General features: G+C 49.5%; 1 protein-coding gene and 1 non-coding gene across 3 annotated transcripts; one reads left to right on the forward strand and one right to left on the reverse strand.

Annotated features, from left to right (window-relative positions):
• Positions 1 to 2942: 2942 nt before the first annotated feature.
• On the reverse strand, positions 2943 to 114623 carry KCNB1 (potassium voltage-gated channel subfamily B member 1). Of its 2 annotated transcripts, XR_010661500.1 has the most exons (4): positions 114349 to 114623; positions 112397 to 113129; positions 6918 to 9572; positions 2943 to 3422 (listed from the first exon to the last, which is right to left on the reverse strand). XR_010661500.1 is itself a non-coding variant. In XM_065922154.1 (3 exons), the coding sequence occupies exons 2-3, from the start codon at positions 112961 to 112963 to the stop codon at positions 7563 to 7565; spliced, it is 2577 nt and encodes an 858-aa protein (XP_065778226.1). In that variant the 5' UTR covers positions 112964 to 113129; positions 114349 to 114623; the 3' UTR covers positions 6256 to 7562. The 2 variants fall into 2 exon arrangements, 1 of the variants encoding a protein (XP_065778226.1); XM_065922154.1 differs by lacking the exon at positions 2943 to 3422 and having other exon boundaries at positions 6256 to 9572.
• TRNAE-UUC (transfer RNA glutamic acid (anticodon UUC)) lies at positions 39816 to 39888 on the forward strand. Its single transcript has one exon. It is a non-coding gene; the product is annotated as a tRNA-Glu (tRNA).
• Positions 114624 to 124194: the final 9571 nt, after the last annotated feature.

Below are 124194 nucleotides of genomic sequence, written 5' to 3' on the forward strand. Positions count from 1 at the left end.
AGCCAGCCACTTGCGCTGTTTCTGCAGGACAGGGCCTCAAGGGGGATCATGGAAACTGGGCTTTTGTTTAATTTTGGTTTGTGAGGAAGGCAGTTGCTCAGACTATCCAGCCAAACCTCTCGCCCTGCCTCATCCTGTGATGAAGCAATCTGGGACTTCCTGGATGTGGGGTCACCCTGAGGACAAAGTCCCTGCTCCTCCAGGCCCACCATCCACAATTAGGGGGAAATTTAAAACCTCTTTTGTCAAGTGCTGTCCTTGGATGTGGACGTTCCACCTGCAGGCTGCCGTAGCCGAAGCCTCGTTTTGTAGTAAAACTAGATTGCAGCTGTCTCTCCCTTTCGGCCCTTCTGGACTTCCTTCATTGGGTGGGGACTTTCAAGGGTCTGGAATGGGATTTCCTGTTTTGTTTGTTGGAAAAAAAAAAAAGCCCTTTGGGGATGCTGCTGTTTGCCGCTGCCTGGCCAGTTGGTTCCTTAGGCAGCTGGCGAGTGGGTAAAAGATAACTGTGTCTCTTGTACAGAAAACCTGAGGCCTACACAGGCGCAGGGTCCGGGCAGAAGCTGAAGCACCGTGAGCAGGCCAGCCAGAGAAGCGGGGGTTCGCTCCGTGGCTGGCCTGGGGGAGGGGAGCACGAGCCTCGTCCCAACACCGTGTGGTCCCGGTCAGGGCACTGAGGACGCACAGGCGACCAGCGGCCTCACTACAATCACCCAAGACGGGGAGCAGAGAGGATCGGGGTGTCCTGCTGCCGCCTCCCTCCCCGATACCCCCTCAGAAAGCTCCACGCTCTGGAGTCTGAGCTTCTGCTAGCCGCGCCCTCTGCCTTTGCCCCCGTGGCTTAAGCCTGTGCTCAGATGTTCAGACCACACACACACACACACACACACACACACACACACACAGGCACACACTGGAAGGGGGTGGGGAGGGGGTGGTGGAGAGAGACTTTCCCCGGATATTCAGTCCAGTTGGCATGCAGTACTAGGCGCCCTCAGCAACATCTGTTTCAAAAATATAGTAGCCTCTTTTTAAACACCCGTGGTGTCAGAGATCTCATGACCCAACATGGCATCAAGTTCCATGGGGAGGCAGCCCCGCCTAGTAGAAGGGCTTTCTTAATCCGAGCCGAAATTGATTGCCAGGTCCCTTTTGTGCGGGAGAGACTTGCAGAGACTGGCAAGCAGCCATCCTGTGGTTAGGTGGTCCCTTCTTCAGGTCAACGGCCCCACTCCATCCCATCTCCCTCCAGCCTTTAGATATTTTCAGGATCCCCTCAAGAAGGAAAGGAGAGTTAAGAGCTAGCAGTGAAGATGAGGGGCTACTCGGCAAACAGACTCCCTTCCACATCCATTTCTTCAAGCTGCCATTTGGGGGAGTTCAGGAGAAATCCCAGGTTCAGACAATATCAGGGGCAGTGGATGAAAACCCCAGCGACACAGCGTTTTCCTAGATGAAACACCCACAGACACCCACAGGCAAGGATGTTTGCTTCTCTGACCATCAAGCCTAGCAAACTGCTGGGAGAGGGTTTTGTTGCTGTTGTTCTTGTGCAAAAGTCTTTTTTTTTTTTTTTTTTTCTTTTTTTAAAATCTTGTCTATTTTATTTGGCTTTGTTTCAAACCAGATTACTTGGAATTGGGGAGGTGGGAAAACTCTGATTAGAGTCTTAACCCAGAATGTAGCTCAAATGGTAAAGACTCAGGGCTCAGTCCCTGGGTTGGGAAGACCCTCTGGCGGAGGGAATGGCAATCCACTCCAGTAAGCTTGCCTGGAGAATCTCATGGACAGAGAAGCCTGGCAGGCCACGGTTGCTTTGGGTTGCAAAGAGTTGGACACATCTGAGCGACTAACATACATACATATGTTTGTTGTTCTGTTGGTTTCCCCTTGGGGTTGATGACTCAGTGGGCGATGGTTCACTGCCATCTGGGGGGTCCTGACTTGGCTCAGATCTCTGACCTGGGCAGAGGCCAGAGCCCTGCCCAGCAAGGCAGGTGGGATATGACAATCTACAGATGCCCGCTGGAGATGATCTGGGCTTTCTTCCTCTTCCTACACAAACTGACGGATGGAGAATCGTCTTCTGGTGAAGATGCTGCTTCACGAGATGTTGCCGGCCCACCCGAGGCCTGGAAACTGCCTGGTGGAATGAATTATCTGTACAGTCCCGACACTCCCTGATAGGTGGAAGCTGGAAAAACACCACCGTCCTTGCCACGAATCTCTGGTTCTGTGGAGCCAGGCAGCTGGAGAGGGATGGGGAGATGAGATGGCAGATTCTGGGGACAGTCCCTCCTCAGGATTTGGCTGCGAGCTTGGCTGGCCGAGGGCGGTGGTGAGGCTGTTGGACAGGGGTTCAAATGCAGAAGTGATTAAAAGTGGATGAGATCTGAGGCCCAGGATTTTCTCTGGGTTTTGAGAACCTGGAAGTGCTCTGTCTTCAGATCTAATGGATGTCACAGGGCAGCAGGGTGCCGGATGTGGCGACAGGCCAGCCAGGAGGGGTTTCCGTGTCCTGAATCTCAGAAATGCCAGAGCGAGGTTTTCTTGCATGAGATTTTAGACTCCAAGATCTCTGGGAAGAAGAAAACTCAGTCCCTTTAGAACCCCAGAAGGGTGTGGGGGATGAGCTAAGCCTGCCCACATCCCATCCCGATCTTGAGGGCCATCTGTAGCCCTGCTCCCCCTGGTCTCACTCTTGTATCTGTGCTCTGGATTCTTAAGAACAATAAACAAGAACAGACAGAATGAGGAAAGTAACAGGTCAACAGATTCTAGGCCTGGTGTACCCCAAAGTCTTTCCCCACCTCCAGAAAATCAGAATAACAATGAAGAAGAAAAAAAACAGTCCAAGGAACAATGGGAAGAAATGAAAGAGACCAGAAGACATCAGCTGCGATAAAGACTAACAATAGAACTCCTAAGATGTTACTGCGTATTACAAAAGAAGAAAGTAGATTCAATGGCCCAATTATAAATTTGCTAAAAATACATATATATATCTTATATATATATTTTATTTAAACAGAAAAATAGACTACTCTGAGATGCGCGGACATCCTATGACGTAGTCACGCATCAGATATTTCTAGAGCCAGAAAAATGGTAACAGAAAACTCAGAGGTAACTCTTATTTCTGGATGTAGCCAGCGCTGGTTTGGGTCGCCCGGGGTTGAGTGAAAGCATTTGGATGCTGTCATATAAGCAGTGGGAGGCGAGGAAATTTCAGCTCAGGGCTGGAGGTTCTCCACTGTCCTGCTGGGGGAGTCACGGGAGGACTCTTTCATCTCCTGCCAACTTCATGGTGGTAGAAAAAGTCCTTTCTCAAAGGATCATGTGCTAGAGGCTTTTCGCCTCTCTCTCAGAGGGTTCAAAGTTACTTGACTGGAGGCTGAAGCTTGGGGTCATGTTACTTGAGACTAGTTAGTTGGCAGAGAAACGAGAAAAAGAGAGAGGGAGAGAGAGACTGGGCTTTAGTGACCCTTGTCTGGTAAATTTTAAATTCCCCCCCTGCCCATGGACTACACACTCCAGCCAAGACTTGGAGCAAGACAGAAATATACAATAGTTACAAACACCAACAATACATTACAGTTTTACAGAAGAGAATACCATTCTGTTTTTGTTTTTTGTTTTTCTCATTAGAAACGTGGATCTTATTAGGAGAAGGGGCAAGGATGAGGCTTACAGATACTAAGACACGGCGGAGGAGAGGTTGGGTAATCAGTCTGAAAAAGTCTGTGTCACCAGCAATTCTCAGGGGCAAGCCAGGTGGGTTGAAAGGAAATGGCCTCCTCAGGATTTTGCTATTTCACCATCGTCATCTTCTTCCTTCTTGATCTCCGATGCTTCGAGAGAAAGGGGCTTCGTGGGAATGAATGTTCTTTCCTCTCTTTTCTTTCCCCATTAAGTGTGCTTAAGATAAAATTCCTAAAGAAGGCACTGAGAAATCTACTGCACAGAAGTCCTATTGTTTTTCTTTACCCCAAGATAAAAAGGTGAATAAACGGACTCCTCCAGAGCTTGCCCACCTCTCTCTGCTGGTCGTCGACGGTCCCCTGGGTGATCAGGGCGCACAGCTACCTGGTCCCTTGTTTTTCTTGTCCCTTGTAGCCTGTGTCTCGACACACAAGCTCAGTTGTGTCTGGACCTGGTCCCTAGCCCTTTTTGATAGCGGTGGAAGTTTGGCGGGGTTCTTGATGAGTTTTACTGAATGTGCCCAAGGGACCAGGCATCCATCCACCTCCAGCCCCTAGATTCATTTCTTTGGGATGAAATAACATTTCTTGGGTTTTTTTTCCTCCCACTTTCATTGGTTCAGGAATGGGTGGGACCACCAGGTTAAAGCAGTATTTGCCTCCAAACCATTGCTTTTCTCTCCTCCATCAACACCAGTCTATCAAGGTTAGCTTCTCAGTGGAGACTCTTAGGTAGATTTCCCAGTGCACGTACATAGTACATGTACAAGTAGGGTGTACACATCTTAGAAAATCTGGGCATGTTTCTTTTTGGCAGGTGGGGGGCCTGGGAAAACTCACAATACTCTGTTTTGAATCGGCACAGGGTAAAAACTATATTCCTACGATAACATCCACAGGTAAAAGGAAAACCCAAAACAAAACGCAATACTTTCTAAGCATAGTATATGCTGAATTTCAGTTATTCTGTTTCTATAAGAACTCTATAGGACTCTGGCTATGAAGCCTGAACAGGTAGGTTCTTCATGATACTTCTGAATTCATCCTTCAAAAGTGACTCAATAAAATGCTACTTTAAGTTCAGACAAAATACACGAGGAAGGAAAGGGGTAGGTCCTGCATGACCACGCAAGGCAGATAGGGCCTTTGGTTACAAGGAGAGTTGCACCAATTGGTTATTAGTTTAAAAAAAAAAAAGAAAAAAAATCATTTCTAATCTGTACACTTCTCGACTGCTTCAACCAGCAAATAAAATGCCTCGATTTGAAGAAGGGGTGATAAGTTCCTTCTCACTATTATATGGCTATATTTAAACATGTTCACTTTCCTGATATGTAAAATAGACTATATTATTATTATCATTATTATTAATTTTTACAGATAGCATCAGCTCTAAAAATATCTGAATCGGAAATCACAACTATTTACTTTTATCAAAAAGCATTTGTTTGTTTTCCCTGAATTTTCACGTTTGTGCTGATGGCAGAAGTGAATGGTGACGGAAACAAAGACACGAGAGATGGCCCTGGGAAGACTGCCTTGCAGCTATCCCTCCGTCGGCCCCCAGCTTGGACTGTGTGCTCAGCAAAGCACCTGGGGGGCCCTGCGCTTCCTCCTTCCGGTGAGCCACCAGCCCGGGAATACCTCGTACTCCCTGCCCCTTAAATCCCTTAGGATTTGATGCAAGAGTACTCTGGTACTTCCGGAGTCAAGACACTGTGTTAACGCAGCAAAAAACAGGACTGCGCCCTCTTGGAGGGATCTACAGTCCCTGGAGATGCTGAGCAGCAGTACGGACCGGGTGCACATGCAGCAGAGGACACAACGTTTTCAAGGGCAGTGGAATGAGCCCGCGTCATCGTATCTGTGACAGGTGGCCCAGTCTCATGCCGCTGTGCAGAGGGCAGGCAGAGCAACTCTGTGATGCTTGTGTACTGACAGGTGGATTGTGCCATTGCACTAACAGGCAGACCAACAACAGATTCTATGAAGGACAGGCAAACCACGTTTTGTCCCATCGGGAAGACGAATGCCTGGCACTATATTGAGGATCGGCAGAGCTACGCTATTGTACTTGGGACGTCATCCATCAACACTGTGTTAGGAGAACGACATCGCGCCACTGTCCTGAAGACAAGTAGACCAATAACGTGCCGTTTTCACTAACAGACGGGCCAGCAGCACGGCATCGTGCTAACCAGCGGCTCCACCCAGTGTTCCCGAACTGGGGAGTGGCCAGCACCGCCATGCTGCTGAACTAAAATCAGGCAGGTCGACGACGCCAGGTCATCAAACTGAGACAGGAAGACCAACACCGAGAGAGAGCGAGCAGAACCGCTCACGATGCACACGAATACTTATTGCTTTTGTCTGTACTGGCTGCATTGATGGCTGCAGGGAGGAGAGCTGAGCTGGGAGTACAGACAGTGACACTGAGAACATACCCACACCTGGTGGACGAGAAAGAGAACAGAGTGCAACACCCAATGCCCAACCGTCTACATCATCCTTCTGAGATGTTCGTGCTTCCTGCACATGTGACTTAAGCACAGGCCCCCACGCAAGGGCCAAGTACCCCTTCTGATGCAAGAGGGTTAAGGGGAAGCTTCAGGGGGGCAGGGAAGGAGCCCACAGATTTTGACAGCAATACCAGCACAGTATCACCCACCGTGGCCAGACACACGCCTGGAGCAAAAACTCAGCTATAGTCCCAGCGAAGTGGCCCACGGGAAATCATGCTTGTTTTAAAGTGCGAGATGTTGACACTGTCCCTGGTAAAACCTATTTTTTTTTTGAAAAACATAAAGTGCTTTTTATTTTAACTTTTTTCTTAAAACTTAAATACCACAGGAAACAAAAAAAGAAATTCTATTATAATAAGTACTTTCCCTGCCTCAGCAGGAAGGACTCAAAAGTCTGAACTGGGCATTTCAATTGGGGACTTTTTTTTTTTTCCTTTAGTTTTTTTCTGGTTAAAAAAAAATCAGATTTTATTCTGTTCTTCGGTAACATACAGTCGCTTTGAATAAGCTATTCTTTTGCATATTTGACACTTGCGTATCTTTTGAGTCTACGCTAGCGATGAACAGAAAGCGTTTTTCTTCTCCACCCTAAAGCAATGCTCAGAGTTCATACTGTTGCCTGAGCACCCGCCTTCTGAACCCTTTCCAGATTGCCAGGGGGCAATTAGAATTGAGTACAAGTGGTGCAACTCACCCTGATGATATCTCAAAATAAAATCCCAGGTACTATGGAATACTGAAGTCAATGAAGACATTTGAGGAAGGGTTTTACGCTGGGATCCTGGCTTACGATGCAGCTTTCCCCAGGACATGAGCATCCCCCGTAGCCTTCCAACAGTGGGGTCCATCCAGCAGGTGATGGACAGAAGTTCCTAGAGGTGGTCAGGCAACACCCCAAACCAAAATGGTCAACCCACTCTTCGAACGCCGGCCACCTGTTCCAGCATCCTTCTTCAGCGGAAGCCAGGAGGGATGAAGATGCTGCCCTCGGAGGCTGTGGCAGACAGCCACGAGAGAAGAATGAGGAGTAGGTGGTCTCAGCGGTGTCTAGAACGTGGTAGTGGTGGCTGCGAGTTCTGTTCTTGTCATCTTCCAAAGAGGGCAGTAGAGTTGTTACAAGGAGGCGCCATACCCCACGGCTTGGCCAGCTTTGCTTCTGATGGACCCGATAACGGCTCTCAAGGTTTTAAGGGAGCTTCTGCTGGAGTCTCTCTTCTTTCTGGGGGCTTTGCAGAGCCTTTCTGTTTCAGAGTTCATGCAGAAAACCTCTGCGGCAGGTAAGCTGAACAGCACCCCTCTTTGGACCCCGCCAGAAGTCTCTCCTCCGTGTGGGGGTGGTTCAGATGCTCTGATCCCGTGAGCTTCCATGGGCTCCGCCCCCCGGCAACACACGGACGTCCGGGGAGATGTGGTTCTCAAGTTTGTACTTTTCTGGACCACTGGGAGCTTTTCCAGTCAATGCTTCTGTAGAGTAAATACAGTTTTGCCTTAAGAACTTAGGGGAAGTGGGTAAGGGGGAGCTCTCAAAGTGGTTCGTCTCTGACCTCGTCCCGACACTGAACTTGGGACTGGTGTTCCCGTGGAGGCTCTTTGGGGGGCTGGAGCCCACACTGTAGAGGACCTGCCCTTCGTCATCTGTGTCCGCGTCAATGTACTGGTGGATGCCAGCTTCGAAGTTGAATGCTATTGCTGTGTGTTTCTCGGGCGACCGGGGGGGTGTCCGAGCGCTCGCTGTGGTGTAGATGGAGGACTCTGGACTCAGCACAGGCCTGTCCAAGAGGGTGGCACACTCCAGCCCTGCCACAGCTGCCGCAGCACCCCCCCGGTTCCTAAGAGGGTCATGGTACATCCCCAGAATGGGGACTAATGGACTGGGATCGCCCTCCATGAAGTTGACTTTAAGAGCTCGAAGCTTCAAGGGGTTGGTGGTCTTCATGGAACTCTTGGGGCTCTCGATGAAGAAAGTGGAGTGATGGCTGGCATCAGGGGTGGAGTTGGCCTCCACGAACCTACCACCAGTGGCACCCAGAGCTCCCCGCCAGCCAACCTCTGGGGCCATGCCACCTCCAGTTTTGCTGGGAAGTGATGCCAAAGGGCTGTGGGAGAACCTGGTGGCTTCAGGGAAGTCTGTGGCACAGCTAATGAAGCTATCAATGCTTGACATGCTTCGCATGTCAATGACCCCTTCTGTACGAGTGGGCAGAGGGGCCACGGGGCTGGGGATACTCTCCATTTCAAGCTCTTCCTTTGGTTTGCTCTGGGTGGCTGACTCCTTAGTATTGAGAATGGGTTGAGATTGGGTCTTGGCCATCTTGTTGTACATGTCTTCCAACTGCTGGACGTTCAGATGCTGAGGACTAGAAGATGATCTGGCTTTCTCAGGGGATCCCTGCTCCTTGGTTTCAAAGGATTTGCTTGAGCTGGTTTCAGACAGTGTCCTCTTGGTCCATTTCCATTTGTTGGGAGACAAGTGATTATCTTGCACTTTGTCTTTCTGACCCACATTCTCTCCATTTTTCTCAACCACAATGTCCATCATCTCTATGCTCCGGGGGAATGCATCCTTCATGTTCATGGATACGATGCTGCCGTTCCTCTTGGCTCTCTCCAGAGCCTCTCTCCGCTTGATGGCTTTCTCCTGCCTCTTTTGCTCTTTGTAAAACTCGGAGAAGTTATTGACAATAATGGGGATGGGAAGAGCAATCACCAGGACCCCTGCGATGCAGCAGAGACCCCCCACAATTTTCCCCAGGAGGGTCTTGGGGTAGATGTCTCCATACCCAACGGTCGTCATGGTGATGGTGGCCCACCAGAATGAGGCCGGGATGCTTTTGAACTTGGTGTCATCCTCATCCTTCTCAGCAAAGAAGACAAGGCTGGAGAATATCATGATGCCCATGGCAAGGAAGAGGATGAGCAAGCCCAGCTCATTGTAGCTCCTCCGCAGGGTGAAGCCCAAGGACTGGAGGCCAGTGGAGTGACGTGCCAGCTTAAGGATGCGGAGAATGCGCATGATCCGGAAGATCTGGACCACGCGGCGGACGTTCTGGAACTGCAGCACGCTCTTGTTGGATTCAGTGAGGAAGATGGTGACATAATACGGCAGAATGGCCAGCAAGTCAATGGCATTGAGTGGGCCCTTGAAGAACTTCCACTTTTTGGGGGAGGAGAGGAACCTCAGTAGGTACTCCATGGTGAACCACGCGATGCACACAGCCTCCACGTGGGCCAGCTGGGGGTTGTCTGTGGTCTGACCGAATTCGTCAAGGCTCTGCAGCTCGGGCAGGGTGTTGAGAGACAGGGCAATGGTGGAGAGGACGATGAACATGATGGAAATTATGGCAAGGATCTGTGAGGAGAAGAGAGTGGGATTTAGTTAACAACCACCAATGGGATGGTCATCCTAATACTCTGGGTCTGCAGGACATTTCTGAATGCTCAAGAGTATTTTCATATCTCATCAATTAGATAATGGCTGGATGTTTGAGATTAAAAGATTATTTATCCAAGTCCATTTATCACATAGACTTGGGAACTGATGCCCAGAGAATTGAAATGGTTTAAAGCTAATCATCAAACCCAAGGGTCAGTCAAATTTGTCTATAAAGGGCCAGATAGTAAATACTTAAGACCTTGAAGCCCATGAATTCTTGGTTGCCACCACTTAACTCTGCAACTGTAGCACAAAAGTGAATGAACATAGCTGTTTCAATAAAACTTTATTTACAAAAACTGGCAGTGGATTGAATTCTACCTGCAAGTCATAGTTTGTTGTCTCGTGATCCAGACCAGTGGTTCATAACTATTATGGAGTGGGGTACTGCTTTCCTGACATGATGCTAACGATAATAAGTTACCCTTTATCGAGTGTTCATTGTATGCTAGGCACTGTGCTAGTCACTTTCCATGAAGCTCCTTATTTCATTCTTTTTTTTAAAAATATTTATTTATTTGGCTGTTACAGGCCTTTGTTGCAGTATGTGGGACCTAGTTCCCTGACCAGGGATCAAACCTGGATCCCCTGCTTTGGGACCACCAGGGAAGCCCCCTTATTTCACTCTTACAACAATCCCATTATCATATTGTACCTCCAGAGAAGAGACAAGGAAACCTAGGCTTCCAAAGCTAGTCAGCTGCAGAGCCAGGATATTTACTTACCTGGGTTAGTCTGCCCCCAGTACACGAGCTCTTAAGGTTATGTTAGAAAAGAGATAAAAACTACAGACCTTTTTGCTAAACACTCAAGATTTTGCAGATGATTTTCAGGGAGGCATAGACATCCTGGTCCCATGTTAGTAATTCCAGAGTATGACTATGAATTTTTGAGGCTAAGGATCACAGTTTAACTACTTTTGAGTTCCCTGAATCAAGGAGAGGGTCTGGGGGCTTCCCTGGTGGCTCAGTGGTGGAGAGTCTGCCTGCCGGTAGTGAGAATGTGGGTTCAATCCTTGGTCCAGGAGGAGCCCACATGGTGCAGAGAGGCTGGGCTGGAGCGCTCTGGAGTCCAGGAACCCTAACTGATGAGCCCACTCGCTGCGACTGCTGAGGCCCGAGAGCTCTGGAGCCCATGCTCTGCAATAAGAGAAGCCTCTGCAACGAGAAGCCCGCGCACCACAAGTAAAGAGCAGCCTCTGCCCTCCGCAACCAGGGAAAAGTCGGCACAACAACCAAGACCCAGCACAGCCAAAAATAAGATGAATAAATAAATTTTAAAAAAAGAAAAAAGAGAGAAAAGGGTCTACTCCAGATATTTGGGCTCATTGGATGTTTATCAAAATTAATAGAACCTAGGCTAGACTACAGCTTAGGCAGAAATGCAAGCAGATGTAATACATTGCTCTGGTGTCGTGTTTTTTTTTTTCCCCCCAAAATACAAATCCAATCACATCGCTCTCCTGCTTACTAAATTTCCAGGCCTCTTCAGGAGAAAATATAAACTCCTAAACTTATCTATCAGCCCTCTTCATTCCTCCCCAAAACTGTCCTTTTCTCATAAGCTTGCCCCTCTCTTTCTTCTGCCTCTGCTGAAGAGCTAGGGGTGGGGGTGAGGGCTCCATGCCTGTATTATTTGATCCTGACTACCACTGAATGACTCAGGGATGGACAGAAAATCCAGGCTGGGCTGAACCAGTCTACCATGGGAGATTTGAGTTCAGGGATCCAGGGGAGAGTAGTAGGCTTACGGGGATGGTAAGCCTCTGAATTAAATGGTCGAGTACCATCTAGGCCTGAACCAGCTTCATGATAAGCCCAAGCCTTAAGCAACTTTTCCCCAAGTTGTAGGGGATCAGAAAATGCATTAAAAAAAAAAATCAGAGAAAGCTGAACCTTTGAGAGAAGCCAGGGATTATAGGGAAGAGGCAGAGAGAAGGAGCAGAAAGGACACAGAGGATCTGAAAACGGGTGGAGAGGGCCGCAGTTAAGAACTTGGGCTCTGCTGTCAGGCTGTTTTGGGTTCAAGTCTCAGAGCTTCCACTTTCTTACCTTGAGCCAGGCATTTAACCTCTCTAAACCTCAGTTTCTTCATCTGCAAAATGGGATGATGATAACAGTACCCACCTCAGAGAGCTGCTGTGGAATTAAATGGGTGAGCACACACAGAGCAGTCAGGATAGCTTCCAGCAGCACCCAGTGAAAGTCTAATAAATGCCAGCTGTCATTACAGGGGAAATAGCTCCGCACACACCACCCTGTCAGCCCAGACCCCCCAGCATTCAAGCCGCTGGCTAGTCTCCGCTTCTCACCCTTGACCTGAAACTGCCTGCCGTATCCTGAAAGGAAACAGCAGTGCTGTTTGGGTGAGCATGAGCGGGTTCAGGCCGCTGCAGTGACTCTGCGATCTGGACGCGTGGTTGGCCAGTCCCTCCGGCTGAGCTCTGACTGCTCTCTTTGGTCTCTCCTGCCGCAGGTACCCAGGTTCCAGGCTTCGCTTATCACACGCTACTGTGGGTCAGTTCTGCAGGCCTGTGCCTCTTCCTCTCTGTCCAGTGAATCCCAATCCGTCTTTCAAAATCCAGCCCACATGGCCTCTCCCTACAGAGGTCATCCCTGGAGGGGCCAGCCACCTTCCACGGGGCTCCCTCATCATTTTGCCAAGCCTGGGGGGTACTTAGCACACACAGCCTGTGACAGGTGTGTGTGTGTGTGTGTGTGTGTGTGTGTGTGTGTGTGCGCGCGTGCATCACCGCCCAGAACCTGTGAGCTTTGGAGGGGACAGGGATGGGTTCTGACAGTCATCTCTACAACCCCAGCACCTAGGACAGCTGGTTCCCATGGTGTTTCTTGGCTGGGGCTCAAGTTCTCGGAGCACCCATGGAAAGGTCAGGATCAGAGTCAGTTTTCTATTTGGCTACCATTTGTTAGCCATCTTCGATGACTGAGGCATGTTGCAAGGCGCTGGGGGTACCACAGGTAGCAGGGGGGCTCTAGCGTCTTTCTAGGCCAGCTCGGAAGATGAAAGGGAGCGTCACGCCACGCGGTACTTCCGCAGCCTCAGTTATTCCACCACATTCTTGCTTTTTGGTTCTTGTTTCTTTTCCGCTCTAGCTGCCTGGAGGAGGCCACGGCAACCCACTCCAGTATTCTTGCCTGGAGAATCTCATGAACAGAGGAGCCTGGCCGGCTACAGTCCATAAGGTTGCACGGAGCTGGACAGGACTGAAGCGACTTAGCACGCATGCATAGCTGTCTGACATATTCCACATCGTAAAAAGCAAAAAAGAAAACTTTTGTGTTTTAATTTTTTGATTAGCACTCACTGAAAAAGTAAAATTATATATGTATAATTGAATCACTTTGGTGTACACTGGAATGACAACATCGTAAATCAGCTATACTTCAATAAAAATAAATTTTAAAAAAGTAAAAATCTATAGTAGCCTTCTAAAATGACATATCTGACACATACAAAAGTAGACCTAATTTATGTACATTTATGAACCGTAATTAAAACCAACACCTATGAACCCACCACCCAAAAAACAGGGCAGGGAGTGATAACACTGACACTTCCGGTGTGTCCTTCTCCATGCCTGAGAGGAAGGACTTCATAGGGCCAGGACTCCATCTCAGGCCTGTCTGTGCTGATCATGCTCGGCTGCCTCTCCAGTGGACTCTGAACTCTCTGCTCAGTGCCTGTGGGAACGTCAACGGAAGGATAAGACCCCCTCGGGACAGGGGAATCTTGAAGATCACATCCAGGTTACTCACTGCCTAAGAGGAAACATACCGTAATCACCCCTGTCTCTGGACAAGTCATAAATTTTTTTCCATATCTATTGGGATGTAATCACAGGCTTATCGATTATTACCTGGTTAGAACGTGACCACAAGCTTATTGATTATTAACTGTTTGGAATGTAACTGCGGGCTTATTGATTATTGACTGTTTGAACACATAACACGTGAATGATGGGGTTATTGTAGATGTATTTACCCTTCCTTTGTTTATGTAAGTCTCAAGGGAATTGAGGTGGTGGGTTTGGACACGTATACATGGGGTATAGAAGATTTTCACAAATGCTGGTCGGGGTCCTTGGCTAAGAGGAGACTCTGCCTTGGGCCCGCCGGTGTAATAAACTGCACTCCGCTATCTGTTTTGTCCTTCTGAGTGAGTTTGTTTCCCGGAAAGCGTGGCTATAACAAGATAATCAGAATTTTTATCCTCGCCCCTTCTCGGTATAGTTTTTAATACAAATGTATGTGTCCCTAAACAAATTATTATTTTTCATTAATTTTTATTGGCGTATAGCTGCTTTACAACGTTGGATTCGTTGTTACTGTACCAGCAGAATGAGTCAGTCATACATACACATATATCCCCTCCGTTTTGGACTTCCTTCCTTCCGATTCAGGTCACCACGGAGCATTAAGGAGCGTTCCCTGTGCGATATGCTTGCTCGCTTAGTCCCTCAGTCGTGTCTGACTCTTTGCAACACTTTGAGCCAGGCTCCGGTCCACGGTATTTTTCAGGCAAGAATACTGGTGTGGGACCCAGCGATCGAACCCGTATCGCTCACACCTCCTGCACTGGCAGGCGGGTTCTTTACCACTACTGCGACCTGGGAAGCCCCCACTACTGGTGCTACACTCCCCTTAAGAATAAAAAACAACAAACGCTACTTACCTGCTTTTGTTTTAGCCTTGTCCTAAGACATAATCTTTGCAAAACTGCCGATTTTGCACAGCTAAGGATGTATGTATTAAATATTCATTAAAATAAATAGGTGATCATTGGAATAAGCGTGTGGAACTCTCGAATTGGGGTTAACAATGTGGACCCTGAGGGAATTCCTCGGCAGTCCCCTGGTTAGGTGTCCTCAGGCCCTGGGGCCCGGGTTCACTCCCTGGTCAGGGAACTTAGATTTTGCAAGCCAGGCAGTGTGGCCAAAAAAAACACAAAAAATGTGTGGGCCTTGGAGTTGGAATTCAGCTCTGCCACTTTTTGGTCAAGAGGCCCTGAACACTGCAACTTTCCTTGTTTCAGTTTCCTTCTTTGTAAAATGAGGGTCTTCCAGCGGCTCTAAACTGGGTATGCCCCAGCCCCATCCTGGGAGACTTTTGGCAAATTCTGCAGAAATTTTTGGTCGTCACGACTTGGAGGAGGAGTGTTACTGGCAGCTGGTGGGTGGAAACAGGGATGCTGTTAAATATCCTATAAAGCACAGAACAGCCCCCGCCACGGGGAACGATCAGGTCCCAGATGTTAATAGTCCCAAGGCTGAGAAACCCTGGGATACACAGCAGTCAGCTCCTCAGAAGCCGGAGAAGGAGGGAAAAGACTCGCCAACCCAGAGCTGGGCACAGAGGGTCCGGCCTTCCAGGGCGGCCAGTCGGGGACCTTGGGCTGAGTCCTCCCTCCACGTGGAGGCACTGCCGTCTCTGACTCCCGGCCCCAAGGGCGAGGGCGGCTGCAGGAGACTGTGCAGATTCTTGGAGAGTCTGCCGCTTTAAGAACTGGGAGGTCTGGTTTCCCCCAGAGGCTGGCAAGGGAAGCCTGCTCCAGTTTCTAACCCCCAGACAACTCCAGGGGAGGCCCACATAATTGATGTCGGCTGACAGTTGCATGAATTATGCACCCACCTATTGTACAGTCCTTGGCGCTGTTATTCCAGGGCGGCTCCCCCTACTTTGTACCTAAGAATGTGCTCTTCCCTCCCCTCCTCTCAGCCTGAGATGCTTAGGACCGAGGCTCACTGTATCCTGGAGAGGGGCTGAGGCTTGGGTTGGGAGGGTCAGAGCGTGCTAGGCCTCCTGCCTTGGTACACGCATGCATCAAATATCCTGAGTGCTAACACAGTGTGACCCACCCTCCTCGCCACGCCCACGAGACTGCTTTCTCTTCCAGACCCGCTGAAACCCTTAGGGTCAGGGTTAGACTTCCTGACTGGGGAGTTTTTCAATGTAAGTTAAACCCTCTGTGCCTCATTTTCCTCATCTATAAGAATGGGAGGGTGGTCACTGCAGTGTGGCAAAGAGAAATCAATGAATTTGTTAGGCCTTTAGTTCAACTTTTATTGCTTTTATCATTTCACAGCATCTTGTTTATAAGTTGGTTGGACTTGGCTTCGAGCACTAGTATTATTCCCCACTGGTTGTGTGGCCTTGGACAAGTCACTTCCCCTCTCTGAGACTCCATTTCTTTATCTCTGAAGTGGAGAAGAAAGTAATTGAGCACCGACCACAAGCTCCAGGAGTTGGTGATGGACAGGGAAGCCTGGAGAGTTGCAATCTGTGGGGTCGCAAAGTCAGACATGACTGAGCAACTGAGCTGAACTGAACCACGAAACAGTCACTTAATATATATTTTATGTTATTAGTTATTATTTGGGTAATTTATTGTCCCCCCTTCTCCCAGCCTCTGGACTGGGGGCTTCTGGAAGTCCAGGACTGGGTCTGTGGATCCCAGAGCCTGGCTAAGGCAGCAAGCATCCTCTAAACAGTATTAAACCCTGGTGAACAGTGGTTTTTTTTTTGTTGTTGTTTGTTTGTTTTTATTTTTTTAAGCTGTTTTTTTTTCCCCTCAGTGCTCAGTGGTTCTTTTTGCTTTTAATTTTTTTTTCAAGCTGTGTGATTCTCTTTTATTTTTTTATGTGGCATGTAGGATCTTAGTTCCCTGCCCCAGGACCAGACCTGTATCCCCTGCATTGGAAGCGTGGAGTCTAAACCACTGGACCACCAGCAAAGTCCCCCAAATGAACAGCGATCTCTGGGATGGGCCCCAGGGATTGGGGAGCAGCCCGTACCCAGTCCTCCTGACCCCAGCTCAAACTCCTGACCAGGCCTCTGCATCTCCAGCCTCGCTTTCCTGGGATCTGAGCCCAATTGAGTTTGGGCAGGACTCCAGGAACCTAGGGAGCCAGAGAGGCAGGAACCAGGACCAGAATTTGCAGACTGTCCCCAAATTCCCTCCCTGTGAAGAGATTCTGAAGCCTGCAGCCCACCTGTCTGCACCAAATATGGGAGGGAGCTTTGGTTCTCTGCGAGAAGGGATTAGCAGGTCAGAGCACCCAGGGAGGGACTCAGAGGTGTTAGACCCAGGCCTTTCTCATCTTAAAAAGAATCTTTTTGCCTTTAGCGGTTGATCCCAGGATGACTGCCTTTGGCACCAGCAATAAACAGATTGTTTGCTTTGAACACTCCCCTGGTCTTCCATGAACATGGACAAAGCACAGAACGTCTGGGCAGAAAAGGGCCCAGGCTCCTCTCTGGGAAGATGAGGGGACTCAAGCAGAGAGGGGAGGGGACTTGCTGACGGTCACACAGCTCCCTGGGGGCAAGTCTGTGCTGTGACACTAGAAACCCTGGAGGGCTGAGGACTGCGTCAAGTGTCAGGTCCTGCAAACTGTTTTCATATACCTCCACCTTCACGGCAGCATTATTTGTAAGAACCAAAAAAGGAAATCAATTCAAATGTCCATCAGCCGATGGATAAACAAACTGTGGTCTATCTATACAATGGAATATTATTCAGCCATAAAAAGGAACGGAATACTGATACATGATAAAATACAGATGAGTCTCGAGAACATTATGCTGAGTAGAGGAAGCCAGACACAAAAGGCCACATAGTGTATGATTCCATGGATATGAAATGCCCAGAAAAAGCGTGTCTATAGAGACAGAAGGTGGGTTAGCTGCTGCCAGGGTAGGGACAGGGGGTGCAGTCAATGGGCATGAAGGATCTAATTGGGATGATGAAAACATTCTAAAATTGATTTAGGATGATGGTTGTACAACTTGGCAAATTTACTGAAAAGTCATTGACTTGCTCACTGGAAATGGGTGAATTCTGTGCTATGTAAAATAAGCCTCAAATAAGTTAAATAAAAGGCTGCTTTCCATAAAGAGTGTCCCATTGCTTCTAATCCTCACAATCACATTGACGGGTTACAGGAGAGAAGCAGAAATCTGAGCGAGCCACAGCCCTGCTGTAAGCCCTGCAATGGCTCCCCGTCAAGTTCCGATCTCTTGGCATTTATGAGGCATATATTTCCCGAGCACTCACTAAGCGCTATGCTCTTTGCTGGAGAGGCACCATGGATAAGAAAGACAGTTTCCCTGGCCTTAAAGAACTGCTAGGTAAAGGCAGGCCAAAAAACCCATAAACCAATAAAGGAGCAAAATGATGTCAGATAGTATTATGCGCTACACGTTCCTAAGAAAAACAAGCCAGGAAGCAGAGTAGCACTAGTGGCGTCCACATGAGGTTGGGTGGTCAGGGCAGGCCTTTCACGGGAGATGTCCTGGTTCTGAGACTTGAAGGTGAGGAGTGTGTCATTCAGAAGTCTGAACATTCCAGGTAGGAGCAAAGGCCCTGGGGTGGGAAAGAGCTTGGCATATCAAGCAATACAAAGAAGCTCAGTGTGGGTGGGGCTGCATGAGCCAGTGGAGGGTGGGAGTAGATGAGGTCAGAGAGGCAGGAGGCGTGACAAGGAGATCTGGATTTTGTCTTAAGACCACCTTCCTTCTCTCTCCAGACCGTTTTCTCCATTTCCCATTGCATATTCCATAACGAATCCTGGCAAAACCTCATACAATTCTCAACTCTCGAGCTGCTCTGCCATGGCTCCTTACACCTCCAGGGCCTGCCTGGAGCGCCCTTTCTCTCCCACCTCTTTTTAAAAAATATTTAATTAGTTACATTTATTTATTTACTTGGCTGCTTCATGTCTTAGTTACGTCACGTGGGCTTCCTTGCTCTGAGGCATATGGGGTCTTAGTGCCCAGACTAGGCATTGAACCTGTATCCACTGCATTGGAAGATGGATTCTTAACCAATGGACCAACAGGGAAGTCCCTCTCCCCAACTTCTCCTGGCTGATTCCTACTGCCCACTGAAAGTCCCGTGAACCTTCTCTGACCCCGACGTGTAGGTTGAGAACATCCGCCCTCGGGACTCTCAGAGCCCCTGGTTTTCTCCTTTCACAGCAGTGATCTTGCTGCGCTGGAATTTTCCCCTTAGTGTCCTGTGATAGAATGTCAGCAGTAGGAGGGCCCGGGCTTATCTGGCACTGTCGTATTTCCAGTTCCTGAAATGGTGCCTGGCACAGAGAAGGTGCTCCCTAAATAGTTAAGAAAATGAACAAGCAAATGAATGAAAAGGAGACTCAGAGAATGCAGTGACTTTTCTAGGGCCACACAACTTGCAAAGATTAGAGCTGGGACTCCCAGGTCAGGTCTGTGTGGCTCCCCAAGACATTTTCAAGGACATAGGAGGCGGCAGTTTTCCGGACTATGGAGCCTTGCCCTCCTATTATGGCGTTTCCGCTTCCCCAGCTTTAAAGGGGGATTACAGATGGGGAGTTTTAATCAGAAGGGTCACTGGCGCAGATCCGATTAAGGGGATTGGGAGCAGGCTGATGGTTTTGACTGCCTTCTCTACAGGTAGGGGCCTCTGGTGGGGGTCTGGTGAGGAAATGGAGTCAGGAGCCTGCAGGAGGCGCTCATGGGCACAAGAGACAGGAATACCGGGATGGCAGAGGATGAGAACCTGAGGCTGAGCCAGGCAACAGAGGGCTTCCCCGTGAGCAGGCAACCAAGTCACAAAGGTGTAAACAAGATGCAGTGGCATTGCTGAGGGGTGTCCCAGGCATTATAAACCAGAGGCCTTGGGGCTGAGAAATTTGTTTTTACTTATTTGCCCAAGTGTCCAAATTTGGAGGCTTCACATAAAACTCCAGATTTTCAGATTGCACTTGGAGCATCAGATGCTGAGCCTACACATTCAGCTTGCCTTCCCTATGGCAGCCACTTGCTGGCGCTAAGGAGCAACTGCCGCTTTAGACAGGGCATGGGCTCCCCAGGGTCCACAGGCCCCTTCACCCGTTTCATTATCTGTCAGGTCTCTGTAGGTGTTGGGTTTGCCATCCTGGACTCACTGAAGACAGCGACACTTCACTAACCTGCTACCATATACAAAGAACTTTCCAGACAAGACCTGCATCTAATTACACAAACCAGGGACTTAGGGGTCATACTTGCCACATCCAACTCCATCCTTTGCCTCCATATCCAAACCATCATCAAGTGTTCATTCGGGCTCACAAACATCTGAGATCTATTCCATTCTCTCCACCTGCTAAGCCATCACCTCCCATTGGACCACTGCAAACAGACCTCTTTCTGGTGTCCCCAAAGCCACTCTGGCCCATTGTGGCAAAGACTACTAGATGTCCCCAGTAGCTATCCTTCCCTTCATTCACTGTAAGAGCTTTAGCAGCACAAGAGACTACCCAGGATGAAGACTACCTTTCCCAGCTTCCCCTGTAGTTAGGTATGGCCATGTGACTAAGCTTGTCCTACGGAATGTGAGCAAAAACGATGCTTGCCCTATCTCCTCCTCCTTCTTGCTGGAGGGGAGGCAGATGGGATGGGCAGAGCCGGAGCAGCTATCTCGGATCTGAGATGGAAGATAATTCCAGCCATAGACTGGTTTTTTACTGAAAAAGTTTGCCAGCTCCTGCTAACATCCATCTTAGTGAAGCCACTGTGCTTTTGGGTCTCATAGTTACAGTCGCTTAGCCTATACTCTGCCTAACTCTCCAGCCTCGGCTTGTTCCACGTTCCCCTTTGGTTTCTCATCTCAGACACATTGCCCTTTCTTTGGTTTCTCGTAGTGTCCACGATCCACCTTACCACGAGGACTTCGCCCTCGCTGTTCCTCCTGCCTGGAACGTTTTTCCCTCCTCGCTGCCTGGTCAACTCCACATCCTCTTTCTTAGCTCAGGCACCACCTCCTCAGGGAAGCCATCCCAGACCAGGCCAAATCCCTCATCACAGGCTCTAATAGTACCACGTCCTTCTCCTCATGATGCTGCGCAAGAGGCAATCTTAGCAATAATGTTCTCCTCTGTAGAAGGTGAGCAACGGGAGGACAGGGTTTGTGTCTGATTTGTCTCAAACTTGAATTCTCAGAGTACACAGCAGGTGCTCAATACATTATGGAATAAAGGATATCATTTTCATGCCCTAAACAACCTGCAGGGTGTGCTGTGTCCCCTCTCTCCATTTTATAGTTGGGAAAACTGAGGCTTAGAAAGACAACATCCAAAGCGACAGGGAAGGGGCAGAGGCAGGTTAAACGCACATCTACTAGAATTTGAAGCGCCTCCTCTTTTCTTTAGAAACCAAGGACCATTCCTACCATCTTATCCTACCATCCAGGGGTCTGGGTTATGTTTTTTAATATATGCCTTCACTTGAACCATCTCCCCTAGGTGACCTCTCTCTCTCCAACAAGCTCTGGGTTGGGTCTTCCTAACAGTTCAGCTAAGTTCCCACGAGCTTTGCCAAAGCAGGAATTCTAGAAGCTGGTGACGTTACAACGTCCTGCCCATCGGAGGACAGTGCCTCAGATGGGGGAGGCAACTTGACTGTGATCCTGGTAGAAGGAGGCGGTGATGGGGGAAAATGTGGGGTCGTGTCCTTCCTGCCTCCTGATATCTGCTGAGGGAGGAGGAGCTGAAGAAGGGCCTGCCAGTCTTAACAGTGATGAATGGCATCCGTCCATCTCTGCTGCAGAGAGCAGTGTTTGGAATAAAAAACACGGTGCGAACGAGATGTTAAACCAGGACAGTGTCCACAGGCTCTGCTGAGTCCCAAGCCTGTCCCCTTGCCCACTGAGCCTGGCAGGATGGGGGTGGGAAGGATCGTGTCTGAGAGCTTGGCTGAGGTGGCTGGGTTGCTAGAAGAAGCTAAATGTGTTAGTCTGGAAGCTGAGATTTTGGGTACTACTCTGGCTAATGTCAGAATGATGGTCCACAGTGGTCATTCTTGACAATAGCCAGATTTGCTGGTTAATGGCCGATATACTTTTTCTTCTCCTTTTTGTTTTTTGGGGGGCTGTGCTCCATGGCTTGTGGCATCTCAGCTTCCTGACCAGGAATTGAATCTGGGCCCTGGGCAGCAAACGCATGGAGTCTTACCCACTAGACCATCAGGGAGTTCCTCCAATACACATTTAGAAAGAGGCATTTGGGTGGCTTGACAACAGTTCTTTTTCATGTAGCAGTTTAGTCTTTCTAGAGATTCATGTTGAGGTAAAATGGATGTGTGGATTGTCGAGAGACCCACGTTTTAATTCTGGCTGGGCATTCTTAGGGCTTCCCACGTGGTACTAGTGCTAAAGAACCCGCCTGCCAATGCAGGACACTTCATAGACGCGGGTTCAATTCCTGGGTCGGGAAGATCCCCTGGAGAAGGAAATGGCAACCCACTCCAGCATTCTTGCCTGGGAAATCCCATGGACAGAGGAGCCCGGTGGGCTGCAGTCCACGGGCTCGCCAAGAGCTGGACACGACTGAGCAACTTAGCACAGGCATTCTCAAGCCACGTGTCTTCACGTCTCTGATCTTCCTCACACAATATCCACTGAGGATCCTTTGCTGCAGGAACGGAGGTCTCATGTTGAGAGGATGGGGCTACTGGATTCTTAAGTCACCACTCAGAAGAGAGCTGTGCGGGATTATCACCGGATCCTGAGCGGAAATGGCACGCGTCAGGAATAAACTTTGATGTAGAGCCATGAGATTGTGTTTGTACATACTGTAGCACAATCGAGGGTACCCGAACCCATCTGATGGAGCTGGAGCGCACGTTCTTTACTCTGGGTCCTGTGTGCTTGGTCGCTTCAGGCGTGTCTCACTCTGCGACCCCATGGACTGTAGCCCGCCAGGCTCCTCTGTCCATGGGATTCTCCAGGCAAGAAGACTGGAGTGGGTAGCCTTTCCCTTCTCCAGGGGATCTTCCCAACCCAGAGGTTGAACCCAGGTCTCCCGCATTGCAGGTGGATTCTTTACCAGCTGAGCCACAAGGGAAGCCCACAGACAAAGATGAATGGCTCAAAAAGATCCTCGCAAGGAAACCACCGCTTGGAGACAGTATTAATAATGCAAGCCCAGGGGAACGGCAAGATAAGAGCTAACCTGATGCTTCTCCTCCTGCTCTGAGTCTTTCAACAGTAATGTGAGGTTAAAAACAATGATGATCTTGCTAGATCGTCATTATCGGGGAGACTCTGTAATATGGATTTTCATCCACTTTCTTTAACAGTGAGCCTGGCTTCATTCATTCATCACATATAAGAAGAAAGCAGGATAAGTGAATTTAAAAACAATGAATGAATGAACTAAGTCCAGTGAGATGGTGGTACTAGAATGCACTAGTTAAGGACTAGACCTGCATTTTAATCCCAGCTTCTTGATTTTTCCAGCTGTGAGATCTTGGACAAGTTACTTAGCCTCTCTGAGCCTCTTAATTTCTTCATCTCTGCAATGGGGATAAGCAGTTCCTACCTCACTGAGGATTCACTGGGATAATAACTGGCACACAGTAAGAGTTCAATGAACGTTAGTGGCTCATTTTAAAAAAAAAGAAACTGAGAGGAAGACTTCAGCTCAATATAAGAGTATTCTTTTTTCTTCTTTTGCCACGCCATGTACACGCAGGATCTTAGTTCCCCAACCTGGGACTGAACTTGAGGCCCCTGCAGTAGAAGCATAGAGTCTTGACCACTGGACCACCAGGGAAATCCCAACATAAGACTATTCTAAGGTGGGACCTGTTAAGATTAGCTATTGCTGTTATTCATTGGAGGGAGGGCAAAGAGTTTGTATCCCTTACACGGCTGTGAAAATTTACACAAGGAACTTCACCTCTCTGAGGCTCAGTTTCCCCATCTGTAAAAAGGGAATAATAATATCAACATGGTGAGGTTTTTATTAAGATTGATCTCATTCATTTGTTCAATGCTGCCAGGTACCATTTTAATCTTTAGGGATATAGCAGTGAACAAGCTGGGCAAAAATCCCGGCTTGTGTAGAGCTGACCATCTCGTAGAGGGAAGGGACATGCAGTGAACAGTAGCAAGCCAGCAGGATAATTTCAGGTGGTGACAGTTGCTAGGAAAAAATGAAGCAGGTGAGTGGGAAAGAAGATGCCCGTGGGATGAGTTCACTGCAGCTGCAGTGGTCAGGGAGGGCCTCTCTGGGGAGGGGACACTGGAGCGGAGACTTGAATGATAAGGAGCTGCCGTGTGACCGTCAGCAGGAAAAGCATTCCAGGCAGAGGGAACAGCATATGCAAAGGCCCCGAGGTGGGAACGTGTTGGGCCAGTGCGGTTGAAGCAAGGTTAATGAAGGGGAGAGGAAGAGGAGATGAGGTGAGAGAGGTCATGAGGGCAGAAGTGAAAGGACTTCTGGGCCTCACACTCTAAGGGCAGGACAGATCGTGATTAGTATTTCGTATTAGTAGCAGCAGTTTTACTCTGACTCGCTTCTTCCTGCCCCACCAAGGATTCGCTTTGGAAAGGAGCCTCTTAGATGTTCAGCCAAGAATCCTGTTAGGTCAGTTTGGCTAAAATCCCCCCTTTTAAAAAAACATCAATTTTTATTTACCTTTTATATGGCTGTGCTGTGTCTTAGTTGCAGCCTGAGGGATCTTTTTTTGTTTTTAAGTTGCAGCTTGTGGGACTTAGTTCCCTGACCAGAGATCGAACTCAGCCCCCCTGCACTGGGAGTGTGGGGTCCTAGCCTCCGGACCACGAGGGAAGTCCGCAGAAGCCCCCTGTCCGCTGGTGTTTCCTCTTAGGGATCTTCCACCCACTGGCCCCAGCCTGCCCCTCGGCTGTAACTCCCGCTCGCTGCGGCCGTGCTCAGAACTGGCCCCGTCTCTCTCCCACCGCAAAACCCTGTCCGTCACAGTGGCCCCCACGCTGGTCTGGGGTCCCGAGTAAAGTCGGCCTCCCCGTCTTAACAAGCGTCACTGATTTTTTTCTTTGACGCCTTCCTTCTCTGGATTCCAGCAGCCTCTCATTTTCCCGTCATAAAAGGGGGTCAGCAGATCCCTCGGCACGTTCTCATTTGCTGCTCTGTGGGCCTGGAGCGCCCTTTCCCCCGCCCCTCTTCCTCACACAGTTCTGCTTCCTGACTTCGTTCAGGACTCAGCAGAAATGTCACCTCCTCAAAAAAGCGTTTTCAACTTTCCCCAGACCGAATTAAATGCCCTTCTGATGTGTGGCTCAGCTCTTACTGTCTCTGTCACAGCAGCCTTCTGAAGGTAGAGGCGAGGCCTGTCCTTCCCATTCTTGCAGCTGCTCCCACCCCACCCCCCGCAGCCTCCTAGTGCGTTCAAAATAAGGTGCCGTCTCTTATGGGGCTTACAAGACCCTGCCTGATCGATCCACACTGGCCTCTCGGATCGCTTCTCCTCTGCTTTCTTCCATGCAATCCCTCTCCTCTATCAGCACTGGCATCCGGCTGCCCCTTAACATACCAGGATCATTCCTGCCTCAGGACCTTTGCACTTGCTATTTGCTCTCCCTTGAATGCTCCAGATTTCTCTATGGCTGGCTCCTTCTTATTCCTCACATTTCCTCCTCAGAGAGGGTGCCGCTGACAACCTGATCCAGAGTAAACTCCCCTACTCGCTCAATCTCGCCACATACCCTTTCACCTTGTTGGGTGAGCCACAGTCTGCAGTCATCTTGCTTATTTATTTGCCCACTCATTTATTTTTTCCTTGCCCACTCACCCAGGTTAGCACTGTGAGGGCAGCAACTGTCTCTGTCTCGCAAGGCTGGATCTCTATTGCCCATCACAGAGCTTGATAAGGAGCTGGCGCTCAAAAATATTGGTGCAATGAATGAACAGGTATACTAAAAAATACTGGTGCAATAAGTGAATGAATGAATGGCTAGATGAGTGGATGGTTGTTGGATGGATGGATGAGTGGGTGGGTTCAGAAACTATGGCCCTGACTAGACCACCCAAATGCAGCAAGTTTATTGAGTCATCACCCTGAGTGAGGCATTATGGGAAAACACAAGCTGGAATTAGCAGCTGAACATGTAATAACAATGAAATAATAATAACAGCTAGTATTTATTGATTACTCATGCTAGGTACTGTGCCAACTGCTTTCCATCAGCAGACTTATTAACTCCTTAAGTCAACCCTAAGGTGAAGACACTCTCATTCTGATTTTGCAGCTGGGAAAAACCAAGGCACTGAGGGGGAAGGCTTCCTTACCAGGAGGACTCATCTGGACTTAAGGACTTGAGACGGATCCCAGCAGGCAGAGATGGGAGGAGGAGGTGTTCCAGGTGGAGGTTATCGCAGGTGCAAAGGTTTGGAGATAGGGATTGAGAGTCAGTCCAGTCTGGCTGGGTACAGAGAGGGAAGGCTGGAAGAGTGGAAGCCACCACCTATTGCACACCTACTGCATACCATTTACTCACTCTAGGCTTTTACTCACAACCATCCCAGGAGGTAGGTTTTATCACTTTCACTTTTCAGAGGGCCAGTCTGAGGCTTGGAGCAGCTAAATAACGTGCCCAAAGTCAAACAGGAGAATTAGGATTGAACTTGAACTCAGCTTTGCCTAACCCTGGTTGTGGGCATGCTGGGTCAGGAGGATAGTCAGGGATCCAGCGGAGAGAAGACAAGGGCAAGTTGTTAACCGAGCAGGTAGTAAGAGCCACACCTAGCATATTATCTCATCTAATTCTCACAAGTACCTAGGAGGTAGATATTTCTGTAGGGCTTTTTTGTTTTTGTTTTTGTTTTCTTTCTGCACTGCACAGACAGCTTGTGGGGTTTTAGTTCCCCACCCGGGGATTGAATCCAGGCCCTTGGCAGCGAAAGCGCTGAGTTCTAACTACTGCACCTTTGGGGAAGTTTCGGGGAAGTCCCGTGTAGTTTTTGATGTTTAAGGCTGCAGTGTTTTGGGAGGAAATCAACCCTCCTCCACTCTTATGATTGAGAGAAGGTGACTCTAATCCTCATTCCCAGGGAGGGTAAGAACGAGATCCACGTTTACCAGTTGTTTCTGTGGTTCAGTTGCTCGGTTGTGTCTGACTCTTTTGTGACCCCGTGGACGGCAGCATGCCAGGATTCCCTGTCCTTCATCATCTCTCAGAGCTTGCTCAAACTCATGTCCAGTTGAGTTGGTGATGCTGTCCAAACATCTCATCCTCTGTCATCCCCTTCTTCTACCATCAATCTTTCCCAACTTCAGGGTCTTTTCCAATGTGTCAGCTCTTCCAGTGAGTGGTCAAAGTATTGGAGCTTCAGTTTCAGCATCAGTCCTTCCAATGAATATTCAGGGTTGATTTCCTTTAGGATTGACTGGTTTGATCTCCTTGCTTGTCCAAGGGACTCTCAAGAGTCTTCTACAACACCACAGTTCATCTATTCCCCTGAACACAATGATTGGTTTAGCAGTGTGGGCCTGACTCAAACTGGCTAATCAAGTTTCATTCTGGGATTACTTCTGAAATTATTGGGAAATAATTTCATCAGAGACTGCTGAGTTGACAGGATATCCACCTATGGGGACCAGAGAGTAATTTTTGGCCCTTTGGAAAGAATCTGCCCAAGAATACAGCCAGTATAGAGAGACTACATGCTAAGAGACAAACTCAGGTTTCTGATGACACTAGCTGAGCAGCTGGAAACAGCCATTCCTGAAATCATTCCCTGGATTTTGAAATAATATGAACCCATTACTGTCCTTTTTTGATTTGGGTTTCTGATTCTTTCAAATAAAAAGTGACCTGGCTAACAAAATTCTTCTCTTCATTTAACAGGCTAGAAAATTAAGATTCGTGGAGGCAAAGTGACTGTCCCAGGAACACACAGCCAGAAAGTGACTGAGTCACACTGAGATACACACAGAAGCTGCCTGGTGTCCAATACGTCCTCAGTAAATGCCAGTTCCCTTCCCCCACAAACCACAGGGCGGCGGATGGAGGGCTGCAAGAGACACACCATGTGGAGCTCCAAGCTGCTGTTCAGGTTCCATATTCCATCTGGAAACCTCCAAACTGTGTTGGGGTCTGGTAGGAGTGGGAACCAAGGCTTAGGAGTTGGCAAATAAAATGAATCAGCTGCCAGGATGTCAGTGTTTAAACAAAACTCCTGAGATTTCCAGTCCCTCCAAAAGATGCCATCTGAGGGTCCTGGCTGCAACCCAAGGTTTTCAGGGAAGGGCCCAGAGTCTTAGCACTCGGGAACTTACACTTACTAGGTGTGTACCCAGGTAACGGTTTCAGCATTGCCGGGGATTCTGTGGCCGTTTGAACTTTTCAGAGCTGCTTTCCTTTGGAGCTGGACAGATAATAAAGGGTTTAATCTGCAAGCTCTGACACTGGACAGAAGCTGGGCTGTAATCCTGGCTCTTGCCAGCTGGGTGACCTCCGGGATATTTACTTAACCTCTCTGGGCCTCGATTTCCTGTTATATGAAGGGGACAGCAACAGAGGAAGAAATCAGGCAAATCAGGGAAAACCTGCCCAGAGTCTGGAATCTCTTTAGCATTGGGGCCACACGAGTGAGTGCCATGTGGAGGCTGAGCCCTGGCATGGACAATCATACCTGTCTCTGAACCTCAGTTTTCTCATCTGCAACACGGGGTTCAGGACAGTCTCCACCACACGGGTGTTTGGGAGGCAGGGGTGAAACCATGGGGGAAGATGCACACCCAGAATGCCGCTTGGTACTAGTGAGGGGTGAGTGGCCGTGCCAAGTACGGACTGAGACCATCCTCCAACTGGAGGGCTCCGCATGCCTACGGATGGGTAATCTGGGCCCACACAGTAATTGTCTACCAACATTTATTTCCCCTGTGAACCCAGATTTCCAACTTCTCAAAAAAAAAAAATATGACGCTCTGGCTCCTCTGGGCCCATGTTCCTCTGTGAACCCCAGGCTGGGGCTGAGCGCCAGCTCGTCCAAGCCTGCGCTTTTAAAGTCTTACAGGCGGCCCACGCAAGTTGTTTATGAGGGTTGCTTGGCCCCTGCAGTGATCTCGGTCTGTGAGCCTAGGAATAAATCATTAGAAGTGTGGCCAGCGATGAGGGAGAGGATCAAACAGTGCCAAGGAAGCAGTCACGGGCCCCTTAAGGACGCTGGGTCTGCAGCTGGGTCCATGGGATACTCTGGATCAGGGCTGTGGGGCTGGAATCCTCGCCCGCTCTAGCCCCCCACAACTCTGTGCCGTGGTCTGCTCGTCCTGGTCTTGCTGTATCTTCCTTTGTTGCTCAGTCGCTCAGTCGTGTCTGACTCTTTGTGACCCCATGGGCTGTAGCACATCAGGCTTTCCTGTCCTTCATTATCTCCCCGACCCATGTCCATTGAGTCGATGATGCTATCCAACCATCTCGTCCTATGTTGCTGCTTTCTCTTCCTGCCCTTAGACCCCTCTTTGCATTTTCTCCCATTTCCGGACCTCCCTGAAGCTCTCCCCACCACCATTATCCGCTCCTCATCCTGCCAATAGAACAAAGTAATGGGATCTTAAAAAATAGGGAGGGGAGGAGCAACTACTTTAGTGCAAGTGGCCAGGGAGGGCCTCTCTGAGGGGCTGATATTTGGGGGCAGATCTGAGGGATGCAAGGGAGCCGGGCCTGGGAAGATGTGTGGACAAGGTGTCCTACTGAGCAGTAGCAGGAAGTGCAAAGGCCCTGAGGCAGGGAATAGATTGTAAGAGGAAGAGAAAGGAGAGCTATGCACCCAGAGCTGGGAGGAAGGCAAGGCGTGCCACAGATGAGGTCCTAGAGAGAAGTGAAGAAAGCCTTGAAGACTGGATAGGATGTTTAGATTCTGAGAACCACATAAGCTGCAGAGGGCTTCTCAGCAGGCTAGTGGCATGGCCTCATGTAGGTTTTTAAGATCCTCTAGCTGCATTTGGTAAACGGCCTGTGGGGAGATTGACATGGAGGCAAGAATCTAAGTGAGAGGACCTGGCAGGTGTCCGGGTGAGAGATGGCGGTGGCTGTTGAGAATACAGAAAACAGATTCAAGGCATATTTTGAAGGTGAAACGAACCAAATTGCCGATGGCTCAGACGTGCGAGGTGAGGGAAAGAAGAGTCAAGGAGGAATCCCGGGGTCTGCCCTGAGCAACCGGGGGGCGGGTGGCAGCCACTTCTGAGATGGCGAGAACAGGGAGGAACGCACCGGTGAGGCCGGAGGAGGACCTGTGGCCAGGGCGTGATGGGCTGTGAAGACTGGCGGCGGGGTCTGCAGGAGACCCTGCAGGCAACGGGGAGCGTGGAGGGCTTTTGACAACAGCAGAACAGTCATTCAGCCAACGTTTATGGGACACTGATCCACATTCAGGCTTCCCTGGCGGCTCAGAGGGTAAAGAATCCGCCTGCGACGCAGAAGACTCGGGTTTGATCCCTGGGTCGGGAAGATCCCTTGCAGGAAGGAGTGGCAACCCACGCCAGAATTCTTGCCTGGAGAATTGCATGGGCAGAGGGGCACATTTAACTGTCTTCCAGACCATGATCCTCCTCCCAACCAACAATGGATTTCGGGGCAACCTTCCTGAGACCAGAGGGAGGATAAGGGGGTCTCACCCGCTGACCCATGGCTTCCCTTCCCCTCCTCCATCCCCTGCTTTAGAAGCTGACAATGCATTAAAAAAAATCTTCATTTCCTCACTCACTGTCTGTCCTCCCCTCTAAAAGCTCCAGGAATATAGCAACCACCTTTATCACTTCTGTGTCCCCAGTGCCTAGACCTGTGCCAGGCACATAGTAGGTGCTCCATGACTATTTATTGAGGAACCACATTTTTTTTTTTTAAGCCATATTTTGTTTTTTAAATTCATTTTTTGGCTGCATGGCATGTAGGATCTTAGTTCTCCGACCAGGGATCAAACCTGTGCCCCCTGGAAAGGAAGTGAGAATTCTTAACCACGGGATCACCGGGGAGGTTCCCCCACCCAGTCTGACATCTTGAAGGACCAAATGAGAAACGATTAAGTGCTGGGTTCAGGCCTGGAACACAGGAGACGTTCAGCAAATGGCAATGAAGATGCTCGGAAAATACAGGCACGCTGTCTGCCAGCCCTGGCCCAGTGTCTGCTGGGTCTTGAGGCTTCCCCAGGACAGGATGGGCCTGAAGGGTGGGGACTGTGACCTGTGACCTGTGACCCACCCTCCTGGGCCCCTGTCTCGGTCCTGGAAAGGACAGGTAGGCGTGGTGTCTGCACTAATCCCCACTAAGCAGCCGGACATGTAAGGATGTGTAATCCGAGCGTCCTAGCATTCCGGCTTTAGCCTGACCTTGGCTGGGCTGACCCAAGTCAAGGTGGACACCCTGGCCCCCCGAGGTCCCCCAGAGTCGCGACCCTGCACACAGCCAGGGACAGAGACTAAGGGAAGCACTTCTCTGACGGCAGAGGGTGACAGGCTCACCCAGGGCCCCACACCCTCTGCACTGGAAGGCGAAGTCTCAACCACGGGACCCCCAGGGAAGTCCCCTCAGCAAACACTGATGGCGCCAGAGCCATGGGCCCAGCCCTGTTTGAGATTTTCAGGACACAGCAGTGACCAAGACAGACTTTGTCTTCAAGTCTTTGACATTTGGGTGTGGGGAACAGATATTATATGAGAAAACATAAATTAACAAGGTCACTTAAGATACTACAAAGAAAATGGGTTAGTGGAATAGAGAGTGACTGGGTCTGGCGAGGGTATTGTTAGCTGTGGTGGTCAGGGAGGGCTTCCTGAAGGAGGTGACATCCAAACTGAGACCTGAAGGAGAAGGATACAGCTGTATGAAGATCCAGGAGATGAGTGTCCAGTCAGAGAGAAGAGATTCTAACCCCCGCAAGTTATATAAATTGGCAACATTACTTCTATTTATTCAGTACTTACTATGTGCCAGGCCCTGCTCTAAGCAATAAGTTGTTTAACGCTCAAATCGATCCATTTTTGTCATCTCATTTTATGGATGAGAAAATTGAGCCACAGAGAAGTTAAGTTCTTTGCCCGAGGTCACACAGAGAGCATACAGCAGAGCCAGGATGTGAACCCAGCTCTGCTCTATCAATCAGCTTCAGCGTTGTTCCCTATCCCCGGAGCACAGGGAAGATAAAAATTAATTGCTGAGCACCTACCAAGCACCAGGCCCTTTGACCTCTGTCACCTGCCTGGCCCTGCCTCTGAAGGCCCCCTCTGGCTTCCTGCCGTGTATAGCTCTTTCCTCCTTCTCTGTCATCACCTGTCCACCTCCAGCTCTGGGAGTGGCCATACGGCCCGGGCTGGTCCAGTCAGCATATTCCAACCCTCCTAGACGCAGTGATTGGCTGAGTGATGGACATGTGATACAAAACGGGCCAATGAGAGCAAGCCCTGGGACTTTGGATATCATCCTGGGACTGGAGAGGAGCAGTTCTCTTTCGAAGGGGAATGTCTAGCTGGGAGATGGGAGATGAGAGCCTGCCTGAGAATGAAGCTCACCAGGGGAAGGCAGAGACCAAAGATGGAGACAGACTAAGTTGCAGTGACAAGTCCTCACAATATGGTTCGAGGGCCTGTTTATCTGGGCTAGAAGCCAGAGCTACTTCTGGACTTTCCAGTTGCTTGAGCCAATAAATCATCCCTCCCTTTCTTTTCGAGCATAAGCCAGTTTGAATTGGATTTCTGTCACTTGCAACTGAAATCAGAATATTTTTTCCCTCCTAGAATGTCCTCCCTTCTCTTTTCCCCGGCTACTGATAGTTTTGTTCTTCCTGCCACCAAGAAAATAACCATCACTGTCATCATCAATAAAATCACTACTTTCATTAATACTAGAATTACCACTGCCAGTAATAACACCATCATCACCACCATGAACATAATCACTTCTGGGGCCATTATTGCTCCTATGATAGGTGCTGGTGTTGCTACTATTGCCTCTATTAATGTACACACTTTCCATCTGTAAGCCTTTCCCTAGTTTATAAGGCCTTTTCCTTTTAAAAATGTTTATTTATTCATTTATCTGACTGCACCAGATCTCAGTTGCGGTTCACAGGATCTTCAGCCTTCCTCGCAGCAGTATGTGAACTCTTAGTTGCAGCATGTGGGATCTAGTTCCCCGACCAGGGATTGAACCCAGACACCCTGCATTGGGGAGTTTGGAGTCTTAGCCACTGGCCCACCAGGGAAATCCCACAAAGCACTTTCATAATCCATGGCAGGGGCAAGGGCACTGAGGTTTGCAAAGGTGATGGAGTCTGCCTCCTGCCATAGGATAGGCTACGGCTCCCACTCATTCATTCCCTCGCCTACTCCTTCATTTATGGAATAAACGCCATTGACCGCATTCTGTGTGAGGATGGGCTCCACCAGATGCTGGGGTGCGGCGGTGAGCACAGATGTGGTTCCTGCCGTCACTGAGCTGCCGGTCAGGGAGACATTTCAGAAAGCTTCCTCGAAGCCCACACAAGAAGCCTGGCTAGGATCTTCTACTCCTACACAGGGTTCTGAGACTGTAGTGGAGGAGCCTGGTTTGCAGGCTGACTTGATGGATTGCTGTGGATAGTACCTCTTACCTGAGCTGTCTTAGCCAACGGACCCAGCCTTTGAATATTTCTCCCCAGCTGGACAGTGAATTCCTTGTGTGTGGGGGAGAGGGTTCTGGAATATGGGGGTGAGGTGGGGAAGGAGCCTGACTTTGTTTCTCTGTCTGTACAGTGCCTAGGATGGGGCTAGGCACACAGTGGGGACTCAATAAATGCTTATTAGTGGATTGTTTTTCAGAGGCAGACCTAAGCCTCCTTTCTTCCATCCTTTCATCCATCCACTTAATTTTCTATCCATTCATTCATCTACCATATATTCAATCCCTTCCTTTCACCTATTCTCCATTCTTATATTCATCCAGCCAGCCAGCCACTTGCCAGTTTACATTTATGTGTCCACTCATCTATCCATCCATCTATGCATCCATCCACCCAACCAGATACGGTCCGTCTTCCTCCCTCTGACTGTCCTATTGTCTACCTCTTCATTCATCCACCCGGTTTTCCATCTGTTCCATCCTTCTGCTTTCCTTTTCCCTCTTCCTTGTCTTCTCTCCCTCCCTTCATTCTTTCCTCCTTCCACTCATTCTGCATTTTAAAATTCATCCATCTTCTATCCACTTATGCAGCATCCAATATCCTTTAGTCTTCTACCATTCATCCATCCATCCATCCTTTCCTCTCTCTCATTTCCTATATTCATCTTTGTCTCCATCTTTCTTTTCATCAATTATTCATGCATCCCTCAAGCATGTCAGGCCCTGTGGCAGCTGCCACGGGTAAGGTGCTCACCACTCGATTCCCTCCTCAGAGAGATGGCAGTTGAGCCGGACCAGTGTTTGCTCAGGACCAGGCTTCCTTACCCCGTCCCTGCAGTCTGTCTCCTGAGCCCTCAGCCCTCCAAGGGACCCCAGTTCTCATCTAAGCATTTTTTTTGTCTTGCCTGTGTTTGGAATCTTCCCTGAAGTTCCAGCCCACAGCTCAGGCAGCAATTATAAACACAGCTACTTTCTCCGGCTGTTCCTGGAGCTGTTAAGCCCTGTCTTCAGAGAATACAGCCCTGCATGGGGCGAAATCGCCACAGGGCTCCGTGCACCTGTGTGCCAAAATAGTACAATGCTGCCTAAGTGCCTACTGTGTACTGGGATGACGATGAGTGTAATGAAGAAGATGACCTCAAATTTCAGAGCCTGAAGGCCCCTCCTTGGTTCAAGGCTTCCCTTTTACCCGTTCTAGGGTAAGAGTCTAGGATCAGCCCAGAGAGGGGAGTGACTGACCAAGGTCTCCAGGCCCGGCGGCAGGGCCAGGACTAGATTAGGGGGATGGTGCTCCATCCCCTATCTGATTGGTCCCAGCCTCTGCCCACTTTCCTTGGGCAATTTAGGAGGATTCCAGCGTCCAGGTTTTTGCTCTCACTATGCCTCTTCTCAGCCTCCATCCCTAGAATGTTAACATTTTCCTGGCTGTTAGCAATTTGCGATGAGCTTGCAAGATTGAGCAAATAAAACCTGACTCTCTCAGCCACTTTTGAGGCACTCCGAATTCCGCCAGGACTTCTTATCTTCCCTGACAGCCCAGACCCACCCCCTCGCGTCCTTTTAGAACCCTTCCTTCCAGTTTCCTAAGGAGTGCTCTGTCCCTCCCCTTCCCTCACAGCCAGCCAGGGGTTGCAAACGGGGTTGCCTATGGGACCCAGGCAGGAAGTGCAAACAGCTCCAGCGGGCTGGATGTAAAATTCCCAGAGTGGGGAGGGATGCTCAGGCGGCCTCTCACCAGCTCCTGGAGGGAAAAGAGGTGGTCCAAAGGCAGCCTCATTTTCTGACTTCTTAAGAGAAGCAAACAAACAAACAAGTCTAGTTTTTCCCCATGAAATCTTCCAAACTGTTAATGCGGGCAACTAATTAAAATATGTAAATACAGTTCAATTCAAACAATACACATTAGTAGGCTAGATCTGCTTCTTCCTTCACAACTTCATCTGATAGCTGGTCCCCTCCTCCCTCCCCAAACTGCCACAAGAGAGCTTTGCTCCAAGAAGAGCTTACTGCTTTGAATACAAATGACAGAATCATAACAGCGGCAACTACCACAAATTGGATAGTCAAACACTCAGATCACCCCTATGAGATACCGGTGTCATTTTGCAAATGAAGGAAAAAAAAAAAGAGAGGCTCAGAGAGTTTAAGGAACTTGCCCAAGGTCACACAGCTAAATGACAACCTGGATTTGAGCCCAGGTCTGTGTGACTCCAAGACGGTGACCTAGCCTAGTGGTGGAGGCACTGTCCTCTGGGAGGCGTCGGGACAACTGCGGGTGGGCAGGCATTTCTGATCGTCACATGTGGGGTTGGTGTTCAGTGGGTGGGAGCTAGGGATGGGAGAAGCCCTGTGATGCACAATCTTGCATCAAAGTCTCATCCCACCCCCAATGCCAATGCCAGTTTCTCTCTTCCCCCACACTGGCAGCTATTATTGTGTGCGCTGTATGCCAGGGATTGAGATCCAGCCGCACAATGAGGTAGGTCCTATTAGTAACACCACTTTATAGGTGGGAAAACTGCAGCTTGGACGTGAGTGGGTGGTAATTTGACAAAGGTTATATGAAATGGCACCAGGGCCAAGACTAGGGTGAAAAAATTTAAGGGTGCAAAACTGAAGTCTCCCAAAACTCAGAAATCAAGATACATAATATTTTAGCGCACTATTTTAGAAAATCATACTTAATGCAAAACAAAAAAAAAATGCATGACGAACAAAATATCTATATCTTATATAAAGACAGGATCTGCCATGTTGAGCCATCTTGGAGTCTGAAAGAAAAGAAAAAATCAATAATATTGATTCTGGACTTTTGTACCTTGCTGGCCTCACCCAAGCCCCACCCCTGAGAAGCCGAGTCAGGGTTTGAACCCAAGGCTATATTAATGGTACTCTGTCTCTCTCTCACTAGCCTCCGTAAGACGGGGAGTGGAGAGGCCAGGTTTCTACCCGCAATTCCTCTGGGGCTTGATTGTAACTGGTTAAATTACAGGCCCCAGAAAGCCGAGATTTGTAAGCCGAAGACAGACAGGCCTTTAATTAGAGCCAGGCGGGTGGGTGGCTGGCTAATACTAAGTTCCGTAATAAGAGCTGTATTTTTGAATTCGCTGGCTTGATCACACACATTCTGGAGGCCTCATTGGAAACCTGTTCATAGAAAATAGGGTAAACAGCTATTTCTACCCTGGGAGAAGGAAAAGGACTCTGCAGCAGGGTGACAGTAACAAGGGTGGGCTCTGAGAACAGTGGATCCTGAGTGAACTCTGGCTTTGCAGCGGACCTGCTGTGTGGCTGGGCAAGTCACGGCCCTCTCTGATTCCGTTTCCTCATCGGCAACACGGGGATGAGAAAGGTCTACCCTGGAGGTGGTGAGGATGAACAGAAATAACACACAGTAGGTTCACATGCCTCATGGGTTTGCTTCCAAGGATAATTACATAAGATGAATCATGAATCATCATCCTTTACTCTTAAAGATCCCTAGCTTTCAACTGGGAGGACTTAAAATATGGAAATTCTAAAGGCAAGAAGTGAAGTACTTTATTTCGGATGAAATCTCCCTCTTGGAGACCGGGGGGTGCATGTCTACTGGGGGGAACGCTCGTTAGGGAAAGGTGAAAGGATGAAGCAGGAAATAAAAGAAATCTTTTTCTGTCTCTTCCTTCTTAAGGGAGAGAAACCCAGTTATGCATTAGCTGCTTGGGTAAGAAAGTCTTTTAACTACGGAGTTAAAAGTCTTTGGCTGATAGGAACTTCCCTGGTGGTCCAGTGGCTACGACTCTGCACTCCCAATGCAGGGGGTCTGGGCTTGATCCCTGATGAGCTAGCTAAATCCCATCTGCCACAACTGAAGATCCTGCGTGCTTCGGTGAAGACTGAAGATCTCACATACCACAACTAAGACCCAGCACAGCCAAAAAAATAAATCAACAAAATTATTTAAAAAAAAAAAAAAGGCTTTAGCTCATAGAAGCAGTCACTATGGTTCTGGTTCTAAGAAACAAATGCAGGGGTTCCAGACCTCAGAAGCTGCCATTTCTGGTTGGGAGCACACAGGGGAGCTGGTTAATGTCCACAGGGCTGGTCTGGAGCAGCTGAGAATCCACGGTGGAGTCAGCCAGGGGCTGCTGACTTCTTGGGAACAAGGCTGCTTCAGATCGGTCAGGAGGAAATTTCTGCTGGTGTTGTCTCCTTTACTTACAAGGCTAATTGCCGAGGATGTGCACAAATTGGAAAAAAAAAAAAAAATAGAGAAGCTACTGTCAGCGTGCCAGGCCCCTGATAATGTAAATAAAGTGTAAACAGGCCATTAGGTTGAGAATAGAAGGAACAACAGATAACAAAGTGGCCTTCTGCTTGGAGGCTGGCTGTGAGCTGGAGGCTGGCTCCAGTGATTCTGCCCAGAAAAGTGTGAGGCTGTCTCGAGAATCGGGGGGACACTTGGGCACCCAGGGGGCAGAGGCTGGTACGCTGGGCAACCTGAACCACACAAAACAGCGCTGCTTATGATTTCTCGAACCTAGACTCTGACTCCATTTTACATCTAAACACATCAAATATCTTCTGCCAATGCCAAGGTTTAACATATCCCGAATTTTCCAGAAATGCAACTATTGACTGAAACAGCTGTAGAACTGTACTTTCCTCTGTTCAGAACTTTGCTGAGAGTTACTCACCACATTGGGAAAACCACATGACTGACGGCAGCGCCACTCGTGGTATCTGGGCTGCCAGCACACCTGTGGCCCGTTTTTGCCCGTCGCACTCGAAGCGCTTCTATGTATAGGGTATGCACCTGACGCTTCCTCGTGTTTTCTGGAGTCACTGTCGTGACCAGGCATTTGTATATTGAAATGCATCAAGCTTAATATAAATTATTTTCCTTGTAATTCTCCTTTCTGCTAAAGTTAGGGCATCACGTGTATTGATTTGGCTGAGGGATGAGTTATGTACATAGGTAAAGTATATTATCTACTTTTTCTTTTTTTTTCTTCTGACTGTGCAGCATGTGGGATCTTAGTTCCCCAACCAAGGATCAAACCCTTGGGAGTGGTCCCTGCAGTGGAAGTGCGGAGTCTTAACCACTGGACTGCCAGGGAAAAGTGAAAAGTGAAGTCTCTCAGTCGTGTCCAACTCTTTGCGACACCAGGGACTGTAGCCTGCCAGGCTCCTCTGTCCAGGGGATTTTCCAGGCAAGAATATTGGAATGGGTTGCCATTTCCTTCTCCAGGGGATCTTCCCGACCAAGTCAACTATTTTTTCTATGACTTTCATTTAGTGGTGAGGAGTTCACAGAACACTTGTCATATAAAGGGGGCTTGGATTGGTTAGGGGGTGGAGAACCATTACCCTGAGCGATGTGTGTGTTTACACATCTTCCCTTCTCAGGGCTGCCTCCCTTATGAGGGCACGTCTCTCTGCTCGTGCTTTCGGGGCCAGGCTGAGGAGGGGGCATACACTGTACCACTTCGAGAGTGAACATCTTAAATTTTACGCCCTGGGCGCCTCACTCTGTTCCTGGCCCTGCCAATGAGAGTTTGAATGTTTGCAGGATGAGGCGCAATGCCCGTCTCCACCGCTCTGCTAGGAGATACAGTGCGGTGGAGCCCAGTCTACCGTGCTAGCGCCAAACCTGCAACTCCTAGCCCTGTGCTGCCTGATGTGCGAGGGTCGCCGGTTGAATGAATGAAGGGCATATAAAAATGCATACATTTTAACTAAAGATGATCAACTCTGGGCCAGACACCAGGTATGCAAAAGCAAGTAAGGCCCAACCCTCCTTCCCGTCTAGCAGCAGAGGGACAGACACGCAACTTATTGCAAAGCGAAGTGAGAGGGTCCAGGGGAGGGGGGTGGAGCCCACTGCCTGGGAGAAACCGAGTCCATCTGGGAGCAGGAGGGAAGACTTCCTCCAGGAGGCACCACTTGAGGCCTGGGAGAGAACAGTTGCCAGGCCGCCCCACCCCATCCAGTCTAACCCATTTTATGGCTGGGGAAACTGAGTTTTGTTCTGGGTCCAGCTCTGCCACGTGTGACCTCAGCAAGTCTTTCCCCATCTTTGGGCCTCACCCTCCCCATATGTACAATGAATGACCTTCAGAGTCAGCCTAATTTTGTAGCACAGAGAACTCAAACCAGCAGCCCTGCTGATGACAGTTACCTGCCCAATGACAGTTACCTGCCCGACGCCAGGATTTGAACTGATGAACTACACCTGAGGCTGAAGGCGGGTTAAAAGCCTTCTAAATTAGATGCCAACATTTTAGATTACACCTGAAAGCTCTGGTTTTCAACCAGGTGGAGCTTCGCTCCCCAGGGGACGATTGGCAATGTACCCCTGCGGAAGGTCTTGGTTGTCACGGAGGGTGTGGAGTGGCGGTGGGGTGGGCCTGATACTGGCATCTAGTGGGTGGAGCCAGGGATGCTGCTAAACATCCGACAATGCACAAGACATCCCCCCTCCCCCACAACAAAGAATTCTCCCACAGTGCTGAGGTTGAGATGCCCTGCCTCAAAATCAGGGCCTTTTTCTGGGCCACACCAGCTCCTGGGAAGGTCCTATCGGATCCAATTGTTCTTTTACTGGGCAATTAATCATCAGTCCTTCTCTGTGGTCCAGAGTTGTTCTCTGGTTTGTTACCATGCTTTCTCACTCCAGGCCTGGGCTCCCTGCTAGCCTCCAGTTCCCTGGGAGTGTGGCCTGCCTCTCCTGCTCACTCTTTAACATCTCTGGTTCAAACCTTGAGGCAGAGGTCTTTCCTGGTGGTCCAGTGGCTAAGACTCTGCACTTTCACTTCAGAGGGCCCAGGTTCGATCCCTGGTCAGGGAACTAGATCCCACATGCCGCAACTAAGACGCAGTGCAGGCAAATAAATAAATATTTCACCGCTCTATGCCTTTCTGGTGAAAACTGAGCCCTAAACGTGCATCTGAAACAGAAAAAAAGCTGCCTCTCTCTTGGCTTTGAGTTAGGTTGCAGAAGGACTTTCTGACAGTGGCATGTTAGGGGAGTATGCTGAAGTGGCATGGGTGGTGGGGTTGAGCGGCAGGCAACGTGGGGGCCGAGAAAAGAGGCTCTGGAGAGAGGGCTGAGTTCCAGTGTTTGGGTTTCACCCTGGACTCAGGACAGATTCCTTTCCCTCTCCAAGTCTGTTTCTCCATCTGTGAAATGGGTGCAGGGATCCTTCATCACTCGTGGAGTGGTGAGGATCTGACCAGAGCACGCCTGTGGAGGGCTGGTCCAGGGCTGGTCCAGTGAGGGCAGCTGGGGTAGCCTCCAGGGTCTGCGGAGGCAGGGAGATGACTGGAGAATACAGAAGGCAACAGCATGTCTTCCTCTCCAAGGGCGAAGAGGGAGGAAAAGGCCCTTTCCACTGCCTTGTTTTCTCTTTCAGGAATTCTCCCCAACTTTTATTTTTCTTTTAACATTTATTTATTTATCTGGCCTCACTGGGTCTCAGTTGCGGCATGAGGGATCTAGTTCCCCGACAAGGGATGGAACCTGGGGCCCCGGCATTGGGAGCACAGTGTCTTAGCCGCTGGACCACAGGGAAGGCCCTCTCCACCCACTTTCACGCCTCGGAGATCTCATCTCAAACCTCAGCCGGCCGCCCCCTGGGTGCTGAGTACTTCACCGGGAGAAGAGCCTAGAAGTGTGGCTCAGCCCTTCTCTGGGGCGCGCGTCACACTGTCCGTCCGTCCGGTCCCCAGGTACTGAATAACTTCTGAGTTCTAGGCGCAGTGCTGGGCTCTGGGGGACACAGCCGTGAGGGAAGCAGGGAGTCATTTCTCAGGAGAGAGGTGCGTGTGTATTCAGTTGCTCCGTCGTGTCTGACTCTGTGAACCCACGGACTGTAGCAAGCCAGGCTCCTCTGTCCATGGGATTCTTCTGGCAAGAATACTGGAGTGGGCTGCCCATTTTTCTCCTCCAGGGGATCTTCCTGACCCAGGGATCAAACCCGCCTCTCCTGCATTGGCAGTCAGATTCTTCACCACTGAGCCACCTGGGAAGCCCCAGGAGGAGCCAGTAAACAGATAAATAACAGCAGGGATGCGGTTGTGGGGAGAGATACCTGTGAGGGAGAAGGCAGCTGGTCAGGAAAGGCCCCTCGGCGGTGGCTGTTGAGCTGAAGTCTGAGGATGAGCAAGATGGAGGAAGCGGAAAGTGCAAAGGCCCTGAGGCAGGAACAAGGTATGTTTCAGGACCAGAGAGGAGGCAAGGACGGAAGAAGCGAGGAAAGCAAGGTCGGAGATGATGACGGAAAGGCAGGCGGGAAACAGATCAGTCGGGATTTTGAAAGCTGGAGTGAGGAGCTTCCAGTTTCCTCTTAAAGTCCCAGAGGAAAGGAAGATCTTCCCGGGTAGGAGAGCTGCCTTCTCCCCCGGAGTTCCAGGGCTCAGGGGGACCAGCCTCAATGCGCCTGCTGCCTCCGCTCGGGCAGGCTTCCCTGCCTGGGACACCCCTTGCTTTCCCCTCACCTGTCCAACTTTTCCTCAGCTCACCCTTCCTCGAGAAGCTCCCCCCCCCCCCACCAGCTATAGCCCGTGGGGCCCTCCTCCACCCTGACCGCCCCTCTGACACTGAAATCCTCTGGGGAGTCTTGCTGACGAAGCATTCCGGGTCCTCCCCACAGAGGTTGATTCAGGAGGTCTGCAGTAGGACTCAGGGATCTCCCTTTTTTTTTTTAAGGATTTATTTGGCTATATCAGGTCTTAGTTGCAGCAAGTGGGATCTAGTTCCCAGGGATCAAACCCAGGCCCTCTGCATTGAGAGTGTGGAGTCTTGGCCACTGGACCAGCAGGGAAATCCCAGGAACCTGCATTTTCAGCGAACTCTTCCAGATGATTCTATTGCCAGGCCTTGGAGAAACAGTGTCTGGCATTTTTGCAGAGCCATCTCAGGCAGTGGGGTTTGTGGTATGTATATGGAGGGGAAGGGAAGGGGGCAGTCAGTGGAATCAGAAGACCCTGAGTTTAAATCTCAGCTCTGCTACTTATCCAGCTGGGTGATCTCGGGCAAGTGCCATCACCTCTTTGAGCCTCAGTTTCTTCATCTATAAGATGGGCATAGTCACACCTAACTCCAAGTGCTGAGATGAGATTTGTCCACATAATGTGCTTAGCCCAGGGCGCAGCCCACAACCGGTACTTAATAAACCCAGTCTGGTCCCTGCCCCATAGCCGCTTCCCAAGGGCCTCAGTGAGCTAACACCATCTGAGGTTTGTTGTGTACCAGGCAACACTCTCTAGGTGAGGCTTCGGCAAACTTTCCCTGTAAAGGGCTAGACATTGTGGGTCACGGGGTCTGTCGCAGCCGCTGCGCTCTGCACTTGGCACAAGCGGACGTGTTACTCACTCGATGAGCCCGACTCTTTGTGACCCCGTGGACTACAGCCCGCCAGGTTCCTCTGTCCATGGGATTTCCCAGGCAAGAGTACTGGAGTAGGTTGCCATTTCCTTCTCCAGGGGGTCTTTCCAACCCAGGGATCAAGCCCAGGTCTCCTGCATCGCAGGCAGACTCTTTACCATCTGAGCCACAGGGAAACAGCACCTTTTGCACGATGGCAGCCAGAAACAAACAGAAACAAATGAGCTGTGTTCCAATAAAACTTTACGGGACCGTAAAATTTGAATTTCACATAATTTTCATATTCTCTGAATGGAGATTTCTTCTTTGATATTTTTCAGTGACTGATACATGTAAGAACCACTTGGAGCTTGCAGGCCATACAAGAATAGGTGGTGGGCTAGACTTGGCCAGTACTGGCTTGCTGACCCCTGCTCTGAATATTCTGTGTGTATCCATTCCTGGGATCATTATGAAATAGGCACATTATTAACAACTGAATTTTCAGATCGGAAATACAGGCTCAGACGGGCTTAGACCCTTGTTCCAGGTCCACCTGACCTCAGTTGTGAGAGATGATGGTGAGATTTGGATTCAGGCATAGCTAGATTCAGAGCCCTCTCTCAGCCACTGCACCCTCCTGCTTTGCGGGGGCCCCACAGGCCTCAGATGTATATACTGCATTGCAAGAACCAGTGACCTCTCCTCACTGAGAGAGAAAGAGAAGAAACATATTTGATATTGCATAAGCCACATCTATTTGGGTCTCTACCACAGCAACCAAATCTGTATTCTCCCTAAGTAATTCTTAGAATGGTTGGGGGGCTACTGAGTAAAGGTGGTTGATAGCGGCCTTTCTGAGAGGAAATGTTTGAGCTAAGAGCTTACTGTGAGACGGAGCCAATCATGGCAGGTGGCCCCAGGCAGAGATCAGTAAGTACAAAGGCCTTGGGGTCAGAAAGCCTTTCTGAGCTGAGATGATGCTTGCCTGCTCAGAACTGTTTGACTCTTTGCCACCCCAGGGACTGTAGCCTGCCAGGCTCCTCTGTCTGTGGGATTTTCCAGGCAAGAATTCTGGAGTGGGTTGCCATTTCCTCCTCCAGGGGATCTTTTCGACCCAGAGATCGAACCCGTGTCCACAGCATTGGCAGACAGATTCTTTACCTCTGTGCCATCTTGGAATTACTGTAGCTTCTAATTCACATCCCACCAACAGGCAGCAACATGATCATCCATGGGGGTCTCACTCCTGTGGTGAGTGGTTTGATTTCTCATCTGAGAAATAAGATAAAAATAGTAGTCTCTTCATAGGGTTTTTGTGAGGATTGATTAATGCACACAAGGTTCTTAGGATGGTGCCTGATCCATAACGGGTGTTGAATAAACGGTGGATCTGTTTCCTGTCTTCTTTGAAAAGAGTTGGCCTCTGAACTGCTTGATCCTTGAAGTCAGAGGGGAGCATCACCAATGACTTAATGTGCAAGAACAGCTTTCTCATGTGGAAATTGTCTATCTCTTTCTTGTCTCTCTTTTTCTACTCGATCCACCTCACCCATCCTTCCTTCCTTCCATCTACCCATTTATATACTTATCCACCATCCATCCATCCATCCATCATTTAGCAACTTGTTCATCTATAATTCATCTACCCATCCATCCACATAGCCACCCACCCATCTACTAGATACCCATCCATCTATCTTCCTATGTATCCATCTATCTATCCATCCATCCAGCCAGCCAGCCAGCATTTATGGAGGGCTTGTGCCAGATTCTGGGGATGCAAAAACTAAATAAACTCAATCTATGCCCTTGAGGAGCCCAAAGTCCCTTAGGCACAGAAGTACCTAAGCTGCTCTGTAAAACATGTCAGAGTATAGTTTGAATTTCTGCCACCCCTGCCACTTCCCTCACATGACCTCAAGATTGTGACTTTACCTCCTTCAACCCTAACTTTCTCATCAGTAAAATAGAAGCAGTCATCTCTATCTCCAAAGATTAGATGGGACCAGAAAGATAAATTACTTTTTACAGAGCCTGGCACTTAATAGGCATTTAAAATATGGTACCTATTATTCTAAGTGGAAAGCCAGGAAGGTTTCTTGGCGGCTTCTGGGCTTGACATAAAAGGATGGAGAGAATATGTGAGTTGAAAGGGGAAGTGGGGTGATGGGACTCCCCCGGAGGCCCAGGAGTTAAGACTCCACCTTCCAATGCAGCAGGCATGGGTTCGATCCCTGGTTGGGGAACCAAGGTCCCACACGCTGTGGGGTGTGGCCAAAAATTGAAAAAATAAAATAAAAGGAGGGGGAAAGGGATTTTAGGCAGAGGGTACAACAAGAGCAGAGACAGGGGGGTCCAGGGCTCCCTCAGTGTTCTCGGGGCCGCAGGGTCCAGAGAACTGAAAACCAGAGAGGGGAGGGTGGGTGCGGGACAGGCTCTGAGGGGCAAGGCCCTGCAGTCCAGGTGACCCACATAGCCACCGGCAGACAGAACTGGGTCATGGGAATTAATCTCTGTTGCAAGGCGGGCTCCCCTCCACCCGCCATCGGGGCGGGCGGGCCAGCCTGGGTGGGAGGAGGTTGGCTTTGACACTTGGATGTCTCAGTGGAGTCTCCAACTTCACGAGGCCAAGCCAAGCCCCCACTTGCTCTGTGTCGGCTCTTCCCTGTTGCGGCAGAGGGCACCCCGTCTTCCCAGAGCCTCCCCCTTCCGGTTTCCGCTCAGATGTTACCTCTACAGAGAAGGCTTCCTGACCATCTTGGTAAAGCAGCCTGCCCCCCACCCTCACGTGTTATCCCACGACCCTCTCTCAGGGCTTTGAAAGCACTCGGTCATTTCTTTCTTGGCTTGTTGTCTCATGGACTAGAGCGAGGGGCAGGGACTGGGTCTGCCTTGATCCCCTATGTGTCCCCAGCACCTGCTCAGTAAATGCTTGTTGGATGAATAACTAACTACATGAGGCCTTCCCCACTGGGGAAGTTGAGGAGATTTCTCAGGGTCAGAAACGCAGGCTCACGGGAGTGTTTTTGAGACGCTGAGTGGTCAGCTTCCTAAAGGGCCTCTGAGCCACCATGCCCATTATACAAGTGTGGAATCTGAGGCCCAGAGAGGGGAAGGAACTGGCCGTCAGGCCCACAACCCTGCTGGGGAAGAATTAAGCCTGGGACCCAGGTTTCCCGCCTCTCAGCTGAGAGCCTGTTTTCCGTTGTGACCTCACAGAGGTCCCCTCCCCTCCCCTGCAGACCCTGTCGGCCTGGCCGCCCCTCCTCACAGCCTGCAGACCCTGCCATCCTGGCCGCCCCTCCTCACAGCCTGCAGACCCTGCCAGCCTGGCCGCCACTCCTCACAGCCTGCAGACCCTGCCATCCTGGCCGCCCCTCCTCACAGCCTGCAGACCCTGCCAGCCTGCCCGCCCCCCCTCCCCCCAACAGCCCTGCACCAGCCACTGCATCGTCCTTTGCTGCACTTGGGAATTTCCCCTAGACTTACTGGCTCCTGGAAAGCCCAGAGAGGAGCAGAAAAACTGCAACCTTCTCCCTTCTGACATGAGGGTGGGGTACTAGAGAGGCAAGATCACTGACCTGGGGGTTTGTGCTGCCTTTGGGGTCACAGCCACGGGTAGCCCCAGCCCCAGAAGCCCCTGCCCTGAGTCCTGAGTCCTGCCAGGCCTGAATTCTCATTAGCAGTCAGAGGATTACCCCCCCATCTCCTGCAGACCTGGGGCTTCCCAGGTGGTGCTGGTGGAAAAGAACCCCGTCTGCCAATGCAGATGTTAGAGACACAGGTTCGATCTCTGGGTGGGGAAGATCCCCTGGAGGAGGCTATGGCAATCCACTCCAGTACTCTTGCCTGGAGAATCCCATGGACATAGGAGCCCAGTAGGCTACAGTCCATGGGGTCGCAAAGAGCCGGACACAACTGAAGCGACTTGGCACGCGATGCCTGCCTGCAGACCTAGATGGGGGAGGGTAGGCAGTACTCAGGCCCGGTCAGGCGCTTGGTCCAGTGGCATGGGACGGCCTCTTCTTTCTCTGAGACTCGGTTTTCCTGTGTGTAAGACGGGGTGAAACTACTGATACTGTAGAGAAGTCAACAGGAAGTCTTTTCTGGCTGCCCACAAGGAAACGTCGGCCACCACAGTCTGAGGGTCTACTCTACGAACTTTGCTGAGTATTTTAATTCTACTTTCAAGCCTTCTAGAAGGGCTGCCTGAGGAAGGGAGACATTTACAAAACAAACCAGAGAGCATTCCTGCCCTGAAATAAAGGCTCCTCACACAACATGACTCCTAGTGATGCCATATTCTGTCAGGTCTGTTTGTTGTTGTTGGGTTTTCAATGGTGGCTGTGACCCACTAAATTGATTTTATGACCCTCAGGTCGAAAAGCCCTGTGTTAACTTAAACCTCTCAAAACTCTATGAGAGAAGAATTATTAAAACCTCATTTTGTAGCCCAGGGAGGAGCTTGTCCAAGGAAGTGATGGGGCTTTGAGGCCAAGCCAGACCTCAATCCCTAGCCGCCATGCCCAGCTGCCCCTTTAAGAGCCGGGCCCCTTCCCGGGATGGGTGATGGAAACCTTCCCACAATGCCTGGCGCTGCCCGTCCGGCCCCTGGCTGCACCTCTTTTGGTTTCCCTAAGCAAGACGTCAGGCTAGTAAAACAGATCCCAGAGTTTAATTAAAATAATGAGCTCTGCCAAAGGAAGGGCGCCAGGGCCAGCCAGCGTGGGGAAGATGAATTGGAGTTCTGTTCAGGGAAGCGGAGGGAGGGAGGGAGAGATGGAGAGGGGGAAGGTGAGTGAGTACGAGAGAGCCAGGCCGGTCAGAGAGAACAGACAGGAGGAAGCAGGGAAGGAAGGGCGGGAGAGAGAGAGAATAAAAGCGTGGGGGAGGGGGACAGGCCCGAGAGGGCACTCACGGCTTGAGTCGGAGCTGCCCGCTCTCTTGCCTCCTCTAACCCTTCCTCCCAGAGAACCCCCAGATCAGAATCGTCTGCGGGATCTGAATGTATCACCCCTCTGCTTTCGAGCTTTCTATGGCTCCCCGGTACCTCCAAAATGAACCCAGACCCCCGAGCTGTGGCCCTCGAGGCCCTGCAGGGTCTGGCTCCTGCTGCCCTCCCCCTCTGATCCCCCCCTGATCTGCATGCCGCTCCTCACTGCCCCACAGCCCGTGGCCCCCCTCTCCTTTCCCCACTGGGCTGCCCCCAGGGTCCACACACGGGCTCTGCTCTCTCCCCATCCCTCCTGCCCCAGATAACTCTGGACTTCTCCTCCAAGGTCTCTTTAAATATCACTTGGGGGCACAGGGCTGAACCCGACTGACAACACTCCCTTCTTAAGCTCAAGGTTCAGAAAAGGAGCCTGATGATACACAAGCAATGAATGAAAGGAGATGAGATTTAAGGCCCTGGGTGGAAAAGCAATGCCTGACCTTTTGAGCATTCTCCGTGCCAGACCCTGCTCAGAATACTTTATGTGCATTTACTGCATCTCGACCCAGCCTGAAAGGTGGGGGCCAGTACTGCCTTCACCCCAAGAGCAGTGAAACCAGGCTGCTCACAGCTTGTCGGGGCAGAGCTGGGCTGTGAAACCACTAGGCTTCACGGTGGCTCCAAATGGTGAGGTGATAGGGCAGGCTGGGCAGGTGGGTGGGGACCGGGAGAGGGAGGCAGTGGATCATTGGTGGCCCGAGAAGGTGAGCTGCTCAGAGAGAGATGGGCTGGCCATGCAAAGATGGAGGAGAGTGTTTTGGGGGGGGGGGGGTGAAGCAGTGGGATATTCTGAGTTTTGCCCACTTCAGTACCCAAGAGATCCCATCATTTAAAAAAATCTGTGGGATTTCCCTGGTGGTCCGGTGGTTAAGACTCTGTGCTTCCAATGCAAGGGGCACGGATTTGATTCCTGGTGCAGAACTAAGATCCCACATGCCATGCAACACAGCCAAAAAATAAAAATAAATAACGATAAAAATAATGGAAAAAAAAGTGCTTGCCCCATGCCAGTGTGGGCACTGGGAGAGGCCAGAGCCCAGATGATTGAAGACCTGGTGGGTTCCAGCCCTGTGGCAGGTCATTGGGCTCTTTCTCTCTGTGGGTGACCTTGGGGAAAGTTCTAGGGGACCCAAGGGGGCAGCCACCAATCTTCCCAGAGGTCAGGGGAGGGCCAGGCCTGTCTCTTGGCTTATGATGCCTTCAGTTGTCATGGCTTCATTCATTCATTAGCTCCCTCCTGCCTCACCTCACCATGGCTTGATTACCCGCTAAAGTCCTCTCTAACCTCTCCCCCTCACAGGTTCCACTCCACCCACAGTGGCCTTCTTGCCATTTCCGAATATATTGAGCTCATTTCTGCCCTAGGGGCTTTGCATTGCAGTCCCCTCTGCCTGGAATGTTCTTTGTCCATTTTGTGGTGCTGTCCTTAATCAAGCCTCAGCTTCCAGAAAGGGGTTGGAGGTGTGTAAAGAAGGGACCATTCCTCCTAGACCTCATAATCCCTAAGGGTCTTCAACAAGTTTTCGTGATGTAAGCATAAAGTTACTCACTGCATTGTTGTTTATTAGATTAAAAAGTTTTGAAGCAACCTCAGTGTCCATCGACAATGCAAGTTAAATCAACACTGAGTCAGCCACACAATGGAATACTATGCAGTTGTAAAGGGGCAGGATGGCTCACGATGCATAAATAGATAAAAATCCCTGAGGAATGTTAGCAAACAGAGCAAGATGAGAACAATGTGTGTAGCCGGCCCCCATTTCAATAAAGCAAAGAAAAAGGATCTATGCATACATGAATTAGGATGAACTTGTATGTGGTTAAATTGTTTCTCGAAGGAATCAGGAGAAATGAGTAATTGTGGCTGCCTCTGGGGAGGAGGGCTGGGGACAGGGGTGGGAGAACGACTTTTCACTGTGTGCCTTTTTTAACACTTAACTTTCACATCAATAAAATATATCACCTACTTAAAATACTGCCATCCCAATATTTTTAGAATTTTGACCTTAAGTCTAAATGGGTTACATACACAAACAGGGACACGAGTGATGATGATGAGAGAAGAATGCTTTCGTCAGGACTCGCCACTCTTGCATCCCATTACTGGCTCAGGCTGCGAGAACAGCATGAATTTAAAATGCAAATATATAAGCACATAAAACAAATCCTGTGGTTATCTTGTGAACCTCATACATACACTGTGTTGTAATTTTGTGCAGGTAGGTCAAAAGCATTAATTTGTTTAATATTTTAAATGTTCTGCAAATTTTGGGAGGTCTTCATTTTGGGGGTTTAAGAAAATAAATTCATATTCCAGGAATCTGAAAAAACAGAAGTCTTCTAGTCTTCGATACTTTGGCTACCTGGGGTGAAGAACTGACTCGTGGAAAAGACCCCGATGCTGGGAAAGACTGAAGGCAGGAGGAGAAGAAGTTAGCAGAGGATGAGATGGTTGGATGGCATCACTGACTCAATGGACATGGGTTTGGGTGGACTCCGGGAGGTGGTGATGGACAGGGAGGCCTGGTGTGCTGCAGTCCGTGGGGTCGCAAAGAGTTGGACACGACTGAGCGACTGAACTGAATTGGGGTTTCTCTTGGCCTGAAGGACCCAGTTCTCAGGGAGGGACCAGGGAAGCTCAGAGAAGAGGAACAGTAAGCCCACGATCTACATTTAGCCACTCCCGGGGGACAGCGACAAATTCACTGGGATGCAGCGGCAGGGCCTGGCTCCCCCCTGGGAACCTTGGGTGAGAGGGGGCAGGAGGGAATACCAGACTGGAAAGCTGGTCTGGCTGTGAACTGGGGGGATCATCGGGTTTTTTTAGCTGACTTTCCGGAAACTGAGCTAGAAGCTCCACCCAGTTCTGTCCAACCCCACACGCAGCCCAGGCTGTTTGGCCAAAACATCAAAGTAAGAGATGTTGTATGTTTTTACTTATAAATCTAAGAAAATGAAATAAATGAATCAATATAATAAAATAGAAACAGATTCACAGATACAGAGAATGGACTAGCAGCTAGTCAGTGGGGAGAGAGACAAGATAGAGTAGCGGATTAAGAGAGATAAATTACTAGGTATAAAATAAGTAAGATACAAAGATGTAATATACAGCACAGGGAATTTAGACAATCTTTTCTAATAACTTTAAATGGAGTATCATCTGTGAGAATATAGAAGAACTAGGTTGTACACCTGAAACTAATATTGCAAATAAACTATACTTCAATAAGAAAAGTGAGATATGTTGATTTAGCATAGCTGTGACCTGACCTGAACCAAGGCCAAAGTTCCCCAGTAGCCCGCAGGACAGCAGAAATGACCAAATATCACTACTGATAACATACTTGAGTTTAACCCTTTTGTGAATGTGGCCCTTTACTGTCCTCGGAACTCGTACCCAGCCTGCATCTGACTTCTCACAGCCACCCCAGGAGGAAGTAGGGTTGGTTTCAAAATTCCCATTTCACAGATAGGCAAGCTGAGATTCAGCATGGGGAAGGGGACTTGTCTAAGGTCACACACTGGGGGGTGTCACCCATGGTAAGGCTCTTCAGTCCAGGACTCTTTCTGAGACAACACCTCGGAGAAGCCAGGGTGGCCCTTGCCCAGGGCTTGGGTCCCCAGGGCATGGGTGGACCAGGCCGCCGTCTCCCCAGGTGGGCAGAGCCCAGCTGACCTGGTCTAGACTGTGCTTCTGAGCCTGCTGCTGGGGGAGCAAGTGGAGGCACCAGTGACCGGGAATCCCAGGAGAGCTAAGGCATCAGCAAGACCTGTCACATCTACCTTTAAGGGATTTTGGGAGAATTTCCCTGGCGGTCTAGTGGTTAAGATTCCGGGCTTCCACAGAACGGGGCATGGGTTCGATCCCTGGTTGGGGAACTAAGATCCTGTGTCTCACAGTGTGGACCAAAAAAAGAAAAAGAGGTATCTGGAATGTACCCACTTCTCCCGCTTCCCTAACAGATGCCCCTGGGCCAGGCCACCATCCTCTTCTGCTTGGACGGTTGCAGTCACCTCCTCACTATCTTCCTGCTTCTGTCCTTGTGCTTTATGATAAACCGATTCATTTTCCACGTTCATCTGAGGGGTCCTGGAACCTAAGCTGGGTCATTTCTCTCTCCTTGGCTGTCTCCCAGTGGGCTCAGAACAAAGGCCGACGTCCTTACGAGGCCCGCGCGGCCCGGCATGGCAGGCCCTTCTTCACTCTCTGGCCTGCCTCTCTCCGCCCCTCCCCATGCTCACTCTGCTGCAGCCACACTGGCCTTCTTGCCGCTTCTGGAACACACCAGTCACTTCCAGCCTCAGGGCCTTTGCACTATTCATTCCCTCTGCCAAGAACACTCCACCCCCCACACAAGACGCATCTCTTTTCTTCACTTATTTCACATCTCTGCTTAAATGTCACATCCCCAGAACGGCTTACCCTGACCTCCTTCAAATGCCACCAACTTTCCATCAAAATTTGTGCCCTTCCTTATTACATCTGTGGATTTATTGTTATTTAGTTGCTAAGTCATGGCCAACTCTTTTGTGCCCCTGTGGACTGTAGCCCACCGGCTTTCTCTGTCCATGGGATTTTTCCAGGCAAGAACACTGGAGTGGGTTGCCATTTCCTCTCCCAGAGACTCTTCCTGACCCAGGGATCAAACCTGTGTCTCCTGCATTGACAGGTGGATTCTTTACCATCGACCCACCAGGGAAGTACATCTGTGGACAGATATTATATATTTCACGGTTTCCTGTTGTTTTTTGTTCCTCTCTCCTTTCTAGACAGTAAGCTTCATGAGCTCTGGGGCCTTGGCTCTTTTCCTTCATCACTGTTTGCTCGGAGCCTAGCAAGGGGCTGGTGTACAGTAGACACTACAGAAAGATTTGTTGGAGAACAAACAAGTGAATCCAGACTCCTTAGTACTCCAACTGGGCTAAGGAGCTCTGAAATGCCCCGTGGATTTTTCCTTCCAAGAAACGCAGATCTGACTTCCCGCCGGGGTTGGGCAGTTATTCTGCTGACCACCCGCCCACGTCACTGCTGTAACAAGACCTGTTTTGTGCGTTTGACTGGAGGCAAAGCATGCTCTGTTCAGCCAAGGTCGTCAAGGAACACAATGAGAACTTTTTGGGGCTCAAGGTAGAATTTGTATCGCAACATACTGCTCCAAATGCATGGTTACCAAGGAACTGGGAAATATTCCTTTGTAAACAGTGAATAAAGTCTTTTTTTTAAATAAAATATTATTTATTTATTTAGTTGGCTGTACCGGGTGTTAGTTGTGACGCTCAGGATCTTTGATCTTCACTGCGGCATGTGGACTCTAGTTCCCCAACCAGGGATTGAACCTGGGGCCCCGTGCTTTGAAAGGTGGAGGTTTAACCACTGGACCACCAGGGAAGTCCCAGCAAATAAGATCTTACAGAAAATCAGCTTCCCTTGGAATTGGCTCCCCTTTCCAAAAGACCATTATTAGGCAGAAAATGATCATTCATAATCATAACAGTTACCATAAACTGAGTAGCTATTATGGGGTGAAGCACCGTATGGAGTGTAATAGGTACACTGTCAACTTCATTCTCGCGATACCTGGGAACAGTATTCCTGCCTGCCAGAAAAGGGAACGGAGACTCAGAGAAGTGAAGTCACTTGCCTGATGACCCACAGGCATCAGTGGCCTGATGACCCACAGCCACTACGAGCAGAAGACAGCACCCAAAACCCGGTCTTGTCCCCTCCTATCCAAGAAGAGGTCCTCTAAGCACACTGGCGTTAGCAATTTGCTGCTAAGAGAGCCATGCAGGTAAGGACAGGCCTGCCAGCCAGGGTCTGAAGAAAAAGGATTCTAGAAAATCCAGACAACAAGGGTGTCCAGTCACATGGTACCCAGAGTTTCGGGGGGGGGGGGCGGTTTACGCTTCACTGCTGGTGTGTTCCCGGAAGAAGCTGAAGAGCTCTAGGTATTTTCCCTAAAAGCTCTGGTGAAAGGTGTGTCTGGAGAGGTTTCTCAGGATTCCATTAAAGCAGGGGCTTAGGGGCCTGGCACAGGCACCTGTGTGTTGCCGGGCCAACACATTAGTGGGTCTCCCCATTCTTTTTTCTTTTTAAAGATTTTTTTTTTTTTGCTATGGACCATTTTTAAAGTCCTTATTGAAGTTGTAACAATATCGTTTCTGTTTTATGTTTTGGGTTTTTGGCCAGGAAGCATGCGGGATCTTGGCTCCCTGCCCAGGGGTGGGACCCACATCCTCTGTGTTGGAAGGCTTAACTGCTGGACCGCCAGGAAAGTCCCTGGGTTTCCCCACTGGTGAGAGGATGTCGTGCGCCAAGACTGAGCAAGAAGGCCCGGATTTCCAAACGCAGGACACTGACCTGGCGGCGTAGAACAGGTAGGGTGGAGTCCTGCTTCGCATTTGGCCCATGAGGCAAAATGAAATTTGGCTGAAACCAACTTTGGCCAGGGGCTTTCCAGGTGGCTCAGTGGTAAATAATTCATCTGCTAATGCAGGAGAAGCAGGTTCAATTCCTGGGTTGGGAAGATCCCCTGGAGAAGGAAATGGCAACCCACTCCAGTATTCTTGCCTGGAAAATCCCATGGACTGCAGAGTCTGGGGAGCTACAGTCCAAGGGGTGGCAAAGAGCCAGACACAGCTGAGTGACTGAGCATGTGTGACACTTTGGCCAACACAAGGCACTCGGGGGATCCTGTTCTAGGGCAGACCCTTTGGCTTCAGAGTCCCATCACACCTCCTCCCAAAGCTCCTGATTTCCTGACGTGCCATGAACTTGCTAGCCATGTGAGTCTAAAAACTTCACTTTCAGGGACTTCCTGGTGATCCAGTGGCAGGGGGCACGGATTTAATTCCTGGTCTGGGAACTAAGATCCCACAGGCTGCACAGCACGGCCAAGAGAAAACACTGCCATCACGATCTTTGCCTCTGGGTGAGGTTGATGTTCCTTCCTCCTGAGTTTGGGCTCTGCAATCGCTTGTTCAACAGAGTATGGCCGAAATGATGTGCTGCCAGTTTCAGGACCCGAGCCTTGAGAAACGGGCATCTATCACTTCCTGTTTCTTGATATGGTCATGCGTGGAGCCCGGTTACCATGCTGTGAGGAGATGCAGGCTACTCCATGGAGAGGCACTGACAGCCAGGAGCGACTCCGAGGCTGGGCTGGGTGAGGGGCCCCAGCTGAGGTGTCCCAGTGGGCCCCACGTGCCCAGTAGAAGTGAACTAGCCTCACCCATCCCCGTAGCCGTTGCAGACTCATGAATAAATCAATGATTTTGTTTCAAGCCACTAGGTCTTGGGGGTGGCTTGTCACACAACAACAGATGACCAGAACACTTCCCCAGCACACTCTCCAACTTGAAAGGCATTTCCTACATCTTGCAGGAAGCCTAAATCCAGATGTAGGATGTGAATAACAACAGAGAAGCCTGGTTATTTGGGGAAAGGAGGAAGTGAAGTTGCTCAGTCGTGTCTGACTCTTTGCTACCCCAAGGACTGTAGCCCGCCAGGCTCCTCCATCCATGGGATTTTCCAGACGAGAATATTGGAGTGTGTTGCCATTTCCTTCTCCAGGGGATCTTCCTGACCCAGGGATCGAACTGCGTCTCCCACATTGCAGGCAGACTCTTTACTGTCTGAGCCACTGGGGAATCCCGATTCCTGGTTATTTGAAGGAAGGTCAATGAATCAGGCCAGAAAACTTCACCTGCTGACTTTCCCCCAATCTCTCCCCAGTTCATCAACTAAAATAGCTAAAAATAGTCGTGGACTCTTGAGACAGAATTTTTTGAGACAGAATTCTTTATTAACCAAACACACCCCCAGAGCCTCCATAGTCAGGGGTGAAGGTGGCAGAGGTGGAGAATAGATGTTTTCCTTTAATTCAGTATTGCATATTTTTCATGGAACATGGAATTATCTGGGAGCTCTTGTCCTACTTGGAATGTCTAAGGAGATAAGGCCTTTGTATGGGAAAATACCAGAAACCGCTCCTTCTGCTCTTTGGACGATCCTGTGGGGCTGCCGTGGAGATGGAGCTGGGAAGAGGTAGGGGAATTTGGCCTGTAAAATCTTCATGAATGCCTCTTTCTCCAGGGCTTGGACTGGCTCCATGGAAGTGGGTTTGCTTGCTTTTCATGGAAGTAGATGTGCCATGTGGTTTTAAAAGTCTCTAAAACTCCATCTGCCAAACTGCTCCTCTCTTATTTTCAGCTCGCCAGGGCTCCCCAAAGGGCCAAGATGACAGGATAAGCCTAAGGAGTGCCAATAGCAGGATCCCAGCTGTGACAGTCAATGCCCATGCCGAAAATGACAGCGTCCCAAAAGCGCTCATCAGGAACCTAGGGAAGGTTATTGGATACAAAGTGTGGGCTAGACAAAGAATGAAATACTACTTAGCTATAAAAAAGGAATGAGGCATTGATGCATGTGACGCCATGGATAAACCTCTAAAACACTATGCTCAACAGAAGAAGCCAGACACAACGGGCCACATGTTGTGTGAGTCTATTTCTATGAAATGTCCAAAAGAGGTAGGTTCACAGAGACAGAAAGCAGATGTGTGGTTTCCTGGGCCTGTGGGTGGGAATGGGGAGTGAATACAAGTAGGTGGGAAGTTTTTTCTTTAGGAAATGGTCTGAAATCGGATCATAGTACAGCTCCGCAAATTTACTAAAAACTATTGCATTGTACATTTTAAAATGAAGGAATGTCATGGTATATACATTATTTCCCCAATAAAACCATTAAAAAAAGAACCCAGAGAAGTCAGAGGAAGGAGCCGGGGGTGTGGACTAGGGGTTGTTAAAGCTTTGAGGAGCCCAGGAGATAAGTGGGTATGTCCTGGTGAGAAAGGATAGAAGCTGGGATTTTCTTAGTCACCTGACTGGGGAAACCACAGGGCAGAAGGCCTCTGACTTCCTACTAGTTAAAAAGAGATTATATCATGAAGGGAGTTCCCTGGTGGTTGAGGGGTAAAGAATCCGTCTGCCAATTCAGGAGATGCAGGTTTGATCCTTGGGTTAGGAAGATCTGCTGGAGAAGGAAATGGCAACTCCTTGCAGTCCAGGCAAGTATTCTTGCCTGGAAAATCTCATGGACAGAGGAGCCTGCGGGGCTACAGTCCATGGGGTCACAAAAGAGTCAGACACGACTTCGTGACTAAACAACAACAAAAGCTGATAATCGTATGATAACTGCTGACATTACTAAGTGCTTATTCTTCGCCAGGTGGCCGTGTGGAGCAGTTAACATGTACGAACTCCTTTGCTCTCCCAACAGCCCTACAGACTGATGCAGGAGACGAATCTCCATGGGTCACTCCATGTCTGCCTGTCTTCTGAGCAAGAGACAATGAGAGCCTTGTTCTGGACTCTCTTCTCAAGGATGTCTAGCCGGCAGCCTTGGAAGATAGAACTAGTACAGCGAGAGTTATTTCCCCATCAGGATAAGATAAATGAGGTCTCCTACCAGGGCAAAGGCTGAGCCGGTTTGCCAGCAGCTTTCTTATAAAACTGGGGGTTTCCTAGGCCCAGGGATCCTCAGCTGTGACAAGTCCAGGTGGGGCAGCAGCCATCTGGGCCACCTTGCAGGGCTCCCACGGAACCCGGGGGCAAAGAGGGCTGGTGGGAACGTGAGGTTCATGCTGCCTGCTGGGCTGTAACAGTCCTTTGTCTCTGACGCAGTGAGCTCACGTCTCCTGCCAGCATCCACTCAGCTGTGGCAGGCTCACTTGTTAGCTTGCAAGCCAAGTGAAAGCTCAGACCCTCCACAGTTCTTGACCATCGGCATTCACATCACCCCCATTTTACAGATGAGGACTTTGAGACCCAGAGAAGGAAAGCTTCTCGTCCGAGGTAACCCGGCTAGCAAGTGAACGGAGTTGGGTCTGAAATCCAGACAGACTGGGAAAGGCAGGAGATCTGGGCTGGGGATTGGTGAAGGTACTGCCTGGGAGCGACAGGAGCCGAAGGCTCTGGAGATGCACAGGAGGTCGTGCCTCTCAGCCTCCCGACCCCACACGCCCCCAGAGGCTGCCTGTCCCCACATCCGGCTGCCGGGGCTGAGCCGCCAATTTGGGACGGCCGTGATATATTTAACGGTGAGTCACGCTCTCCCCCAGCAATCAGCAGTGGCAGGCTTGGGGAGGATGCAGGGAGCATCTCTGGGAATCCATGCCCGAGGGTCGCCATGGCAACCCCACCAGACTCGCTTGCCAGCAGCTGGGATGCCAGTGCCTGAGTCAAGGCAGAAAATAGTCTCATAGGCCGAGTGTGGCCAAGGACAGGAGTGGGTCTGCCACATGCTATCACCGGTGGGTTCACCAGGGGTGGCTGTAGGAGTCCTGAGGCACTGGTGATCAGAAGTCTCATGGGCGTGCTGGGGAGCTCAGAGTCCCCCCCCCCACCCCTTGGAGGCCTGGTGTCCCTGGCCTGCTGGGATGAGGCTACTAGACGGGCACTCTGGTGAGCCCCATCTCTTTCTGCCTGGTTCCTCTCCATTTGTCTGTCTTTCTCATACATACCCACCCTCATGAAGACCCCTCTCCATCTGAGGTTTCTAATCAAGCACTGTTAAAACAGCTCCAGACTGATGGCAACCTGGCGATGTTAACTACAGACCAATGTCTTCCAGCATAATTCTGAGGACTTCAGACCCTAAGACAAAGCAGTCACACCCACACTCCCACAGCAAATATGAATATTCTGGTGAGCAGTTTGGAACCCATTCATTCATCCATTCATTCATTCATCAATTCACTGTCTTCATTGTTCATTCTGAATTAAATTCAGGCTCCTACGGGCCCTGTATAGATGTGGACCTGGTTATCACTCCTCATCCCCTTCCTCTCTCCTCCTGTCTTTCTCCACTCCAGCCCACAGCCTTGCTGCTATGCCTCAGACATACCAGGCTCTTTCCTGTCTCAGGGCCTTTGCGTTTGCAGTTCTGACTTCCTGGAAAGTTCTTCTTCCAGATTAACCACAACCTGACTCCCTCATTCCCTTTAGATCTTTGCACAAATCTCATCTACTCAGAGAGATACTGTCAAGATCACCCTAGGAGAGGGCACCCAAACCAGCCTCAAGGATAAGGCCAAATGAATCTATACATTGTATAACAGGGGTCCCCAACCTCTGGAATTGAATGCCTGATGATCGAGGTGGAGCTGATGTAGTAATAACAGAAATAAAGTGCATAATAAATGTAATGCACTTGAATCATCCCCAAACCATCTCCCCATCCCCTGGTCCGTGGAAAAACTGTCTTCCACGAAACTGGCCCCTGGTGCCTAAAAGGTTGGAGACTGCAGACATATAACACACTGTGACTTAGCTTCTTCTGTTTGCAACAAGGAAAGGGAAATTGAAAATTCGTGGACTGTAAATTGAATCTGGCCCATAGATACATTTTGTTTGGTCTAAACAGTGTTTCCAAAACATTGAATTAGTTGCTAACATTCATAAAATTGGGGAAGATTTCATTCTATAATCCCAATTTTCAACTTCTTTTGCAAAACTGGAGGATCAAGCTACATGTTTCTGCATCCCAGCAATTGGGGAGGGCTGAGAAGCACCCACTCTGTTAGACAGAGCTTGAGAATTTCTGTCTGCTGGCACCCCACTTGGTCACCTTCATTCATTTACTTGACCACACGCAGTCTCTGGGGAATTTTATACTCTCAAGCCAGGTCTCTAGACTGAGGTCACTAAACTTGGTTTGGGAGGGAGGGAGTGGGGCATAGAAATTTTTTTGCTTTGATTAGATAGCATTGAGTTGATGGACTAATCTAGGGGTTCTAGGTGAAGGGACTGGGTCAGCAAAGGCATGAAAGTGTAGGGCACGTTCTAGGACTGTCAAAAAGTAGCCTGGAATGGAGAGAGGCCAGCAAAGTCACTTGGGACCAGAACCCAGAGAGCCCTGAATGCCTTGTGAAGTCCTTCCGCTTCTCCCGAGGGTAGCAGGGAGTCACAGAAGACTGTGGACCAAGGCAAGGGACATGGTCAGGGCCAGCAGGGGTGCGGGGAAGCAGGAGTGAGAATCACCCTTGGTATCAAGCCTGGCTCAGGGTTCTCTTGGGGCCAAACCCCAGTCTGGAGGGCATACAGGGGTGATAAGAGTGGTGTCTTCCATCAGCTCCTCCTGGCTCCTTCCTCTGGCTGCCTTATAATAACAGCGTTTTCAGTACAGACGTTCTGGGTCCCCTGCCGTGGCTCACTCAGCCAACCCTTACAGAGAGAAAACAAAAAACAGTGTTTTCCCGCATCTATTTTAGACTGCTGCCTACAGCTTTGTTCTTCGTGAGGAACACACACTCCCAGAGGGCCCCTTTCTCAGCTGTGGCCCGCAGTCAGGTCTGGACCACCAGGCTGGGTTCCACTACAGGAAGGAGCCAGCGGATGTAACAGAATCGTGCCCGTTAGGCTGCGAGCTGCCTGCGGATGGTGGTGTCACTGAGTCCCGGAGATGTGGAAGGGGGGGAAGGAAGCTTGTTCTGGTCCACATGCCTCTCCTGGGTGGGCCGTCTTTAACTCTTCTGAATGTCTAGGAAGAGCCCACTCTTCTTGTATCCTGAAGATGATTCCTGCAGTTTGGGAGTTTGTGTCCCTGAAGTATGGTTCATTTGTGCCCAGTATGGTTCACTTACTGATGGACTGCACCTGGATGTATCCAGCACACCCATTTGAAAGTGAAGCCGTTCAGTCATGTCCGACTCTTTGCAATCCCATGGACCCTCCATCCATGGAATTTTCCAGGCAAGAATACTGGGGTGGGCTGCCATTTCCTTCTCCAGGGGATAACACGTGGTAAAACTGAGGCCTGAAAAGGAAGCATGGTTTGCTCAAGATTATAGAGTGGCTGGCCACAATCTGAAAGGACCAGAATGTAAAATCTCAGAGGGCATGCATTTTATTTGCCTTGATCACAGGTCCATCTCCATCACATAACGTAATATCTGGCAAATAACAGGCTCTTGACAAATATCTGTTGAATGAATAAATAACATCTGTACTGGTGTGTTGCAGTCCATGGGGTCGCAAAGAGTTGGACATGGCATAGCAGCTGCACCGAACACACAGCTGTTTTTAGCTTTTACAAATACTTCTTGCACACATGTCCTCATTTTGACTGTCATAATTATCTTTCAAGCCAGGAATGGCATCTTTCCTTATTTTGCAGGGAAGGAAATGGAGGTTAGAGAGGTTTGGTCACCTACCCAAGATCACACAACCTTGAAGGAGCAGACCTGAATCCAAACTGTCTTCCTGTGGGATCCCTTTAGAATATTCAAGGAGACGAAGAGACCTTGGCAATATCCAACTACGAGGTAAGAGCCTTGACCCAAAAGAGCAGCTCTGACCTGAATTCTGCTCCACAGTCTGGGGGAAGAGAGACCCAGAAAGCAGTTCCTTAAACTGTTAAACAGTTGCCATACGGGCCAGCAGTTCCACTCCTGGGTATAGATCCAAGAGACCCGAAATCCTCTCTCCACAAGAAAACATGTACATGAATGTTCATAGCAGCCTTAGTCCTAAAAGCCAGGAAGCAGAAAAAACCCAAATGCCTACAAACTGACGAAGGATGCACCAAATGTGGCATATCCATACAATGGGATATTATTCACCCATAAAAAGGAAGGAAGTGCTGATACCTGCTACAACATGGATGAACCTTGAACATACTATGCTAAGTGAAAGAAGCCAGACGCAAAAGGCCACCTGGTGTATGATCCATTTATAGGATGTGTCCAGAAGAGGCGAATCTAAATGGACAGAAAGCAGATTACTGGTTGTCAGGGGCCGAGGGAACCCAGGAATGGAGCGTGACTGCTAGTGGGTATGGGGTTTCTTTGGGGGATGATGTAAATGTTCTAGAATTAGACTGTAGTGATGGCTGCACAAACTCTGCAAATACACTAAAAACTACTGAGTCATACCTTTTAAAAAATATATAGGTTCACAGGGTTTTATTTTATTTATGTATTTTTGGGCCGCATTTTGGGGCATGTGGTATCTTAGTTCCCTGACCAGGGATTGAACCAACGCCCCTTGCAGTGGAAGCTCACATTTTACCCACTGAACTGCCAGGGAAACCCGAGTTACAACTTTTAAATGGGTGAATTTTATGCCATGAATTACATCCCAACCAAACCATTTTTAAAAAAATACCAAGAGAAGTATTTCCATGACAACAGAGTTTTAGTTAGAAGGGGAAACACACAAATAAGAAAATATCCCCAGTTCAGGCAGCCCCATGCTGTCTTCCTGGACGTTTTAAGAAGGTTTTCAAGACAGAATTCCAACCCCAAGCCCCAACGATTCACCTGTGGGCTTGTCCCCTGATGTCTTGCTGAAGCTACCCAACAGCCTTGCTTCGTTTGAGAGAACCTCGCCACCCCAATTATCCCGGCAAAGAGATGGAGGCTCAGAGAAAGAAAGTGACTTACCCAAGGTCACACAGGGTGTGATGCTTTCAGCTACAGCACAATACAAGTAATTAGCCAGGTGACTTGAGCCCACTTGCTGGGGAACGCCAGTCAAGTTCTTCACTTCCTATGGGCCTTGGTTTCCCCATCTGAACCACAAAACCCCACCTCACTGCCCCCTTCACTGTCCAGGTGGGTGATTCAGCCAGAACACTCCTCACTGCCTCGGATAGAATGATCCTCCACATTTCATCAGATATCACTTGAACAAAGCCAAACAGCTTTTCTCAGGCCTCCACCCACCCAGGGGTTCCAGGCTAAATCTGTGCTGTCTTTCTCGACTCTGTCCTTCCACTGCCTGGCAGGCCGCTCTGCACTGTGGCCTCTGTAGCCACTTCTCAAATAACTCTGATGTCTAGGTTCAAGGAAGACAAGGTTGCTGTCTTGTGAAGCATTTGCGTAATGTGATTTCACAGGCGTGCTTTCTTCAGAGCTGAATGAGATGCGTTTCAGGGGCCCTCCGTTCACTTTTGAAGTTCTAGGTTCAGCTTTGGGGTTTGCAGACCTAAGACTTCCCCACCAAAGTGCACAGCACAGCTTCAAACACACACCTTTTCATATTTCCATCCACATACCCACCCACTTCCCTATTCGTTCATTATTTCAACAAAAATACATAGAGGGTCTCCTACGTGTCAGGCACTGTGTTAGTCACTGGGTACAGTGGAAAGAAAAGATAAAACAGGCTCTTTGTCTTTATGGAGCTCAGAGACTAGTACAGGAAGATGAGTCTTAACAGATGCACAAAATATTAACACAAACTGGGATGAATGCCACCAGAGGAAAGTTCAGAATAATAAGGGCAACCTAATTTCTACCAGGGAGCAGAGGAGATCTCTGTGAGGAAGTTGACATGTGAGATAAGGTCTAAAGCATGATTTATCTGTGAGAAATGCTCTTGGTTCATGAAGTAGAAAATTCTGACTAAAAAAGGGTCAAACAAACAGGAAATTTATAGCTTCACATAACAAAATATCCAGAGATAGACTTACCCCATCTCTGAGGTTCACAACACCACCACCAGAGACCCAAGCCCTCTACCATCTGCTCTACCAACCTCAGAGGATTGGCTCTTTTCCCAGGCTCACTCACCTCATGGACCCAAAGTGGCTGCCATCATTTGACCATCATGTGAAGTCATGACCACAACCAAGAACAGGAAAAAAGTCCTTCTCATCCTCCTATCATCTTCTGAAATATATGAAAACCTTTCCAGAAATGTCCCAGCAGATTTGATGGGTGACATCACATATCCACATCTAAGCCATCATCAGCAAAAGGAATGGGGCCACCATGATGGTCTCAAACCAGCAGTTTTTACTCAAAGGTGATTTTTTTCCCCTCCACAGGACATTTTTGAGGCAATATCTGTGTGTGTGTGAGGGCATATCAGGGCATCTGGCTACTGGCATCTAGCAAGTAGAGGTATGTGATACTATTAAACATACTATAGTGTACAGGACAGCCCCGACTACAGAATTATCCAGATGTCAACAGTGCCAAAGTTGAAGAATCAGAGGCAAATCCTGACTCGTGGGGGCGGCAGGTGGAAGAGGGGTGGGGAAATTGGTTAGGGAAAGTTTCCTGGAGGTTATAATAGCTCAGCTGAGTCTGAAGAGACTGGACATTGTCCAAACCAATGCAGGTAATGAGTCAAGCTTAGCGTCTCGCCAGTGTCTGAGCAGAAATGCAGATGATCCTTCCATTTTTCCTGCCTCTACCAGCAGGAGGTGAGCTCGTGTGGGCCGGGGATCTTGCCTGTCCTCCTCAGGGCTTCATCCCCATTCCCAGTTCAGCCATCCTCACAGAGGCTGTTCAACAGGTCACTGGTAATGAAGACGTGAATGGACGCAGGCAGCAGTCTCTTGACTGAAATCTCTGGAAATTTCTGGGCGTCACACAGAGTGGACATCATGTCACACAGAGTAAATGAGCATAGGAGGGGCAGTCCGTGAGCAGGAGCCAGACCCTCCGAAATGATCCAGTCCCATCATGGTACAGACAGAGGCGGAGGCCCTGGGAGGGCAGAGAGGTCAAACTCACTCAGCAAGCCGGGGGCAGACGCAGGCCACGCGCCCCTCGATGAGCCCAGCATCAACACCACTAGGCGGGACTCGCCCGGGGACCAGTGGCTCAGAATCTGCCTGCCAGCGCCTCCCGTCTCCTCACAAAGCGGTTTGCCCGGATTCGCTGACCTCGCGACCCCAGAAGCGCGCCGGCTGCCATTTTGGGTGACGCTTCTCCGCTCTGGTCGCGGAACGACTGCCCAGCCGGCCAGACAAAATGGCTGGCCCACGGATGTGTTTTGTTTGGCCCACAGCGTTCTTAAAAAATTTTACTACGTGCCGTCTTTGCCAGCAATAAAAGTAATTGGGAGAGTGACCGTATAAACCACAGTTCTCATTTAGATAATCGGAAGGTTTGGCAGTACTTCATGCCCCTTTTCTGGCACGGCTGCCATTTCCCGGAGCTGGACTGTGGCCTCAGTCAGGATACCAGCGCTCCATCCCAGCCCAGGGGCCTTCTGGCACCTCACTCGCCTACAGCTCCAGAAAGGCGTTCTGAGAGGAATGCCCCAGCAGAGGGGGCCCAAACGGGAGTGGGCAAGGCCGCCGAGGGACCCCCGCGGAAGCCATTCTCTGCCCCGCCCCCAGAAGGAAGCGCCTTAGTGACCATGGCAACAGGCTGCCATTTGCAGCGTATCTTCCACTGGAAACGGAAAGATGACAAGGACATCTCTCTCAGCGCAGGCAACATCAGCTCCCAGTGCCCCCAAAACCTAAGAGCCAGAAGGAGGAGGAGTGTGACCTGTCCTCTCTGATCTGAGCCCCCAAACAACCCCATTTGTTCAGCCAACCCAGAGACGGGGTGTTGGGAGGGGTTGATTTAGATTCCACCTTATATAAAAAGACCAGAAAGTGTTTGATTAGAGATAGAGGAAGGCGTGGGTGTCTGAGACGGGGCTCTGTCTCTGGGCAAATGTACACATCCCCTGCTGTCTCCCTTCCTCTCCCCTTCCTCTGGGCAAAGCGCTGCCTCTCCTGGCAGCTCAACGCATCCGTCCTCCGCTCAGCCGTGACCTCAGCCCTTTGTCAGTATCCTGGAGCCCCCAGTGCATCCGGCGTGTTTCTAGACTGCTTACAGGATCAGAAGGAAATGAGGGAATGGAATGAGAGAATCATCCAGAAATAAGAAAATGCCTCATGCGATATTTCCCTTTGAAACTAAGACGCTGAAACCCAGAACATCGGAAATCGGCAGCCGTATTGAGAAAAGAAGCAGAGAAGAGTGCCAATTAGCACCCAAGTCCCCTCCTGGGACTGAAAACCATAAATATTAATGGCCGTAATCATCTGGTATTAGTCATAATGCCTGATAAATTAAGGTCATTTTACCGGGAGTAAAGAGCCGTGTTGATGGCAGCAGAAGGTAGCAGTGCTGTCAGCTGCATGACCGGTATGGCCGCCAAGGTGATGGCATTAATCAGAAGACCCAGATCCAGTCTGGGAAAGGGTAGTGGCTTCTAGAGCAGGTTGGGTGGGGGTCCTGGGACAGGGCTGATCTAGATGTAGCTTCAGACAGGTGCAGGCTGGGAAGATAGCGCTCCCAGAAATGGGACTTCCGTGGTGGTCTAGTGTTTAAGACCCCGCCCTTCCACTGCAGGGAACGTGGGTTCGATCGCCAGTCAGGGAATGAAGATGCCACATCTAATGCAGTGCAATAAAGTAAATAAATTAATTTTTAAAAAAAGAAGAGCTTCCAGAGGAGGTGAGTCCAGGTGGTCAGGGAGAGGGGGGTCTCAGGGGAGGTGAGTCCCAGGGTACAAATGCTTGGGCAGACAGCGGAAGTTCTGGCTGCCACCAGTCCTGTTTCCTTGCAGCCTTGATGTTTCTTCTTGCCCTACCTTCTCCCCACGCCTCTCTTCTCTTTTTTGTCTGCCTCTACACCTGCCAGGGCCAACTTCTCTATGAAATGCCGGAGGGATAGAGCGTGGGGCTCACGTGGCTTCTAGGGACCTCTCCCCAGTGTTCTCACTTCTTTATAATTAGAAGGGAGACCATGAATTTTTTATTTTTTGGTTGTGCTGCATGGCTTGAGGGATCTTAGGTCACCAACCAGGGATCAGACCTGGGCCCTTGGCAGTGAAAAGCGAGGAGTCCTAACTGCTGATCCACCGGGGAAATCGCAGAAAGACAATGGACTTTTAGACTGCAGAAGATGTTTTCTTATGTAATCATAATCTATTCACCTTTGTATCAATGCAGCCATCAAATGTAACATTTAGTAGTTTTCGGGGAGCGAGGCCAAAGTTCTCAGGGCCCCTGAAATGGGTAGCGTGGTCCTGCTTTCTGCCACCCCTGCTTCTCTACCTCCGTCCCCGGCTCCCACGAGCCAGGGGATCTCAACCAATTGGCATTGCCTTATGGAGTCTCAGCTTCATCCTGTGCAAAACGGACTGATAATGATAATGACGATAATGATTTGGTGACATTAGGGAAAGCTCTGGGCACAAAGTGGTGCTGACCAGTGGTGTTTCCCTTCCCTTCCAGGAGGTTTTGGGGTCCTGGGAGTCAGAGCTGTGATTTATAGAAAAATCTCAGGGGACAGAGTCCCTGGTAATCAGCAACCCGCCCCCCATCTTTTTTTGTTGCTGTTGCTTAGCAGCTCAGTCATATCCAACTCTTTGTAGCCCCCACCTCCTCCCTATTAAAGCATCATGAGGCACTCTCTTCTCCCTGTTTCCTGGGCTCTCCGGTTCCTCTAAAAGACAAACACTTCTCTTGACCCTCCGAGAAAACTCACAAGGCGCTTGATGAGAGAGATCAAATAATGTCTCCAAATCCCAACAGAAAGCAAGCATCCATTTGGCTGGCTCTGGCAAGGGAAGGGGAGCCTTCTAGCTCGCTCCGTGTCAGCCAGGGCTGGATGCCTGATATACAGAACCCAGTGCCAAGTGAAAATGCAGGGCCCCTTGTTCAGAAATTATTATGATTTTCCAGACAGTGACAGCAGAGCATAAACAAAGTGCGGGGCCCTTCCGAGCGTGGAGCCCAGCGCTACTGCAGGAGTTGGGAGCTTGAGACAGTGCCTATGGTCGGTTTGGAGCTGCCGGCTTGAGGGTGGGGGTAGCAGTGGGAGGGGGAGGTGTCTGCAGTGATGCTAACTCTGTTTGGTTCTCCATCCCCACTCCACTTTTGCCTAGCCACAGGCCTGGCACATCGTAGGTACCCTGCAAGCTTCTTTTAAAAAATTTCTTTTTATGTGGACCACATTTTAAAAAGTCTGTATTAAATTTTTTTTTACAGTATTGTTTCTGTTTTGTTTTATTTTTGGTCATGAGGCAAGTAAAATTGTAGGGATGAAACCTACAACCCCCGAATTGGAATGGGATGTCTTAACCACTGGACCACCAAGGAAGGGCCCTTGCAAGTTCTTCCTGAGTTACAGCTCACTCACTTATCCTCTTAGCACTGGGCCTACAATGTCAGATGAGACCCCTCCTGGGGGTCTGCGCCCTGGACCTTCTCCCTCCTCCCTCTGCCCGCAGATCCCTGGCTCCAAGTTATGCCGACCAGAAGCACCCACCCCTGCCCATCACACCCAGTATAGGGCAGGAATAAAAATAAAAATAGCAGTTGAAATAATAAAAGCCAGATTTGTTAAGCATTTACAAGGTGTCAGTCTAAGCACTGGGTATATCTCACCCTATTTTTTTTAAAGCTTCATCCGAATGTATTTTTAAAAAAAGATATATTCATGTATTTGGCTGCGTCGGGTCTTAGTTGCAGCACTCAGAATCTTCCTCGCGTCCTGTGGGGTCTTTTTGTTGCAGTGCATGGACTCTCTAGTTGCAGTGCCTGGGCTCCAGAGCTCGAGGGCTCAGTAGTTGCGTCGTGGCCTGTGATATCAAAGCTCTCCGACCAGGGATGGAACCCGCGTCCCCTGCGCTGCGAGATGGATGCCTAACCGCTGGACCACCAGGGAAGTCGCCGTCTCAGCCTGTGTTAATTCTCACACAGGCCTTCTGAGGTGAGATCTCCTTCGGCAGAGGAGGAACCTGAGGCCCAGAGAGGTCAGGTCCCTTGGCCCAGGCCACGCAGTCGGGAAGGGGTGGACCTGGGCTCCAGTGAAGGCTGATGCTGGGGCCCAACTGGGCTGGGAAAAGAGGGTCACGTTGTGTCCTCCCAGCCTCTAGGCAGGAGAGCTACAGACCTCCATGAGATGCCTTCTCCTGGGAGTGGAGATGAGAGCAAGGTTGACAGAAGAGGAGTGTGTGGTCCCCGAGAGAGCCCTGGGCTACAGGTCCTGAGAGCTGGGTTCGAATCTGGGTTCTCCCTACAGGTCTCCCTGTGAGGTCACTTACCCTGATCTGCACCTCCCCTCAACTCCTGCTGACCTCACCTCCTGCTCCCTCCCTTTGCTTCCACATCCACACACTCCCTTCCTACTAGTCCTAGAAACTACCAAATGCATTTCTACCCCAGGACATTTGTACTTGCTGCTTTCACTTCTGGAGCACCCTCATGCTGCAATTCATATGACTCCTTATTTTTCTGGTTTAAAGTCAATGCCCATGAAGCGTGCCTGTGTGTGTCTGTGTGGCAGGGGGGGAGCAGGATCTGTTTTCTCCGTGACAGAGAGGCTTCTCTGACTGCCTCACTTGGAAATATGTGTAAACTGCTTTGAATGGCACCTGACCCTTGGTAAACACCACCGAAGTGTCTAGTACTATTGTTATTTAGTCGGTAAGTCTTGTCCAACTCTTTTGGACCCCATGGACTGCAGCCCACCAGGCTCCTCTGTTCATAGGATTTCCCAGGCAAGATTACTGGAGCGGGTTGCCATTTCCTTCTCCAGGGGATCTTCCTGACTCAGGGATCAAACCCACACCTCCTGCATTGGCAGGCAGATTCTTTACCACTGACCCATCTGGGAAGCCACATCTGGTACTATTATTATCATCTAAATTGGCAGCCTCTCTACTTGCCACTCAACTTCTCTTTTCTCTATTCTTCCCTTTTCTCTATTCTTCTTCACTGCACTTATCCCTTCCTGAAATCACCTTACACGTTTGTCTGTTCATGCACTATGTACCTCTCCCACTACAGGGAGAGCTCCATGGACTGAGTCTTGGCCACTTTGGAGCCCTCCCCTCTCACTGAGTTAGCCCAGGGCTCAGATGGTGTCCCAGGGCCCAGAAGTCAGAGCCTCACTTTTTTTTCAGGAGGTAGTAGCAGCTCCCACAAAGGCTGAGGAGCAAATGGAAGGAGGGGAGACCCAGCCATGGTTCTAGCGATACTGGGGAGGAGACTGCAGTGATGCTTCCTAGAGCTTAGCCCCCAGAGCTGGCCACTCCTGCCAGTCAGAGTGGAGGGCTGCCCTGGAGAGTGGCCGGCCTCAGACAGGATCCTGGCTGGTGATGGGGGTGTGTGTGTGTGTGTTGCAGGGGTGGGGCACCTCTTAGCATCAGACTTCAACCCTGCCATAATCTCGAGAGCAGTTGAGTTGGCTGAGCCAAGTAGATTTTGTCATTCAGTTCACTCAAGTAATGTTCACGATTAGCCATCAGGGAAAGGCAAATCAAAGACACTGGGAAGGGACTTCCCAGGTGGTCCCATGGCTAAGACTCCACACTCCCAATGCAGGAGGCCTGGGTTCAATCCCTGGTCAGGGAACTAGATCTCACATGCTGCAGTTAAGAGTGTGCATGTTGCAACTAAGACCCAGTGCCGTCAAATAAGTTTTTTTTTTTAATTATTTAAAAAAAAAGCAATGGGAAATTCCACTTCATACCCATTAGGATGGCTAGAATTAAAAAAAAAAAAACAGACAGTAACAAATGTAGGGGAACTGGAACTCTCAAATATTGCTGGTGGGAATGCAAGAAGGCCCAGCTACTTTGGGAAACAGTCTGGCAGCTCCTCAGAAGGTTAAACATAGAGTTACCAAATGACCCAGCAATCCCACTCCTAAGCATATACCCAAGAGAACTGACAGCCTATGTCCACATAAGAACTTGTTTACAAATGTTCACAGCAGCATTATTTATCACAACCAAAGGAAGAAACAACCTGAATATCCATCAGCTGATGAAGGTTAAGCAAGATGCAGCAGGCTCCATGCAATGGAATGTTACTCAGCCATAGAAATGAATGAATTACTGATACATGTTACGTGAAAGAACTTTGAGAACATTATGCTACCTGAAAGAAGCCAGACACAGAAGCCTTCATTCTGTATGACCCCACTTAGGTGAAATGTCTAGAAGAGGAAAACCACAGAGGGAGAAAGTAGACCAGTGGTTGCCTAGGACTGGAAAGGGGGTGGGGAAATAGAGAGTGATTGCTAGTGGGTACGGGTTTTCTTTTTGGGATGACAAAAATGCTTCAGGGACTTCTCTGGTGTTCCAGGGGTTAAGACTCCATGCTCCTACTGCACGGGGTTTGGGCTTGATCCCTGGTCAGGGAACTAAGATCCCACATGCTGTGCGGTGCAGCCAAAAAAATAAAATGATAGAGCATTTATGTGAGCAAGATTCTCCTCTTATCAAACAAAACTATTTTTTAAATGCTTTAAAATTGATTATGGTGATGGTTGTACCGCTCTGTATCTACTAAAAATGACTGAATTGTACATTTTAAATGGGTGACTTATACATCTCAATATCTCAACAGAACTGTTATATGTATGTGGACGTGTATGCAGATAGATATATTTATGAGCTGAGTGAGCAAAACAAAACGCCTGGTCTCTCAGGAACCTAACAAGAAGGAGACAAGGGAACAAATAAAAGTATCATTTGACTTGTGGTGATAAGAAAAATAAAGCAGGAAGGGAAGAGAGGGATAGGCAGGGGAGAGGCGCTGTGGTTCAGGAAGGCCACTCTGAGGAGGTGACAGTTGAACCTGAATGAAGAGATGGAGGGAGTCCCTGATATCTGGTGGGCGAGCACCTGGAGAAACAGCAAGTGCAAAGGTCCTGAGGGAGGAGCAATAATCCCGTGGGGCTGGGGACTTCCCTGGTCGTCCAGTGGCTAAGACTCCACACTCCCAACGCAGGAGGCCTGGGTTCAATTCCTGGTCAGGGAACTAGATCCCACACACTGCAACTAAAGATCGCATGCAGCGCCCCCTCCCCCCCAAAAAAAGTTTAAAAAAAAAAATCCAGTGGGGCTGGAATGTAAGGAGTCAGGGGGAAGGTGGCAGGAAGTGACATCAGAGCATTGATGGGGGCTGGATCATGGAGGGGCTGGTAGGCTGCACTGAGAACGGGCAGCTTTATTCTGAGTGAGGTGGGGGCTGTGGGACAGGTGAGAGCAGAGGGGGGATGGATTCTGACTCAGGTGTTCATGGAAGCCCTCTGGCTGGGGATGGAGAGTGGACTCAAGGTTGGGAGTCGCCAGGAGGGAAGCTGGGAAACCAGGGAGGAGGTTACCATGACGGACCAGGTGAGAGATGATGGGGGCCTGGCCTGGAGGCTGAGAGAGGAGGTGTGGGACGTGCTCAGGGGCTGGTATGGAGTGCACCATCTCATTCCTGGCCTTGCCTGCACCTCCCTACAGCCCTGACATTTGCAGGGACTTTTAGAGAGGGGGCTTCCTACCTAATGAACAGTCTGAACTCCTTGCACTGTCCAAGATCAGCACCCTATCTGCAGACCCCACCCAGAACCCTGAAAACTCCTATGAAACTGAAGACTCAGGATGCTTGCTGCATCCCTCTCCTGTGACCAAGTGTCCTGTCCCCTCCTGGGCCCTGCCTCAGCCTCTACTACCAGTTACCAAACTCCAGCCAACACTGTCAATCTGGCAGACTTAACTGCAGACTCAGCTTGTTTTTCCTTTTTTTTTGCCGCACCACATGGCATGCAGGAGCCCAGTTTCCCCACTAGGGATGGAATATGCACCCCTTACATTCAAAACTTAGAGTCTTAATTGCTGGACTGCATGGGGAAGTCCCCAGACTTAGTTTCTTCATCTATAAAATGATAATAATAATAGACCCCTTGAATGACTGTTGTCTGGGTTAAGTGAGCAAATGTATGTAAGAGCACTTGGAACAGTGCCTGGCACATGGTCGGCACTCAAGAAAAGCTATGAAAAGCATAGGCAGTGTATTAAAAAGCAGAGACATCACTTTGCCAGCAAAAGCCCATATGTCAAAGTTGTGGTTTTTCCAATAGTCATGTATGGATGTGAGAGTTGGACCATAAAGAAGGCTGAGCGCCAAAGAATTGATGCTTTCAAATTGTGATGCTGGAGAAGCTTCTTGGACAGCAAGAGATCAAACCAGTCAATCCTAAAGGAAATCTATCCATGACTATTCATTGGAAGGACTGATGCTGAAGCTGAAACTCCAATACTTTGGCCACCTGATGCAAAGAACCATCTCATTGGAAAAGACCCTGACACTGGGAAAGGTTGAGGGCAGGAGGAGAAGGGGACAACAGAGGATGAAATGATTGGACGGCATCACCAACTTAATGGACATGAGTTTGAGCAAACTCTGGCAGATAGTGAAGGACAGGGAAGCCTGGTGTGCTGCAGCCCATGGGGTTGCAAAGAGTTGGACACGACTGAGCGACTGAACAACAATGCCCTGTTCCCACCAGCAATTCTTCTGTTTATCTCATGAAACATAATTTCACTCCCTTCCTGGGAAGCATTGGTTGCACCCCGACTGCCTCCAGAAGCTCACTTATTTCAAGAGGTTTCCCCAATAGCACTGGGCTCCTGGGAGAAATTCTCTGCCAGCCGCTCAAAGAATGTGTTTTTCTGTACCTTGTTCAAGGAAATGGAAGCACAGAAAGATGAAGATACATGCCCTAGGTCACAAAGCTTAGATGTGGCAGACCTGGCAATCTAATCCATATCTGATGCTAAAACAAGTGCTTAAAGAGAAAGTCAGTTTTACCAAGAGCCTATTATGTTCCAGGCATTTTGTAGACATCACCCTTTTTCTAAATTACATTTTTACATAAATAATATTTTTTGAGAAGGTAATACATTTATATCATTTGAAAATCAAAAATGTACAAGACGATGTACATACAGGTAAAGGGGGGGAATCTCCCTTCTGTCCCTATTCCTTGTGGTTCAGCTCCCCTCCCTGGAACCAACCACTGTTCCCAGTTCCTTATGGATCCTTCCAGTGATGAGCTATGAATGGGGGTCCCCTACTCAATATCTATCCTCCAGCTTACTAACAGAATCCCAACCAGGAGCAGCCCTCAGTTCTGTGCAATGAAATGTAGGCAAAAGTCCCTGGGCAAGGCATTCCTTTCTACTTCCCCCCAAAGACAAAGCACCTAGAAAAGAAGACTTGTCTTTTTATGATCCTTTTGCTCTTTGTCCTTCATTTTCCTTCCTGCTGGAAGGTGGACTTGATGCCTGGAGGCAGTGCAGCCATTTTGAAACCACAAGGATCAAAGCCACACACTGAATGGGAAGAAGGAAGATGCTTGAATCCCTGGGAATTTGGGTTGGCACTGGTCTGCCCAACTCTGGACTTTTGTTGTGTTTGTTCAAACCATTGTTTGTTGAGTGTTCTGTTCCTTGCAGCTGCCTGCCTTCCTGACTAATGTACTATTCATACATAGCATTTGTATTTCCCCTGGTGGCTCAGATGGTAAAGCGTCTGCCCGCAATGCGGGAGACCTGGGTTCAATCCCTGGGTCGGCAAGATCTCCTGGAGAAGGAAATGGTAACCCACTCGAGTACTCTTGCCTGGAAAATCCCATGGACGGAGGAACCTGGTAGGCTATAGTCCATGGGGTCGCAAAGAGCCGGACATGACTGAGCCACTTCACTTCATTTCAAATTCTTTTCTTCCCACAAAAAGGTAGCCCTCTTTATACCTACTCTTCGGGATCTTACTTATTAACTTAATGATATGTCTTGGAGGTTGTTACAGATCAGTACACACAGTCTCAAAGTTAATTAAATTATTGTGTCAGAGACTTTGTTTTCATGTCACGTAAGTCCGTCACCCAGTCCTCTCTTAGGCTACGGTTCTCAACCTTGCAAAGATTATCCAAGTACGTATATTCCCACATGTGAGGGGATGGCTGTGTACGTGTGTGTGTTCCATGTGTGTGTTCAGTCACTCAGTCATGTCCGACTCTGCGACCCCATGGACTGCAGCCTGCCAGGCTTCTCTGTTCACGAGCTTCTCCAGGCAAGAATATTGGCGTGGGTTGCCATGCCCTCCAGGAGATCCAGGAGTAGAAATGGCAGATGTCTCTTATTTTTTTATTTAAATATTTCTTTTTATTTACTTATTTGGCTGATCTGGGTCTTAGTTGCGGCACTCAGGCTCTTTGTTTTGGCATACAGGATCTAGTTCCCAACCAGGCATGGAACCTGGGCCCCGTGCATTGGGAGCATGGAGTCTTAACCACTGGACCACCAGGCAAGTCCCCAGATGCCTTTTAAGAGTTCCCAAATGTCAGATTGTCCTGCAAAGAAATTTGGCCCATTTGCGTTCCCCCAGCAATGTGCCAGAGCCCCCAGGCATTGTCTTAACCCTTTCAACGACAAAAAATGCTAATGCCCATTTTACTGAGGCTCAGAGAATTGTACGTGGCCTACTCGAGGTCATGGCAGGTTACTGGTAGAACTGGGATTTGAACCACGGTCTGTCTGCGGTCAAAGCTGTGCTTGTGAACACTTACACGACCTTGCTTTCCAGGCAGGCTGGACTATGAATAAAACCTGGATACCAGTCTGTGCCTGAGAAGGGCCTTCGGGTGGAGCTGCAGAGATTACGTCCTAGGCTGGCTTTCAGCTCAGATCTGCCTTGCAGTGTGAGCAAGTCTTACACCCTCTCTGGGCCTCAGTTTCCCCATCTGTAAAATGGAGAGCTTGGGGTTGCTGCTCTCTAAGACCTTTCCGTGTTCAGCTTCTGGAAAATCCCCAACGTCTGAGGGTCCCCTGGGAGCTGCTTTTTCAGCCGCCAAAATGGAAACAGTCTTCTGAGCAGTTTTTTCTCCATTCCTGACCGATCAGAGGTCAGTAGCATCCAGGGGCTTCTATTTCTATCTGTGGACTATAGTCACACTCCCTGAGGGAGGCTGGGCTGTGGAGCAGGGAATGGCCTGGCTGCCCTGTTTTCGCTACAGAGCACATCTTCCTCCAGCTCGCTCTGACACCTAGATTCTCAGGGCAAGGATTCCAATTGTGGTCTCATATACTGAGAGCTTACCATAGGTAAGCTCTTGCCAAAGTGCTCTGCAAACCTAATACATACACATTTGGAAGAAAAGGCCTCCTCTTTTATTTGCTCATTTATTTATTTATTTATTTATTATTTGGCCATGCCTGGTCTTAGTCATGGCCCATGGAATCTTCAATGTGGGCACGCAGGATCTTTAGCTGCGGCATGTGGGAATCTAGTTCCCTGACCAGGGATCAAACCCAGGCCCCTGCATTGGGAGCTCAGACTCTTAGCCACCAGACCATCAGGGAAGTCCCAGGAGAGCGCCTATTCTTATCCCCATTTTACAGATAAGGAAACTGAGGCACAGAGAGGTTAAACAACAGATCACTCAGCTGATAGATGGCAGGTCAGGATTTGGTTCCAGGAAGTCTGGGCCAGAGTCCATGCCCTCAACACAGCGTTTCTCCCCCAAGGCACCACGGGGCTGGGTCTGTCTTGTCTCGGGGGCCGTGCACTGGAGGATGTTTAGCACCATCCCTGTCCTCTACCCGCTAGAGGCCAGTAGCGCCCATCGTCCTGGGTGGGATAACCAAAAATGTTCCATACTTTGCCAAGTGTCCCCTGGGTGGCAAAACACCCCTGGCTGAGAACAGTTGCCTTAACCACAGCTCTGGAGAAATGGATCCCAGGTCCATCCAGGGGCTCTGACTCTCCTGAGCCTGCATTAGGCTCTTGGGAGGCATTGCAAAGTCTGGGAGACCCTTGCTGAAGGTCCGTCCCCTGTGCAGGAGATCACAGTGCTGCAGGGCCGCTTTCTCTGAGATTGGTGACGGGAAAACTCAGTGAGAGCCACTGGTGGGCCTCGGTGTGGTGGTGGAGTGGGTTTGGAGGTGCGCTGGGTGAGCTAGGGCAAGTGACAACCCCTCTGAGATGTTGTCTTAGTCAGAATCAGAGACAACCGCGTGCAGAGTCAATGCGTGGTATCACAGAAATGAAAACCAGGACTTCCCTGGTGGTCCAGTGGTTAAGAATCTGCCAGCCAATGCAGGGGTCATAGGTTTGATTCCTGGTCTGGGAAGATTCCACATGGCCTGGGGCAACTAAGCCTGTGACCCACAACTACTAAAGCTCGAGAGCCCTAGAGCCCAAGCTCTTCAATAAGAGAAGCTCCCTCAATGAGAAGCCTGCACACTGCAACTAGAGAGTGGCCCCTGCTCGTCTTAACTAGAGAAAGCCCTCATGCAGCAATGAAGATTCAGCTCAGTCAAAAATAAATAAACAAATTACATTAAATTAAAAGAAAAACGAAAAAACAGAAACTACCTCAATGGAGGATCTACTTAAATAAATTATGGTTCATCCATGGCCTGGAAGATTATGTAGCCATTAAAAACAAATGAGGTAAATGTATTTTTGCTGATGTGGAAAGAGCTATAAGGTTTATTAATTTATTAATAGTTAAAAAGCAAGGTACAGAGCAGGATGTATGACACAATTCTATTGGTTTTAGAAAAAAATTTGACTTTTCAACATACCCTTATTGAAAACCTGCTACTTGCCAGGCTCTGTTCTAACCAGTGGGAATACAGCAATGGACCAAACAGAGAAAAATCTGTATTGCTGCAGTGCTTGTGAAATATTTGAGCATGAAGATACAAACATATGAAAAAGATTTTTGAAAGAAGTACAAGAAAATGTTTTTTTCTGGGCCTGGAAATGTGGGGGTGAGATTGTTATCTTTCCATTTATACCCTCTGGTATCATTTGAATTAGTCTTCACTGGGTAGGTGTATTCATTTTAATTATCAGGTTTTAAAAGGTTGGATGAAAAAATCAGGGGCAAAGCACAGTGCCTGGATGCCTTTATTATGATCACATAGTCAGTAACTGTTTCTTGAGCACCTACTGTGTGCAGCTGCTATGCCGGGTGTTAAGAATTCAGCGTTAAGCAGGAAAGATGAGAAACCAGCCCTCGAGGGCAGATACTGTAGTTGGGAGCACAGATCCACTGGAGAAGTAACTACCAGCGTTATTCGTGATACAATGATGGTGTCCAGGCGATTACAGAGGCACTGGAACTTAACAGAGGGAAGGCTTACAGATCCGGGGAGCTGGCCAGGGGTCAGGAGCCTAGGCTCAAGCCCTCTCTCCCCTGATAGGACTTCCCTCCTAGGCTGTTCACAAGGGGTAGCCCCATGTGGCTTTGGAACTAAGACAATTAAAACCCAGAACTTACAACCTCCCAGGCACTTTGTGGGCAGGAGGAGAAGGGGGCGACAGAAGATGAGATCGCTGGATAGCATCACAGACTCAATGAACATGAGTCTGAGCAAACTCCGGGAGATAGGGGAGGACAGGGAAGCCTGGCGTGCTGCAGTTCATGGGGTTACAAAGGGTCAGCCACAACTTAGTGACTGAACAATGAGGCAGTCGGCAAGCATTTTACACATGCTAATTTACTTAATCCTCACTTCAGTCCTATGAAGCAAATGGACTTAAAGTGTGGCTCAGATGGTAAAGAGTCCACCTGCAATGTAGGAGACCTGGGTTCGATTTCTGGGTCAGGAAGATCCCCTTGAGGAGGGTGTGGCTACCCACTCCAGTATTCTTGCCTGGAGAATCCCATGGACAGAGGAGCCTGGTGGGCTGCCGTCCATGGGATTGCAAAGAGTTGGACATGACTGAGCGACTAACATTTTCACTTTCATGAAGTCAATAGGATTTTTATCCCCATGTTACAGATAAGAAAGCAAAGGCACAGAGAGGATGAGTAACTTGCCCAAGGTCACACAGCTGGGTAAGTGGCAGAACCAGAACTGAAACCTGGGCTGTCTGCTCTAGATCCCAAACTTGTAAATACTTCCTTTCCTGGCTTTCTTCTCTTTTTCCTCCTCTTCCCTGTTCATCAGGGGCACTCCCCTGCCTCTACACCCTCCTCCAGACCTGAGGATGGCTCTCTGGTCCCACCTCCAGCAGAACACACAGGGACGAGGGAGCACCTCTCTGTAGCTCACCTGACCCTGAGGCGCACGTGGCGCCTTGGCTTTGCCCTCGGAGCCCAGGGGCAGAACGGAGCAGGATGGGAGGGAACCACCAGTGCCTCTGCCTGCCTGTCCTTTAGGGATAAGGACCTGAGTTGACTCTTAGAGCCCAAGGATCCAGACTGAATCTAGTTGCGGCCCCTACACAAGCCCTGCCCTGGGTCACAAACTAAGTTCTAATCCTGGTGACACCGAATCCTGATTCTGGTCACAGATTCCTTCTTGACCCTGATCCCAGTCTAAGCCCTGACCCTGCTTACAACAGAGCTCTCAATTCGGTCACGGTCTGAGCCTCGGTTCTGGTCACAGACCTAGTCTTACGCTGAGAGCTATGATCCAGGTCAAACACTGACCTCAGTCTCTGATTTAGCTCTGATCCTTGTCAAGAATTAGCCCTGACCCTCATCACCCTGAGTCCTGGTCCTGGTCACGCTCTCAATCCTGATCTTGCTCATTGCTTGAGCCCGGAAACCGGTCACTGACAGATCCGACTTGGCCCTAGGGTGAGCCATGACCTTGGTCTCAGGCAGAGAGCCCTGCTCCTGGGCACACGCTGAGCTTTACCTTGGCCTCAGGTACGGAGCACCATCGCCGGCTGCTGCTGTCTACCGTCCAGCGGTCTGGAGGTCTTCCAGAATGTCCCCTTCCCACCATTCCCTGAGCCTGGACCAGGGAATCCCTTCACCTGTGTGAGCATCGTCCAGACTGCCGCCTCTGGGCGGGGGGTGGCGGGCAGCCTGGCGGGACCTGGGGAGCCCTGAAGAAGCTAAGGAAGGCATGATTTAGACGGAGCTAGATTCTTGGGAGGCCCCTTTCCATCCAAATGCTCTCAAACCCCTCCTTTTTCTCCCTGCCCATCTCCTTGTCGCATAGCCATGCACAGTAATTACCCTGAAATAAAATCCACTGGCAGGATTCTGTCTTTAAGGAAGGGAGGTCAGACAGCCGCCCCGCAGCTGGGAGAATTCTGTCATCAGGAGGAAGCTCCGCCAGTGGGAAAGGATGGTGCCCTCCTTTCTCTCCGCTGAGCTTGACCCACTCCCCACAGCCTGGCTTCATTCTGAGGGGCCACGGAGCTCCCTGTGGGAGGAGGAGGGCTGCTGGCGGAAGGAATCTGTCTCTCCAGCAGCAGCTGTCTGCCCCTCAGACGGCAGGATCTGCCCCCGGGCCTGGGAGTCCGCCCGTGTGTGAACAACACGAGTCTAAAGATTGCAAAAGGTCCCCCTCTTCCAAGGGTGGCAGGGCCGGGGCGGTGCTCAGCATACTGGGAGCACGTCCTGTGATCTCCCTGAAGCCTGTTTCCTCTGTAAGCCCTCTGGGGGGTTCCCCAAAAATAGGGGTGGGGGATGGGGTGAGGAACACACATTCATCACGACCTCCTCCCCCCGCCCAGAGTGCAGACACTTTGAAATCATGGAGATGGGGCAGATGCTGAGTTTCCCACCAGTTCCCTCCCCTCCTTTGGAGGGGAAAGGACTTTAGCTCCTGTGGGTGGCAGGGGCTAAGGGGGTACGTGGGGGCGGTACGTGGAGAGATGGCGGGAAGTGTGGTTCCTGTGGTGGGCCGGGGGTGTTCCAGCCGTGCATCCTTCAAGCCCTGTCACTCCCTGGGACAGCCTGTGAGCTGTGCCCTAGTCGGGGAGTCAAGAGTCAAACATCCAGTGAGCCAGTCAGTGGGACTTGGAGGTGAAAAAGCAGCCAGTCACCCTGTCGGCCATCTTGTCAGTTGGACAAGAAACAGACAGATACGGGTCAGTCATTCAGCCATTTGATCAGGCACACGGTCAGTCAGTCAGACAGAGACGAATGGGCAGAGAAACTCAGTCAGTCAGACAGACAGACACTTTATCATCATCTATTGGTCAGATACAACAGACACCCAGCAGACAGATGGACAAACAGGCTGTCAACCCTCTTGCCGGTCAGACATGGAGACAGCCAGGCAGGCAGGTAGGCAGTCAGACCAGGAGAAGAAGAAATACACTTGGGCATACATCTAATTACAGCCAAGCACCCTGGAAAACTGATAGCCCAACAGACTGTCAGCCAGTCAGAGAGACATGGAGGCAGGTAGATCATCAGGCGGTCACTCAGCCATTGGGTCATTCATTCATAAAGATATTTAAATAAGGAGATGGACAACTTGTTATGCATTCAGTTAGTGAGATACAACACTCAGTCAGTCAGTCAGTCAGTCAGTCAGTCAGTCAGTCAGTCAGTCAGTCATCCTTTTTGTCAGAACTCTGCCAGTGTTATCAGACAGGGAGTTTTGCAACCACTCAACCAGTCTGGAGACAGAAAAAGAGTCTATAACCCACTCGGCACAGGTGAGTCAGGCAGACACCTAGGTGGACAGAAAGACACAGTCAGACAACCGTTCATCCAGTCAGTTAACCATCCAGTCAATCAGACACCCAGGCAGGAAGACAGACAGACCAACAGTGACTTGGGTGTGTGACCAGTTTGTTAGATGGACAGGTCATCAGGAAGACAGGCAAACACCAAGCCCATCACTCAGACATTCCGCCTATAGCCAGTGGTTTGGTCAACAGTCCAGACAGTCCGACCCAACCTGCCCCCTGCCCCCTGCCAGTGACCCAGCTGGTCATCATAATGATACAGGCCGGGAAGAGTAGTAACTGGACCCTGTGAAGGATGTTGGGAAACAGGTGGTCACGGAATAACCATCTGCGGGTCTGAACACCCCTTGCAGGACCCTGACACAAACACCTGTGCAGTCAGGGAAGACTTCCAAGAAGAGGAGAGGGGAAGACCAGGCTCAACAGGCCGGATCACAGCATTCTGGGCGGGCTAGCTGCCCATCCCTCAGCCGGGATTGGAGGCAATTTTCCTGCTTGTGTCTCCTCTTTGCTTAGCCTCAGTCCTCTAATAGTCCTGGGCAGGGGGTTCACACACATTCCCCTGTGTCTTTACTTTCACCATGCCCTGTTTGTGTGTGTGTGTATGTGTCTGTGTGTGTCTGTGTGTATGTATGTGTGTCTTGTGTGTATGTGCGTGTATGTGTGTATGCTTGTGTGTGTGTGTCTCTGTGTGTGTGTATGTATGTGTGTGTCTCTGTGTGTGTGTATGTGTGTGTGTGTATGTGTGTCTGTGTGTGTGTCTGTGTGTGTCTATGTATGTGTATGTGTATGTATGTGTGTGTGTGTGTGTGTGTGTTTCGGGGTGGTGCGTGGAGTCCTTGGTTGGGCCCCCTCCTTTCTCACAGCTCTGCCAAGTTCTCCCTTCCTCCCTCCTTCACTGGAGCTGGGGGTGGGGAGGCCCTCCCCACCTCCCAGGCCACTTCCCATTTTGGGAATTGGTCTGAGAACTATGCAAGGAGACAGAAATAATTCCTTTTTCGAGCCTGGCCAGGGCCATAGCAGCCCAAACATTGGCCCCAAACCAGTGTTGGGGAGGGACCCGGGAGGGGGCAGCTGGGGGCGGGGCTGAGCCCTGGGGCCCAGGGAGACAAAGGCCTGGGAGTCCAGAAAACTTTCCTCGGCCAGCCCCAGGGCGGGGTATCAGGAAGCTGAAAGACTCAGAACCTCCAGAGGGGCGCTGCCAGGCCAGAAAAGGTTGGGGGCAGGGTATGAGGAGCAGGATAAAGAAAGAGGAAGAGAGAAGTCACAAAGTCCCCGCTAGCAAATACAACTTGAAAAATAGACCATTTCTGGAAGCCAAGAAAGGATTTCTGATATCTCCTGAGAACAAGCCCCCTTCTACAGGGACTACCCCATGGCTTAGCTGGTAAAGAATCCACCTGCAATGCAGAAGGCACAGGAGACGCGGGTTCAATCCCTGGGTTGGGAAGATCCCCTGGAGGAGGACATGGCAACCCACTCAAGTAGTCTTGCCTGGAAAATTCCATGGGTAGAGAAGCCTGGAGGGCTACAGCCCACACGGCCACAAAGAGTCGGAGGTGACTGAAGCGACTTAGCACATAATAACACACAGACAGACAGGGTTTTTGGCAAAATGGGGACAGGCCGACTGAGTCCTCAAGCAAGAGATGGTGTCCAGGGAAGCATCTGGCACACAGGTGGTCCATACGATATGCAAGTGGCCTTTTTTCTAAATTTTTTATTTGACTGAACTGGGTCTTAGTTGCGGTACGTGGGAGCTTTGATCTTCCTTGCGGCATGGGGGAGCTTTAGTTGCAGCAAGAGGGATCCCCTGGTCGATTCCCTGACCAGGAATTGAACTCAGGCCCCCTCTATTGGGAGCTCAGAGTCTTAGCCATTGGACCACCAGGGAAGTCCCATGATATGCAAGTGTCCTTCTGATGGGAATTCATGTACAACCAGCTTAGTACCCCAGTTGCACCATCTCCTAGCATGTGTGACTCTGGGCAGGTCACTTTGAGTTGTTCAATGTTACATTTCACATCTGTAAAATGGGAGCCATGACAGAACCTACAGAATGGCTACAAGGATTAAATGATATGATGAGGGTAGAAAATCTAGCATGGAGTAGGTATACAATGTATTTTAGTCCTTCTTTTCCTTCCTAAAGCATTATTATTATCTCAGTGTGATCTAACAGCAACCCACCAAAGTTCATATTTTCTAGGTGACACCCACCTGGTACCTCTTCTCCCTGAGCCTCAGTTTCCCCTTGTGTAAATGGTAGTGAAGGACAAGAAATGTCCCTGAGAACTCTTTCATCCTTGTCATCACTAGAGTCTCTGGTAATCTTCAGCCTCTTATTGCATCATTCCCAGCATGCGTTTTTCCCTTCCCAACCTCTTCCTGGTCAGCTAGAGATCCATTTGGTCCTCAGGAAGCTGACACTACTCCTGCCCCAAGGATAAGCCAATCATCATACTGCATCCTCTAACCATTGAGATTGCTCAGAGTGTGACATGTGACTTAAACTAGTCCAAAGAGATTGACTTCTGAGACTTTTGCTGGAATGCTGGGAGTTCTCTTTTCTTCTGGATGACATGATATGCAAATATGAAGTCTAGAATTACCTTTAGGGCTCTCATGAAGGGAACCAGCCCAAGAGCAAAACTGACTCACAGAGAAGGGCAAAGCAGAATGAATCACAGACACTAAAAAGACAAATGACTCCTCTTTCACCCCTGGATCAAAACTCACTGAGACTTTTCCGTTACACCGTCCAATAAATGCCCTTCATTGTGTTTGCCAGTTTGACTTGCTTTTCTGTTTCTTGCCCCCAAATGCCTCCTTGCAGACATATTCCCTTTAGAAAGACTTTCTGCCATTTTTAATCCTCATTGTGACCTTTCTAAATAGGGTCTATCTTTCTTACATTTTAGAGATGAGGAAACAGGCTCAGAGAATGAAGTGACTTGCTCAAAATCACAGAGCCAGAAAGAGTGACCTCTGGGATTTGAGTCTGGAAATGTCTTGTGCTCCTTTATTCGTGTTATTTGACCTCCCCTTTTCTCATCTATCTCTGAGCAATTGAAAGGGAGAAAAACAGTAACAACCACTATATTCCACCTAATAATTGTTCCACGGAAGACAAATCTCACAATGTCAAAGCCTGGCAGGTTCTTAGAGATCATTCAAGTCAACCTCCCTCAATCCTCCATTTTTGCCGATGCAGAGAAGGGAAGGGGCATAGGGGGCAAGACGCAGGTTGGGAACCAAGGCCTGGGAGAGTAAGAGGAGATTGTTCCTATGAGAATGGGGGGGGGGGGTGGTCAACTGCTGTTCCGTGTCTGCCTGCAGGGGCTTCCTATTGGTAAAAAATGCCCTCACTCTTTTAAAAAAATTTAGTTTTAAATTTTGGCTGTGTCAAGCATGTGGGATCTTAGTTCCCCAACCAGGGATTGAACCTGGGTCCTCTGCATTGGGAAGTGAAATCTGAACCACTGGACTCCCCCCCTCACTCTTTGGAGGAACTATCCCTTGGCTCTGGAGTCACGTGGCTCATTGAGTGGAGCTCACCAATCAGAACTGTGCATTCCCCTGGCAACAAGGATTGGCTTAGTTGAAGCACATGACCAAGCCAAGCCAATCAGAGTGGACCCTGGGACTTTTGGGGGAGATGGCAGGAAAGAGGTTCTTCAAGTCCAAAACTCCAGGTTCTGAGCCTGTGGCAGGCCACAGTTTAATAATCTGGCACATTCTTTTTTAAACTTGCTTTACCCTGGTGGCTCAGATGGTAAAGCATCTGCCTATAATGCAGGTAGACCCAGGTTCAATCCCTGGGTTGGGAAGATCCTCTGGAGAAGGAAATGACAACCCACTTCAGTACTCTTGCCTGGAAAATCCCATGGATGGAGAAGCCTGGCAGGCTACAGTCCATGGGTTTGCAAAGAGTTGGACACGACTGAGTGACTTCACTTTCACTTTTCCATTCAGGGTATGCAACTCAATCCTGTTTGCTAGGACCATCCCAATTTTAAAACTGAAAATCTCCCTGTCCAGAGAACTGCTTCAGTCCCAGGCAAATGGGGACAGGGAAGGTTGGTCACCCTACTTCAGTTTATGGGTGTCTGATCCTCATTTTCCATTCATGGTAGAGTCCTTTGAAAATAAACTTACTTAAAATTTTTAAATGAACCATTTATGGGAAAAATACTAAGAAAACAATAGTAGCTTTAGTAAAAGGAAAAGGCAAAAAAAAAAAAAGAAAAAATCTTGAAAGCTGCATGTGAATGCCTGACGGTGGTAAGAGACACACATGAATGCAAGTTCCTGGGTCCTGGGTCCCTGGCCTGCTAGCTGTTTGACCCTGGACAAGTTGCTAAGCCTCTCTGAGATTCCACGTCCTCCCTAACTCACAAGGCAGTAGAGAGGACAGAGGCAGGGCTGGCGTGAGCAGGCAGGCTCTGTTCATGGTTTTAGAAGTGTGGGTTCCTTCCAGGAACAGCCAAGAGTGGCTCCCAAGTCGGTGGAAACCCATCACCCCCCTGCTGTGCTTGGCTGATGGGACATGTCTGCAAATTAGCCAGCAGTCAGCCAAGACGCCCTCTCGAGATGCTAATTGCCTGGTGCCCATGAGTCCCCACCCCTCCCTGGCACAGGCGGCGGGCTGTCGGTCTCTTGCCACTATTGTCTGAAAGAGCACTAGATTTGTCTACACAGATCAGGGCCTGGCACGCTGGTAGCTTCTGACTATGGTCCGGTGATGCTCCTGCATATAGCACACAGGTGCTGGTAGACAGCTATTCCTGTGGCTGTCTCTGTGGACACATGCGCGCCCTCGTGCCTGCCTGCCGAGGCCCTCGAGTACAGGAATGAATGAGTGGACATGTGTGCGTGGCGAGCCACGCCTCCGTCTGCATATAAAGGGCCACAGACAAGGTGCACACAGGTCCGTGGGGCTATGCGGGGCTGCTGTGAGCAGTAAGTGGTGGACACTGCTACAGCGCCCAAAACTCTGCCTGGCATGTGGCTAGTTCACCCTCAGTAAGTGGGATCGCATCCTGATCCTTTTCCTCCGATATGCTTTTATTTATCGATATATAATTTACCCATATAAAATGCACAAGTGTTAAGCGTTTCAGTACAATGCCTTTTGATAAACGGATATACATGCATAACTGCCATCTCAATTAAGGTACACATATTTCCATCACCTAGAAAGTTCCCTCGAGGCCTCCTTCCAGTCAGCATTCCCAGAGGCAACCACTGTTCTGATTTCTTTCACCAAATTTCATTTTGCCTGTTCTTGAAGCTCACATAGAGATGATGACTGTTAACACATTCAGACACACTCAAGTAAGCTTGCACAGTTGCACATATGTGCGTGGATGCACCATGTACAAACTCATGGATGCACCCGGGTGCACACTCAGGAAGGGCTGTTTCTGAGCTATAAATCCAACGGCCTCAGCCTGCAGCTCAAATTAGCCTCTCCAGGTCCCAGTTGGCTAAAGGGAGATGGGGGAGTTCTGGGCACTGGGACTAGACCACGGGAAGGCTCCTTCAACATCTCCTTTAGCTCTTTTCCACTGGTTGACCTCAGTAAAGTATGTAAAGCCTCAGCTTTCTCCTGCATAAATGGGATGACTAACACCCACTTCCCGCGGATGGACCACTTACTATGTGCCAGGCATGGTTCTAAGGCCTGTACCATCCTAACCCACTCCATTCTTCCAGCCAGCTTAGTATGTAGACCTTCCTCTTATGGGTAAGGAACCTGCAGAGAGGTGCAGAAGCTCGTCCCAGGTCACACAGCTCAGCAGTGGCAGAGTTGGATTTAACCCAGTATGGCTACAGAGCCTTCATTCACCATCCTTAGAGGACCCCTCCTCATGGAGAGACTAGGAGGGTTACTATCTCCACAGCTGTTGTTCAGTTGTTCAGTTGTATCCCACTCTTTGCAACCCCATGGACTGCAACACACCAAGCTTCCCTGTCCTTTACTATCTCCCTGAGTTTGCTTAAACTCATGTCCATCGAGTCGGTGATGCCATCCAACCATCTCATCCTCTGTCACCCCCTTCTCCTCTTGCCCTCAATCTTTCCCAGCATCAGGGTCTTTTCCACTGAGTTGATTCTTTGCATCAGGTGGCCAAAGTATTATCTACATCTATGCTCTGAAAAACAGTAGGCATTTAATAAATGTTGGATATGGCTACTACCAAGAACATTTGCATTCCCTATCTCACTGATGTCCCAGCACAACCCTGCTTTACAGATGAACAGACTGAGGCTTGGAGAAGTCAAAGGCAAAAAAAAAAATCCAGGTCTTCTAATTCAAAATTCACATTCTTTCTATTCTCCCAAGTAGGGCTATGCTGTCCCACAAGGAAGGGAGTTTGTTTCATTTATTGCCATGTTCCCAGAACCTAGAAGGGAATGGCAACCTACTCCAGTATTCTTGCCTGGAGAATCCCATGGACAGAGGAGCCTGGTGGGCTACAATCGATGGGGTTTGCAGAGTTGGACACGACTAACAACTAGCGACTAACACCACTACCGCTGCTCCCAGAACCTAGAAGAGTGCCTGGCACGTACTCAGCACACCGTAAATGTTTTTCCAATGAATCGGTGCCTCAGGGAGCTGGGAGGAATCACCCAGCCTAATGCCCTCCTTTAGCGTTGGGGGATCAGGGACCCAGCAAGGGGGTGTGACTTGTCCAAGGTCAAACAGGGCCTTAGGACCGTTGAATCTATCATTTTCTCCCTGCCTGGCTCACCCTCTCTACCTCCTGACCTGAACAGGCCGAAATCTTTTGGGAGCCCCTGAGACACCCTCAAAGGCCATGTTAATGGGGACCTGGCACGGAGCCTCTCCCGAATTCATTACGCAGTCCAAGGTCGGCGCGGAAGGCTGCCAAGCCAAACCTCAGCAAACACCCAGGCCGAAGGGAAAGAAGGCCCAGCTTGCCAGTGCTTTCGTTCTGGGGAGGGGAGGCATTCCTGGCAGAGAGGGCGGGGAAGGAGGGCCAGGCCAGCCTTTAAAAGCCCGTTGCACACAAAGGCTTGAGCTGCAGCCCACTCTGGCCATCGTCCCCACTGAGTCAGCAGAAGACGCTAAAGCTTTCAGCCCCGCAGGACAATGGGGAGTGGTCTGGGGTCATCCTGAAGATGGGGGGGAGATGGGAGGAGGGGGAATGCTGGGGACGGGGTGGACTGCCCGAGACCAAGGGCCGCTTTTAGTTGTCGGTCCCTAGTACTTGTGTGTGTTAGTTGCTCAGTCATGTCCGATTCTTTGCGACCCCGTGAACTATAGCCCGCCAGGCTCTGCAAGAATACTGGACTGGGTTGCCATCCCCGCCTCCAGGGGATCTTACCAACCCAGGGATCGAACACTTACACTGCAGGCAGATGCTTTACCACCGTCTGAGCCACAGGGACTTCCTGGATGGCTTGGTGGTAAAGCGTCCACCTGCCAATGCAGGAGACATGGGTTCGACCCCTAATCCTGGAAGCTCCCACATGCCGAGGAGCGACTAAGCCCATGCGTCACAACGAATGAGCCTGAGCTCCAGGAACCGCAACGACTGAAGCCCACGTGCCCTAGAGCCCGTGCTCTGCAACAAGAGAAGCCGCCGCATTGAGAAGCCTGCACACTGCAACTAGAGTAGCCCGTGCCTGCCACGAGTTGGGAGAAGCCTGGGCAGCAGTGAAGACCCAGCACAGCCCAAACTAAAACTAAATAAATAAAATTACTTTAAAAAATGTCAACACGATCACGTCCCCTGATGACCATCAGGTGGGTGTCCCCAGAAGCAGACACCGAGAGCCTGATGTACAAGCTTTCCTGAGGAAGAACTGTAGGAGACAGCAAGAGAAGGAGGCCCAGAAAGGGATATAGATGAGGTTCCTACAGCATCCAGCCTGTGGACTTACTGCATTAACTCATCAAGCCCTAAACTTCCCTGATCAGGGCCGACCCTTGGAAGAAAATGAGGAAAAGACTGGAGTGAGCTGAGGTTCAGTTTCTACCATCCTCCCTGCATGGCAGGCCAAGGAATCTAGTATTTGAAAAAAATAAGAAATTCAAAAAGAAACAGCACTTCACATACCTGGGCCCAGATACAAGTTAGAATTATTCTGTTTGGAGGATTCTAGAATCTGCAAGGCACTCAGGATGGTGCGCCGGAATCATTGCTTTCAGATGCTCTGAGCTAATTTGCTCACTGGGGAGGCCTCACCAAAGGAGGTCGGTATGGGGGCCGGACTGCAGACACAGGCGGTGTGGATGAAGTTACAAGGTGAAGAAAGGCAAAGCGGCCTGGCTGGCCCTCGGGGAAGGCCCCGGAACAGGCTGTGGGAGGATGGTGGGATCTGATCCTGCGAGAAGGGGCGTGGTGGAGCAGGAGAGGTGAGGCAGAGAGTCCCCGGGGGGCGGTGTGCATGGGGGGGTGAGGGCCTGGCCTGCAGCCTCCACCCCGGCTGCTAAAGGCACCAGACCCTCCCCTTCACTCATGCCAAGCTCAAACTCCCTTCCCTGGGAACAGCAATCTACAATGAGCAAAACACCCATTAGCTTAGAATTTTGAAGTGGGTGAGTCAAACTTCTGCATGCATGCATGCATGCTAAGTCGCTTCAGTCGTGTCCAATCCTCTGTGACCCCATGGACTGTATGTAGCCTGCCAGGAATTCTGTCCATGGAATTCTCCAGGCAAGAATACTGGAGTGCGTTGCCATGCCCTCCTCCAAGGGATCTTCCTGACCCAGGGATTGAACCGGTGTCTCTTATGTCTCCTTCATTGGCTGACGGGTTCTTTACCACTAGCACCACCTGGGAAGCTGGAGTCAAACATCTATGCATGGGGAAACTGAGGCTTAGAGAGGTGTGGTGACTTCATTCATTACCAAGTGTTGATTAAATACCTGCTGGGTGTCTGGCCCTAGTTCAGGTGCTGCTGCTGCTGCTGCTAAGTCGCTTCAGTCGTGTCCGACTCTGTGCAACCCCATAGATGGCAGCCCACCAGGCTCCCCCGTCCCTGGGCTTCTCCAGGCAAGAACACAGGAGTGCAGGTGCTAGGGACACTTTAATAAGCAAAACAGAAAGCCCGGCTCACATGGAGCATATATTCAAGTAGGCCAGGAGTTAGGTGGGCCAGCAGGGAACAATTGCTATGGGAGAAAATAACAATAAAGCGGGGAAGGTAGAAAGAGTGCAGGGGGCAGAAGGCGCCATTTAAAAATGGATGGTGAGGACCTCCCCTGGCGGTCCAGTAGTTTGGAACTCTGTGCTTCCACTGCAGGAGGCATGAGTTTGATCCCTGATTAGGGAACTAAGATCCCGCATGCCAGTGTGTGGGGAAAAAATTAAAAATGGATGCAGAGAGAATTCCAGCTTTGGAGTTAGGCAGATTCAGTGTTTGAGTCCCAGCTATGCCATGTACTCAGGGCAGAGCCCTGGGCAAAGGACTTGGCCTCTCTGAGCCTCAGTTTCCCCACCTATAAACAGGAAGCTGCCGGGAGAAGGGCGTGGCTCATGCGGGCTGAAGAAAAGGTGTTTATGGTGAGCCCCACGGCAGAGACGCAGTGTTTTTAAAGTGTACTTGGAGGACCACCAGCATCAGAATCCTTGTTTAGAATGCATATCCCAGGCTGCCTCTAGAGACATTGATTCTGTAGTCTGGGGGCTGGAGCTGAGTTTGACAATCCCTGACCTAGGGCTTGGGTGGGCGGTTAAGGAGCCTGTGGCTGCCTCCCTGAGGAAGATCCATGGGTCCCCAGGGCGGAAATGCCCTTGAGGATCACACAGCCCAGCCATGTGTTCCTGCTGTGCAGACAAGGAACCTGAGGACCCGAGGGGCTGAGTGACTTGCCCGGGGCTGCACGGCTAGCCTGCCGCCGAGCCGGGTCTGGGATGGCTGACAGATGGATGGAAGAGGTAGCAGCCGGATCAGATAGCAAGCGGCCAGACCTCGGATATCAGAGGGCAGGGTCAGGGTGAGAGCTGAATTTCATTCCGGGAACCTTATCCTGCTGAACAGGGAGACAGATGAGTGTTTCCTTCCATTTTGAGGGTGTGAAATGATCCTCCCTGGACTCCTGCTCAGTTAATTTCTTAGGGAAAAGGGAGCCTGTCTTTGGACCACTCTGACCGGCCCAGGACACGTAGGCTGTCAGTAAGCCCCTACCTCAGCCCAGTGGGCTTGCTGGACCTCTGTGCGTGCCAGTGTGGAACACACACCGCCAGTACCAGACCCCCTGAAATCTGATTTCCCAACCGTGATGCACACTGGGATCACCTAGGAGCTTGACAAAATACCAGTCCCCGGGTCCTACCCCCGGAGATTCTGATTTAAATGGTCTGGAGGCGGGGGCCTGGCACTGGGATTTTTCGTAGATCCTCAGGTGATTCTCATAGGCAGCCAAGATGGGGTTAGCTGTTCCGGGAAAGACATCAAGTCCTATTGATTCAAAGTGAGAAGCTGCTAGCTTTTCTGATTCTCCTTTGAACCTTCAGACTCCCTCAAGGGGAAAGTCCGTGTTGGAAGCTACTAGGACTGTCACAACTCTCTAACACACAAACATTGCCCCTTTGAACCCAAAGAAAGCAAGGGTCAGGCTCCAGCATCTGGCTAGAATATCACAACATGATTCATGGCGAATGGTGCCAATTCGTCATGATAATTCTCTTAAAATAATTTGATTGAAGTAAAATAAATGAATGAATTTAAAGAAGAATATTAAGTAAATATTTTTTAATAAGAGTATTAAGCAAATATTAAGTGAATATGTTTCGGGTATCTCCCCTGCATTCAGTGGTGGTTTCTGACCTAAGCGGTCCCCTCAATGATGTCCTCCTCTGGCCACAGGGATTGGGTCAGAGATGAGCACGTGATCCAAGTGTGGCCAATCACAGCCAACCTTGGGGCTTTGTGGAAACAGCCAGGGAAGAGGAAAGGGGCCTTTCTCTCCTGGCGCTGGTCTCCGAAGATGAGGTTCAGAGAAAATGTCATCTCAGAGAGAGGAAGTGACCTGTTGGAGGCTCCAGGCACTAGAGGTGGAGCTGGGATTTGAACCAAGCCCATCTGCCCCCAAAGGTAGCGTTAACTTCCAACTACACCATATTTCTGGTGAATCTTCTGGGCTCTTTCATTTAGAAACCTCCCTCAGAACTTCTGTTTCCTGGGTTTAGAGTCTTCCTATGTGGCATTTGCTTTAGAAAAGCTCAATAGCACCCTATAAAAGATAACGCAAGTAAGCACCTTTAAAAAAAGCTGATAGAAGACACTAAATATCAATCAATACATGCTGAGCACCAGAGAAGATATTTGGCTCTTTGGAAAGAATTTGGTACCTTTGTTCCTTTCAGTTTGGGATGATAAGAGCCTTCTGGTTGGGGTTCCGGCCAGACATTTCAAATGATTTCACCCACTCCTCACTCAAAAGAGTTTGATATTTGCTTCCTGCTGATTGTGACTAACCTCCACATTCTTTCATCCATCAGTTCATTCAACACAACCCTACAGAGTGTTTACATGGAGGTAGGCACAGTGCAGGAGAGACAGATGAATACAGCAGACAAGTCCCTACCATTGGGCGGTTCACAATCTGCATGGGAAGGGAAGGCAGAGTAATCAGATAATCACCAAAATGGACGTGAACTTACAGTGGGAACAAGGGCCATCCAAAAGAGGTGCATAGAGCTTGAAAACCATTACTGGGAGGTTTGACCCATTTGGAAATCTTCCTGGAGGAGGTGACATTTGATCTGGGAGCTTCAGGATGAACAGGTAATAACTGGGTGAGGAAGTGTGGGGAAAGAATTCCAGGCAGAGGGCAAGCGTGTGCAAAGGCCTGAGGCAGGAAGGAATCTAGTATGAGATCAGTGTAGCTGGTCACAGGGAGCCAGGGGACCGTGGCGGAGATGAGGTCAGAGAGGCGGGAGGCTTGCACGCACTAGAAGGACATTTATCCTCCCCTTCCACCCTCTTCTCCAGCAGATCAACTGGAAATCACCACCTTTCCCCTCCATCCCCTTTACGTCACAAAGATGTGAAAACACCCACTGCTCTGCGATTTCTGGAATTTGAAAAATACAGCAAAACATTCACATAATTGGGGTTCTTTTTAAAACTTGGAGGGTGTTTGAGCTACTTAAGGAGAAGAGGGAGAAGAGTCACAAGAGAAAGGCAAGAATTCCAAGAAGAAAAGGGAGAAGCACGTGAGGGAGAGCTGTGGTGAGGAGAACAGAGCGGGTGCTGGCCCAGCGCCGGGGCTCTGCAGGTGACAGCCGGGGTCAGACGCTGCCCTGCCCCGCCTTAGTTGCATCCTTGTGTGTGTTACTCTGCCTCTCTAGGGCTCAGTTTTCACATCTGTAAAATGGGGATAACAACAGTAGCTTTGGGGCTTCCCCAGTGGTCCAGTGGCTGAGACTCCATGCTCCCAATGCAGGGAGCCCAGGTACAATCCTTGGTCAAGGAATGAGATCCCACAGCCACAAGTGACAGATCCCACATGCCGCAGCTAAGGCCCAGCGCAGATAAAGAAATAAATATAAAAAAAAAATGACAGAACACAGTGCCTTCCTCAGAGGGGGTTGTGAGGGCTGCCTGAGCTAACATCTATACGAGTGGGATAGGAGTGTAGCTATGCGGATGTTGTCAGAAAAATAGCCGGAGTGGGGACTCTGAGGACTTCAGAGGCACAGGGAGGCCGGGACAGCCGGAGGGTGAGATGTGGTGAGCAGACACAGGGTCCACAGTGACAGGATAGTGTGAGACCGGCTCGGGAGGGCAGCTAAGAAGTCTTCCTGGGAGATGTGAACTCCTCCTCCCTGGAGTGAGAATGCCTCACATCTGGGAGGGGGAACTGGGTTCTGCATTTTTCTGAGTGAAAGGGAAGGGAGTTTGGGTACCTCCTCCAAGGAACCTCCAGTCCAGGGAAGATTATCTCTCTGTGAGTCATGAACTTGGGGATCTGCAAGCAGTGACCGAGGGGGTCTAATGACAAATCCTTGAACGAAATATCAGGGCCCACTGTACGGCTTAGAAATGACATCAAGTTTGGGAAGTCAGGGGACTTCCCTGGCAGTCCAATGGTTAGGACTCTGCACTTTCACTACTGACAGTTTTGGGTTCAATCCCTGGTTGGGGAACTAAGATTCCTAAAGGCTATGTAGCGTGGCTAAAAAATAGATAAATAAATTAAAAGTGTGGGAAGATTTAAAAAAAAAAAAAGGGTGGTGGGGGTAAAGAAGAATCAAAAGTTTGGGAAGTCAAGGGAAGGGTGTTCAAGTAGAGTTTTAAAGGATGAGTCAAGGAGGCCAAGGGGGCAGGGTAGGAGCTACTGGATTGTTCCAATCAGCGTGATGTGAGCAAAGGCCCTGAGATGAGACCCACAATGGTGTCTGGAAGATTTGAGAAAGGAGATGAGGAGCTATATGACGTGTGTGTAACGTGAAGGTGGGGTGGCAGCTCTTACAAGCCCTTAGCAGCCAGATAAGGATTTTGGAAATTATCCTGAGAACAGCAACAAGCCATGGAGATGTTGAAGTCTCTTCCTACCACTAGTCCCCCTTACCCCCATCTAAAAACTGTCTAGGTAGAGTGGATGTTGTTGCAGATGGGCTCTGCATGAGAGTGAGCTCATGATCTGAGAGCTTAGAAAACTCTCTAAGACTACTTAGGGCCTTCCATGTGGTCCAGTGGCTAAGACTCCATGCTCCCAGTGCAAGGGGCCTGGGTTCAATCCCTGGTCAGGGAACTAGATCCCACATGCTGCAGGGAAGACTGAAGATCCCACATGCCAAAGCTCAGACCTGGTGCAGCCAAATAAATAAACAAAATAAATATTTTTAAAAAGACTATATTAGAAGGGGCCATTCATTAGAAGTCACTCATTCACTTATTCAACAAACATTTATGAACTACTATATGCTAGGCACAGTTTTAGCACTGGGAAGATAGAAGTAAAACCTGACCAAATTCCTGTCTAATGGAGCTTATAATTCAGTAGAATGAGACAGGTGAGAGCCAGATAAACATACAGCATTCTAGGTGGTGGAAAGGGCTATGAGAAAACACAAAAGAAGGTAAAGGAATGGAGTGTGTGAGGGTCGGGGGAGGAGGTGCTGTAACCATTGGCTAGTGGATGCAACCCACCAGATTGTCCCTGCAAAAGCCCCTTTCCACTCAGTGTCCCTTGAGAGTCCATTATTTGCACCACTGTAAGCAGAGTTTTGGGGCTTCCTTGGTGCCTCAGCGGTAAAGAATCTGCCTCTCAATGCAGGAGACATGGGTTTGATCCCTGGGTCGGGAAGATCCCCTGAAGAAGGAAACGGCATTCCACTCCGTTCTTGCCTGGGAAGTCTCATGGCCAGAAGGAGCCTGGCGGGCTGCGGTCCATGGGGTTGCAAAAGAGTCAGGCATGACTTAGCGACTAAAACAACAAGAAGCAGAGTTTAAAGATGATTCTTTGGCACCTCTCCACCCCACAGTCAATGAAGCTCCCCCTCCTGTTGGCAGAGGAGTGCATTTGTGGTGACCAGCAAACTCTTCCACGTCCCCCGTGTTGCTGCCAGCCACATGTGGGGAGGCCACGCGCCCTTGGCACTCTCTTCTCACCTTTGCCTGACACCATTTGTCTTTCTCTGGATAACAGGGTGGTAGGATCACCCAGGTGCCCCCCAAGGGGTTGGCAGAACTGCACCCTTGGGCCTGCTCCAGGCCCATCAGCAAGAAGAAGTGGAGCTGACAACTGGCTCAAGGGTCTTTGGCAAGGGTGGGGCAGGGGAGTCACTCCTGGGCTGCCTTCCTGAGGATCACGTCACCTCTAATGGCACCACCTGAGTGGCTGGGCATCAGAAACGGAAAGAGCTGTAACAGAACCCTGCTGGCTAAATCAAGGTTTGGGGACCTTCTGTGGCTTGCATTTCTTCAGGAACTCTGCCAAGAAGATGAATGATGAGCGGTAGTGATACATACAAGGGGTGAGACCCACAAATAACAAGTTGGAAACAAGAGTTCCGACTCTAAACACCAGTGTTTCAAATGGGCCTGCCAGAATTCCAATCACAAAGGCCACTGAGGTGCCCTGACCTTGAACCTCAGAATTCCAACTCCATCCATGGATTCCAACCAGAAACATCAGCAATCCAACCCTGCTGGAGTTTTTTATCACAAATATCAACACTCTGGCTGTGTACTCTTTGGGTCCAGTGACAAATCTGAGGATTCTGACCTTGAACCACAGAGCGGTGACCTTGAATGGCGATGCTCCAAGAATGAACAATCAACCACAGCAGTGATCTTGAGTGACAGAATTCCAGCCCTGAACACCAGAATTCCAATCCCAGGTACCCTAGTCTCTACCAAGAATTTCTGAAATCCCAAGATTTCCCACCTGAATTTGGAGAGCCAACATGACTCCACAAGGATTTAAAGTTGAACTCTACACAATAAACTCTTCCCACAGGCTCATGGCCCCCAGAAACAAGTCAGAAGCTTGGACAACATGAAGAGGATGAAAACAACAATATGAATAATGCTGGCTAACATCTATTTGTTGTATTTTGCTGAGCATTTCACACACTATATCTCATTCTATCCTCTGAACCAACCCAGGAATTTACTATTTCCATTTTATACCTGAGGCTCCGAGTCACCTGGTTTGCTGACTCAATATTCAGTACTTTTCAATCACTTCAGCAGATTTTTCTTCCTGCTCTCTTTGGAGATTGGGGAGGGGGACTTAGGATCCTATTAGCTAGTAAATTTAGGGCAACGCATGAATTTCCCTGGCATGTGTTGGCATTCTCCAGGGATGGGCTGCCTTGAGTTTTGGAGCCAACTTCCATCTGTGTGGGACAGTCATTCATTCAGCAGACCCTTGCCACCCTGTGTTGTCCTTGATGCCAGGAGTAAGGAGAGGGGACCTGTTGCTTCTGTCATCCAGGCTCTATTCCCCTTACCCCACTCCCTTCTGGATGGGAGGGTCTCAGAGGCAAGAAGTGATCTCCCCTGCCATTTCTAACTATCGAAGGTTCTATGCTGCAGGGGTTAAAAAGTGGAACCCCAAAGGCTGAATGGTGGCCCTCAGAGGTGTTCAGTTTGGCTCACTCAAATGTTTTTCATTTTTAAAAAATTCTTCAGCAACATTGAAAAATTGGGATATCACAGTGAAAGCTCACGTTTCTGGTTGGGCCCAGAACCCAGGCTGGATGCGGAATCCAGCCTAGACCTGAATCCAGCTGCCTCATTAGATGGGCACGTCTGCTCCAGGTCACTGCAGTACCCACCACTCCTCCTGCCTCCCTGACACTGAGGCTGAGTGTTGAAAACCACCTCTTTGGATTGGCCTACCCTCCCAGTCGTGAGGCCAGCAAGAGTCTACAATTTTTACGCAGGGCGTACTGGCAGGTAGAAACCTGGAGGTGGGCAGAGGGACAGGGACTTAGCTTGGGTTATATTTGCCTGGGACTTTGTGTAAGATGGAGAAAGCTCCGTGTGTCCACATCAAAGGATGCAGCGGTGATGGAGCCTGGGGAGAAGACTGGGGGAGTGTCTAAGCCACCCCCCCCCCCCCAGTCTGCAGTTCCTCCTTGGCACACTCATTGCACGAAGGGTTTGAGCACACAAAGGCCTGATTAAGGCAAGGTTTAGGGTAGCCTCTCTTTCCCCTGTTCCTCTTGAGAGAAGGAAGAGAGAAGGAAAGTCAGCAACATGAATGGAGCCTCCAGGCCTGGCCAGCGCCGTGCTGGCCACTCCGGCACAGGAGAGCGCAGCTATCTTTCCAGCAGTCCTGCTTGACAAGTTACCGTGCCCATTTTTCAGGTAAAGAAACTGAGAACCAGAGAAGAACTGCATCTGTTTGCCTAGGGTCTCAGAGCTCCTATGTGGTGATGCTGTGGTTATGAACGCAGGCCTCCAGACTTCCAAGTCAGAGCTCTTTCCACTCATCCCACCAGGGTGATGGCATAGGAGACAAGGAAAAACACTGGTGAAGAGGCGAGGAAAGACACCTGCCTCAAGTGGGCCTAATCTCAAAATAAACCAGAGAGATTTTTATCATGGAAAGAGCAGAAATGCCACCAAATCCAAACTGGTAGTTCAAGGTCAGGGAGATTCTTTCTGAAGAGGTGCCGTATGAGCCAAGGTCTGAGGGAAGAGAAGGGGCAGCTGGCATCACAAGATACAGAGCCAGAGGCCCAGAGAGGTTAAGTGATTTGTTCAAGGTCACACAGCTAGCTTGAGCCTTCACTCCCTCTCTCCAGTCCTTCAACAAACTCCCTCTGAAAAAGTCAGCCCCTCGCCTGCATCAGGCTCTGGGGTGACTTTAGAACACAGGTTAGAAAGCTTTCCCCCTAAATGCTATTGTGACCAAAAGCAGCCCTCATTAATAGATCAATGAACATGATGATGTTCTAATAAAACTTTATTTACAAAACTGGCCACCCATCCTGCTTTAGAATACAGCAGTGAGCAAGATAAAAGTCCTAGCCTTTGAGAATATCCTGCTTCAGCTGGAGCTACAAGGCAGGATGAGAAGAAAACAGAACACAGGAGGGAGCCTGCTTAATGGTGCAGGAGAGGCTGAAACAGAATTTGTAGAAGACGATCACTACTGTGGCTCAGAAAAGAGAGAAATCAAGTTCAGGGTCTCAGAAAGGGCCACCTGCACCCCTCTTTGGCCTTGGCCTGCTACTCTCTATCAAAATACCTTCTTTCCTTCCCGGCATACACGCTACACTTTGTGATTATTCTTTCAGTTAACTTTTTGTTTGTTTAATGCCTATCTCCCTCCAGCAGGCTCTAAGCTCCCTAATGGCTATGGATTACTTTCGCCGGCTGACATTTGCTCTCTCCTTTCTTGGCAACACTATTGCAGTTTTCCTTTGAAGAACTACCCATTTCCCTCTCTCGGTCTCATCTCAGAGCCAGCCATTGCCACGTGACCCGGACCTGGCTAAGCAGTTGGCTTAGGGATGGGCCAGTGAGAATCAGCCCTGGGATTTTGCTGGAGTCATTGGGAAAGAAACTCGCTTTTCCCCCAGAATGGAAACATACAGTTGCTGGATGCTATCTTTCCAGCCACGTCTGCACAGCCTGCTGAGAAGCCAACAGGGATAAGAAGAGACTTGGGTGGAATGGAGACCAATACTTGAAGACGTTGTTAAGCCCCTGGATCCAGCCCTGCCTGAAGCCTTACCTAACGCAGGTCTTTCCAATTATCTTTTTTTGTTTGTTTGTTTTGCTTAAGTCCATTTGAACTTTAAGTCCATTTCAACAACCTCGGATAGGCAGATAATACCACTCTAATGGCAGAAAGTGAAGAGGAACTCAAGAGCCTCTTGATGACGGTGAAAAAAGAGAGTGACAATGGCTGGATCTGAGATGAGGCTGAGAATGGGAAATAGGAAAAAGCTGGCTTGAAACTCAGCATCAAAAAACAAAGATCATGCCTGGAATAGGAAATGGCAACCCACTCCAGTATCGTTCCCTGAAAAATTCCATAGACAGAGGAGCCTGGCAGGCTATAGTCCATGGGATCTCAAAGAGTAGAACATGACTAACTGGCTGAGCATACAAAAAATGGTTTAAGTGTTCATAAGTGGATAATGTGGATTTATTTAAAGAGAGTGTTTAGGAAAAAAAAACCCAAATAATGATAATATTCTGCAAAACTATAAAATAACTATTAGAAATTCAAATTTAAAGATAAATAATAATGAAATAAAAATAAATAATTAAATCATTGAAGTGCAAAGAAAAAAAAAAGCCAGCAAATGGGAGTGAGAATTGGAAAAAAAACAAACTAAGATTATGGCATCTGGTCCAATCTCTTCATGGCAAATAGAATGGGGGAAAAGTGGAAGCAGTGACAGAACTTATTTTCTTGCAGACGGTGACTGCAACCGTGAAATTAAAAGATGCTTGCTCCTTGGAAGGAAATCCATGACAAACCTAGACAGTGTATTAAAAAGCAGAGATGTCAGTTTGCTGACAAATAGTCAGAGCTATGATTTTTCCAGCAGTCATGTATGGACTTGAGAGTTGGACCATAAAGAGGGCTGAGCACCAAAGAATTGATGCTTTTGAACTGTGGTGCTGGAGAGGACTCTTGAGAGTCGCTTGGACTGCAAGGAGATCCAACCAGTCCATCCTAAAGGAAATCAACCCTGAATATTTACTGGAAGGACTGATGGTAAAGCTGAAGCTCCAATACTTTGGCCACGTGATGTAAAGAGCCAACTCACTGGTAAAGATCCTGATGCTGGGAAGGACTGAAGGTAAAAGGAGAAGGGGGCGGCAGAGGATGAGATGGTTCAACAGCGTCACCGACTCAATGGACATGCATTTGAGCAAACTCCGGGTGATTGTGGGAGACAGAGGAAACTGGCGTGCCGCAGCCCATGGGGCCCCATAGAGTCGGACAGGACTTAGCCTGAACAGCCAGCACCACCTCCTGTCTTTCCCCTTCTCACGTGCCCCTGGCAGGGCAATCATAGGTTGCCTCTTTGTTAAGTACAGTTGGGTCTACAGAGCCTCTGAGAATCAATGCTGGCCAAGGTCAAGGGCCCTGCGGATCACACAGGCTTTGGAGAGTCTCAGGGATGGCCCTAGGTAGCAATTAGAGCAATATAATGGTCTATTTTTAGGAGCTGTTTGACTCCAGGCCCATTACCTGGCGGATGTGAATGATGTGGGGAACCGGCCAGTGTAACATTATTCTCTCAAAGACAGTGTTTGCGTGCCAGGCCATGGTGGGCAATTACGGTGGAGCCGTAGCAGGGCTACAGAGCAAAAATGGAGCAGTCAAGATGCGAAGGAACATCTCAAGTATCTAATTTAACCATGCCTCCCCTCTATGAACGGAAGCTCAGAAGTCCTTTCCTGGCCCAGGAAGGGTGGGGATGGTGGTGGGCAGGTAGGGACCAGGAAGGTGGGAGGAGACTGGGGGGGAGAGGGGAGGGTACGCCTAGGAGACCCTTGCCTAATAAGAGAGACCCCTCTGACCACCATACGATCATGTCAATTCGCTCATTCATTCACTCCACAAACATTTATGAACCCTTAACTGCAATAAAAAAATAACAACAGCAGCAACAGTTAACTCGTACTGAACACTTGCTGAGCTCCGGGGACGGCCAAGCGCTTCGTACATAACTGTCACGACGACTCTGGTTGTCGTGAGGCACCCAAATTATGGCTCAGGAAATCGAAGCCTGGAGAAACTGTCATTCTCTCAAGGGCCCGCAGTTTGAATCGCCACTGAACTGAGATGTGAGTGTAGGCAGTCGGGCAGTAGAGCCTGCTCTCTTACGCGTCCCTTTCTCTCTGTGGGCCTGGCATCCACAGAACAACTCCTAAGCTAGTCTTCGGAGCGTTTTGTGCAAAGAAGGTATGAACATCAGGTTTCCGGAGCCTAGATGGGGGCGGAGGAGCAGGCAGCGCTGCCCGAAGCTGGTGTGGGTGGCGGGGGAGGGAGAAGCTGGCCTTTGGAGGGGGAGCAGAGAGGGAGGCTGCGGGCAGACAGGAGGAAGGACGGGGGGCAGGGCGGAGAAGTCGGCTTGGGCGGAAGCGTGGAGCAGGACCCAGGAAGGCTGGAGTATTCGGGGAATGTGAAAAGGTGGGTGTGATGTGGGCAGAGGGTACCACGGAGAGCAGACAGGAGGAGACCACAGTGGAGCGGTGGGTTGAGGTCTTGAAGGTCAGGCTGAGGAGTCTGCACTTGACTCTGGGGGCAGTGAGAGCCATGGAAGGGAGAGCATGAGCAAATTATCATCTTCGAGAAAGACGCCTGGGGTTCCCTGCAGGGGATGGGCTGGAAGGGGACAGCTGGAGGCAGGGAGGCCAGTGTAGAGGCTCAGACTCTGAAGAAAGGCCAGAGTCTCACAGCAACAACGTGGTCCCTCTGATCTCACCTCCCCGGCCCACGCCTGCCCCGCTCCCCCCGCCACACTGACCACTGGCTGTTTCTTGACTCTCTCAGACGTGCTCCTGCCCCAAGGCCTGAGCACGTGCTGTTTTCTCCTTCAGAAACACTCTTCCCCTCAAGTCCACCTGCCTCCCTCTCTCCCTTCCTTCAGGCTTCTGCTTAATTGGCGCTTTCTTTCCTTTAAATATTTATGTATTCATTCAGCTGTGTTGGGTCTTAGTTGCGGCAGGTGGAATCTTTCATTATGACCCACAGACTCTCTAGTTATGGTGGGAGGGCTCAGTTGCTCTGTGGCATGTGTGACCTTAGTTCACTGACCAGGGATCGAACCTGCGTCTCCTGCATTACAAGACAGACTCAACCACTGGACCACCAGGGAAGTCCCGGCACTTTCTTAGAGGCCTTATCTGACCATCCTGGTTAAACTCCCTCACCTGATCACTGCCACCCCCTTCCTTGCTGATCTTTCTCCATGGTACGTGTTTCACAACCAAAATATTGCGTATTTATTTCATCTTGGCATTTCATCCATGAATATTTCAATATGTATCTATAAAACATATATATTTTAAAAAATAATCACAACAGCAATTATCACACCTAAAGGAACAGCATTCATTCCGCCATCACATCAGATATCCAGTTAGCCTGCATCTTCCTCTGTCTCATGATTTCTTTTTCACAATTGCTCAGGCCCGAGAAGCATCTGTATTTGTTTTTTTGAATGGTCTCAGTCTCTGTGCTGGCCTGTGCTGTCACTCAGTCGTGTCCGACTCTTTGCAACCCCACTGACTGTAGCCCTCCAGGCTCCTCTGTCCATGGGGATTCTCCAGGCAAGAATACTGAAGTGGATTGCCATGCCCTCCTCCGGGGGATCTTCCCAACCCAGGGATGGAACCGGGGTCTCCTGCATTGCAGGCAGACTCTTTACCATCTGAGCCACCAGGGAAGCCCCAGAACACTGAAGTGGGTAGCTTATCCCTTTTCCAGGGGATCTCCCCGACCCAGGAAAGATCCACATGCCTTGGGGTAACTAAGTCCATGCACTCTGGAACCCACATGCCCCGATGACTGAGTCCGAGGGCGCTGCAATAAAAGATCCTCCACGATGCAACAAAGATTCTACATGCCGCAACTAAGATCTGAGGCAGCCTAATTAATTAATTAAAAGAAATCACCCAGAGACTCTTTCAATCGTGGGGCCTGGGCACAGGTGTTTGTCCAAGCTCAGGTGACCCAAATGTTCAGATGGGGGTGAACATCCCTGCTCGATGCAGGGCACCCTATTTATTATTCCCACATCCAGCCTTGCGCAAGTGAGGAGCCTCGTGGGCTCAAACGGCCAGGAAGCAGTGGGGGTGGAACTGAACCCAGGCCATCCCTGCAGGAATATGTCTTATGTGGTTACATTATGTCTTATTTGTTATTGATGTCATCAGGGAAAATTTTAAAGGAGAATTGGCGCTCCTGATACAAACATGTGAATTTCGGCTCCTCCTCCAGTTTGGGAGCTTCGGTGTCTGTCTGTCCCTGACCCCATCTGGTTGGGCCCACCTCTACCAGAGACACCAAAATCGAGAACATCCCCCCTCAAGAAGGTAGAGCCTGATCTATTTAAATTATCCATGAAAACAAAGCTTATTGCTAAGCCCGTGTCTCCAATAGTCCTGGTCCATAGCCCTTTGGGGGCAAGGTCGTAAAGGAGCAGGAGCCAGAAACGCTCCCAAGTCAGACAGGAGACCCTGGAGGGCTCTTACACCCGGAGCACTTCCATTTTCCAAGGTGAAGAGGCTGCGTGAAACTTGCTTCTCACTTCCTGAAGGTCAATTGCACGGTATGGAGGCCAGATCACAGACTCACAGTCCTCCCATTCACTGTGTGACCCTGGGCCAGTGATTTCACCTCTCTGGGCCCCAGTTTCCACAGCTGTGAGATGAGGATAATTACCCCTCCTTACAGTGGAAATAGTGGCTGCCTCTATTTTTCTGGGCTCCCAAATCACTGAGGATGGTGATTGCAGCCATGGAATTAAAAGACGCTTGCTCCTTGGAAGAATAGTTATGACCAACTTAGATAGCACATTAAAAGGCAGAGACATTACTTTGCCAACAAAGGTCCGTCTAGTTAAAGTTATGGTTTTTCCAGTAGTCATGTATGGACGTGAGAGTTGGACTATAAAGAAAGCTGAGCACCGAAGAACTGATGCTTTTGAACTGTGGTGTTGGAGAAGACTCTTGAGAGTCCCTTGGATGCAAGGAGATCCAACCAGTCTATCCTAAAGGAGATCAGTCCTGGCTGTTCATTGGAAGGACTGATGTTGAAGCTGAAACTGCAATACTTTGGCCACCTGATGCGGAGAGCTGACTCATTTGAAAAGACCTTGATGCTGGGAAAGATCGAGGGCAGGAGGAGAAGGGGACAACAGAGGATGAAATGGTTGGATGGCATCACCGACACAATGGACATGGGTTTGGGTGGACTCTGGGAGGTGGTGATGGACAGGGAGGCCTGGCATGCTGCGGTTCATGGGGTCGCAAAGAGCCAGACACGACTGAGCAACTGAACTGAACCAAACTGAGTGGGGTGACTGGGGATTGGACACCACTGTGCGCTGCGCCCAGCACACAGTACGCAGAGGGGTGGCCACTGCCGCGGTTGCTGCTGTTTTCATTTTCTGCAGGAGATGGAGGTGAGGCTGACTGAGCCCAGCCAGCCCCGGAATGTCTTCTTTGAAGCTGATCCCAGCCACTTCCCCAGTGGTCCAGTAGTTAAGAATCCAGCTTTCAACGCAGGTGACGTGGTTTGATCCCTGGGAGAGGGACGAAGATCCCACACACCACAGAGCAGCTAAGCCCACGTGCCACAAACTACTGAGTCAGTGTATCACGACTGGAGACTTTGTGCATGGCAGTGAAGACCCCACATGCTGCACCCCATGCAACCAAATAAATACTGAAAAAAAAGACGATCCCAGGTAGGAGTCTGAGGTTTCCCACAAGTCTTTGGTTGCAGCCCCAGAGCCAGATCCTAAGACAAGAATCTGAGTAAAGTGGTTTAGGTGGAAGGCGATCCCAGGACACACCGGTGCCCCTACCAGAGAAGATCTGAGACAAGGAAGGAAAAGAGGCCAGAGTGTACTATGAAACAAGGAGCCACCACAGGCACCTGGGGCTAAATTCTGCTGAGGGCCTCTGGGGGCCACTGGGGGCCATGCACCTCGGAGCTGTACCCCTACCCAGGGGGAGGGACCTTCCCAGGTGCCACTAGTGGTAAAGAAATTGCCTGCCAATGCAGGAGACATAAGAGGCCTGAGTTCGAGCCCCATCCCTGGGGGCTCGACCCCCAGGGGAATCCCCTGGAGGAGGGCATTTCAACCCATTCCTGTCTCTTGCCTGGAGAATCCCATGGACAGAGGAGCCTGGTGGGCTACAGTCCATGGGTCACACAGAGTCAGACATGACTGAAGTGACTTAGCACGCATGCAAACATGCACCGGGGGGGAGGGAGCTGAAGTATTTATACACCTTCTCCATCAGTCATTGGTTGAGGGCTGCTTCCTCCAGGTAGGGCAGAACTCCCTGTCTTTACTGGACTCCAACAGCCAGAGGAAGCTTCTAGGCAAAGAACTGCAAGTGCTGCAGGTTGGAGTGGGCTACTGACCCTGCAAAGGTTAAAAGCTAAAAGGATGTGGTTGAGACGTTGATCATATCTTCTCCATCATGATTGGCTCCCCGTTCTGCTCCAACTGCCTGTGTGACATCAAGTCAAGTTACATAACTTCATCTTATGATGAGTATGTATCATTTTGTAAGAATAATGAATTTTTTGAAAAGTATCATATTTATCTGGCAGGACAGTTCAGAGGGTTAAACAAAATGACAATTAAAAACAAACCATTCAATTAAAAAAAATTCCAGGCTAGGAAGTAAGTAATAAAGATTAAAATAAACACAGTTGGAATACAATAAAATCATTACAATGAAGGACATAGGACCCTAATTTGACATGGATGATGTTAAACACAATGTTATACAATAAAGCACGTTATAAAACAAAGAAACAAAAGGAGGGGATATGTGAAAACATATAGCTGATTCACTTTGTTTGACAGCAGAAACTATCATGTTGGAAAGCAATTATATTCCAATAAAAAAAAATAAAATATTGATTGAAAAAACACTCACAAAACAAAATAAAATCCCCTAAGAGTTACTGAGGGCTTTTTTATGTGCCAAACCCTGTTTGAAAGGGTTTGTGTGCATTAACTCATTTAATTCTGATGGCAATTCAATGAGACAATCCTGCTGTTGCCCCCGTTTTATGTGAAAGAACCCGGGTGCAAGGAGGCAAGCAGTTTGCCACAGATCACATGGTGAGTAAGTGGAGGAGTCGGACCTTGAACCTGGGCGATCCAGTTCTAAAATCAGGGCTCCCGTCCATGATGCCGTCAAGTACGAGGAGTCCACACAGTGCTGGGATGGAGTTGGTGCTTCATGCGCACTTGTTCTCTTTCAGTTAATTAAACTTTGGCCAAACTGCTCACTTGGCCAGGACTTTTCCTTCCTAAGCATTTCGACAATCTCAGAAGGCTTTTCAGAGCCTTTCAAAACCCCCGAGAGACCAGCTACCAAGGTATGACCCGATCAGGGAATGGAAAGGAAAGGCCCCGGAACCTCAGTAAGGGTAATGGGGTGGGGGGGGCAGAAGGACCTGAAAAACAGCCCCTGATCCTGCCCGACTTGTTGTGTGACCCTGGCAAGTCCTTGAAGCATCCTCCGTGTTTCCTTTGATCAAATCAGGATGCTGGATTTATGAAGCGTGACTTCACTGCTTTCCATGCACTGGCATACTAAATCCTCCAGGCTTAGGATTTAGTAGCTTGCCTGGAAGGTGGCTTTTATTTCAATTCTCATTTACAGAGGGGGAAACAGAAGCTACGAGAGGTGAAGAGATTGGTCCAAAGTCCAGAGCTAGGCAATGTTGGGTCTGGGATTCAAATCCAGGTCTCTGTGACCCCCACAGCGGGGATTCTGAGTCTCTGGCATATTGTTTCCCAGGAATAAATGCAAACATCCAGGATGACTGACATGGTGCCAGCAGGTGCCTTGGCCAGGTGACTCACGGCACTGGATTGGCCCCATGGGTTCTGAGTTGGTTTCCCTCACTTTTCTTCTGTTTTAACTGTATGTATTTATTTATTTGACTGTTCTAGGTCTTAGCTGTGGCATGCAGGATCTTCAGTCTTCGCTGCAGCATGTGGGATCTGCTTTGCTGACCAGGGATGGAACCTGAGCCACATGTATTAGGAGTCTTAGCCACTGGACCACCAGAGAAGCCCCTCCCTCATTTTTCTCGATGATAAAACATGAATGCCCCCTGGATCAGATCAAGGAAGCAGAAGCATCATCACACTGAAGGCGTGAAATCCCAAGGGGGCAGGCAGTGAGCCTACAATCAACAACACTGTAATAGGGGATGTGACCAACCGGGGGAGTAGTTAAAAAAGAGGAATCCAGTGATGATACAAATAATCACTACTGTCATTTATAGAATGTTTACCATATACCAGGCACTGGGTTCAGCTCTTTGTGCAGATTATCTCATAAAGGCCCTAAGAGGTGGGCTCCATTATAATTCCCATTTTCTAGAGGAGGAAATTGAGACTCAGAGGAGGAAAGGAACTTGCCCGAGGTGTCATGCTCCTGGTAATTGATGTAGAAATGAACCACATCTGCAGGGCTCCAGAGCTGATTCTTTTTTTTTTAGTTTTTATTTATTTATTTATTTATTTTTGACTGTGCTGGGTCTTATTTGCCGCGAGGGCTTTTATCTAGTTGTGGCGAGCAGCGGCCACTCTCTAGTTGTGTGTGGGCTTCTCACTGGGGTGACTTTTCTTGTTGTAGAGCAAGGACCCTAGGGCACCTGGGTTCAGTAGTTGCAGTTCCCGGGGTCTAGAGTGCAGGCTCAGTAGACGGGGCTCACGGGCTCAGCGGCTCCGCGGTATGGGGGATCCTCCTGGATCAGGAGTCTAACCCATCCTGCACTGGCAGGCGGACTCCCCACCAGTGAGCCACAAGGGAAGCCCCAGAGCTGATTCCTAATCAAATCTGTGGTGGGCAAACCACTGACCAGCGTCTCTAAATGAAGGATACTTCCACTTTGGAATACAATAACAATGATTCATATTCAAAAAGTACTTTCATTTGCAAATTACATTTGCCATCTGAAATCCCGAGGGGTGGGCACTCATGCCATCACCGTTTGGCAGAGGAGCTCACCGAAGAAGCTTTAATGATCTGCCCAAGATTCTGGGATGAAGAAGCACAGGCTCGGGAACCAGGCCAACCTGGGTTCAAACCCTCGCTCTGCCCTTTTCATTCCTTCAACAAATGTTGACTTAGTTGTGTGAGCTCCGGCGAGTGACTGCCCCTCTCAGAACTTCCATTTCTTCTTTGTAAAATAATATTAATACCACTCATCGAATCCATTCCCCCACTTCATCCTAAAAGGCCAGACACTTGCTTTCCCAGGCTTCCCTGCGGCTAAAGCATGAGCATGTGACCTGACGCTGGCCAATGGGATTTAAAAAGAAGCCTGCCAGGGGGCTGCTGGGAAAGATTAAGCTGGGAGGGGGAAAAAAAACTGGCATAGAAGAGGGCACACCCCTCTTCACTGTTTGGATAGCATGTGTCTCTATTTGAAGGCTGGAACTAGGTAGCCATCTCATGATCCCACACATCCAGCCTGAGGACCAAGCTACCTGCAGGAGCTGGAGGAGCAGAAGGACAGGAAGAATCTAGAATCCTGGGACTTCCTTGGTGGTCCAGTGGTGAAGAATCTGCTTTGCAGTGCGGGGGACTCGGGTTCCATCCCTGGTCGGCAACTAAGATCCCACATGCGGCGGAACAGATTAGACTGCGCGCTGCAACTACTGAAGCCCTGAGCGCTCTGGAACCCGCTTAGGGACACACAATTAGGGAGTCCGTGTGCCCCAATGAGAGACCCCGCATGACCAAACGAATGTCACTCGTGCTGCAGCTAAGACTTGACACAGCCTAATTAATTAATTTAAAAAAAGAATCTAGAATCCTAATGGCATCACGGAACCATTAGCCCAAAGCCTTGAAACTCCCTGTTAGGTGAAAAGATGCATCTTCCACCTTATAGAAGACACTTTCGGTTTCCTATTCTGTGACTTGTAACCCAAGTGGGAGGACTACCTTGATTGAATTGCTGAAAGGATTTCAATGATAGTACATAGAAAGCATCTAATTGGTGCCTGGCACAACAAAGGGCAGCTCCTCTGGAAATCATCTCAGGCTTTAACCTTGAGACTCTTCCAGGGACCAAAGACCCTCCTGGCCTGGCAAATTAGCTCTCTGTCTCTCCTACTGAGAAAAGCTTGTAGTTTTTCCAGAAAGCAGAAACCCAGCGGTGGCCCAGAACCACCACCCCATCACTCTGATGAGACTGACCCCAGCTTCCAAACTGGAATCAATCACACTGCCGTTTGTCTAATGGATTTTGATTTTCACTCCCCTGACGGGGAAGGCAAGGGCTGGTGCTTTGGTTTGTCTCCGTGCTGCCAGAACATCCATCAATTATTAACAGCAGCAGCTCAGCCACTCAGGGCCGCTATCAGAAGGAAAAGACTTGCTGCAACCCAGCCCACCCAGCAATAGAGAGAGGACTCTGCTGCTGATTATTTATGAAAACAAGCCCTATGTACTGTGGGGTAGGCACTGTGCTAAATTCTGGCAAATGCGATGACCCTTCAAGGTGGACCTTTTATCTGTACTTTCCAGGCTGGAGGCCACAGCTTGGAGAGGGGAAGAACTCACTGAAGGCCAGAAACAGGAGAGACGGTGAACCTGGCCTTAAAAGCCAGGTCTGTCTGTGGTCCTGCACATACAAGATATGGCATTTCTGGATCTCACAATCACCCAGCCATGGTCCTCCATTTGACTTCCTATCCTGCAAACCCTGAGAAATTTCTACAGGCCTTGCTGTTCTAACAAGTGAAGCTTCCAAGTTGGGGAGCTGGGAGCGGGTGGGGAGGGCAAAGAACAAATCACCCAAGGAGGCCAGAGGCACAGAGAACTGGGTTGCAGGTGGGTTGAGAGGAAGGAGTGACAGGTCCTTGAGACACACTGACTGACTGATTGCTCCATTCATTCATTCCATCTGGATTTATCTGGAGCTGCTCTGTGCCAGGCACCATGATGGGTACTGGGAATGGGGCAGTGAATACAGCTCATGACGCTCATATTCTTAGAGGAGGAACTGAGAAACACAAAGAAGCGGGTACAATTTCAGATAGTGCTCAAGTCCTGTGCAAGAAAGACACTACAAAACGTCAGTGTAAGTAGATAGGGGTCAGGAAAGGTCTTTTGGAGGAGGGGACATCTGAGCCAGGACAAGTTCCTAAAAGGAATGAGAAAGAGTGACCAGCCATGGGACAATATGGGGAAGAGAATTCCAGGTGGTAGGAACACAAGCGCAAAGGTCCTGAGTTAGGACAAAGACGGATCTGTGTAGGGAAGAGCAAGGAGGCCAGTGGGGCTGAAACTGAGTGAACTAGAGAACAGATAAGTTCAGAGAGGTCATGGGGCCGAATTCGTGGTGAAGGGTTTGGACTTTATTCTGTAGTGGGAAAACTCTCTGGAGCATTTTGAGCAGATGAATAATGTGATCCAATTACATCTAGAAAAGCTCATTCTGGCTGCTGAATGGGGAATGGATTGAAGGAGGCAAAGGTGGAAGCAGGGAGACTGGGAAGGAGACTATGGTACTTAATCACTGTGGAAAGAAGAGTAATTCAAAATCACACTTGAGTCTGAATTTCTGGCTACTCCCATTTGCCTGCTGTGTGACCTTAGGCAAGTTACTTAACCTCTCTGATCTTCCCTCTTTTTGAAAGGTGGGATATAATATTAGGGAACTGGTATAAGCCTAAATGTGTTGTCCGTATACAGTGGATACATGATCAATGGCAGGATTTCTACGCTGCAAATATCCTAGATCGTCCATCTGCTAGGACTAGCTAGCAGCCCCAGCCCACGATCACAGAGAGGTCATGAAACTCGTCCCTGTGATCGGATTAACCCGAGGGAGTGATGAAGCTGTTTATTCCCAGCCAGCACCTTTTACAAGCCTGAGCTACCTACCTCACTGCCAGGTACCAACCCAAACAGAGCCGTTTGCCTACTTCTTCTGGGAGACGGACCCTCCCCTGCTCTGCCCCTCACTCTCTTGTCTTAGGGACAGGACAGAGAGAAGGGAGTCCTATCTGGGTCTAAACCAGGTGTGGAGGGGAGAAACCTGGTCAGGCCTGGAAATAGCAAAATAAGTCTGCTGATCCTAAGCTGGTTAAGGGTGAGTGACTATGTCTTAAGACAAAGGCTTTTTGGACACGAACCCTGGGGCAGGATTATGGCCAGAGGCAGCCCACAAAGAGGAGATAGGCCTAGGAATCTCTGTGTCCTCTTTAGGGTGGACAGGGAAAACAGAAAACCTCTCTCTGAGCTCCAACCAGCCACTCAGTCCTACATTGACACTCGCAAAGGCCTCTCCTTGGGCAGGCAGATCTGGAGAGAGGGCCCCCTCCAAATCCCCTCCAGATCTGGCCCTCCATGTGGTCTTTAGTGAGGGGCCAGTTGAGCCAGGGGGCACCCACAATGAGAGGGCAGGACAGGCCTCTGGCAGTAGGCTGTCCCCTACGAGCTCACACATCATGGCTGGCATGCAGATTTCCTTCTCTCTTTTTCTTTTTGCCATGAATGCATTTACCTGTCCTTCCCCTGTCTTACTGGCCCTGCTCTCAGGGAAGGAGTTATGTTCAACGTATCTTTCCCGGCTTGGTCTTCCTGGACCCTGACCTTAGCGCCTCTCTTTTCTGCTCCCTCTGGGCCCGCATGGCCTCTTTTGTGGCGCTGCACACAGCGTGTTCTCATTTCCTTGCAACTCCCAGCACCTTGGCCACGTGAAGATAGGCCCCCATCTCTCTGAGGCATCCCCGAGTCCCAGTCTAACACAGACAAGTTACTCGTCAGCAAACGACCTCCTGCCCTGGTCTGGCTCGCTACCCAAGCCTTCCTTCATCCCTTACAGCCCCTGGTTTTATTCTTTTTTTTTTTTTTCATTTATTTTTATTAGTTGGAGGCTAATTACTTTACAGTATTGTAGTGGTTTTTGCCATACATTGACATGAACCAGCCCAGTCCCTGGTTTTTTTACATGGCAGCACATAGTTCTAGCCATTGTGACGGGACCCATTCCTGCCTCTTTCTCCTGCTTTCTTTTTCACATTGCCTCATTTTTTTCTCCCCTATTTCAAAATTTATATCCTCTTCCAACAGCCAAAGCATCTTTAGAAGCTGCATCAACCATTCTGGGAATCAATTCACCAAATAAATAAAGAAAGGACAAACCAGGGGTGACCCTTCGCCCACAGGCGCCCACAACCAGCTGCACGCATCATGCACGCACACAGCCATCCCTCAGAGTTCCCTTTGCCTCATTTTTCTCACTTATGTTAAAACTGCCTGACAGTATCTCAATGTCCTCCAAGTAGGTCTGTAAGCTGCTTCACTCCCTCCTTGGAGCAAAGTGGGGTTATAAATATAGGGATAAGTATTAAAATCGCAGAGTGACTCTCCTCTGGCCTGGATCTAGGCATCCACAAGGGAGCGTTATGCAGAATAGACCGAACCCAACTCTACTCCATCTCGAGGCTTTACTGCCCCTCTGTGCCATGTTATTTGCAGTGTCCATTCTCTTGATGTGGGTTTTCGTAAGTTTCCACAAAGCCTTTTCTCCAGCAAAGCTGAGGGATAAAGTATTGAATAATAAAATGACGAGGTGGCCAGAGCCATACAGGAACGAACAGTCTGAAGGGGGTGTTGGTTCTCACCTCTGAGGTCTCAGCCACAGCCCTTTCTCTTTCCTGGTACCCCAGCCGTGGTCCTCGACCTGGGCACACAGGCAGAACCACCCCCCGCCCCACGCCAGCCCAGCCCCGTCCGGATTCCGCACTCACCTTGGCGGCCACAGAGGAATTGGGCTTCTCCAGTAAGTCCCAGAGTTTCTTCCTCTTCTCTGCGCAGCACGTGTTGTCGAACTCCTCGCCCTCCCGCTCGCGTAGCGTCTCCGCCTCGCGCTTGAGCTCCTCGTTCATTTGTTCCTTCTTCTGGTGGTAGCGGGCCTGGCAGCAGGACTCCAGGTAGATTTCGTCGATGCCCCAGTAGTCCAGCTCTTGGCTGAAGCTGAGCGCGCACATCTCCTCCATCATGTGCAGCCGCCCGGTGCGGTAGAAGTTGAGGATGGAGGTGAAGGCGCCCGGATGGCGGTCGAAGAAGTACTCGTTGTCGTCGAGGCTGTAGTCGTCGCACACCTCCAGCAGCGAGTCGTGCGTGTTGCAGTCGCGGAGCTTGCCCAGCCGCGTGCGGGGCAGGCGGTCCAGGGTGCGCCAGAGCACCTCGTGTGCCAGCCCACCGACATTGAGGCGGACGCGCCTCGAGCACGCCTTGCTGCGCACGATCTCCATGGGCTCGGGTGGCAGCGAGCTAGTGGAACGGGAGCCATGCTTCGTCATGCCCTCCGGCATCGCTGGTCCGGCCGCCCCCGCCCCCCCTGCCCCCCCAGGCCGCTGTCACTGGACGGCGAGGCCGGCCGCCGCGGGGGAGGGGGGCAGGGAGCGCTGTGGGCTGCTGGGGGTGCAGGGGGCGGCGCGGGCGCGCGTCACGGCCGTCTTCTCACCTCCATCCCGACGGCTGCGAGGCAGAAAGCGGACGCAGGTCAGCGGACGAGGAGCTGTGCGCGGCCCCTCCCCAGCTCTCCACCCCGGCCCCGGCCGGCCTTGACCTTCCCGGCTCTTAAGCCGCTCAGGGCCGCAGCCGGGCTGGGCGCTGTCCCTCCCGCCGGTGCTGAAGTCCGCCCCACCCCGTGACTGGAGGGAGGGGCCGCCCTCCGGAGCGGGGAGAGGGCCCCCAAGAGGCACCGGGGGCACCCGGGAGGCCCCACCCCGGGCTTCCACCGCCCTGGCTCTACTCTGCCGCCTGGGGCGCTGTCCGCCCCGTCGAGTGCTGAAACTCGCTTTTCTCTGGGTCTCCCCGTCGAGGGCCGCACCTGGCCCCGCCATGCTGAAAGGAGGGCAGCTGAATGAAAAAACTTTTCTTCTTCTTTTTTTTTTTTTTAAAAATACTTTTCTTTTCCTTCCCCCGCTCAGAGATAATTAGGATTTGAAGGCTGGGGGTGGGGTGGGGGTGGTGGGGCGGTGGGAGGGGGACGGCTTTTTCTAAACCTTTAAAGATTTGGGGGAATTCTGGAGGGTTTCAGGTGCCCACCTGTCGGTCACAACAGACCGGATAGTCACGACAGCCCCACTGTCCTGGAGCGACCCCTCTCCCCAAGCCACACGGGAGCATCTCTTGAGGTCTCTCCGGAGACGAGGTGAACACAAGACGCAAAGCCAAGCTCTGCGCGGGGTCCCGCCCCTCCCTCCGCGCCCTCTGCCCCACGGCGGGGGTTGGCGCACAAAGTCCGGGGGACCCACCTGGCCCGTCCTCCCCTAGCTGCTTCCCCGCCCCCTTCTCCTTCTCCTCCTCCTCCACCACCTCCTCGCTCCTCTCCTGCGATGGCTTTTTATAACTCCGGGTTCTGCGCCTTTCCCGGGGCTTGGAAGAGAAGGGGTGGGGGAGGTGGGAGGCGGGGAAAGGAGCTGAATTTTCTGGCCTTTTCAAAACGAGCCCTCCTCCCTCCGCGCACTGGTGATCTCAGGGCTCCTCTGAGCCCCTAGGCATGTGAAGCTCACGCCCTACCCCCTCACCCAAGAATGAGGATCGCGCGTCTCCCCCGAGCCCCGGCTCCTGCACCCCCCCCCCCCCGCCCCAGCCTGAAACCGCGGAGCCTGGGTAGACCAACAGGCCGAACCGCGACAAACGAGCCCCTCTCCTGGGTCCCCCTGCGTCCCCGCTGTGCCCCAACACTCACCCCCAGGGTGGCCGCCTCCCAGGGCCAGGGACCGCGCATTGCCGCGGTCGCCCGGGCGCCCCCGCCCGCGGGCAGCGGCGGACCCGGGGCCGGGCTGGGCCCGGCCTACGCGGGCCGGGCAGGCGACGCGCCGGAGCTGCAGGCGCTGCGGGGCCGGAGCGCGCTCTCCGAGGTTGGGGGCGCCGGCGGGCGCTGGGGGCGCAGGCGGCAGGACTGAGGTCGGGCGGCGCCTCGCGATCCACCTCCTCCTCTTCTGCTCCCGCGGCAGCGGTGGCGGCTGCTTGGGCGAGATCAACAAGTCGGGGCTGAGCTTGGCTCCGCGCTCGCTGCGATTCTGTCCCGCACTTCTGAGCGCCCGGAGTCGGGCACCGAGGCGGGACGGCGCCACCTGCGGGTTGGAAGCGTGCTCGCCGCTTAACTCCTGCCTGCCCGGCCCGGCTGGTTGGTAAGGCTGGGTGCGGGTTAGGGATTTGGGCAAAGGATGTGCCCCTAACGACTGCCTGCCTCTCAATTCCGCCTTCCTTCATCCGGTCATCAGTGTGGCTTGAGCGCCTACTGTATGCAAGGCTCTGAGATAAGCATCTGAGATACAGCTGTAAACCAAACGCAAATATCCAGCCCTTGTGGAGCTGGTTGGAAGCAGAACAAAACCAAGAAAGTCAAAGAATATGTCAGACCATGATAAGCGCAGAGGAAAGGGAATGGGGGATGGGGAGTAGTGAGGAGGGAGGGGAGGGGGAGTGAGGGGGGAGAATTGCAATTTTAAATAGCCCTTGGTTTCATAAGCTTCCATTCTAGACTCTAAGCTCTAATTCTAGAAATGAATTCTAGATTCTAGTGGGGGAAGGTGTGCAATGAGTATATCGACAAATAAATATCCAGTGTGGCAGCTGGCGATAACTGCTGAGAAGAAAAATAAAGCAAGGTGATGAGAAGAGAGAGTGAGGGGTGAGCCAGCTTATAAACCTTGGGGATTCATTCATTCATGTTACTTTGGACAACTGGCTTTAAGAGCCTCTTGTGTGCCAGGTCCTTTGCCAGGCTCAGCAAGGATTATGTCCTTCCCTGGAGCGCCCTGTCCAGTGGGGGAGAATGGATGGATCGAATAATCTCCAGAAATGAATAAAAAAGTTGAATAACTTACCTAGAGAAGTGAGCAAGGCCTCCCTAAGGATGCCACAGTTGGGCCCATGTTTACTCTTTTCTTTTTTTGTTTAAAGATTTTTTTTTTAATGTGGACAATTTAAGAAGTCTTTATTGAATTTGTTGCAGTATTGCTTCTGGTTTATGTTTTCTGGCCGTGAGGGATACGGAATCTTAGCTCCCAGGCCGGGGATGAAACCTGCACTTCCTGTACTGAAGGCGAAGTCTTAACCAGTTGACTGCCAGGGAAATCCCTACTTGTTTACTCTTTCAAATCCGTATCTACTGCCTGGTAAGTAAATGGAAGCTGTGGACACAGCAGTGAGCCCCTTGTGCTGGAGGAAAAACTGAGCAAGCCACAGTGCCCTAAGGGACAGTCCCCCCACCCCCGACCCTTTCCTTCATCTCTACAGTTGAGAATCATTTCCACAGAGTTGCACATAATATTATTATATATTTTAATCTGTTCATTTCTCGTCATCTCCGTTATCATGATCCGCCATCCAAGATGCCATCATCTTGTAGGTAGAGGCCACAGATGTGGCTGAACATCCTCCAGTGCCCAGGGTGGAGCCTCGCAGTAAAGAATTCTCCACCCTTGAATGTCAATAGAGTCAAGGTCGATAAACCTTAGATCAATTTAAAATAGAAGGCAAAGGTATTTCCCAGTCTGAATATTCTGTTCTCCCAGCTAGTAATTAGTGAGCCCCGACTATCTTACGTGCCAGGTTAACAGGCTTCCCTGGTGGCTCAGTGGTAAGGAATCTGCCTGCCAATGCAGGGGGTGTGGGTTTGATCCCTGGGTAGGGAAGATCCGCTGGAGAAAGAAGTGGAAGCCCACTCCAGTATTCTGGTCTGAAAAATCATGTGGACAGAGGAGCCTGGCAGACTACAATTCACGGGGTCACAAAGAGTCAAACACAATTTAGCAACTAAACAACAAGTACTCTGAACACTGGAGATACAGTGACACTAAACCAGGCAGCCCCTAAACTCATGGACTTATATTCTGGTGGGGGATACAGTTAATAAACAAGTTAAATGGATAAACTGTATTATTTGAATAGTGAGAAATGCTGTGAAGAAAAGTAAGTGAGAGGAAGTGAGAGAGAGTGTGACTGGAAGAGGCGTCAGCAACTTTATATAGGGTGATCAGGCAGGGGGGGCTTCCCGGAGGAGGTGATGTATCTAAGGTGAGAACCTGAGGGCCGGGAGAAGACAACCATGTGAAGTCCTAGGAAAGGAGGTACAGGCAGGGGAAACAGAAAGAGCAAAAGTCCTAACGTAGAAATGAGCTTGGGGAAAGAGGTTAGAGAGGTGGATGGGATCAGGCCAGGCAGATCCCTGTTGGGATTTTATTCTCAAGGTTAAGGAATGAATTTGACATTTTTGTTATTTGTAATGGGAAGCCATGATAGAGTTTTAAGCAGAGAAAATCCATGTGCTGCTATATATTTTGAAGTGATTCTTCCAGATGCTATGTGCTTTACAGAATTTGGGGGACAAATGGTAGCAGCAGGAAGACCCATCATGAGGCTTCCACAGTTGTCCAGGTCAAAGATATTGGGGTTTGAACTGGGATGATGGTTGTGGGAATGGCTGGGCAATTTCACAGTCACGGGGCTCTGACAGGGGAGAGTCCTCTGCAAGCCCAAGGATAGATATTCTGTGTCATTCAGACTCATCACTCCAGGTGGCCTGATTCCTGCAAAGTTCTTACTCTGGCTCCAGATTCAGATAAAGATCTGTGTACAGTGGATCTTAGAAGCGCAGGTAGTATAAACAGCTCTGTAACTTTTTTTTTTGCAAAAGTACTGTTGCTACTACTTGTTTATTCGTTCACTCAGCACAAAGGATTCAGTGTAAACTTACTCAGGAAGGAAGTATGGCTAGTGTCTCAGAAAGTGAGTTCTGGAGTCAGAATGACTGGTGACTGGTGCCATTTCTTGCAGAATGACCTTGGGCAAGTGGTTTAACCTCTCTGAGCCTTGATTTTTTTTTTTTTTTTCTGTGTAAAATAAGGATGGAAATTATTATGAGGAATTTATAGAAAGCACATACTCATTGCTAGCTCTCATTATCTGATAGATTGTAGGTTACCCAAGGGCAGGAAATGGTCTGTCTTGCACATCTCAACTATCAGAATACTTAACTAATAGGAGCTTAAAGAATAAGGATATTTAGTTATGGCACATAAAAATTCAGGAAGAGGGTGGTATGAGAGTTGATTAAGCAGCTCATTATGTTATTACAGACCTAGGCTTCTTCCATTTTTTGCTCGGCCTTATTCAACATATTGGCTTTTTGTCCCAAGCTTGTTGCCTCATAGTCACAAAATGGCTGCCACCACTCCAGGCATTGGCCTCCTTAAAACCATATTCGAAAGCAGAAAGAAGGAGATGGCCAATGTGGCAACAAAAATATTTCTCCTTTCATGCCTTTATCCCCTGGCAGTCTCTACCAAGTTCCATTTCATGGGTCACTTCCATACCAATCACAAAGGAAATAAGATTCACACCAGAAGCCTAGGCCAATTACTGCCTTTACAAAATTGAAGTTTATTTAACAAGGAAGAAGTGAGGAGTAAGTTGGGTGGCCAGTCAACAGTGTCTGCCACACGATTCCTATAGTGCCCAGCAAATTCTAAGGACAGAGTAAATGCTCAGTAAATACTTATTGAATGAACAAATAATCTTCTTATAGGAAGGTATATAAGCACTTATGAATAATACACATCTCTGACTCCAAGCATATTCAGTCCTATTGGTGAGGATGGGGGCAAGGTACACAGGCAATAAAACTAGCTAAGAATTCTCCTATGGCCCTCTTCTCTGACTCCGGGCCTTTCATGAAGAGTTCCCTCAAGATGATTCACAGTCTCAAATCAGCTGAACTGATATTTGTACATATCTTTTAAAAATAAATGGCTAGCATGTAAGCAGTGTGCAAGTCCTCTGGGCAATCCCCTATGCTAAATAGCAGAGGTTATGAGCTGGTTATCTGCAGACTCTGGTTGTGTAGCCATCACAGGGTTTTTGGTTTATTTTTGTTTTTAGGTCAACAGCAGAGGAGTTTACATGAAAATTCAGGTTTCTGAATTTTCTTCTTGAAAAATTAGAGGAACTGATTAACACTGGCCCACATTCCTGCATAACATGGCAATCATAGCTGGCACAGAGGAGTGGCTGGCCCTGAATCACAGCTGTACCTTTTAGGCAGAATGTGCTCTCTTCTTGGCTACAGTCCCCACCACGCCTTAATGTTCCTCACTCAAGTCACTTTTCTCATTTACGTTGCTTTCCTCGTCTTGGTATAAACTTAAGCTCATGCTTGTTGTACACAGAGGCCGCAGAAGCCCAAAGAAGCTGTCTTGCTGCTCTCTGCTTCCCCAGGCTCTGCACAGTGCCCAGCTTAGAAATGTTATTTTCTGAATGAAAAGACTATAAATTATTTGAAAGCATCTGGTCTTCATTTCTTAGAATTTTCCATCCTCATGAGAAGAGAGACTATCTAGAAATAAAGCCAATGGAAGGGACTGTAGAGCCCAGAGACTGAGCTACTGAGTCCTGTCAATGTCACAGAGCTCCCGGATCCAGCCATGCCTGAAGGCAGTGCCTCTGGATTCTCCACTTATGGGAACTAGTAAGTATCCCTTCTTACCTGAGCCAGACTGAGTTGTGATTTTTGTCATTTAAGTCCCAAAGAGCCCACCTGATTCAATTCTCTCCACTAACCAGAAGTTTACCATCTCCTTATAATGTGCTTATAGGAAACAGTGCAAAAAGAGTAATAAAACTTAGAATGCTCCACAGAGAAGGAGACGTGCATTGAGAGTTCAAGTATAACCGTCTCATTTTACAGATGGGAAAACTAAAAAGCTCATCAAGGGGAGTAGCATCCCAGTGGTCAACCAGTGAGCAGGCAGCCGAGTACAAGCACTAAGCTACAAACTGTCTTCTGCTCAGATCCTCTTGGCAGACGACCCACTGAGAGGTGTTGAGAGCTTCCCTGAGGCTGTGTGAGGTCAAGTCAGCCTAACTCATCCATGTAAATACAAGTGAATCCCCCTCTAAGCTGGGCTGGCAAGAGACATGTCCATTTGATGTCAGATTTTTTTCTTGGACTCCAAACTACCAGACATCACTTATTTATAACCCCACTAAGTGTCTTACTCAGGTTTCTGGGCACTTCTGGGTACTGAGCAAACTAATTAATCCCCTCCCGCCTCTGCCCGTGGACCCTTGGGGAGGAATCATTGTTTTCCGAAGGTGGTTATGGGAGTACCCAAAGGCTCAAGGGAAATAATTGACATCTCTGAGTGGCTGTCACTCAGGACAACTGCTCTATGCTATGGCTTTGCCCAGATACAGTTACAGTAGCCCCAGGGATTTTTCTAGCAGCTTGGATTCTGGTCTTTTTGCCTGTTTTTCTTTTGACCCAATAATAATAATAAAATCAAATAATAATAATCATAATCATGAGTAAGATGGGGTTAATGATAGAATCTACCTCCCAGGGTTGCTAGGAGGGACTAATGAGATAAGGCACGTGAAGTGCTTAGCACCATACGTAGCACTAACAAGTTCATGTTAAGACAGCATTAGTAACAATACTAACAACCACAATAACAGCAGCTAACATTAAGCAGTTAGCTGTTGGATGATCCTTGAGTGACCAGATGTTTGATTCTAGTGCCTGTTCTATGCTAGCCTGATTACCTTTATCAAGCCCTGGGTTTCTGGCCTAGGTTTCTGGAAAGTGGGTGTGCTTGGTTTTCTGATCAACCTAAACATTTTCCCATTCTTCTCTTTATCTTTTGCTTACCACCTACCCATCAACCGAACCACCCATGTGTCCACCCATGTACTCAGCCACCAAACTACCCAGCTATACACCCACCCGTTTATTTATTTACTTACCCATCAATCCATGCACTCACTTGCTCACTCATCCATCTTTCTTTCCATTCATCCATGTATTCCACCCAGTATCCATCTTTTCACCCACGCATTCACTCACCTACCATTTATCCATGCATTTACCCACCCAATATAGCATCTTTCCATCTGTCATTCTACCCATTCATCCATCCAGCCACTCACCCATCCATCCATATACCCAATCACTTATCCATCTATTCACTCATTCACCTACCATCCACTTACCCATGCCTCTACTTACTCATTCATCCCTACCCAATCACTCATCCAGCCCAGATATTCACGCATCTACCCACCTAGTCACCCACGAGTCTATGCACTTTCTCAGACATCTCCACCATCTACCACCTACTGTTTTGAAGTGTTTACTACAGGTAATGCTCTGTGCTAAGCCATGGCCTGATCTCTTGAACTCCCTCCCTGGGAGAAAATGTGGACGCCACCAGAGGGTCCTCACAGAGGGAGGTAAACCTGAGCCCCTTGATGGCCTGGACTTTGCCAAAGCCAATGACTTCCATCCAGGGTCTGTGGCCAAAGTATGATGAAATACAGGATGGACTGAGGCATGGGCTTCCAGCAGAGCAATTAGAGGTAAACTGATAGCTCTCACCCACAGAAGAGCCTGGGAACTCCAAGATGCAGCAGAAAAGACGCGAGTCAGCAAAAGGAGGAAATCAAAGCCACAGAGATCAAGAGCTAATTAGCTGATTCTCCAAAGATAATATTTCATTAAATCCAGCCCTCCTGGTCTTTGGGGACTGATCTCTCTTCCACCTCTTTCCCATCGCCCTTGTCCACGCTGACCTGATCTCCTCTGCCTTCCCTAGTTTTCTACTTCCTTGACTCCAATCTCCCCGTTGTGACGAGGGTTGACCTTTAAAGGTATAAGTGTGACCAACTCACTCCCCTGCTTATAATCCTTTATGACTCCTCACTGTCTAGATAAAGGACAAACTCTCTGAAGTTGAGAAAAACGCCATTCACTTACATATTAGCACGTATTCCCCAAGCACCTCCTAGGTGTTGAGCTTAGGCTGCATGCTGGGAATGCAGCAGTGGTGAAACCAACCCACCCTCTTGGAGCTCACATTTAAACAGGAGACATAAACAGAGACATTTAAAAATAATCTAGTATTGATAGTCCCTGTGAAGGAAGGAAGTAAAAGTGTGAGACTACGAATAATGGGAACCCCTGGAGTAGAAAATGGCAAGTCACTCCAGTATTCTTGCCTGGAAAATTCCATGGACAGAGGAGCCTGGTGGGATACAGTCCATAGAGTCTCAAAGAGTCAGACATGACTGAGTGACTGATTTATTGTATATTAACTATTTAATTTTTAAAAGTGGGCTGTGAAATACTTCCCTCTTGATTATCTTAGCATGTATCCAAGAATCATGCATGTCATGACAGTCTATCCTCATGTTCTGATTTTAATCACGCCATGTCATGCTATCTATCACTCAGTCCTGTCCAACTCTTTGTGACCTCATGGTCGCATGGCTACTGGTCCACCAGGCTCCTCTGTCCATGGGACTCTCCAGCCAAGAATACTGGAGTGGGTTGCCAGTTCTTGCTCCAGGGAATCTTCCTGACCCAGGAATCAAACCCGGGTCCCCAACACTGCAGGTAGATACTTTACCATCTAAGCCACCAGGGAAGCCCAAAAATCAATACAGTCTTCTGCCAGAACAAAATGGGCGATTGTCAGGATGGTGGTATCATTTCTGCTGAAATGTTCATTGTTGCTTTATTTAAAACCCTCCTTCTTTTAGAAAACGTCTGCTGCTGTGCTGTGTAGAAAATGGTGATCCTCCCTGTCCTCCTTCTTGGGCTGAGCTCCAGGAAGTTTGTGCTCAGAAGTAGAGTCCCGTCCACCTCCCATCGTGCAGACAGTCCAAGCAACGATTATTTATTTACAACAACTAACACAATCAGAGGTAACGACTTCATAGGCAGCCTCTAAGTGCAGGCAAGATGAAAAATTGACTAAATGGGAGAATAAAAATGCATAGGGAATCAAGAAAAAAATAAAGAATAATGGGAAGGAAAGGCAGTGACTTCAACTCAAGAAATCCCTGAGAGAGTGACGATGCTGGTGAGTCTTAAGTCAGAGTGATCACCAAGCTATAAAGGTAGAAAGGAGAGCGGGTGCAAAGGCCCTGGGGCAGGCTAGAGGGCTCAAGGAGACAGAAGATGGCAGCTGTGGCTAGGGCGGAGTATGGGAGGGTGAGAATGGACTGAGATGGAGTGGGAGAAAAAACAGAGGAAGAGAGAAAGACCATGGAGGCGAGGGTTGTCTGGAGGTGTCTGGATTTTATTGCAATGGAGTTAATGGGTTTTAAACAAGGGAGTAGCTGATCTGATTTTTACCATCTGGATGTAAAAGACCTCTTGTTCTCCCCATAACTTCCGCTCCTTAACCCCTGGAAACCACTAACCTATTTTCTGCCATTATTGACTTACTGATTCTGGACATTTCATATGAATGGAATCATACAATATGTAGCTTTTTGTGACTGGCTTCTTTTGCTAGGTATATGTTTTTAAGATTCATCTATATTGTACCATGGAACAGCACATCGTTTCTTTTCGTTGACAATTAGTCTTCTGCTGTATGAATATACTGCATTGTGTTTATCCACTCATCAGTTGAAGGACAGTTGGGTTGTTTCCACTTTGGAGTTATTTAATATTGACTCTTGAGTGACTGTTTAATTCTGATATGGAACCTACTTTTCTGTGTTAGGGGTATTCAATGTCCATTCATAGATTGATAATGGAAGTGCCAAATGCATTTCTTAATGTTCTTACCTGGCAAAATAAAACTCTGGAGTCTTTCTGTTAACTTTTATGGAACAGAATCCGAAAAGTCAAAACCCTGGAGCTGCAGACTGCTGATAAAGTCAATGGCTCAGAGAAGCCAAGTGTTGTCCCTCTGGCCCTGCATGTGGCTCAGACCAGGACTGGTAAACAAGAGAGCATAACACAGCACTTCTCAAGCTGGGGTGCAGTGCCCCTCCTCAGGCACACGCTGGTCTTCTGGAGGGAAAGACTACATTTCCTAGTCTCCTATGCTGTAAGGAGTGTCATGCAACTAAATTGTGACCAATGAGATAGAAGCAGATTTTTCTCTTCTTTGCTCCTCTCTCCTTCCTGCTGGCTGGAATGTGGACAAAATGCAGGAGCGCAAGCAGCCATCCTGGACCCTGAGGTAGAAAGCACTGGTTACAGGTGCTGAAGGGACGAAAAGGAAGAGCCTGGTGACCGTGGAGGTGCCACCCCACCTCTGATCTCCTGTATCTGTATGAGAGCAAAAGCAATGTCTGCTGTATTGAATATAAACATCTTAATGCATAAAGTACTGCTGTGTAACTTTCAGACGTCTGTCACAGCCCAATCCAATCCCACCAAATGTGCCTCCGTGGCCCCCCAGAGATGAGGAAACTGATATGAGGGACATTTGCCTCAGGACAGTATTTTTGCTCAAAGATTTGAGAGAAAAAAAAAGCAATTTTTCCTTTTCAAGTTTTCCCAAAGCTATTTTAATTAATTTCTTCCTGGGAATTCCTTGGTGGTTCAGTGGTTAGGACTCTGCCTTTCACTACAAGGGGCTCAGGTTTGATGCCTGGTCAGGGAACTAAGATCCCACATGCCTCAAGGTGTGGCCAAAAAAAAAAATCTTCTCTCCCCTTCTTTTAAATATTAAAACAAATGCATATATTTACATGAAGCACAGGGAACATGTGGCAGATTTGTAAGAGA

The sequence above is a fragment of the Muntiacus reevesi genome, chromosome 2 (assembly GCF_963930625.1).
Source record: "Muntiacus reevesi chromosome 2, mMunRee1.1, whole genome shotgun sequence".
NCBI classification, from domain to species: domain Eukaryota; kingdom Metazoa; phylum Chordata; class Mammalia; order Artiodactyla; family Cervidae; genus Muntiacus; species Muntiacus reevesi.

What these genes read in the sequence shown, in the direction of transcription:
- KCNB1 (XM_065922154.1), bottom strand. Translation starts at nt 112,963, where the DNA reads ATGCCGGAGGGCATGACGAAGCATGGCTCCCGTTCCACTAGCTCGCTG. An exon ending in ATTCCTCTGTGGCCGCCAAG is followed by an intron (nt 9,573 to 112,396) that starts GTGAGTGCGGAA and finishes TTCTCCTCACAG; the next exon opens with ATCCTTGCCATAATTTCCAT.